This window comes from Pungitius pungitius, chromosome 4, assembly GCF_949316345.1.
Source record: "Pungitius pungitius chromosome 4, fPunPun2.1, whole genome shotgun sequence".
NCBI classification, from domain to species: domain Eukaryota; kingdom Metazoa; phylum Chordata; class Actinopteri; order Perciformes; family Gasterosteidae; genus Pungitius; species Pungitius pungitius.
This window is the reverse complement of record NC_084903.1, coordinates 10,414,118-10,546,257: the sequence shown is the minus strand read 5'-3', so window position 1 is coordinate 10,546,257 and position 132,140 is coordinate 10,414,118. Positions and strand designations below refer to the sequence as shown.

The 132,140-nt window shown below is 41.1% G+C and overlaps 8 protein-coding genes across 19 annotated transcripts; 6 read left to right on the top strand and 2 right to left on the bottom strand.

Moving 5' to 3' along the window:
• Positions 1–320: 320 nt before the first annotated feature.
• rrad (Ras-related associated with diabetes) lies at positions 321–4,268 on the bottom strand. The gene is made up of 5 exons (XM_037484269.2): positions 3,283–4,268; positions 2,651–3,041; positions 1,976–2,049; positions 1,653–1,857; positions 321–1,260 (listed from the first exon to the last, which is right to left on the bottom strand). Exons 2-5 carry the CDS (start codon positions 3,021–3,023, stop codon positions 983–985), a joined length of 930 nt encoding a protein of 309 aa, XP_037340166.2. The 5' UTR covers positions 3,024–3,041; positions 3,283–4,268; the 3' UTR covers positions 321–982.
• Positions 4,227–6,877, top strand: LOC119226368 (ATP synthase F(0) complex subunit C3, mitochondrial-like). 4 transcript variants are annotated; one of them, XM_037484300.2, is made up of 5 exons: positions 4,227–4,341; positions 4,641–4,731; positions 5,510–5,581; positions 6,076–6,275; positions 6,499–6,877. In XM_037484300.2, the coding sequence occupies exons 2-5, from the start codon at positions 4,693–4,695 to the stop codon at positions 6,611–6,613; spliced, it is 426 nt and encodes a 141-aa protein (XP_037340197.1). In that variant the 5' UTR covers positions 4,227–4,341; positions 4,641–4,692; the 3' UTR covers positions 6,614–6,877. The 4 variants fall into 4 exon arrangements, with proteins under 4 accessions (XP_037340197.1, XP_037340178.1, XP_037340188.1 ...); XM_037484281.2 differs by having other exon boundaries at positions 4,292–4,372; XM_037484291.2 differs by lacking the exon at positions 4,227–4,341 and adding an exon at positions 4,379–4,526.
• Positions 6,878–8,483: 1,606 nt separating this feature from the next.
• nsun3 (NOP2/Sun RNA methyltransferase 3) lies at positions 8,484–13,070 on the top strand. The gene is made up of 6 exons (XM_037484256.2): positions 8,484–8,895; positions 9,405–9,502; positions 9,624–10,132; positions 10,521–10,675; positions 11,226–11,344; positions 12,018–13,070. The coding sequence occupies exons 1-6, from the start codon at positions 8,767–8,769 to the stop codon at positions 12,352–12,354; spliced, it is 1,347 nt and encodes a 448-aa protein (XP_037340153.2). The 5' UTR covers positions 8,484–8,766; the 3' UTR covers positions 12,355–13,070.
• A 17,192-nt stretch (positions 13,071–30,262) lies between these two features.
• On the top strand, positions 30,263–67,695 carry LOC119226344 (ephrin type-A receptor 6-like). Of its 2 annotated transcripts, XM_037484242.2 has the most exons (20): positions 30,264–30,798; positions 35,105–35,169; positions 41,992–42,120; positions 42,650–42,799; positions 42,884–43,045; positions 43,168–43,396; positions 49,502–49,657; positions 50,370–50,720; positions 58,618–58,742; positions 59,061–59,223; positions 60,070–60,175; positions 62,193–62,263; positions 63,943–64,068; positions 64,774–64,959; positions 65,097–65,158; positions 65,281–65,490; positions 65,579–65,728; positions 65,815–66,008; positions 66,451–66,600; positions 66,938–67,695. In XM_037484242.2, the coding sequence occupies exons 1-20, from the start codon at positions 30,651–30,653 to the stop codon at positions 67,050–67,052; spliced, it is 3,048 nt and encodes a 1,015-aa protein (XP_037340139.2). In that variant the 5' UTR covers positions 30,264–30,650; the 3' UTR covers positions 67,053–67,695. The 2 variants fall into 2 exon arrangements, with proteins under 2 accessions (XP_037340130.2, XP_037340139.2); XM_037484233.2 differs by having other exon boundaries at positions 30,263–30,798; positions 42,650–43,045.
• A 586-nt stretch (positions 67,696–68,281) lies between these two features.
• Positions 68,282–72,632, top strand: arl6 (ADP-ribosylation factor-like 6). Its single transcript, XM_037455242.2, has 8 exons — positions 68,282–68,469; positions 69,143–69,269; positions 69,504–69,565; positions 69,728–69,796; positions 69,883–69,977; positions 70,116–70,245; positions 70,317–70,372; positions 70,893–72,632. Exons 2-8 carry the CDS (start codon positions 69,150–69,152, stop codon positions 70,916–70,918), a joined length of 558 nt encoding a protein of 185 aa, XP_037311139.1. The 5' UTR covers positions 68,282–68,469; positions 69,143–69,149; the 3' UTR covers positions 70,919–72,632.
• Positions 72,633–74,046: 1,414 nt separating this feature from the next.
• On the top strand, positions 74,047–80,554 carry slc5a7a (solute carrier family 5 member 7a). The gene is made up of 9 exons (XM_037456785.2): positions 74,047–74,419; positions 75,161–75,386; positions 75,655–75,768; positions 76,080–76,235; positions 76,349–76,497; positions 76,748–76,891; positions 77,250–77,403; positions 78,074–78,291; positions 78,396–80,554. Exons 2-9 carry the CDS (start codon positions 75,203–75,205, stop codon positions 79,068–79,070), a joined length of 1,794 nt encoding a protein of 597 aa, XP_037312682.1. The 5' UTR covers positions 74,047–74,419; positions 75,161–75,202; the 3' UTR covers positions 79,071–80,554.
• Positions 80,555–89,325: 8,771 nt separating this feature from the next.
• LOC119197411 (BTB/POZ domain-containing protein KCTD12-like) lies at positions 89,326–91,235 on the top strand. Its single transcript, XM_037453684.2, has one exon. It carries the CDS (start codon positions 89,720–89,722, stop codon positions 90,527–90,529), a length of 810 nt encoding a protein of 269 aa, XP_037309581.2. The 5' UTR covers positions 89,326–89,719; the 3' UTR covers positions 90,530–91,235.
• A 7,305-nt stretch (positions 91,236–98,540) lies between these two features.
• lmo7b (LIM domain 7b) lies at positions 98,541–120,429 on the bottom strand. 8 transcript variants are annotated; one of them, XM_037455442.2, is made up of 31 exons: positions 120,330–120,429; positions 120,134–120,211; positions 117,543–117,613; positions 116,975–117,044; positions 115,901–116,007; positions 115,361–115,391; positions 113,925–114,038; positions 113,725–113,851; positions 112,869–113,004; positions 110,372–110,431; positions 109,569–109,722; positions 109,128–109,273; positions 108,728–108,911; positions 108,463–108,645; positions 108,040–108,300; positions 106,850–107,182; positions 105,843–105,957; positions 105,081–105,242; positions 104,785–104,960; positions 104,601–104,664; positions 104,439–104,498; positions 103,247–103,272; positions 103,004–103,111; positions 102,803–102,892; positions 101,686–101,870; positions 101,405–101,449; positions 101,108–101,160; positions 100,849–101,020; positions 100,544–100,729; positions 99,352–99,444; positions 98,541–99,092 (listed from the first exon to the last, which is right to left on the bottom strand). In XM_037455442.2, the coding sequence occupies exons 2-30, from the start codon at positions 120,200–120,202 to the stop codon at positions 99,375–99,377; spliced, it is 3,558 nt and encodes a 1,185-aa protein (XP_037311339.2). In that variant the 5' UTR covers positions 120,203–120,211; positions 120,330–120,429; the 3' UTR covers positions 98,541–99,092; positions 99,352–99,374. The 8 variants fall into 8 exon arrangements, with proteins under 8 accessions (XP_037311339.2, XP_062417707.1, XP_037311358.2 ...); XM_062561723.1 differs by having other exon boundaries at positions 120,306–120,385; XM_037455461.2 differs by having other exon boundaries at positions 101,686–101,867; positions 120,306–120,384.
• Positions 120,430–132,140: the final 11,711 nt, after the last annotated feature.

The following is a 132,140-nucleotide window of genomic DNA, read 5'->3' as shown; positions in this document are numbered from 1 at the left end:
AATTCTCTTCCAATTTCAAACAAAAGGTACTGAATCTTACCTTGTCCAAATGATATGTGTGTTCCCACTGAGAGGTGTGAGAGGAGTTTAAATTGAGTGGAACATTGTGACTTGTATTCCTTTGGTGGATTAATGGTTAACACCTTCAGAAGGATGCTTAACTACCTTGTTTCCTTCCTGATACGATCAATTTAATATTCATGAGGATATATATCACCTGAACAACATCTACCTCTTTTCTCTCTGATTCTGCAGAACACTTAAGGATTAAGAATTAATAACACAGAAGATGTTTTTCATTTATTTTATTGAAAAAGGAAATCAAGGTAAACAAAGAATTTCTAAACAATGTTGAGGTTCACAAGACTTCTATAACTTATTGCTTAACTCATACATTCACATCCTGAATTCAATGTTATAGAACAACATAGAAAAACAGTTTTCTCGTTTCTTTAGTCCGCAATAACTTTGCCGGGGCACGAACCTGCGTACCACGTTTCAAGTAAATATGACTCCAGATGACCAAGTATTGGGATTCCTTTTACCATGTCTTAGCAGATAATGAGATGTAGGATGCATTCCACGTTATTTAGGTTTTAGTATTTACATCACTCTCCTCCAATAAAGGAGTACAACAATAACCCAACTGCAAGGCAATCTGTGCAACTCTTTACAAATAACAAGCCTCTGTGGATTATTCATACATACGCCATATAATGACAGCAACATGTTTAATGGAAACAGAAATTATTTTTTTAAAAAGTTTGTAAAGCTTCATGCAGGTTACCACCATGGTCGTGATATGACTTGAATGGTGTCATTGTTATTATCTCTGTCTGCTCTTTGCATTTGGTTGGTGTCTACAAAGTAAAAATATTTTTCTGTACAGCTCTTTTTGTCCTTTAGGGTTAGTGTTAAAACACACACAGCATCCGGTCTTCAAAGGTCAAAGAAAAACATGTCCGTCCGTCCCGTCTGCTCCTCAGAGAACTGTTAGGTCATGGCAGGACTTTGACTTCTGCCTAAAAGCCATCTTCTTGTTTTTGCGCGCAACCATGCGGCCCAGAAACCGCTTGGCCTTCTTGCCAATGCTCTCTCTGCGCCTGCAGTTGGCCATGCGTCGTGCGTTCTCCTCCTTGCTGTCTTTCCTCAGGCGGATCTGTCTGACGATGCCCTCAAATAGGTCATGGACATTGTGGTGAAGGGACGCAGACGTCTCGATGAACTTGCAGTCAAAAACCACTGCACAGGCGCTTCCCTCTGCGATGAAGAACATATGGAGAAGCAACTTTGAGTAGAGGCACATTAGGGTGGGAGCTGATTACTGTTTAAAGAGGGAAATGGAAACCCTATTTAGGGATAACAGTTTCCAATATATCACTGGGTATTTGAAAGTGGGCGTGGCCTCTACCTGAGCAGTCATGTGAAACATGTGGCCAGCTGTAAAGCCTGACCAGTAGGCTTACTGGCAGATTTGATAACAAAAAGCCTCACAAACAGCCTTTTTGCTTCAAATGATACATTTTAAATCTGTATTCAAGCAACCAAACGTCCTAAACCCCGTCCCCAGAGCTTAAAGGTTATGTTATCTTAATACATCATACATCTGTGGTATATCTTAGGTTCAAAATGATTGAATGATTGTGACCTACCATCTGCAGACACCTCTCTGGACCGCACCAGGTCACTTTTGTTGCCCACAAGGATAATGGGAATGTTCTCGGACTGCCTGGCCCGGCGCAGCTGAATACGCAGTTCTGATGCCTTCTCAAAGCTTGATTTGTCTGTGACTGAATACACGATGATGTAGGCGTCACCCATCCTCATGCACTGGTCCTGCAGCCACTGGCTGTTGTCCTTCAAGAGAGAAACGCAGAGCAGATTCAGCATCAAATATGGCTGATGCATCTTTTCCCTAATGCAATATTGATGCATTAATATAAATGGAGCGTTTGTCAAGTAATGTATAACTCACCTGTTCCCAGATGTCATACAACACAATGGATGACTCTTCTTCATCCACCACAATAGATCTGTCATAAGTGTTTCCTGAAGAACAAAACAATGTAATATTACACACACTGACAAAGAGGAGGAGTATCTTTTATGTAAAAGGACATGTCTTTTGCTACATCTCACTGAAGCAAGTTGCTCACAGCTCGTCGTTAGTCTTTGATAATTTTCCTTCACATTATGATATTGGATGTGATTCTGACAACTGTATTACAGAGGGGAGGGCTGGTACTCGCTGTAGATGGAAATAGCAATAATCAATATTTGTGCACTCAAGCTGAAACTTGTAATGTTTTTGTAATCCATCAAGTAAACAGTACATCGTTCTGAGATAGCATAATGCGTTTACGTTCCCCTCAAACAAATCCACGTCTTCATTAAGCAGTGGTTTTGATTTTTTGGGTTAAAATAATTTAAAGAGCAATAAGTGGCCTGCAAAGCCTTTGTGCTTAGTACTACCTCAGAGCCCTCATTCTTGAAACGTGGCATCCCAAAGCATAAGTTATTGCATCTTGAGCCATTAAGTATTCTGTTGAATAAATGGAACTTTGACTGTCCTAATAGTCACACTGTATCTCCACAGACAATAGGCGGCGCGGTGGCGGTGCGGTTGCTATGACTCGGCATCACAATTTACCTGCTTCGTCCCAGTCGTGACAGGCGTCCTCCGCCCCTCCAAAGACGCGCGCCAGGCTCGACTTGCCGACGCCGTGCTCCCCGAGGAGAACCACCTTGTACACCGGGGCCTCCGGTTCGCTGCTGGTGGAGATGACGGAGTCGGAGGAGTCCGACGCGTAGCTGCCTCGGTGCTCCTCGTTCGGGGAGTAGGACGTGCAGCGCAGGAGGTTGGACAGCTCGTCGGTCTGCCGGGTCTCGGGCATCGCGGAGCGTAGGTCCCGGTCGTCCACAGGCATGCTCCGCCGGTGTAGGTTGGGTAGGGTCATGGGGAACGGCATGCTTCCTCTTCTCCTGTCCATGTTTCGCAATTTGTCACCCTTGTTCAAAGTCATTGCGCCTTGACGGAGGATCTGTGGATACGTTTGACATGCGTAAATCTGTGCTCTTAATGTGCACTCACGTGTAAACGTGTAAAACATGGCGAAAGATGATGCCGCACGTTTAAGTGTTGTACAATTAAAACATATATTTCGCTAAGTACCCCATTACAAAGAAAATATACAGTATTGTATTTCTGAAATATCGATTTGACCACGTTAATCAGTTCATCTCAAAATAAAACGCCTAAAACTAGTTATTAAAGATACTCACTGCCAATTCAATCCAAAGAGGGAAATCCAATATTCCTTGGCTTTGAGGAGTTGTAGTTCGAAAAAGCGGTTTTGTTTGATCAGTTCAGAGGCGCTGCAGGGGATATTTATATGGGTCTGGGAGTGACGTCAGCAGGGATTCGCCACAGAAAGTCACGTCTCCGTTTATTATAGTAGTGCGTAACGGCACCATCATACAGAGGTGGGGGTGTATGATTGGTACAGCAGAGGAATCTCCCTTCCGCTTCACCAAATGGAGTTTACCTCTGAGGGGGCGACCAGTGATGAATCCTGGAAGAGGAGAAGCCCACTTTAAAGCTAAAGTGATATGAATGATTAATGCGAATTTGGGAAATACATGTAGAGATGCGAGACGTTAAGGTTTAGAGCGTATTCAGACAGTTGTGTAAATGGTCCCGCTTGTATATACATATATATATGCCTCGTGGTCGCTGCAAGGAGGAGATCAATGCTACAATTATACAAAAACTAGCATGGTAATTTCATTTAAATGTGGGGTTGTTGCATGTGTAATATGTTCAATAGCATCGTTCCCGTAGTCTCTGGGAGCCCGGTGCTGACATTAATTGTATGTGGATGTACACTAAAAAACAAAATTAAAACAGTTTGGCATCCAAATACAATGAGCACAGATTATATTATAATTATACAGACGACAAGTATTATAATATATATGCATGCCTATGTTTCCGACCGTAATGTCTGAAATCAAGTCCGCTTATATTTCCTTGCAAAAAAAAAGTATTTTCTCCAGTTATCAGACTCTGCATGGTGTATTGCTGCCATCTTGTGGTCCTTACACTAAAGTTGGATATTTTTAAACTCCAACATGTAGTTTCTGCTTTGTCCCGTTGTGAAACAATAATTGATACGTCCTGGTTTACTTAATTGAAAAGCCATTTAAACAGAATATACTATCACTTGGTCGTGTATGTCCTTATTACACGTCCAATAGTATAAGATCAGGAAACCGGAAGTCTACTCATAGACTGACACCGCGCATGCGCAAGCCGCTCGTGTCTTCGACCTCTACAAACCGGTGAGAGCTAGCCGCCTGTCACGACCCGTCCGTGAGTTAAACATTTAACGCTAAATGTGACGCTTGTGTTTGACGCGGTGTTTTTTTAGCTCTTCTAACCAAAGCACCACCGAGCTCCTCTAATTTCGAAACCTATCTGCTTTTTGGCGACATTGTTCGGTTTGCAGCTAATCTTGACCTTACGTGTGTGTGTCCGCGTAAAGTTTCACGCGTTGCACTTTTCTTGTTTAACCTTAGCACGGTATTCACAGGTGCATCCTGCTTCGTCTTTGTGACGTGTGTCTTTCTATCGCCCGCAGACTGAATCGACGCCGGCTCCTTGGGTTGACCTGACCACCACGTCCCGTCGTCATGTACGCCTGTGCTAAGTTCGTCTCCACGCCCTCTCTGGTGAGTAAGCCTGCTCGAATGAATGGAGGCTCCATTTATCCCGCCGGTGTGCCGAGTCGTGACAGCGTGCTGAACGATGGCCGTCTGCGGCTCCCACGGCGAGCTCCCGGCAGCATCGTTTGGGCTAGCTGACGCTAGCATTAAGCTACGTAGCTAGCCGTCTTTGACCCCCTGCTAAAGTCGGCTAGCGTTAGCGGTCCGTGCTCACGCCTGCAAGGACGTCCTTGTTGTGAGCACCGCCGAGGCAGAGCTCAGCCCTACGCAGTCCCCCGTGTCCCTCTTCTGAAGCCTATAGGATTCATTTTCAAACGGTGTTTGTCTCATTCAGAAGCACCCATAGATGGTTGAAAACTGATGTTAATGCTATAGATTTTCAATGCATGTTAGTGCACTCTTTCCATTTTGTACTACCTGTAAGCTATATTTAAGAACTAAATGTTGTACATTTAACTCAACTTAATTTATTCAAGATGTAGTTATTTTCAAATCAAGATATTACTTGTAAAACATTATCAGATACAGAATATGATCAGTGTTTTCCCTACCATTGTAAAAGCCCAACCCCCACTGAAAAAGTGTGCGCAAAAAACGCACGGCTGTTCCACTGTGAATGTGTCTTTATTGGTGATTTGACACTTGTCTAGTGTCACAGGAGGGAAACTCAGCAGACTGCTCTTCTAGGTTAACCTCAAAGTATTCACCTGCTTGAACACAAAGATTATGTCTCTTTATCGGGGCTCGACTGTCAACTAAATTTGTTTTAATCTTCTTCATACAGGTCCGTGCTGGATCCCGGGCACTGTACAGACCAGTGGCAGCAGCTATAGGCTCTGATGCTAGGAAAGCCGAGGTAGGCAGCGATTTGTGATGTGAATCAGGACTGATTTATGGCCTCGTAGTGTTCACAGAGGAAGGGCACCCTAAAGCAATCACTGCTCCAGCCGTCTCCTTTGCTAATCCCTTTCCTTTGTTTCGAAACGTGCATTTAGGTGCAGGTGTTTTTGAGAAGCTCCATTACATATTGTATATGAATTTGAAAAGTGGTATGACTCAATGACAGATGGAGCTGTGTTTGCGTTAGATTTTGTTGTCAGTAAAAGCAGCACATGTGTATATCAGATTTATAGTATATAGTAGTCTGAATGGCTGAGAATGTTGCAGATAAAGTGGCTGCAACCTGCAATACTGAGGTAACAAAAGCGTCTGACATTGAGTGGCAACACTTGCAACCTCTTGCTGACATTTCAGTTAAATATATATATGTATATAGTGTTATACGTTTCAGAAAGTTTAGCAGCTTTCTGACCCTCTGTTTAGTAACTTCCCTTTGTCTGTGTTTTTCAGTGTGCTTCACTCCTGGAACCACACAGCATTTTAGCCTCCCAGCAGCAGGTGGCAGTGCGGAGCTTCCAGACTAGTGCTGTGAGCCGCGACATCGACACTGCTGCAAAGTTCATTGGAGCAGGAGCTGCCACAGTGGGAGTGGCTGGATCTGGAGCTGGCATTGGAACAGTGTTCGGTAGCCTTATTATCGGATATGCCAGGTAAATTAATCTCTTATCTTAGGACATTGGCACCAACCTGCATTAGACGGTAGTTTTGTTAATATAAATATTTATGGAACTTTCGGAGGTAAAACTTGATAACGGCATACGTTTGTGGTAGAAAAATATCATTTATCTATATGTTGGGTCATTGATGGACCTAATGTGTCTCAGCTGCTTCAATGTGTCTCAGATGCTTCTCTCGCTCTCTCTCTCTCAATAGGAACCCCTCTCTGAAGCAGCAGCTGTTCTCTTACGCCATCTTGGGCTTCGCTCTCTCTGAAGCTATGGGTCTTTTCTGTCTGATGGTTGCATTCCTGATTCTGTTTGCCATGTAAACCAGTGCTGCAAAGGAATACATCACAATGTTGATAAGAATTAGTTGTTTGAGATGCCCTTGAATGGTATGATAATGTCAGCTTATCGTGTTGCCCATGGTTGTTCATTGGTGTTTCTTAAAGCTAAAGATTGTCGACCCACTGATGTAAGAAACTCTGGCAGACCGGAATCATTTCAAATGATGGTTTTGCCATTATTGTATATTCAATCCAATGTTTTTGTTAAACATGCAACCAATAACAGAAGTAAAATGTTTAATTCATCATCTTTGTTTTGGTTCTTTTCTGAGTAGTAGTGGTGCTTATTCCAGCAATTGTATTGGCTTACAACAATTTTGAAGAGCATGCGTGTGCATTACCTCCACCCAACAGACACCAAATGTAGAAAAGCGCAATAAACGAAAAATGTTATTTCACATTAGATGGAAGTGGATCATAATAGCATACAATTTAACCAGTATAATAGCGTTAATTACCTTGGTGTCAGAATCTACTAATTTACAAATACAAAAGCAACACAACCGCAAACGCCACAATACAACACGAACGCCAAAACACAAAATACAAAAGGCACATCACAACCGCAAATGCCACAACACAACACGAACGCCGCAACACGAAAATACAAAAGCCACATCACAACCGCAAATGCAACAACGCAACACGAACGGCGCAACACAACACGAAAGCGAAAACGGAAGTAGCTGCCCACGGGAGCGAGCGTATTTTGGAGCAACGCCCACGGGAGCGAGCGTATTTTGGAGGAACGGAGCTGGAGGATGCCAGATCGTTTAAGAAGTAAGTGAAACATAATTCCTTACTTTAACTGTAGCCGCAAGGAATCATGTTTCACTTACTTCTTAAACGATCTGGCATCCTCCAGCTCCGTTGTTACGTGCCGACTGGTTTTTGAACCTACTGGTTTGGCTACGCGTGCGTGTTTGTTTTGCTCCGACAGAGGCAGATGTTGTCTGCCTCGGTCACCTGATCCGTCACACATTCGCAAACATATTGCTGAAAATGTTCAAAATGCATCCCATATCCAATGCAGCGATTATGATTGTATAAGTGAGCACTACATCACTGCCACGTATAAAGAAATAAATAAAAGAACATACGTTTATTAAAAGATCGCCACAACCTGGATTCGAACCCGCAGTCGAGCAAAATAGCAAAACTTCATAAGACGGCGGCGCTACGCCGTCGGCCAACCGAGCTGTCAAATGCCGCTACTGATTTCACTACTTATCATGAAATTGCAAATCGTCAGTGGCAAGAACATCTTTTGGTTCAGGGTGAGCCAAGACAACTGGTTTTTGGTGGCGTAGCGTGAAATACATAGTTCTGTCAGGTTTTCTAGCACATTGCCCAAGTAGGATTACTCTCTTAATAACATCTAAACGCGTAGCCAAACCAGTAGGTTCAAAAACCAGTCGGCACGTAACAACGGAGCTGGAGGATGCCAGATCGTTTAAGAAGTAAGTGAAACATGATTCCTTGCGGCTACAGTTAAAGTAAGGAATTATGTTTCACTTACTTCTTAAACGATCTGGCATCCTCCAGCTCCGTTCCTCCAAAATACGCTCGCTCCCGTGTGCGTTCCTCCAAAATACGCTCGCTCCGGTGGGCAGCTACTTCCGTTTTCGCTTTCGTGTTGTGTTGCGCCGTTCGTGTTGCGTTGTTGCATTTGCGGTTGTGATGTGGCTTTTGTATTTTCGTGTTGCGGCGTTCGTGTTGTGTTGTGGCATTTGCGGTCGTGATGTGGCTTTTGTATTTTGTGTTGTGGCGTTCGTGTTGCGTTGTGGCGTTTGCGGTTGTGTTGTTGCTTTTGTATTTGTCTAAACCTTCTCGGCCACCGTACATTCCCCTTGTAAAAACTTCTTAATCTGTCATTTAATAAAAAGAGTGACTGTTTAATACACCAATCAGCACAACCAACCTAAAAAACAAATCGCTGGCGCAGAGATGGCCAAAAATAATCCGCCTCTCGTCGGGTGGAACTAAAGACACAGTCAAGATTTGAGGTCGGACGGGTTTCACAAACGTACTCGTGCCTGAGGTTTACGCACGGAGGTATTAACAGGGCCACACCAGTTAGGAAAATGGATTGGACAAGTAAATTAGGCCGTTAAAAAAAGACTACATGTCTAAATATGTTTTTAACCCCCCATACTTCCAGCACGTGGAAGCTCCCGCCCTCCCTGCGGCGGTTCCGGTGGTCGGTTAACTGTCACTCCGGTCACGCGCTGGTTTCACAGCGGAACGGAGCAGCTCGTGACCAGGTAAACATCCACGGTCATCCTCAGCCTCGTCCGGTCGAATAAAGGGTCAAACCGGTGTAGTAATCCTCCCCTCTTCAACTGTATTCTACGAAAGCTACGGCTGCCTTTCTCTCAGACCGGATACAAATGTCAGCTAATACCGCAGGGATTATGGAGTATTTACCTTTAGCCAATCATACTTAACCTACAGTATAAGTCGTTACAACGGAACAGATGGTACACTTTAAATCCACCAGGGGTAGTGAGTGAGTAAGAACAAATACAGCAGCCTTTTCAGCCTTCAGGAACACAAAGGGAAAGTCCATCTGAAACTAGAAGGTACTTCGCTCTTCAAGTGTCTTGAACCAGTGAGATCAGTAAAACATTAGAATACCAAGCCTTTAAATAGAAGGCGACACGTTGTTACTGACGCAAAGGCCTGGCCGAGTCGACTGTGGCTACAGCCTCATGATGTGCCTTTCCTGGATAAATCTCAAGGTAACATTTTCACTGCTGTCTATTTGTAACAGGAAACAAAAAGAAAAGAAAAATCTTCATGTCAGGCAATACTGAACCGCTTTGACGAGCAGTACAGTCAGGAGCTTGGAGACCTGTGGGCATCTGTGAGGTATTTTTTTTTTCTGGCAATTTTATTTTTTTGGCAATTTCTTTCAACAATTACTTCAGCTTACACAAAGACTGGGTTTGTGCCAATAATGAATCAATTGAGGAATGCTTTTCTCCTGCAGAGCCGTGCTCCTGGACCCTCACTCTTGGCAGTATGGGGTCATGCTCAACCGCTTCAGCACTGTGACCGGCATTTCACAGATCCTCCAATCACAGGGCTTTTCCACCATGCTTCCGCAAACCCGTGTCCTCACGGCGCTTGGTAGCGACCCCTCAACGGTGTCACATTCCAAATACCGAGCGGGAAAAGACTCTGACTACATCTCCAAGTGCCCTCCTAACGGCTCCCATATCCAACCCGGCATCAAGTCTCCCGCGCTCGATGAGGACCTTGAATCCGAGCCCTCGCCCGGTTTGTCCCGTCCCTCACTACAGTGTTACATCCATCCATGTCCACTGCGGTTTCCCTCTCAGGCTCACAGGCCTGGCCAGCTGAAGCAGTACTTCCTCCTGAATGCCGCATCCTTGCTTCCAGTGCTGGCTTTGAAAGTCCAAGATGGGGAGAAGGTGTTGGATCTTTGCTCTGCCCCTGGGGGCAAAGCCTTAGCCATAATGCAATGTGCCACTCCAGGTAAAACACAAAACGCTTTTCAACAACTTTACAAACTATTATTTCATCTTGTTTTAGTCATGCAAAAGAATTTTTAGTACAGTTAAAAATAAAATTAGGTTATACACTGAGATCATGTTAAATATTTATATATTGTATTTGTTATATGTTTTTTATTCTCATACACATATTCTTTGCTATTCTTAAGGTTTAAATAGCCTAATCATTTACGGCGATTGTAAAAGGAATCTCGATACACACCAAATTCTATGACCCTTTTTTGAAGTTTCGTAAGCTTTGCTCTCTCTTGTGTACTTAAAGTGTGTAGTTTATGTCATATTTTGTCCGTCTAATAGCCTATTTGTGTGGAATACTGTCAACAAGTACCGCTGCCATGGTCGTGTTGCAGCTCTTCTCTGCTGCAATGAACCGGATCCTCAGAGGCGGGACTGGCTGGCCAAAACCCTGGAGTCTTTCTTGTCGCAGTCGCTCACCAGCAGAGTGATCGTGTCTGCACAGGACGGACGATCTTTCGGGAAAAGTGAGGCGGGAACATATGACAAGGTGGGGGCCAGTGAGCGTCATGTTTATGTCAGCATGTGGTTGAATTTTGCTTCAGTGTGTAATGGATACAGTTCCTTCAAGGGCCGTGGTTTAAATGAATGAGAACAGCACGTCTCACGAAGCTAATAAGCCCAACAAAAGAGAAGGAATCTGTTTATTCAAAATAGGAGGCACGAATGGGCTGGCAAATGGACAAATAGATTACAAAAGACTCAAAGTTGCTGATATAGGACCTAAATATAGAAAAAAAGGAAACCACAGAATGAAAAGGTTAGTAACACACATTGTGAACAAAGACTGAAAGGCATCAGTGTAGTACAAACAGACTCAAGCTCTACTGGGACGTAGAGGACCGACTTGTTGGAAGATTCTCAGCTGGGCTGTGACGTTTTTAAGAGTTGGGTATAAATCTTTCACAAACTAAAATTATATTACAGACCCTTTAGCGTTTCCTCAGCGATCCTTCCTGTGGTTCGCTGCCGCCACGCTCTTGAGCTCTTTGACTGGCCACGGCTCACATGTCTCTCTCTCTCTCTCTCTTGTGTTGCAGGTTTTGGTCGATTCTCCGTGTTCCAACGACAGGAGCTGGTTGTATTGTGGCAGCGAGCAGGGGGAACAGAGGCTGAAGGAGAGAGCCAGGCTGCCTGCGCTCCAGGCTCAACTGCTTAGGTGAGTCCAATCCCCAACAAAGTGGAGCGTCTGCTCTGTGCTACCCTTGGTGTACCCTTCTATCTCCTGACACGTTATTGCTCATAATATGGGACACACCGCCGCTAATGTCTGAAGGCACAAAGCGTTTTTTGTTTGTACGGGCCATCGTGAATCATTTCATTCCACTATAGCTTAACACTACTGGCGGCTGTGTTGTATGTGGTCAAACCGCAAATATACCAGGTAGTAAAAGGATTTACTTTCAATAAACATTTACGCTAAGTTATGGTTACAATTTGTATGCAACTCTGCAGAGTACAGAACTAGAGATAAGTTCTTACTTTGCCTTCCTTTTCAAACCCTGACACCGACATTACCCACAATGCAACTTAAGTACAGTTAAGTCAGCGATTTTGGATGTGCAAAACCATTAGCATTTAATGTAGCCTCAAGGAGACACTGCAGAGGTCTGAGGACTTCACGTTGTCCTTCTTAAAGAGACGTCACCATGTTGATCCTTTTTCATTTTCAAACTTAAAGTCTTTACACCCAAACAACACTGATTTATCACACTTGGCACAGCTTCCACACACGTCCTCAAGTCCTGCAAGAAGTCTTTGATGGGCAATCTAGTTTTGTCTTTTGAAGTCCCTTGTCATTGAGTGCAGTATTTGTCTACTGTCTACTGCAGGTCTGCGCTGTCAGCCGTGCGTCCAGGGGGTGTTGTGGTCTATTCAACCTGCACTCTGTCCAGCTTTGAGAACTTTGCCGTGGTCCAGACAGTGCTGAATGACTGTCCTGAGGCGGAACCCGAAGACCTGTGGGAGGAGATTGGCATTCCTTTATCAAAATACTTTACATTTAGGACTACTCACCATGGGCGTGGTCAGACACTTCACAATCCATCCCAGCATCCACACAACGCTCCCTTGTCCTCTTATCGCCACCGACTCGGCCTTTTAGTGGTTCCTCAGCCGGGCAAGACCTGGGGACCCATGTTTTTGTCCCGGATTAGAAGAAGGAAATAGTGTGCATCCTCTTGTGCATAAAAGACATGTGGCTTCAAATGGCTTAGCGGACACATTTCCTTCCTGCAACCGCTGCAACCTGTGGGTTAGAATTACCGCCTGGAACTCAATCACTTAAACTGACAAACACGCTGATTTGATTTTGTGTTCCTAAACAAAACAATCAGTAATTTCAGGGTTAATGGTTTTCTTGTAGATGTTGCAGTCCGCCCTCTTCTTATTTATTATTGCTATTTATTGTTCAGATTGATTTTTGAAGGCTTCTATGGAAACAACTGACTACGCATGTAGAATTAGATGAAATCGACCAAACATGCTTTTTGAAGTGGTTCACATTAATAACTGTTTCCACGTTGTGTGATAAAATTGATCTAAGTCAATGTTAAAAATGAATCCACAGTGGAGGATTGTATTAGGAGTGAGTGTCAGCATTTTTTCTATTTGGAGAAAAAGATCACATTAAATAACTTTGTACCACAGAACCTCACATTGAGAATCTCCATCCTTTAGAGCCTTTAGTCACTAAATGAAGTTGCATCTTGAGTCAGCATCAAACATTTTTAAAGTTTCTCTCTAAACACCTATGATTAATAATTATTAACTTGTGTTTGTTTTTATACATCCATGTGCCATAGCACTAAGCCAAATGTCAACACATTGACATAATGCTTAAAAAGCCCAAAGCTATAAGCTCCCCGTTGGGAAGATGACTTTAATAACTAGGAAGAGCAGTAATGCTATAATCAACACTTTCTTTTTTCTTGTTCTATTCTCAATTAACTCGTGCTTCGAGTCTCTCTGGCAGAAATCTTTCATCTGTCCTCGCACCTCCCTGCAGAGTGATTTCATCTCTTACAGTGGCTCATTACGTGGGCGGACGGTTCTCGTCTGGCGTCACTGAAAACTGGACCATTTCATTGCAGGGCTGAAGCTTTTCATCCGGCTGTGATTGCTCGGACCAGAAGCTGAAGGTTGTTTTGAAAACAGCTGCTTCATACAACATACAAGGACATATTTTTACCCTTTTGAGAATAACAGACCGACAAAAGCTCACTGTTGAAAGGCATTTGTTTGAGGCTAAGGCCTTTATTTTCTGTATAAAGCTGGTGGTTGGGAGCAAGGCAGCTTCTGAGACACCGTCTTGGATGCGATTACTGAAATACGAAAGGCCGCTTGCACCGGTTTCAACCGACGGCGCCGTGTGGACATGGACACGATTTATATGGCTGTCCCACTTTCGCTCCACTTCTGTGTGTGTTTGAAAAAGCAGCTTTGGGTTCTGATACGGGGGTCGTCATTTCCTACAACACTACAAGACCTCAACGCAGCTGTCAAGTAGCGAGATGTGGAGATGAAGTGGGGCTTGGTTGAGGTTAACCATGTGGCTGACCTTTGCGTGAACTCGGGTTTGTTGATGTTCCCCCCACATCGCCGCGTTCCCTCGGGGAGAATCTCTGAGCAGCTTCTCCTCCACTTCAAAGGGGGAGAATGTAGGCCTGCTTTGCATAATCAGGTGGAGAACAGCTTTTTGCCAGAGAGGCAGGAATTAATTTGTGGCACCGCCAGATGTAATCATTAAAACCCAAGTCATTGACAATAACGGGATCACGAGCAGGTGGAAATGGAGGGTGGATTTGGAGAACAGGATATAGGGAAAGCAATATTGAGTCCATAATGCCAGAGGACAAGCTAAACAGGCTAATCCGACGTTAGCCGGGCTGAAGCTGAATGGCTCCTATTTGTCAGTCTGGTAGCGCCTAGCTCTATCTGTTTACGTTTCAAGTGCCATTGCTTGTTGGCATACACACTGGTGACATTACATCGGAAGAACAGGCATTTAGGCAGAAATACAGCGGGTGAAATAAGTATTGAACACGTCACCATTTTTCTCAGTAAATTTACTTCCAAAGGAGCTATTGACATCATCAGATGTTGGTAGCAACCCATGTAATACATACAAATAAATTCAGAAATAAAGTTATGTGTAATAATGTGAAATGACACAGGAAAAAAATAGTGAACACATGAAGAAAGGGAGGTGCAAAAAGGTATGGAAAGCCAAGACAAAAGCTGAAAACTATCAGTAATTAAAAAGCAATCCAGACCCTTGTCAGTGCAAATTAATATCAGCTGGTTCAGTCCCAACTGATGGCCTACAAAAAGGTCTCAATGACAAGGTGTCACATCCCATGATGGGTAAAAGCAAAGAGCCGTCTCAAGACCATCGCAACCTAATTGTTGCAAAACCCAAAGATGGCCTTGGTTATTGGCTCATTTCTAAGCTTCTGAATGTTCCAGCACTGTTGGGGCCATAATACGGAAGTGGAAAGACAATCATTTCTCCACAAATTTGTTTCGACCAGGTGCTCCTCGCAAGATTTCTGACGGAGGAGGGAAAAGAATAATCAGAAGAGTTGTCCAAGAGCCAAGGACCACTTGTGGAGAGCTTCAAAAAGACCTGCAATTAGCAGGTACTGTTGTCTCAAAGACAGTAATGCACTCGGCCGCCATGGCCTGTGTGCACGCTCACCACGCAAGACCCCATTGCTGAAGAAAAACCATGTTGAAGCTCATTTAAAGTTTGCTGCACAACATTTGGAAAAGCCAGTGATATACTGGGAGAATGTAGTGTGGTCAGATGAGAGCAAAATTGATGCCATAATACACACCATGTTTGGAGGAGAAATGGCACTGCACATCACCCTAAAAACAGTGAAGTTTGGAGGTGGCAACATCATGGTGTGGAGCTGCTTTTCAGCAAATGGTACTGGCAAACTTCACATAATTGAACGAAGGATGAATGGGCTAATTTACAGAGACATTCTTGACAGAAATCTGCTGCCATCTCCCAGGATGATGAAGATGAAACAAGGGTGGACATTTCAGCAAGACAACGATCCCAAACACACAGCCAAGGAAACTCTCAACTGGTTTCAACCAAAGAAAATAGAATGGCTGCTAGAATGATTGCCCAGCCAATCACCTGACTTCAATCCCATTGAAAATCTATGGAAAGACCTGAAGACCAACATTCATAGAAGAGGCCCACGGAACCTTCAAGATTTGAAGAGCGTTTGTGTGGAAGAATGGGCCAAAATCACAGAGCAATGCATGCGACTAGTTTCTCCAGACAGGAGGCGTCTTGAAGCTGTCATTACCAACAAAGGCTTTTGTACAAAGTATTGAATAAATATCAGTAAGTGTGTTCAATACTTTTTCCCTTTGTCATTTCACGTTATTACACATAACTTTATTTCTGAACTTCTTTGTTGTGGTTTCTTTGTATGTATTACTTGGGTGGTTATCAACATCTGGTGAAAATGTCATGTCAATAGCTCCTTTGGAAATATATTTACTGAGAAAAACTGTGATGTGTTCAATACTTATTTCACCCGCTGTGTGTGTGTGTCGGCCATACACTGCCAGTGTATAGGCTTCAAAGCTCCTCTCCTCTCAGACAAAATAAAAGGCTCTCAAACCCACTGCACTTTAGCGGCTTAGCACCAAGCCGGAGACACTCGCTGGGTTTAGTGACTTTTTGGGTACAATATTTGACATGTTATTGGCATACGTGGCTGATTAAGACAATTCTTATTCTGACCAATTCAGACACAGAACACTGTATAGAACATCACAGGTTTAGGAAATTGCTTATTTGCGGGATCAAACCATGCAATATTCAAGCCGTCAATCTGACACATCCTTCCTTGTGACAAATGTTTGACTTGAAGCGCTTGACACCAGTCCGTCAACGTTTGGGTGTATAGATTTAGTGCCTTCAGGGGTATCCATCACTCATTTCAAACGTCATCATTTGTCAATATTCCATTAGTGGACGTGAGAGACCAAGATTGGGGCTCTTGATTGATTGTCACACTACCACTCACCTCTGGGGGGGGGGGGGGGGGGGTAAAGTCAGCAAATGAATACTTACTGAGGTCAAGTCAAAGTGTTTGTCATCGGCACACAAAAGCTCAGGAGTTTTGTTAATTAGTCTTTTATCTGAATGAGCATGCCGTGCGACTGAACGAGAGGACACACTGCTGCAGGGAGAGAACAAGCCTGCCAAGGAAACCCGAGGTATATTTACCCGAGCTTTTCACGGCTAAATTCGGACAGTTCAAAGACTAACTGTATCTAATTCATAATGGTGCCAATTGAAATGCCCTCCTAAGGCAAACCCATCTGTTGGTTTACATCACTTGGATCAAGCTATTGTGGTTGTATTGCAGATTATATTGTTAGAAGCCACACAAGGTGGTTAATACTTATTTGTTTATATATTCTTATTCAAGAGGGACTCAAGAGCAAAAGATAAAGCACTCAAGCACCAAGAGCCCCTCGGGGACAGCAGAGTGGCCCCCGATGAGCTGCACCAAGAAGCGTTCCTCCGGTGAGCCTCTGCGAGGAAAGACACGTCCATAAAAAGCTGCGCGGGCTCCACCGACTGAGGCCAGGACGGATTAGCCCACTCCGGACATCCATTCATCCTTTGAGGAAAAGGCGGAACTCATTGTGGGGTAAAATCACTGTCTGAGCTCTAGACCATCTTGCAGTGGAATGGGATTTTAGAGCAAACTACAAGGTCTTTTTTTCAGTTTTAAGTAAATCACGGCACAAAATGAAATCCAAATGAAACCCGCAGAGGAGTATAACTGGGAGCAATTAAAGGCATTTAAAACGTTAGTTCAGCCCTCTGACCGTTTAACTATTCTCACAGTGGTTTTGTGAACGCTGCAAAAGCCACTTAAGACCACCCGATGTTACAGGAGGAAAGCAGCAGGGGGGAGTCATGATTTCAAGGTATGTAGAGCAGAGTTACACTATGGTTTTCTACATCATAAAGTACTTCAAGACCAGTGCAAAATAGTCTCGTTTAGACCTCTGGCGTTCTTTACAGAATAACAAAGTTGATGAAAAAGAAGATAACACAAGAGACTATAATGAAAGAAAATGAGTCTCTGAGACTTGATAACCTTTATCTGCGGCTTACGATAACATGTACATTTCTCAGCCACAGTCCGAGCCCGGAGTCCTGCTTCATTTTCGGTTCAGCATTATTTCACAAAGTAATTCTTTAATTCTAGTACTTCTCACGTGAGCCCACCTCATAGCTGCAGTTTGGCTGCATTTGATCCTGCCTTAAAGGAACATTCACTGAAGCCCGGTGCTAACACATCTTTGACCCCTGCATGGATCCCAGCGGTACGTGATCTCCAAGAATAAAATGTTCATCCAGTAAAGGTGCTCCTAGATTGAGTTGCCTCGTCTCCATTTTTTTTCCTTCGCTTCTGTTAAACTTCCAAACTTCAGACCTCGTTGAAGTGGACACTCAGAGTGAAGGAGAAGCATGAATAATAGATTCTTCATCCAAAGGGGAGGAAGTCAGAGGGGGAGAGGTATGAAGAGGATGATTAAAACTGATAGATTTCACACCAATGCTTTCACTTTAAAACGTCAGAAAACAATATCCGTGGGGGGATGTCAGTCAAGCGATTAAATGAAAAGCATTCTCTCTAAATATGAGCATGTTCTCAGCACAGTACTACAGAAATAAGGAGGTCATTCAGAAAAAAATGGATCTCCCTCTGAGCCTACCTTTTAAATGCTATTCATCACATTTTATGGAAGTACTTAGGCACCTAAATAATACATGTGTTATTTCTATTCAGCAGGTGGTAGTGTAGGAGATGCAGGGAGCATTTCTTTTTTGATAGAAATAAGAAACAATATAAGTTGCTTCAGATTGTCCAATAAGTGGTGATATTTAGCGTGTTCCCCATTTAGATGGTAAAATGCGTTAATTAGACCGCGGGGAATGTTTTCCGTTTTTGGACAGATTGAAACGTTGACCTCTCGGTGGCACCACATGACATGTCAGAGGATCGCCTACGTGTTCATCCCAAAGAGGGACATGAATTACAATTCATCTCGTAGTCGTTGAGATATTTTGGTCCGATTGGTGCTAATCAGACCACCACCCAAACCGACCGCCCTGCTGGCACAGCGGCTGATACAGAGGCCCGCTGTGGTCATTGGAGCAGAGCGGGGGGCTGCTCTGCTCTGCAGGCTTATTTCCAATTATAATGGCTCGGTAGTCAGTGTGCTGACCAGACAGGTTGAATGCCTGCCCTGTTGCAAAGGTTTCACAAGGCGTACAGGAGGTGACGCCGAGGCCAATGCAGCGCATAATCTGAAGTCAGCAATGAGGCAGGTGGCAGAAGGGAAATGTGCCCTATTTATCCTCGCTGTTGATTCTCTCCTTAACTGCCTTGCTGTCTCCTCACACTTGCTATTCTCTCGGTCTCCTTGTCGCTGGATGACATTTTCCTCTCCCTTCCCCTGTGTCTGTTTCTCACCCCCTCTTCGCTCTCTGTCTCTCTCTCTGGAAGCCTTTGATCCTGCCAGCCCTAGCACACAGGTAGACAGTGGTGCTGTAGAGCTTTTCTCTGCCTATTAATGTCTTAACTATTGCTCTGCTTTTTGCAGGAGGCCCACCGAGACATCATTTCCCCATACCACACGGCCTGGACACCTTAATAATAACCTGTGTGTGTGTGTGTGTGTATTTGTGAAGAATAAGGTAAGTTCTGATAAGTGAGAAAGTGAAGAGCAGGTTTAAAATCTGTGTAAGCTGAAATAAGTGTGGTGACAGAACAGAACCTCCGTGTCCTGGCAACAACACGTGGCCTGCTGTGATCTCATGCAAATAATCATTTTTATGGCATGACATATAAAAATACCATTCTGCATTGAATAGATTAATATATGATGGTATCAGAAAAAAGAGTAAATTGTGCCTCCATGATTCCTCCTAGATGTTGCAAAATCAACTTGTAATTACGTGGTTCTAAATGCTGAAATCATTAATCATTCCAAATGTCTCTGCCAATAAAGTAAACTGGTATATTAAGATAAATATCTTTTGTGCTGGGTGCCAAAATTGCATTTCCTGCGTCACAGGTAATGACATCAAGAGAGCACAATCCTCACAGTTGGAGCTTTACTGAAACAGCTACGAAATGGTAGTCAGCCACACTGAACTCTGAATTTAGTTTGGACTCTTTGAACAGAAGCAACAACTCAGAAGACGGGGCATTATTACTGATCCCACAGTCTTCATTGGCAGAGAGTGGTTAGCTCTTGATGTTTAATCACAACAAAAACCGTTAACCCATCTGAGAGACCGTTCCGTCTAACTATTTTCAGTCCATAACCCAACGATCGTCTGTGTAGATGTTTTAGACACGTTAAGTAACGCTACAAGCCGTATTGTTGTTGCTGGTATAGACATCACAGGAGTACTCTTGCTTTGCACTAATCTCTCTGAGCCGGTCTTGTGTTACTCTTTTTTTTTTGCCTCCACTTCTCCGTCTCTTCATCTTTCTCCTTGACCCTGTTGGCTCTTTGACCATTCCTCAAAGCCAGGCTTCAACAATGACCAAATATGGAGCGTGATTTCTTAACCATTGTGAAAAAAAGAAAATCTTTTAATTTCCCCTCTCTCCGGCTGCGCTCAGTATTGAGTTGTGACACCTGTAATATAAAAGGTTTCTGCACTGCAGCTGAGCTTTGGAACGATTTAGTGATCCTGGTACTTAACAACGCAGGAGGGTAACTACTGAATGAAAGTCAGCGGGAATCAATTCCACATAGACTCTACTTCCTATAAAAAACAATTATGAGCAATGCAGCATCTAGGTTTTGTATACAAATATCTAATCAGGTGGTTCCAGCTATAGAAAAACGATGTTACGTCGTTTTTCATGCATCTACTTTCCAGCTGCACATTCTTCCTCTGTGTCTGTTTCCTCTTTCTGAAGACCCCCCCCCCCCCCCTTAATCCTCTCTTTCCCTAAGTGCTAGCTCCGAGCGCAGAGCCTCGGGAATCCACACGACTTGATTGTGTTTTGATGTTTTTGTGAAACTTACAAGTGCACTCAGCACTCAAGACCCACAACAGACATTTCTGAGAGCGTTCAGCCAGAGGAGACGCAAAAAGAAAAACCAAGAATATTTACTAACACCGTTTTTGGTAGAGTGACACCGCTTTTGGTAGAGTGTACACACGGCATATAATGAACAAAAACCATCCTGTACATCGACTTGGATCCATCTGACCTGGTCAGAATATATGCAGGATGTTACTGTGTTTTTCTTGTTATCTCTCTTGTCGTCCAATTATTTTAGTGTGTTTTTTGGTTTCTCCGTTTTTCTTGTTTTGTTCTGTATGTAATGATCAATAATTCAATTCATTTACCTACATCAAATTCCACCTTGTTGTAACAATGGCTGAACCGAAGAGAGGGCGTTGTGTCAATCTAGAAAAGGTGGTGCACGCCCATACAGTTCTGAGTGGAGGTCCCAATTAGGTAACATAAGTGAAAACACTTAAAGGCAAGTTGGATAACTTGCCTTTATCTCAAAAGCAGCATACCAGAGCCACTGGCTCTTCTAAACTTCTAAAGTTCAGCACAATCACTTTTCGGCTGCAGCAGCAGTAGTCGGACAAAGCAATCAGGCGTCTCTCAGTTGTCTACAATGGTCGTAGAATAGAGAGAGGTGCTGTTTGTGTTCATGTTTCTCACAAGCGGCAATTGGCAAGAATATCAAAGCTGGACAAAATGAGGTCTTTTGCTTTAGCCAAAATCAATAACTACTATATTTGAAAAATAAGACATTGCGAATTCAATATACTGAAGTTGTTTAATAAATTGTATAAAACAGCTGCTTTAAATGCTTCAATAGGAGTTAAAAATATAAACACTACATTCTACACTAAACCATAAAATAGATAATGATTAGAAACGCACGCATGTCCAATTGTTTGCTTGTTAACAAGCTGTAAACAGGAGGGAGAATCTTGGATGAACATGGAGTGGATAAAAGTTATTTTTCTTTTAACTGTTGCGCTTAATTTCATGATACACATACGCACACATGCAGACATGTTTTACAAATCAAGTCAACATGATCATAATTATGCAAACAATAATTTGTAATTGGAAAGAAAGTGCATTAACAGAACAATGCTTATTTCTTTTGTGTTTGCCATCCTTCTGAATTTCTACTTAAACGAATGCCAACAATCAGGGATACATGAATGTCAAAGCCTCAGGGACAACAACGCACTGGAGGTCTGAGTGTGAAAACATAAACAGTCTTTTGCGTTGTTGCTGCTGTGCCACATTTATTATGCAGAGCTAGTTTAAATGAATAATGCAGGGAAATAAATGGTTCAACAGAAGTAGTTAAATTATCATCATGAATTTTAGATGTTTTATTAAAAGGTGCTTGGAGGTTTCCACAGTGAGGCGGTGCACGATGCCATTGCCAAACTTGTAAGAAAAAAACAACAACTTCTTCAACAGAAAAACTCCTGGCACAGGTAAACAATTTCAAAAGAAAGATATACAGAAAATAAACTCACAGTTGTTCAAGGCAACTGACGCACCTGAAGTGGATTCAGGAAGAGAATGTGACAAAACTGGGAAGAAACTGAGTCGTCAGCATAGCTTAACAAGCATCCACTTTTGAGGAATATTTCCTTTCTTAATTAAAAAGTCTTCCATACCTCTTCAGCTTCCTTCAGCCCATCTCGTTTTGTCCACCTTCCTCTTGAAGAAAATAAGAGGACATTTCCATTTAATAATGAGATTTTAATAGAAACACTTTGGCTTTCCACATCCATCCCTTTTGCATATCATACCTGTGAAATGGAGCCTTTCCCAGCATGCATTTGGTAAAAGACAATGAAAACCATTGTAAGGCCAAGGCCAGCTCAATATTACCATTTAATCACCCGTCACCACATCCTTTGAGAAACTATAATCGTTATTAGCTTACGTTTTTCATTACTGTACATAATTAGTCAACTACAGTGCACGAGTGTTTAATATGACAGCTTCATTTCTTATGTTACATTGACATTTCAGATAATTAACAGATAGACCAGCCAGATACAGTTAATGCAAGATGAAAAGGTCAAACCTTTTAATACTGCGAGAAAATGTAAAAAAGAGGTGCAAATAAACTATTGACTATGATTGAATTTCTCTACAAAAGCACAATTTGTACACAGTATCTGTTTCCAAAATGTGTGTCACCTGTTGAAGACAAAAGTAAAGTGAAATAATGCGATCAACGAGCCATGACTTCTAGGATGAGGTTAAGTTCAAACGGAGATAGAGTGTGATGAAAATAAAACACTAACACACCGTAGCCCTAACAAATGGTAGCACTTAAATTGTACTTAAAATGACACTTTTCTACAATACGTTTTGAAACTGCTTATTTGATGAAAATTGTACTTTCTTGTTACTTGTTTTTCTGAGCTTGTATCTCTATGTGGAAATGCACTTACTGTAAGTCCCTTTGGACAAAAGCGGCAGCTAAATGACATGTAATGTAAAATGAATAAAACATGTTTTTAAGGAACACGGCTTATATGCTAATGATATGTGCTGCATGTCACGAGTAGCAACGCTAACAAGCCAATGTCACAGGTATGTGCAGTATGTTCACCATGTTACATTGTTGTGTCGCTATGCTTTGTGTGTTCAGATGTGGTTTTGTCAAATCATTACCATGAATGCATTATCAATACTTCTCTCAAATAACATTGTGTGTAGACGTACAGTTCTAAAACACTTTTGAAGGGCATGAAGCCTATTACATCCGTTAATAGAGGTTCCAACATCCCACTGGGCCTTTTAGACACAGCTTCAGTCCCATGCCTAAACCACAAATTTGGGCCCCCCCCCCACCCCGCCACAAAGATCAATCTGATAACAACAGGTGTTCACAGGTGCTCAAATGCACGTATTAAAGAGCCTTTCTCAGCTCTAGAACAAAGGCCTTCAGCTCAGTGGGCAGCGGGCGAGGGAGGGTCGCGGTTTGTGTGATGTCCTCTAGTTGTTTGATAGGTCACCTTCTTTTTGCACACCCCAAACGTTCTCTGACTTGAAGGAAGAGTATTTACTGCTATGAGGACACCCCGTAGTCTCTACAATGTCTGTATTATCAAGGTCAGACTCAAAGCATGACCAGCCTCACCACTGAAGCTCAGACTTTGTTATATTTGCTTTTGGGCAATGTGATGATGATGGCGACTCACAAAGAGCTCTTAATAGATCTTAGAAGAAATTTTTGTGTTCCCTGTATTCATTTTGTGTGAATTTATTTGGAATCCTTTATTTGTTTTCAAAGTTATAGCAATTATTCCTGTGGACAGGGAAAAAACACATTAACAAAATGTTAATCATGACCTTTTTTGATTTGGACTAAAAAGTACATTTTTTCCTGAGGGGAATGTAATTGATCAATCAAACACTACACGCTTGCAAAAGGGCAGAACGAGTCTAGAATAGTTAGTAAACTTAACATATACACAAGTTAATTTTCATAAGGACCATTTTCTACCTTAATGCTCACTGTTCCATTTATTAGAGGTGGGCTTAGTCCACTGGACTGTAATGTCGAAGTTTTCTAAGGATTCGTATTGCTGATGCCACAGCTCTATAGCTGTTGTTTTACCACACAGCTAATTGAAAGTTTAAATACAAATATTTCAATCATATCAGTTATTAGAATGCAAGAATGAATGCCTGTGGTATAACTCTCAGATACTCTACATGGAAGTCCCAATGAAATGTGTTTAAGGCCAAAATAAGAAATATTCAAAATGAAAGAAAGGGAAAGTATTTTGTGTGAATTGTGGCTTAAATTAAAGAAGAAATAAACCAATAAAGAAATCCATGTGAACACAGAAACCCTGACCGGCATCTGAACCACTTTAAAGAAAGAGTCTGTTGTAAAACAAATTTTTGCTGTGGCGCAGATTGGCAAATATGGTTGTTGAGCACAATTTATGATATCTGTACAAAGGTACTACATTGGGAAAACTGGAGAGGTGACATCAAGTCTAAAGTCTGTAAATAATTCTAAAACAACAAAACTTTTTCACAAAAAATGGTGTTAATTAGTGAGCTTTAGAGTTGTTGGTTGGTATATGTATTCTCTCTTGCGCTTCACCAGGAGAGCCTCACAGCTATGTATAGTCTGCAGCTATGTTGGCTGGTCACTGACACCGTAGTGTAGCAGACACAACAATGCTCACAATGTTGACCCTCTGAATTCAGAGGGTCATCATGCTAACCGTAGATTATTAGCAACATTTAAAAAAGACAGCTGTGAGTCTCAGCAGACCAAACCAATGGAACATTTGCAAAGAGATTAAAATCTGGTTTGTGGAGAACCTACACAGCTCTTTGGACTCAGAGATACTCACACTCTCTCAGGACTTGATGAAACATTTCAGAATCACTTACTTGAAAATTAAATTAGTCCCTCTAAATGCCTTATAATTCCTGTACACAATAAATTATTATTCATGTAATGAACAGGGCCAGTCAGCAACAACCTTAAGAACCTATATCAAACATTCAAACACACACACACACACACACACACAAACGTACACGCCACTCACACCACACACACCTTTAAAATGACTGTACCGTCTTTCTAATTTTCTATCAATTCCCTTCCCACTTTTTCTCTAATCATAGTCAATAAAATACAATCATGTGTCTCAGCGTTTCCCCGTCTGCGTCCCAAATATCTCACTTCTTCACAAAGCTCTCTTCCTCGTTCCTGGTTGCTGATTCCTCTCCTTTTTTCTTCTTCTTCCTTGTCGTCACTCTTCTGCATGACCAGTTCTATGTCAGCCCTTAATTGTATTTTGATGTTCTTTCCAGACCGGCAATCAAGCTCCATTCTCGCCAGCCAAAACAGAGCAGACATTTATCAATGAACGGGCACCGTGAGATTCCCCCTCACTCTCCCACATGTTCTGTGGTTGGCCTTTCACTTCATCTCATTTTCTCCCACCTTTCTTCAATCCTACCTTTAACCTTTCCTTATATGTTTATCCTGTCTATGGATCTATGGGTCTGTCCATCTATCTGTCTATCTGCCTGTCTCTCAGTCTATTTGGCTGTCTGTCTGCCTGTCCTAGAAGACCTCTGAGAGTGTGCAATGGAGCAGTAACATCAATGTAGGAAGGACCAAAGACCTCCTTTCCCCTCTGGGGCCCATGCCACATCCAATCACTGTTACTTATAAGGCAAACACACACACACACACACACAAGTGCAGTTAGTCTCTCCTAACACTAAATTAAACCCAGCTTGCTGAGTAAATATTTGTGCTGTGAAAGCTAAGAAAGTGAAAGCTCCTCACCTCAGCACTGTGCCACCAAATCATGAAATATTCACAAAGGGAGAAATGGTAGGAGGGAAAGAGAACGAAAGAGATAGAGAGGGAGAGGTCACACATACCAGAGTGAGATGGACCGGGTGAAAATAATGCGTGGGTTAGTTGCTCAATGGTACAGCAGAAGATCATAAGGAGAGGAAAGGGTTGTTGGTGGAGAAGAAGAGGAGAAGGGGACAAAAAAGAGGTGTTGGGGAGGCCAGAATAATGAACAAGGTTGAAGGCTGAGGAGATAGAGAAAGAGAGACAGGTAGGAAAGAGGTTTAAGAGAGAAGGAGATGGATGAGGTTCGGGTGCTGTATATTAGATGTCGACTGACAGGCAGACTAAATCAGGAATAATCAGGCAGCACAATGTGTGGTGTCAAACAGTAGAGATGTATCAGAGTAGATGGATTGCAGGAAATAGTGCTCTGAAGCACTTTAGGGTCCGGCCAGTCTTCAGCTGAAGACTAATAATCCCTATCAAGACCATAGTGAGGGTTTATTCTTTCTCAGGTCATCCTGAAAGACCTGCCCCTGGTAGATCTTTTATAACTGCGTTATGCTCAGTTTGTAGCTGCACTAGCAGCTTTGCTATGGATGAATATGTTAGTCTGAAATCTGGTCCATCCAGACATATTTGGTACCGATTTAATTCAATTCCAAAAGGTGTTTAATGGTATCTTGACAGACTGGTCTTTATGCTTGCATCATTATGAAACAATTTCTGTAGCTTTAGAAAACTAGAAATGTGTAACACCGTGAACTCTCCAAGAAAGAGTAAATGTGTTCCATGTTTGACTTGTTGTGCCCCCTCTCACTTTAGCCTCTTGGTCGGATGACTTTCCGTTAGCTTGTTTCAAGCACACCGTTTGGTTTCCCTGATGCTGACTATAGAAACACCTCACAAATGGGTCAAATACAGCAAACGGGTAGAACGGTGTCATACACAATGTTGTGGATTAAGTGTAAATGACGAATCAGTGTGGAATCATCACATCACAAGGCAGAATCTGTGTTGCAATATGTGTCTCAATATTGGTTCAATATTGCATATTTGAGGTATGAATTTAAGGTATTGTAGTGGATTTAAAGTGATGGTTATTCACTGGAAAAGGGGAAAAAGCAATGCAGTGCTGAGATATTGCAGGTTGTGATGAGAGCATACTCCTTTCATTTTATACATCTATTTGGTGTAACCTTTTTCTCAATTGTGTGTTCTGTGCTATCATCACTTTTTTCCAAGGCTAAACAGTGAACTGATTTGCTGTTCTGTAGAAACCCCTTAAGCATAGTTATTATAATATGTACAGTTTATTCCACAAATAATATACAAAACATTTAGAGTAATTATGGATTCAAATTTTAAGATTTCAATTAGATCTTCAAGTTCATAAAATCTATTGAAAGGTTCCCTGTTCTTACAAAATTCCTATTGCTATTGTTTATGGTTTTCTTTCTATTGACTGTAAGATCTGCCTTTTTGAATGTTTTTATAATGTGTCAACTGTATTTTCTGAAATGAAGAAATATTATTATTGGAGACCAGACACAGAGTGGAAAACTAGCATAAACCCTAACTATAAAAACAAAACATCAATGAAATAATTTCCATTTTTATTGTAAACCTACTTTCTTTTATTTTTATAAATATACTGTATAAATAAATAAACTGTAATTCTAGACATTGATTGAAAGCCAAAGTAATTTACTCACAGATGTTCATTAAAAGAACTGGTGTCCACACATGATGCAGCAGCTGAGCACCGTCCCTGTTAACCTTCTCCCCTCAGCAGGAAACCAAAGACACCCATTGCATTATAGATCTTACATTTTATAGACACATTAGAAGATTGACATATGCCTTCCAAGAGGGTTTGAACTTTTAACAACACATTTTTCCAGTAGAAACCATTAGTGGATGTCAAAAATCCCCTACTGGGCAGCCAAGTGCTACGTGCTATTAACTTGCATTCATTCATTTGACAGACACTTTTGTCCAAAGCCACATGGTTAAATTAGTATGTACTGCAGCCCTTTCTTTTCTATACGTTTAATGGATGTACTGTTGTTCATTTTGTTATAGGTGGGTGCAGCTAAACAATGCCGCTAATACAAATGGCAGAAGGAACCAAATGTTGAGGGTTAGACACAACGTCGAAATGGCAATTTGTTTGTCTAGGACAGAAAACATGAATGCATTACACAAGGGGGCGTGTGGACAGCTTATAGTTCATCAATCCTCTGGCAACCAAATGGATAGGTAAAATGAGGTTATTGGAAACGTTAAACAGAAATATCCTGTAAGGATACAAAGTAAAAGGTATTGTCACTTTTTAACCTCATCATATCCTGACACTCAGTGGAAATTCCATGGATTTCCAATATAATAGTATTTGACCTAAGCCTGAAACTACAAAAGCAGAACCCTTTGAATTACTGTGAGTAGCTAAATTAATATTTTAAAGTAGGGATAAGCACATTTGACAAATAATAGTGTCTCTATGTTAGTCAGATTGAAAACATCTACTTATAATGTAGAATAATTTCTGCTGCAGCACCACGGACAGTCTGGTGCCGCTGTCTGTGGTGCTGAAATGCTGAGGAAGTCTTGGTGTACACTGAGATACAAAGAGGTGAACCCTGTTTCCTTCATTGAAGCAGGCCAGTCTTTGTCTTTTGGGGGGCTCCAGGTAAAACACATATCCTACTAAATTATCTTATTTTACATTGAATAAACGATCACACAGGTTTACAAACTTCAGAAAAATACTCTTTTAGAAAACTATAGCCAGGGAGGCAATGAAAAGTAAAAGAAAATAAAAGCAAAATAAATGAAAATAAGCATTTGCCATTTATTCAAAAATGACTTAATCAATCACAACCTGGGTTGAGGGAAAGTGGCAACCTTTGTTTCTGGGAGAGTTGGAAGTCAACTCTGAAAGAAATTCTGAAAGAACATCAGCTCCGCAAATAGCAATTTGAAGCTGACTCCAAAAGCACTTCCAACTCTAATGACCACAAGACTAAAATATGTTACACAAGAAATACACATGTTTACAGCCCGGCACTAAAACAGTCACAGTCTCTATAGCTGATGTACCTGGTAACTGTAGGAGAGATTAATCGCTTGCTACTAGCAGTCCAATCTGCTCCCTGACTGACCTCCGCCACACCAACAATCCACTTATTTGCCCATTTCTGGATTTTAAAAAAGTAGTCACTGCCGGTGAGGCCTCGGTACTTGATCTTCCTAGTAGCCCTTTGGAAATCTATTGTTAACGCCACAAAGACTATATTCATATTCTATCAAATCAAAGCTTTGCAAACCGGCAGCCCACAAAAAACAGCTAGAACCCTGGAAATGGCCTACTTTTCCCCTTTTCCCCAAGGTCAGAACTAACTTAATAGTTAGTTTGGCCTCCAGGAAATGGTTTCACTATAATATTACATTGAAACGGTTGCAACCCAGGAGAGAAACTAAAGTTTAGCAATCATCTTGTTGACTCACTTGGTGTCTGAAAAAGGCAAGCCACCCAGACATCCACATTCGCTGTATCTATAACACCATTTGATTTCTGTTCAAGCACATGAACAGGAGATTTCTTGTCAGCAACCTCATTCTTAACATTGTTGAATTGTTTGCTTTACCTAAACGCTAAGATTCTATCGTCAATATACGGCCAGACTTATTGAATAATCACTAAAACAAACAAAGAGTGACTGATGTGTAACCCATCACTCCCACAGCACCTTTCTCTGGCAACAGCATAGCTGTGATTCTGAAGACAAAGGGCTCGTTGTATCTTCTCCCTGTGGACTATCAACAATCGTTTTCGCTATTGTGTTACAAATTAAAGCTCACAGGCCATTAGTCAGGACAGGTTGAAGCAAGGATGGAAATCTTCAGGACGTCCTTCAACCAAAGCTCAATTACAGTGTGGAGGTGTTGAGTGGGTTTGTCATAATGAGCAGGTACGTAAAACAATATGTAATGCAAGCATCTCAAATGTATATTTTTCATCCCTTAATGTTCAATACATTCCAGCAAAAATAAAAAAAGACGTCATGATCTTAATAAATCACTTTTGTGTTGCACAAATTTATGTTGAAGGGCAAGAGGAACTTTGTGTTTGGATATACATGAACAATGAAGTGACTCATGGGAACATGTGAATGATGTGTGTGTGTGTGCATGTGTGTGTGTGTGTGTGTGTGTGTGTGTGTGTGTGTGCGTGTGTGTGGGTGTGTTGCTGCGCGCCTTCAACCCACCAGGTCCCATATCAACTTATACCCCACTTGTCTGCTCGCCTTCCTCCCCTGCCACCCTTAATAGAAACTGGCCCAGACGCATTACTATTCCTACAACATAGTCCAACGCAGGTAACCTACATTATGGCACGGATGGGATCCGCCGCCTTCAATAATGGCTTCATATTTCCTCTCATCTCCTCAGTGTCTCCCTCTGAATCATTAACGGACAAGACCGCACAGTCCGTCTGACGGAGGTCCGTTCTACATGGTGTAAAGTGAGACACATGTGAGACATCACAAAGAGGAAGGAAAATTGGCTTAAGAGCTCCGTCCTCAAAGGGAGAAATGGTGGGAGGGAGGGAGAGAGAGATTCAGAAAGAGAGAGGGAGAGGGAGAGGGAGAGAGAGGTGCACGCAGTGATACAGAGACACGGAGAGGGATGCACTGGCGGGAAGTCCGGGGTTTCCACTTTTCTCTTTCCCGTCTCTCTCGCGCGTTTTGGGATGAAAACATTGAAATAGAGACATACAAAAACATTCCGACTTTACCACGAACGCACGTCCAGGGAGTTCACTTTTGGAGACTTTTGGGATAGTCTGCACGTACCGCGTTTTTCCAAACAAATACGAATTTGACCCAACTTATAAAATCTCCTCCTCCGGTTTTTTTTGTGCGCAATGGCAGGCTGTTTGTGTCGTGTGTCCGCTCGTGTCCACGTGGAGGGGGTCGGGATGGCTGAACACTAATTAAATACCAACCCGCGTGTCTTCCGAGAGGAGATCTCACATGAAACCTCCTTACATCCTCACTTTGGGGATGTGTTCAGCAGTCTGCGCACTCGTGTCTGACTCAACGATGGGCTCCACTGGGAAATACTTAGTGTTCTTGTCCTTGCTTGGAAGCGTCGTGTCGGATCCGGGATCCACGAACCGAGGTGAGTGCAAAGAGCATCCAACACACCGACTGTACGGTCAAAAGTAGAATTTTAAAGGATTCCACCCCCCCCCCCCCCTCCCCCAAAACAGAACGGATCCGTGGTTCTACACGCGCGTTCACACGCAAAAACCAAATGAACTTGACATTTAATACGGTTTAAAAAAAAGACCTTCGCTGCACGGACATACAAGGTCAGTAAACTCTTCACAGCTGCATTTTTTGAAAAATTATCCATAAAATGATACCTGACCAATGTCCATCTTGGGGTGAAGTATGGGATGAGTAAGTCACAGTTGATCTATCTATCCTACCCAATGATATTTATTATTATATCAAACAGTATATTATACAGAACAGAATAATTTTATTATAATCCTTGATGCCATATGACACTTATCTTTACAATTTTGAACATAGCAATGTTCTTTTAACATTGAAAATATATCAACTCGTTTCTCTATTACTTTTCTGCATTTTATTTAAAACACATTTCTTTATTCACATAGCTTTTACATATATAGCTTTTACAGCTCAGAGCCTGAGTTGAATCAGCCAAATAATGGATGACATTACACATCACCTGAAGTCTGAATGCAGAGAAACATTGCCACAGCACGGCGGTACATGTCAGCCTCTGCCAGCTATACAGCTGTATATACAGCGTTTGAGTGGCCTATTTCTGCTGCTCTGTCTTCTTTGACTTCATACAACAGATCTTTGCCCACACAGTCCCAGGATAATTCCTCAGAAACACTTGTTATACCTACTTCATGATGCTATGTACGTTCTGTGTAGGTAGGGCTAGAGGTTGACATAAAATGCACGGGAATATAGGATTTCCTACTTTTATCTTTTGAATTATAGTCCCATGGGGAGTTTGTGGAGTTCCATATATATTGAGAAACGCGGGACATAATTTCAACTCCCCTCAGCCGTACTCATGGGTAAATGGTTGCCATAATGTAATCTGTTTTGATATTTTCCCCTTTGCACATTTGCAGAAGTATGTTTGATATTCCTTCCTGAATGTTTAATGTTTAGGATTCCCATTTTCCAAGACGACAGGAGCTTTTTCACCAGCCAAACCCGAGTGTGTGTGTGTGTGTGTGTGTGTGCTCAGTTGTCCCCACAGGATGCTTGTCTGCCTGCTGTGGTGACAAGCTTCAAGGGGAGCGCATCCATACAGGGGAAATGTGTATACACACATATATATATGTGTATATATACATTTTGATTTCACTATATTAAATTGCATCCCCACGTGTTTTTTCTAATAATTGTGAATCATCTGTGTATCTCCCCTCTGACTGTGAGAAAGTCACAGAAATGAAATGTTGTTTTTATGTAACCGCATATTAATGGTCATATTGCTGTTTGCTGTCAATATACATTAACTTCGTACAAACATTTTTTAGGCCTCTGCTTTGAAAATGGTTATTTTTAAAAGAGTATATCTCTGCAATGACAGGGTCTATTTGAATATTTTTTTCATGTAATAATATTGAGATGTAATAACTATGAGATTTGTTCAGATGTGTAAATATGAGTGGATGTGTTACAGTTACAGTTACAGTTGAAGCTGGGAGACCTCTGTTTGAGGGAGTCGGCCTGAAAGGCATTTAGTTGACATGCAAATCCCAGCATCTGAGAGACAGTAATGAGCAAGTATTAATTCCTTGATAAATATGTCACTATAAAGCCTATGCCCAAACTGTCATTGGTACATTTTCTGCTAACAAACTAATCTTTATCACCCAAACCTTAAATTTGTACTTCAAAAGGAGGGATTCTGGGGACCAGTATAGCATTCAGGTCTTTCTCTTTAAATACCAGGATGCATCCAGCGTCATCTGTGTCATGATCAGCTGAATTAGATGCTGCCGTCAACTTTCATTACCATCTCATATAGAAAATTAGGATTCTTCGTCTCCCCTTGGCTTTCTGAAAACCCATCCTGGAAACACAAAAAGAAGACAAGGGCCCTTGTAAAAAATACCCGTCCCTCTGAAGGATCTCAGCAGAGTACTTGTCTGCTTCAATATCCTCAGCCAAACACTTAAATAATTCGAATTCCTACTAAATGCCTAGTTGTTGAGTCTTCTTCTTGAAAGAGAACATTTATGGGAAACTTTCCCTCGCTTTAGTCGGATGTCACAGACACACGCAGCCATTTCCAGAAATCAACTGCATGGTAAAGGCTGCGTACTGCAGAGAGATTGGAGTGCACCGTTAGTGGGTGAGGTTTTTTTTTATTGAGAAACCCATATGTGGTGCCACTGTATGACAAGATGTGTTGTATTTAGCAATAGTGGTGGGAGTCATTTCAAATATACCATACAACGAAGGTAAACTAATAGACCGAATTATATCCTGATGTTTGTTAAACACAAGATGAAACTTCCTAAAAGTAATAGTTTGACACTCACGATTCAACACTGGAGTCACTGTGACTTTGTTTCTGTTCAGTGTCAGCTGCTACGTATGTTTACTCTCATTCTGGAACGTTTGGTTATTAAAATGAATAGGTCAGAAGCCACCTCTGCAGGAGAGTTACCACATGGTGATTGTGGTGGTTGTTCCTGAATCCTCTCTGCTCATCTTTAGGATTCATTTGTTAATGGATATAATCAGCAGGAGGTGCAGATATTGACGAGACACAACTACATGTGAGAAACTGTGGCGATTTACTGCTGAATAGATTATTTGTGCACGCCTTATTTAAAAAAATTGGAAACTCTTCCAATGGGCCTATAGAATGGTGTTGGCTCATGCTTCCAGACACAATAGCCAGACAAGTGTATGTGATTTGTCCGCCTGATAAATACCTGTCGGCACATGCGCCCGTGTGTGTTTGTGCGCGCGTGCTTTGAGTGATAAAATCTGTGTATCAAATTCAGTACTATAGTCTGGGGTCATCTGTCATTTCCCGGCTCCAAATACATTTGCAGGATTTTAATTATGTTATCACTACATTACTGTGTATGTATGGTTGTGTGTGTGCGTGTGGTGTGTGTATGAGAGGTATAGACAGACAGTGAAGGGAGTTAGCGGGAGATGTCAAACATGGTATGGAACATTGCCCATGATTATGAAAGATTGTTTTTGCAATTTGGTGCAAAATCAATACCTCTCTCTCCTCGTCTGTCCACTGTCTGTCTCCCTCCTTGTCTCCACGTCCTCCTTTAAAAACAGAAGCAAGGCCACCTTATTATAATGCCGCCCTTGATTACCAGCAGGTGATCAAGGCTAAATGAAATCCCTGTAAATATTGAAGGGTTTCATTCAGTGTTGCATCGACTCCGGTTGCCTGACTTGCTCCTAAAACAGCAGCAACGCCATTCAATTAATCCACATTTGGTCTGAGTCACAGCTCGTCTGAAGATGTGACTTTTCCGCCTGTAGTGTCGACCGCTGAAGTGGGACGCACTCTTTCGATAGAGATTGTAATTAACTGGCTGTGTGGTGACAAAGGAAATTGCCCGTTCATCATATCAAATTAGCTCAGGGGGCTTAGCGAGGGCCAGATAATGGCTCTCCTGATGCCTGAACAGAGACCCGAGGGCACGCAGCTTTAGATTTGTGCTCACGGCTGCACGCAAAGAAACAAAAGTGGTCATCGTGCCCGAACAAAAACACCACCAAATACGAATGTGGAAATGAGTTTTTTAAATTTTCCGATTGGCTGTCAGAGCCATACATTCAAGAACCATCGCCCTCCTGACTCTAAAGTCTGACCTCAACCGCTACCCAGGCTGAGGTGGTGGGGTCCAAAACTAAGCAGTCTGCTGCCTTTCATGACACAATGATATCAATTGGCTCAAGGGGCAACTTCAGTTCGCAGAAGATTGGTTGTCGCCATTCATAAAGGTTGGCAGTATTTGTCTTTTATCTTTACCTTTATTCGGATCTGAATTATCTTTGATGTCATGAGGCAAAGGAAACTCTTGACCTCTGAGAGGCGGAGTACTAATCTCCCAGACTTCCAGCAGGAGGGCGGATCTGTGTTAGTGTTGGTGTTGTCCTGGACTTTCCTGAGGGCTGTTATTTCATAGTTGGTTGAACCCGATAAGGGCTTTACATCTCAGTTGGCTTCTCACTGACAGCTAGATAACTATTATTTGCTCTCTTCCCATTTTGTCACCTCCATTTTCTTCTTTTTAAAACGCGTCATCCAACCTCTTGCCGTCTCGCTCTCTCTCTGTTCTCTCCTGTCTCTCTTTGTGTCGTTCTCCCAACTTTTCTGTTGCATTTTACATACCTCTCTCTCTCTCTCTCTCTCTCTCTCTCTCTCTCTTTGCCTCCAGTGGTTCTGTTGGACACAACGACAGTGCTTGGAGAGCTGGACTGGAAGACCTATCCTGTCAATGGGGTGAGTGACATCAGCATTTCTTCGAACTATACACATGTGAATATAATTAGGTGGCAATTTGAATAATATACCCACACATGAAATATAACAGTTTGATGTATCAAGCAATAATATCTTTGGAATTGTTCTAACTCAATCGTCAAGCTCATTAGCCTCGATAGTCAAATTTGCTAAGTTGTTGTTTAAGTCTGTTACAAGGACACAAGAGGAAATTGTGTCTCATTAAATACATACCCAGCAGGTTACCTTTTGTTTCTCAGAGAAGTCTGTATATTCATTTTAAAACTACGCTAGAAGTTGTTGAAAAGTGAAATGTTTAAGAAAAGTTACATAAACATTTCTTATCAGTATTTTAATGCTTTTACTTTTACATGTTGAAATATTATATATATATATATATATATATACATACATATACCCTTTTATATTACTTATAAAACATGTGAATAAAACATGTGAATCATCCCAATCAACGTGGAGTCACATGGCATGGGTTGCCATGTGAATGTAGGTTATCATTAATGTTGTCACGGTTTGTGTTTACTTCCTGTTTTATTTTGTAGTTTTCGAGCCTCTTGTGTCCCTGGGCTAACAATAACTGATGAATTAAAGTAGATGGTGTTTCAACAGAAAAACTAGTTCAGCACATGATAGACACTTGTATCTGTGCAAAAACCTTCACTTCAAGTGTGTAAGAGCGTTCATGCAGAAGGGTTTTAAATAGTGTGTCAGAGCAGATGCATGTGTTTGGAAAGAAGTGAGCATCATTTGACTGCTGCACTTTTTTACAGTTTGTACAAGGATGTTTAATTCAATCGAACAGGAAAAGTGCTCGAGGGATTTTTTCCAAATCCTGAAAACAAATCCTTGTTACACAAAACCGTCCCAAATAGAAACTCTTTTCAAAGAGAAACAAGAATCCTGTGGAATGTAAACACTGTATCCAGCTTCTGGATTACCAAAAGCTGTCGCTCAATGCTTGTCTTTGACCAGAGGGAAAAACAAATGTGATCATTAACAACATCATGTTGACGAGTTAAAGCCTGATGCCACAGGGAACTGGGGACAGTCGAACCAAACAATAGGTCATGAGATTGTTGCATTTGAATTACTGTTTGAGGACCAGAGAGGTCAGATTATTTAATATTCAACAAAATGAAATACCCCCCCCCCCCCCCCCCCAAAAAAAAGAAAACTGTTTCGTGGAGCAGAGGAAAGTATTTACTTCACTTCCCAATGATCTAATCTCAAATCTATCTGATTTAACGCTATCGGTATAAAAAGAAACATTTCTAATGCTTTTTGAATAACTAGTTTACTGTATGTGTTACCAAACATTATACCCTGAATATCAGGTATGTGCATAGGAACATACACTCTAGACCTGAAATGTTCGATGAACCCATCTGTATTAATACAGATTCTTTATTCTGTATTAATACAGATGGGTGCTGAATGGTGTTACAGATGGGATAATACTTTCCAAACATCAAGATCTACCTCCTGTGTCCTGCTGTACTTTTACTCCACTCACAAACAATGCACACACAAATCTAAATAAGAACATACAAACCACACTTTTAGAGAGCAACGCTGAAGTTTAAAGGCAGAATATATCGCCTAAAACACCAAATCTTGACTTAACAGTCTCCACAATGAATACAAATTTGATCAAGCCTTCGGAACCTCTAGAGATATTGAACTAATTGAATTGTAGCATATCAGTCTTACAGGACTGAGCCTGAAGGGAAAATGCTGGAGATTTCCGCCTCACAAATATTTCAGCTGGGACTCCAAACATCACCGACAGCAATCATTTGTCTGTGATGCTGTGTCTAATTTGCCACACGGGGGGAAGGCGGGACTGCTTGTGCTTTCAGGCTATTATTAAAAGTGTAATAAATCCTTTGGAGCAAAACCAATAAATAGTAACAAAATACTGAGATATTTTCAGGGACAAATACCAATATTGCGATATTATGGCTCTCCGCCCCTGCACCTTCCCTACACAGTTTCTTTCATATGGGGAGCAACAGCGTCGTCAATTGATTGAACGAATCACGTCAAATCAATAATTCATTACTCCTACCAAGATTTAATGATATTTTCTTAAGACCTCTCTGTCTCTTTTCCCTTAAGTCTGACAATGACAAATTGTCTTATCTTAATCAAAAGCTCCTACACCTCAGCCTCCACCATTGTTGGTAACTGTGTGTAATACAGGTACGTGTGTGTGTGTTTGTGTGCTTGTGTGTTGTGTGTAATGTCCTGTAATCATCTATGACACGCTAGAATTTCCCCCTAAATGGGATTAACTTTTTTTTTTCTTTCGATACATGATCTCACAGATTTTTGTTGGCGTAAAAGAAGTAAATACTGACTAACAAACTCCTTAAGCCAACAATTATGACAGTAACTGATACCGTAATGCTTTTGGTAGAGTTGAACTGAAAGGGGTCTTGAGGCAATCATTGGTCATTCACACTCTTAATTTGAGGAAACACTTGATGAGTAGCTCAAGTTACAAAGTATACATTCACACTAACATACATCGCGTGCACAGTTTTTAAAAAATGTACGCAGCCTTTAACTTTGTACAATTTGGGAGTGTACGCATAAAGAAATCGCAATCATCAGACAGGGGGACTTGAGAAGAATGCGATCGGGGTCAATAAAGCCTGATCAGCTAAAGCATCGTTACAAGGTCGTTCATTCCTTATTCCACAGACGTTGGTAAGTGATTCATGTCTCTCGTCCACTTGTTGCAGAGCTGAATGAACGCGTTTCTCTGAAGCCAAAGGGAAAAAGGGATCCTTTCCATGACATAGATGTCGTTTTATCCACTCCTGTATCTGTGCGGCTCAGGAAGCATCTGTGCCTTGTGAGCGCTTTTTTTTGCAGGCTGTCGTTAAAATGCCAAACAGGTTTTCATCTGGACGCCCTGTTTGGAAATTGACTTTAACTAAGAATAATGTAGATAATTGCAGGGACAGGTCAGTATTAATTATGCTTTGTAATGTTTATCAAAACTCTGCCCAGGAAGGTTTTATCACTGGAAACTCCCAAAATACATTGATTTGCTTTCCGAGCCGTCAGCAAACTTTGCCTTCTATGTAGTAAAGAAACAGATAACACGCTTCACGCAAATTCCAGACACATAGTATTGTTTCTTTCAAGGTCACGCTTGACACCTCCTCCTACTGTTAAAGTTTACTGAGGGATTTCGATTTTTGTGCAAGTTAAAAGTTGCTGGTGTGTCTCGGTTGTCATACACTGTTTGTAGCTGTACCTGCAGAAAATAATGCTCTATCTATATGACCCAAGCAAGGGTCCAATGAATGATGAAATTGCACGGATTGTAGAAGTCCACTGAGAAAAGGTTATGATATTAGGCTACACAAATAAAATTGAGAAAAAGAACTCTTAATGAATTCCTCTTCACTGAAAGGATACGATTTTTAAGAGATGTTCTTCAATCATGTGGCCTCAATGGATGAATGTGGCCCTTCTGACCACGAGGCAGGCGACATTAGGGGTTTTAATCTTGACAAAATTGGTCCACAATTCTTTTGAATAGAACCTATACACTCTCCGAACAAACTCAGGAAAAGATATTTAATTAATTCATTAATTCATTTGTATTATGTTTCTATTCATTCTTTTTCCCACATATTCCGGGAAGTAGTTTTTCAGAATATGAGTATGATTTTTAAAATGATCACATATGTAGATTATAGGTTGAGGACAAATGCAAAAGGTCTGATGAAAGTATTGTTTGCCCTTAAAAGCACTGCATTAGCATTAAATCATCCATATAAATGGCACCTATTTCACTCCATTTCATCTCTCTTCTTTCTCACAGTTCTCCCACTGCCACCATTCACAGTAGTTCAATAACACACATTAGGCGAGGAAAGGCAACTGGGTGGAAAGAGCAATTGTTGTGTGAGTCAAAGCTTGAACGTACTACAGCTGCCTCGTGTTGAACTTAGAAATAAGTACACAGGTTGTTTTAATAATAAGTGAACTAAAAAAACAGAAGCAGAAGCATTGATTGTCCCAAGTAGTGATTCAATTACATGACCACTTCCCAAAGGGCAAACGATAATCAAAATTGACATCTTCCTTTCAGATTTGGACATGTTCCATGCCCATTAAGCTGAAGATTTTGTCGGCTGATCGTCCCATTTGTTGTATCCATAGAGAGGGTCTCCAATGGTAACAAGGCGATCGGAAAAACACTTGGATTTTTGTTAAATTGGCCCAGCGCATGCAAATGATGCTGCTGAGGCTCAAAGAGCAGCAGAGACACAAATCTCAACATGTTGTGCTGATCGGTTCAAAGACATTTCTGTCACGAGGCCTGTTCGTATAAGAAAGAAAAATCTGTACGCCACAACCCCCCCCCCCCCCACACACACAAATGCCTCATTTGTGACAAGTTGCCTACATGCGTATGCACTCTTAACATATGAGATCGGTACAGCCACAGGTGCTGATCCACTCAGCACTGCTGCAGTGTATTAATGTGCCATATGGAACTGATTCAAATGGAGCAGCTGCTATGTGTCTTTCCACTTTAAGTCCCAAGATGGACTCAATCTCTTCAAGTTAACGATCATCTATGAACAAATAATGATCTTCCACGATTCCGCCACTCGCTACTTCAAGTCATCATCTGTATGCAGACACCCTGGATTAATGGCTGTGGCAATTTTTAAATCCCATTCGGACGGGAAGTGAGTCTGAACAAGCCAAAGTCAAGAAGACACGCCATATGGGCAGGTCGAAATGTAGTGTGAGTGTTGATAGGAGGTGTTTGCATTGCTTTTTAGAGACTAAAGGGTCAGGATGCCAATTAAGTGAGACCCAAAATCAATTTTTGCAATAATCATAATCTTTAGTGACAGTGGCAGCCTTCACACTAGACACTGAACAGGTCGGTTTTAGAGAATCTGTTATTGCACTCCCATATCACAATATTAGTGTAAGTTTAATACATGAATTCTTTCCATATCTTGTACTTAAAGCCTGGAATCGGCCTGCTGCAGTCTGCTAAGCTTGGGGGTAATAGGCAGAGCGATTAGTAGGTGCATATCTGATCGCCTCGGAGAGCTGGGCTGCAGCTCATCTTTCAAAACCTGGGTTTGCATTTGTTTTTTTCTGCTCTGAACCACACCACATCCCAAGGGAGCATTTACAACACAGAGGCACACAGAGTGACAAATTACCATTTTGCCTTGTTTGTATGCATAATTGAACTTCAATTATTTAATGCTGATCTTATGCAAACCAGATATCCAGTTTTCTGTAAAGGTTCTAGGTTTATGTTTTGGCTCTGTCAAGAAATGACTAAATGTAGAGTGCAATATGTTGAAGAAAATCATGTTGAGTGTGATAGATTCACACTTTTACACACTAGCAGAACATCTCAGAGATTATAGGCCTACCGGCGTGTGACAATTCACTGCACAGGACTCACAGTCCAACAGGAGACCGGTCCTCGCTTTAGCAAACACAGTTTTTAGTATATCTATCGTGTATTGTATTTGCAGCTTTGGAAAATGTTCTCCAATTGGACCCCATTTTGCAGATATCATAGGTATAGAATATCTTAATGTAGGTGCCAACGTGGTGGAGAGTGAAATCCGAAGAAGTGCTTTGAATTTAGCTAGAAAAGTTGTCGTAACATTTTTGCATTTCAGTACATCTAGCATGATGTTTTATTGAGCAAAGGTTACATCCTATGTGGGAGTCTTACTGGATGCGGACACCATTTTAATGGAAATCTAGTCAATCACAGTACAAATTCAGGGGAAAGAAGCTGGAACAGCAGCATTTTCAGATGTTCTATTTAGTGGATTTCTCCAAATGTGGTGAAGATATGTATCCCTCTTTTGTCCACAGTAGGAGAACACAACTCATACGCACCCTTTGCAGCTCTCAGTATATCACCATCCAGTGTGCAGCATCACATGGTAAATGGAGCGTTTGAGTGATCCTGGTTGACTCCCTGAAAAAAGCCCTCTTCACGAGCTGCATGCTTTGGAGAGTCCTGTCTCTGATCTGGGACTTGCTTATAAACCGGTCACTGCAGCTGACCTGATCACATCGTAAAGAGTGAGCTGCTGTGAGCATTCTGTTGTATTAATATTACTGACATAACCAAACCATGCATTCATTTGGAATGCCCCAAAGGTTGGTTGGTTCAACAATTGCTGAGGAAAATAATTCCCCTTATTTTGGATAATTTATCCAATGCATCTAATGCTCTTAAGATATAATTATATGCATCTGTGTGAATGACCTAATCTCAGGTGCCCATTTGCTGCAACGAGAGTAGTGAGAAAGAGATTCTGTCCATTCCTGGTAGTGCTTTTGAAGCTTCAATAATGACACTGTCAAAACGAAGCAGACGAATCGAGTGCTTCTGGCTGATGCAACAGCTCGAAAACATTGGCGTCTTTCGAACGTCATGTTTTCATAGAAATTGTGTTTCACGACATGCATTTAACGGTTCACAGTTTCATATGGAATGGTCTAAAACCAGATTATTCATGGGGGCATATATTGTAAGCTCCACACATGTAATAGGGTCAATACTAATGAATCTGAATACTAATCTGTAGCTCTTTACAAAGTAATCTACCACTGCAATAACAGCCATGTCTGGTAACTCACACTGAATAACAAATGACTATTATCTGAAGGTTGGTCCACTTACATGACACAAACAATAAGGGCATTAAACTGTAGGCTTTGAACATACTAACTAAATACTCAGCATATAGCAATTGTTCTGTTCTTCCTTTCATGTTACAGTGGGATGCTATCACTGAGATGGATGAGCAGAACAGACCTATTCACACCTTCCAGGTTTGCCACGTAATGGAGCCAAACCAGAACAACTGGCTGCGGTCCGGATGGATCCAACGGCAGGCTGCACAGAGGGTCTGGACCCCTTACATCTTCTTTTTTAGATTTCAGTCAAATTTAGTCGTCTTGATTCAGAGCCTCAGTGTGACATTGTCTCATGGTCGGCAAAGTCTTGGGGGCCAGATGGAATTCAGATTTACTGTAAAATCACATTAAACATGATTTCACTTTGAAAGAGAGAATTCCATTGAAGTGAATACAGAACAGTGCATGATGAATTAAAGATGGTGCAGTATTTCTTCTTTGCACATCCACTGGATTGCTGCTCATTATGAAGCTGAGCCGTATCAGTAGATGCTGAAGACCACACAAGCCTGGTCGGGCTAATGGGAACATGTGTAATTCTATAAACTATTGTTGTTGGTTGTATATTACTCATTTTGTATTTGTTTTACTTTCTATTGCTCTGATGCTTGACACTAAAACATTTTTATATGCGATGTAAACCAAAAGCTTTTCGTTGTCCAGACAATATGTAATAAATCGAATAGATGTCAATTGAAGCTTTTGATGATTTATTCCTTAAATGCTTTTGTTAACTCAGGTGTATGTGGAGCTGCGTTTCACACTGAGAGACTGCAACTCCATTCCTTGGGTGTCTGGTACCTGTAAGGAAACCTTCAACCTTTTCTACCTGCAGACAGAAGAACCGCTGTCTGCGGGGACGCGGTTCAGACCCGCCGACTATGCCAAGGTCGGTTTACCAGAGCCGCATCATAAAAGGCTCTCTGTTGTGCTTCCGGGTATGACGTACATTGTGTTTGTCGTTGGCTCCAAGGTGGACACCATAGCGGCGGATGAGAGCTTTACACAGACAGATCTGGGAGATCGGGTTCTTCGCCTGAATACCGAGGTCAGGGAGGTTGGACCGGTGACACGGAGGGGCTTCTACTTGGCCTTCCAGGATGTCGGCGCTTGTATTGCCCTTGTGTCCGTCAAGGTCAGTGAGCAGAGGCGGTGCGGCCTGCGTTTGCACCAACGACAGACACGGAATTTGTCAATCACGTTCATTTCGCCAGACTGGCAGCGCTTTAACTTCCTCTTTTTTCGCTTTCTCAAAAGGTGTTCTACAAACGCTGCCCGTCGGCGTCAAGGAACCTCGCGGTATTCCCAGACACGGTGCCACACATGGACTCGTCCTCTCTGGTGGAAGTAAGGGGCGCGTGTGTGGAGAATGCAGAAGAAAGGGACACGCCCAAGTTGTACTGTGGGGCGGACGGAGACTGGCTGGTACCCCTGGGCCGCTGTGTCTGCAGTATTGGCCACGCGGAGATGGATGGCGACTGTCGGGGTGAGAAGTTTGTTGGTGTTTGTTCTCATTTTAGAGCAGAACGGTGAAGTAAAGCTGGGGATACAGAGGAGGAATCAAATGAAAAGAAAAGAGGAGGGAAGGAATTTGCTCTAACAGATCTCCAGGGCCCCCCCCCCCCCCCCCAGTCATCTTCAGCAGTTTGAATTTCCAGAGCTGCTATTCCCTCCTCTCGTTCTAAGATGGGCATCCTTGTCTGATCCTCTCAATCCTTCTTCATCTCTTCACAACCTCTGCCCCACTCCTCATCATCTTCTCCTCTCTCTTGTCCACTTTGTTTTGCTTCACTTACACGCCCCTCCTTCTTTCTCCCTCCGGGGCCCTGTGTGGGCCCTTCTCTCATCACCACCCTTTTCTGCCACCCGATCCTAAACAATGTGGTTGAGAAGAGATTAGTGTACATAAGTGAGGATTTTTATTTGACATTTCAAAACAAACATTCAGCCACATTGCATTAACACATGCACTTACATCTAACAACGTATTTATTATAGCTTTTCTGTAAATAGCCATATTTGCTTTATTGAAATATGGCCTTTTGTTAGCAAAGCAGATTAAGAAAAAGTAAAAGAAACAATTGATGGCCTTTGGACTGGCTTCCCAATTACACTGTGCAGACAGACTGGGAGCTAGCTGCCTAATTGCCTTCATTTATTAGTTTCACAGCTAATTTAGCTTGGACTAAGTATTTTTTAAACTCCCCAACCCCCCTTTAATTTTCAAAGCTCAGACTCGCTATTGTAATTAAAGCAGGTAAATGGAGCCAGACTACATGATTACAATTAAAGTGCACCTCATGTTATTTGCTACATTTTGCAGACTTACAGAGAAGTCTCAGCTGGTTGGGGTGAAATTCATGGAGCGACCTGGTGGTGATTTAGTAGCTCAGGTTATTACAGAGAGAACTCCCACAGTCGTTGCCACAGTTTATATGTAGGGCAGGTTGTAATGTCTCCTTTATTATCTCTGCAGGTGTCATTTTTCTTTTTCTTTTCTGTTCTTTGTATTCATCCTCTTTCTCTCTTTAGTTAAACAACACAGAAGCCTGTCACGAGAAAGTACTATTGCAACTCTATTCTTGATTTTAACCGCATAAAACAAGCTGGATAATTTAAAAAGACTGAGACAATTTAGTTGGTCAGAAGAAAGGTACTATTTATAGAATACCCAGAATGTAATGCTATTCCATAATACTGTATGTGAATACGCTTACATACTAAGGATCAGCATAACGGGTGATACTGACTTCATTGACCCTGGGCTGACCTGAGTCTACACCCCTAGAATTGAGTATGGAATTGATTTGAAAGTTATAAACAACTACGTAGAAATGTTATTAATTACAATAATAATTCAATTCATCGGCTAGGTCATCACATGGGACGGCCATACTGGTTTTATGATTTATTAGTGTGTTGTACCCACTTACCTATTTAGTTGTTGTAATCTATTATACACTTAAATATTGCATGTACAGCAAAATACAAAATGTACGACTCCCCTTTGTTCCCGCTTTTGGGTCTTGCTAAACATTTTCCCAAAGATATCTCTGCACTGGACACAAACATAATGTCTCACCGTGTCTAAAAGAAAAAGCATATTTCCCCAAAATGGATGCTTTCTCTTTAGATAGCGTTGCATCGTGGGAACAGGTAAGCAAAGGTACTGCTCTATTGTTCAGCTGTGTAGGAATCATAGTTGGGTTCAGAAATATTAGGGAACATCTATCAAGATTTATCAGTTGTTCAATTCTCAAACAACTTTGACCTCATTAACATCAGCTTATAAAAGGAGACTGATAATAAAAACACATTATGCAATTAATGATTTGATTGAGTCACGTTTTGCAGAGTTCTCGCAGAGCTTTTGCTGTAACCATTTGTGCTCGGTGCAAGTAGGTGCAGGAAGTTTAGGCATGAACTTGCGGTGACTTCTGCTTTCTCCTCGTTTTCATTTTGGAACACTGCTTCAAAGGGTGCTGTGATCAAAGCTGTCTGAGAGGCAGCATGGGGAAAGAGCAAAAAAGGGAGAGAGCGAGTGGCGGTGAGAGAGAATAGGGAAAACCCCAGCGCTGCAAAGCATAAGCAGAGCTCTGCGCCAACACGTCCATCTTTCCCTCCCAGCTGCCTAAACAAAGGCATCAGTGCTTATCAAACCCTGCTTTCCACCCCAATAGCATTCTGCCACACTGTTTTGACATCTCACTCCAGCGTTTTATTATGCCATTCCTTTCATTCAGTGTCAGCCACAAGAGGATTACTTAGAGATAGGCTGGTTATATCATGACCTAGATAAGGCAACATCATAGCGCTAACGCTGTTTGTTCCGCGTCCTTTAGTCACACAATTACATTCAAAGGGAGGCCGTGACTCGCTGAGGAAGCTGATAGAGATGTCTTTATGAATTTCACTTGAATCTGAAAGAACAGGCAGACGAAACACAGAAACCTACCGGTAAGCTCGGTGAGTCTGCGACAGTTCAAAAAAACCTTTTAATGAATCGAGGCTAACACCTCCTGTGCGTTCCCTGAAGTTGATATAAACACAGATGAGTTTTTCTTTTTACTGCAAAGAGGAGGGATTAACAGAGATTGTCACTATTGACACTATATAAAGTCCAGCAGTATTTTCCCTTTGACCTCTCGACCCAACCAGGTCACAGAAATGTGCAAAACTTGGCTTGCTCACTGAGGACCTCTGCTGTCTCCGGACACAGGACTAACTAGTGACCTTGAATTCAGGGAAAAGTGGAATAAGAAATGGTGAAATCCATAAATTCTCCGAGCTGTGTCGGTTGCCCTCCTCTGTCCATTAAGGGCTGTGTTCACTTTGGTCCTCCAACGCAGCTCAGCCAGACTAGAGCATCACTCATTCTCTGTGAACTTCCCATCTGCATATCAAAGCCAAGAGTCCAGGGTAAACATAGTCTCTGGCTCCAACTGCTTCTGACAACGTAAAGCCAAGAGAAATATACTGTACACACCCAAACAACTCCACATCTCTTGGTTGGCCTTTTGGTCTTTAAATTCCTTCCATTGTGCAGTTGTTGAATTTCATTTTTCAAGTCATGCATTCTTAAGGGCTACTGTTGACCTTAAGCTAACTTAGTTAGCTAAGTTAGTAAGTTAAAAGTGAACTTTTATTTATTGATCAAATTAATGTGCAATTTCAAGGGGATCACCTGTAGTTAAGGAAACAGAGAATTACTTTGCAGCTCTGCAAGGCTTCCTTGGCTCTACGGAGCTTTACAGCATCTTTTAGATCTTTATTTTTTTTTCAAAACCTGCAACTTTAATGTTCTCATTTGCTTACTGCTTTTATCCGCAATGTTTTCATTATTTAGCAGCCACATTTAAAGCCACATACTCCCTTCAGCAGCCTAGTTGGTGGAGACCAACTCGGAGAAGGAAATTGAGAGATTTTTCAGCATAAAGTCAAATACAGCTTTAGCTCCAATTGTCTGCTTGTAGTTGATAATAGAAATATCTTGTGTATGTATATCTTATCTTATGTCTTAACTTAATATAAAAATGGTTGGACTTCATGAAGATAGCTCAGTGTAAAAATTATAACGTACATGTAATATTCCACGTGATTAATTGATTGATTAAAAATAATTGGCAGGATAATGGATAATGAAAAAAAGGATTATTAGTTTCGGTCCTGATTCTCCAAACTGGTGAAAACATTCCTCTGTCGGGGTGATTGTTGTTTGTTTTCCGTCCCTGGCCGTATTTGCTCTGAATGGGAATACCTATTTTGTGGCAATATTGCTCCTTGAATAAGAATGCGTTCCATGACAAAAAGCCAAACAGCTTATAGGGTACAAATTGGATCTCATTATATGTGTGTGTGTGTGTGTGTGTGTGTGTGTGTGTGTGTGTGTGTGGCGGGGATGTTTTCCAACTTTCCGATAGAAATGGTGCTATGAGTATTGTAATTGCTTTTTGGTGGTGATCTTGCCAGCGAGCACCGTAGAGCAGGGAGCAGCTGCAATTCAAATGAATCTGTGAGTTTATTGCCTTTGGCAGGAGCTCAACACGGGAGGAAAGTAATATTCAAGTGACTGAGGGGCCTCAAAAATTGGAAGCTGGGTGACAAATTACTCTTCCCATTAGAAGCTAAGAAGCAATGTGATTTGGGCGAGGATATATATCTGTGTATCAATACTTCATCGCATCCTAATACTTTTATTCAATTAGTTCCACGTTGTTATGCAGATTGTTTTTCCTGCTATTATATTTCATTTTCACTCCACCTTGCATGTCATGCCTTATTTTTGCTTTTATTCAAAAAATTGTTTGATTTAATAATGTAGAGGCCTTTGACCATGTTTGAAGATGCATTTGTACATTTGTATGTATAATAGACAGCATAGAAAGCAAATAGAAATGCATACAACAATTAGTCCATTAATCAATTTGTAATGCAAAATGGAGAATCCAATGATCAGATTAATGTTCCTTGTGTGATCATATAAAATGTGTGAGTTTGCTGCTCTTTGTTTTATACCATTTTAAGTTGAATACTGTTTTTAGTTCCGGACTGTTCTGTTGGACCAAATGGACAAAGACATCAGGCATTTAGAACATAGCATTTCAAATGAATACAAATAATTACATCAGATTCATCTACAACAGAAAATAGTTGTCAGTTGTAGCTCTAAATCCTGTGGAGAGGTGAAGCTTGATTTTGCAGGGAAACTTACTGTTGTGAAAAAGCAATATTTTCGCTTAGAGGAAGCAAACCCGTGTTTTACATATTCTTTAGCTTGAGGTGTGACTGAGGCAAAGGGATTGCAGTTATTCTGACAGTGATGACATTATATGGTTTTAGATTGCTGGGAAAAAGAGATGAGATTCCTTCCACTCACTAATATTGGATTCAAAAAAGATAATTCTCTGTGGGACGGGACCGTGGGAGACGTAGTCAAAACCATCCAATTTGTTTTTTCTCAAAATAATATTCCAGTCCGGTGTGACAGGCGGCTCTTCTACAGGTCGTCTCTTCACAGCGAAGTGTATTATCAGTTGAATGAACAACTGAGCCGTTGACTCCAACAAGAAGCCTCAGGTAGAGTCAGGTAACACCAATCTAGCCTGAGGTAGGAAGTCATGTCCTCATTCAACCTCTTCTCCCACGCGTTGCTCCCAAGCCGACAACCATGAAGATGCTGGAGATACTGCATCAGTTGTTCCGCGTTATAATTGGCAGGTTTTAGTGTACCCACGTCTACTGAACCTTTAAAATCTTAATCGCTGTTCTCCATTAAATATTATTAGCAGGATACATTTAATTCAATTTACTTTACCAGGACAATCAATGCGCCAACAATTATTTATTGTAAGGAGTACCATGTCTCTGTGTAGCAGCTGGACATCACTCAGGCGACGCAGTGTGAAGCCTATGACAATTATGCGTCACAATACCATTCTCACAGTATGCTATATGGTCTCTGAAGAAAATAAGCAAATGTGGGTAAATATCAGAATGCGGAAATTGGAAAATTTGCCCAGCTGTCTGGCATGAAACCTTGATTGAATTTCATTACGCCTCACATCAGCCATATTTATTTGATCATTTTGAAATTGAAAGTAAAACCAAGAAAAGGTGAGATGTGTGGCAGACAAAAAAAAAGCTGTGTTCAAAACCTTGGACTCGTACTGTAGGTCATTAGGATGGACCAGGTAGGTGGATGCAAGTTTTAGTCTGAAAGCAGACTGCGATAGCATTTTAATAATACATTATTTCCATGTGAAAGTTTTTTTTATCATACCAGACAAATTACAACTTTCCTTTATGTTATTTTCCATTACTGGGTGCATACAGTATCCAGCGTTGTTCATAGTTTGGTCCCCATAGTATGGTGGAAGTGGAATGATCATTTTAGGTGCAAAGCCAAGAGCATCACACAAAATGTGATAATGTCAGACCACAGTTGAGAAGAGAGGCAATTGGAAATGTAACTAAATGTGTGTGTGTGTGTGTGTGTGTGTGTGTGTGTGTGTGTGTGTGTGTGTGTGTGTGTGTGTGTGTGTGCCGCGCGCTTTTGTAACTGGCTTCATCCTGCTCCTCTCTTTTTCCCCAGCTTGTAAGCCTGGCTCCTTCAAAGCATATTCCGGGAACACTGAATGCTCCAAGTGTCCTCCACATAGCTCCAGCCATGACCAGGCCGCCACCATCTGTCACTGCGACAAAGGCTTCTACAGAGCAATCAAAGACTCCTCCACCGTGGCCTGCACAAGTTAGTGAAGTTCTTACTTTGGGCCGGGACATTCTTAGTTCCTGGGGACCCCGGGGGAAGTCCACCTGCAGCTCTTTGGTTTTACTAGAGTTGATCTGGAGGCGGTTGCGCCGGCACCAATGAGAAAAAAAGGCCCACAATCGCAGGTGACAGTTAGCAGAGATGTATTTGTAGTCCAAGGTGTATATGGAGAGTGAAGCCAGAACGGTTCCTTGTGGGGCCCCTGTGCACCAGGTCTGACTCACACTGTGTATCTGCACATAGACGGTTGGTGCGGTAGTCCAGGGATCCTTTAAGAGAGGTGGTGGTCCACCTCAAAAAAGGCATTGGAGAAATCTAAAAACTGAGCTTATGCCATCCGGTCCTTTCTCACCATCGTCTTCCTCAGATGTCACATATGCAAAGACTCACACAAACGTCTATTCCGAGGAATTTGCTAAATTAGACGGAAAAACTTGCTGTTATATTTACAGTAATATTGATTCTTGAATACAAACCTGCATTTACAGTACAGTACAGTGTTATCACTGCTCAGTTGATCCTTTTTTGGTAAACCTACTTCTCCAAAAGAGGTCTCTGAAATGTCACCAGTGGTCAATCGGGCCAAAAACCCAACCCTGTACATTTGTCATGCTATATTTGCACAACAGCTGACAAAGTGACCAGAGTGTAATCGATGAGTCATCTCTCCCTCTCTCTCATCCCCCTACAGGGCCTCCGTCGGCTCCCCGGAACCTGATCTCATTGATCAATGACACGGCTCTCTTCTTGCAGTGGATGCCTCCCATGGACACGGGGGGCAGGGAGGACGTCACTTACAACGTCCTCTGCCAGCGCTGTGACGGAAGAGACGGTGACAGCGGCGTGACGCAGTGTGAGCCATGTGAGCCGGACCTGCGCTTCGTCCCCCGCCCGCTTAGCCTGACCGCTACCTCTGTGGCGATACTAGATTTTGCCACGCACGTTAACTACACCTTTCATGTGGAGGCGGCAAACGGCGTCTCCGGGCTGGGGGGGTCTCCACGCTCGCTGGCAAACGTCACCGTCAATACCAACCAAGCCGGTGAGTTGAAGAGCTTTTGTTTACTTCAGTGCTTTCCAATCCAAACTGTGGTAATGATGACAAGCTAATTTGCCTAGCGCAGGTGATTATTATTCTATTGATATTCTTCACTGGGATAAAATGTACAATTAAACAGGTGAATTAATGTAATAACAGACAATTAATGGTAGGCATTTCTACAATGGGCTCCAAGATCTAATTTCAACTTTATATTCTGATTCAACTATAACTTTAAAACATTTTTGAAAGGCTAATTACAAAAACAGTTGTTAATTAGGGTTATGTCATTTACAATTACAAATATACATTTTAAAACACTTTGCAAGGCAGAAATAGTACACGGTAGGCTACAAAATATAGCAACACTTTGCATGTGTTAATCCTGCTGGCACGGGCAAAAATGACCATCTGGAAAGGTGGGCCTTTCCCCAGTGGACCATTCAAGCGGTGAGATGACATGTTTATCTAGCCGCTATCCAAAATTATATGTGCTACACTAAACAACCTAACTCTCAGCGTGACGACTCTGAGAGTCTCTTTGTTTAGTTTCTCGCCCCTTTTTGTTTTGTATTGCCAGGCCTTTTTCTTTCTCCCTGCATGGTGTGTGAAGTCGGCTTGTGCCTGTGTTTTTGGTTTGTTTTGTAAAATTGATTTTGCCAGTAAAGATACCGAACCTCGTTGTGTTCTTACTCTGCGCCTGAGACTCAGTCCTGATCCCTCACACTCTGAAAGATTGAGAAGGTGCGGTCCAAATATACTGGATGCATTTTGTATTAGTATTGGTTAAAAAAATAGTCCACAATTCACCTTTTGGGACATTTTTCATATTAACTGAGTGGATGTGAGAGACCTGTTTGTTGCTGAATGCTTAAAGTCACTTTCATCTACTGTACATTGAGAATTGGATATATGGCTCTCTTTTGTGTTTGATCAATCAAACAAGGCTTTGAGTGTGAGGGATTGAGAACTTTAATGTTCAAATGCATACTTGACATATGCTCGCGCTGTAGTTACATAAAAACTGTGTTTGTTTCCGGGAGCAGGTTGAGATTTATGCTCCTGTAACAGGAACATTTCTTTTTCTCTTGCCTTTCTCCCTCCTGAGAACCCTGTGTCTTTTTCCAAAGATGTTGTCTTTCTGTCCAGCTTTAGATGTCAAAAAAGTCCTCATCTGTGACCTTTAATAGCATAATGACTTGAAAATGGTGCTAATTAGCAACATGCGGCTGACCTGAGATCAACTGCTGATAAATGTCCTCAAAGAAGCCCTGGCTTGGGCTTGAATTGGAGATTTATGAGACTTGCCTGTTCAAGTGACTACTGGAGGCTCATCCTGATATTTCAAGTTACAAAATAATGACAGCATTATTGATGTAGAGAGTCGAAATGAAGGAAGGAGTGGATCCATAATTCCTACTGAGATGTATATGTGCACAGTTTCTCTCCTTTCAGTAAGACGTGACATTCTGATGATAACAAGACAGACTCCCGTCAATGGCTCAGATATACAAATATGAAATTATCTGTCCTTAATCGCCTTTGTGTGCGATAACAGGCGGCAATAATTATAGCGGTAAGATTGTTGCAGTTTGTCATTTGTATTCCTAAGACCGAAAGGAAGTGCTTAAATTTATGTCTACAATTACATCCAATCTGTCGGTTCACAGATGGCTGTTTGTCCAATTATCTGTACAATAGATGGAAGGATCTAAGTCACTCATCAAGTTCTGAATTCTCTGTATTGTGGTCTCTTAATCAGAATGGTGCTTCGTCCTATTTAAACAAGACAGAGTTCTGTCATTCTGGTGTTTTACAAGTTTCATTTTCACTCTTTAAACCATCTTAGTTCAGGGTTTTACCGTGCTAGCTTTAGCTAATTAGGACACTACATAAAATACAGCCCAGGTGGAATGTTTTGCATTTTTTGATTTGCAGCTGTTTAGAAGAAAATAGAATTATGTAAATGAAAATCAAAACTTTGACCTGATGGCGGCGTTAGGGGAAAAGTCTGGATAACTTTACTCCCGAGTGGGAACATGAATGGACGTACCAAATTTCATTGCAATGAATTTTGTAGTTGTTAATATATTTCTGTCTGGGACTTTATTAAATCAAAATGAATGACCATTTTCTTATTAGGTCATTATCATTGTCCACCAACCCTTTTTTGGTTTTTGGCTCTTTTTTTTTACGGATACAGTATAATTGTTTTTCATGCTTTGCTCAGTTTCGCTAGTGATATCGAGTGAAAGATGGTCTCAAACAAATGAAATCCCTCTCATTCAAGAGAAGATAAATCAAGTCAATTTACTTCATCATTCATTGTTGCTTCTCCCCTAGCATACAGTGAACAACATTCAAAGTATTATTGTTACAATTGTTTAGCTGTGATCCTGCCATGGGAGCCAGACGTCACATGTTCACTTCACACCCATCTCTCCGGCAAACGCCGCTCGACTGACGGGAGGAAGTTGTAATGCAAAATAATCTCTGTAGAGGAGGAGAAGCAGCCTGTGGGGATGTTTCCTTCTGGATGTTTAGAATGGATTAACTTGTCAAACTGGCTCTGCAGAGTGGAAACACTGTATGCACCCACAGCCAAACAAATCCATGCTTGTGCAACATTCGCACACGCGTTGGCTTCACCCGCCTTCATACCACGCGCAGCCCTGCATGTGGTCATTTTTAGTCTTTTCCCAGCTCGTCCCTGTGCTCCCCCTCGGTTTTCTTTCTCCCACACGCAGGGATCCTTTCCTGTAGTCCATTGGACATACATTACATAAGAGGCAGGGGATTTTAAGTATCACATTTGCGTTTTTCTTCTGAGTAACTCCTTGAAATGTAAATGAACGGGTAACATGCATTTCATAAATACACTATATTGTAGCTGTACATATTCTATTATTATTATTATATATATTAGAATGTTGTTAAATAACAAAGAATTCACCAAGCAGTCAAAACCGTAACCGAGCTGAGACAGAGGCTTGTTGTAAATCTCTGCTTGTCAAAACTTTTCTTTGGATGTACTTTGGACAGGCTCATTGCCAATTAACTCAGATGCTGCGAGGTGATTCATTTAATTCATTGTGAAATTCTGTCAACGATGGAATGGTAGCCAATCAACGGCAGAAATAGCAATTAAAGATTTTTTTTTGTGAGAATCAGGGGGCACCATTTGTTTTCTGTTGGCACGCTATCTGTTTATAAATTGCATATTAATGTCTCATTATTCTTGTAATTATGCTAATTCTTGTGTGCCCTAACGTCTGCATGGTTGTCTAACCTTGATGAAGTTCTAATTCCCAGTTAAACAACAGGAATGATCGGTCCGTCCAGTGTCTGTTGACCTTGTTTTCAGTCACTGTTGCAGGTAGAGCTGAGCCATAGTTATTTAGTCACATATTCTCAGAAGACACGTTTAGTAGCGGTGAAGCCCTCTTTGTGTGTCACACTTAATTTCCCTGTGTAAAGCAGGATGCTTGTCGAAGTTGATGAAGGTCAGCGGCTGTCGTCCCGGCGCCTCTCAAGGCAGCAACGCAGGGCCGCGTGAGCCGTGGGGTCTCTGTTGTTTTACTGCACGGCAGAGCGGCTCTCACCCACCAGTCCTCCCACTAGGTTCACTGCGGCGTTTTGTGACGAGGCACAGAGAAGTCAGTGCAAACTTGTCCCAGTTGTTTACTGATGATTTTCACCTTCAACAGGAGCAGAGCGAAGACCACGCGGTTAGACTTTGTCTGTGTTCAAATCAATCCTCTTGTACTGTGAAAGATTGTGTCCACGACTGATGGAGGCTGACGACTCTGTAATTGAGCCTTTTGAAAGTTGGGACCAAAATCACACTTGTTAAGTTTTTGTTGGTGGGATATACTGTATTATATACTGAGTAATTTCAACAAATCAAAAGGATTTATTGATGCATTGATTCGGAGATAACCCAAATGTTTGAATGGGGAAATCTCTATGAGATGTGCTCATTGTTTAAGGCTAAATTGAGGCTCTACTGCTCTGCTACTACTAGATATTATACTGGTGTTATACGTTATTAGTATTCACTTTTCTGGGGTATTTCTTCGTATTCTCAGCTGACTTGTAATTATTTGACCATTATTATTTTAAATATTTGACAATAGCTAAGGTTTGAGCAATCAGTGACTTTTTAAGTCACTCTAAGTCACGCATTTCTAGCTTCTGGTGCACTGTTTGATTACGGCTTCACACAAACAGTGACTGTGACATCATTTTCGAGCACCTACCCTCCGGTGCCACGTTGAGCCGGACAACGTTGTCAGCTGTTTTCTTTAACATCCGTGCTTCTCAGTGGCTTACATTTGAACTTTTTATGTTGTCTGGTTCTGTTCATACTGTGAAGTGATTTTCATTGATTCCTCAATGTTCTTATACAACAATCAAGAAACGAGTACAAATACAATGCCAGTGCAGCTTTAGCTTTTAAGAAAAATTGAGTGTTGTGAGCATATTTTTACTCTATTTAACTTGCCAATCAATCGTTGTGTTTGTATTTCCACAAGGTTTTGAGGTCAGTAACCCAGATTTGAACCTGGACCGTTAGTTGTTGTACATGAACATTTCCTCTTCAACCATTCTACATGTGAACAGCAATAGAACACTATCAATGCATAAATGTGCGTATGTTGTGTAGTGTAAATAATAATGTGACTGCTGTATATTGTATGCATATCTTTCTATGGGCTGCAGGCAGGTTGGAAAAGCATCCAGAAGAGAGATTTATGAATTCAACCTTTACTTAAGTGTATCTTATATCCGTTGTTTATCTTTGATTATGTTTCAGCTATGGTATCTTCATCGCCTCTTTTTTTCTTTTTTCAAAACAATAACAAGAGTCATGCGGAGGTCGCACATTCTAAATGCATGTGTGAGCATCTCTCAATGTTTTTGCTGTGTCCTCATTCAGGAGCTTTTCTCTCTTTACTTTGTTCTCTTCCCTTTTCCCCCAGTGGATTCCCTTTCCGTTTTCATCTCCTTTGCTTTGGGAATAAGGCTGACGTCTATTTATATACTCAGATGCTGGGGAGATGCAACCTCGTGGGATTTCTTCACAGCTTTCCCTGTTAACTCCTCCTCTCTTCTACCCCCTTCTTTATCTTTCTTCATCTACAGTTGAGGGCTAACCTAAATTCAGATGTTGCCCATAGACAATATATAGAGTTCATTTGTTGTGAATATTCTTTTGAATCGTGATGGAAATGTAACGATTGCAATAGTTTTCTGGGAGCCGCTCATACATAGCAGTATAGGTTTCTAACCAACGGGCTGATTCATCCTCAACCTAAAATAGCATCTTGCATAAGAGTTCACAGGGTTTTTAGAGAGTTTCTAACAAAAATGTCCATGCAAAGAAAAGTCCACTCCTCAAGCACCGTTACACACACCTACACACACACACACACACACACCTACACACACACACACACAGACATGCTGATAGATACATAACATTATACTGTATGCTGGAGCCAGAAATCCCCTCTAGTAATGGGATTTTCATGGACATTTTTATACCAAGTAACAAGTGGGTTATGCATATTTATCTGCCTGGTTTCACTGGTGGCAACTTAAAAACATCATGATTTCTCTAAAAACTCATCAAATTCATCCATACCTTTGTTGCTTTGATATGTTTTAACTAATACATTTGTATAACAAGCTCATTTAGTTACACTTTAATTTATTGTAATTCTATTTTTAGGATCTGCTCATGGATGATTTCATAAAAGGAATTCTTTAACGCAATTCAATTCAAAACTAGAAAAAAGCCATCACACACAGACTTATAGTCTTTATGCAACCATTTTTGTTAACAAACTAGACAGTGTCAAAACGTGACTTTGGTCAGAATTACTTGCAGGTTGATGCTTGCCTCAAGTTGTGCCTTTACTTGCATACTTACTTCCATTTTTACAGTGGGTATCGACAGATGTTTCTCTATCTGTCGGTGCTAGAGCTGAAATGACTTAAAACACGAAAAACAAATACTCCTCTTGTTTTGAAAATGAATGTTTATTTTTTAAAATTAGCTAAATGATAAAGAGAAATTGGTCTTGTTCCTTGCCTTGTTAAATAGACAGTCTGTTTCTGCTTTGTACTCTTGGATAGAGAACACAAGTCATTTGGACATTGACTTCCATTGTTTTTAATCCTATTGGACATTTTCTCGACCATTAATCAATCAACAGAGAAATTAATCTGCAGATAAATCAGTGAAAATAATGATTTGCTGCAGCCCTACTGTGCACATTGGAATTGCTTTTGTAGAGGATTTCACTGTTCACATGTTGTTGGCGATGTGGTCACCCATCAATCAGAAACATACAAATACAATATCCACAAGTAAATCTGGTTCTCAGCTACCTGTCATATTTCTCCTTTGACAACTTGCTGAGCATTTTGTTTAAAGAAACTTGAGTTTAATATAGTGACCTTTGTATTAATTAGAGCTTTTTTTCTCAATTAGACTTTAAACCGGCCAGTCTTGAGCTAAAACACAAATGTATGCATTAGATGACATTCCCGAGTCACTGCAGTTTGTCCTTGGCATTGCACTTTGCCACCGAGTCTGCTCTGAATACGTAGTGTTTACTTGTTGTTGTTGTGTGTGCTGTTTGCTATTAATAACTGCAGCAGGAAGCCACTCTGAGGCTTGAGATATTCCCTCAACATCTCCGGGCGCTTCGTGCAGCTCAGCCGCCACCTGCCACCGGGATAGAGAGGACACATGTTATCTGGAGTAGCACGGCCGACGCGGCAGACGCGTGGTGTGACTCTGCAAACGGTTTGACAGACAGCGCGGGCCCAGCCGTGCGTGACCCCGTGTGTTTGTGGTGTGTGCAGCTATTGAGAAGATATAATATGAAACGCCTGAGATTCTCACCGGTCAAAGCGGTTGAGCCGATGGACTGTGAAGCGCCGGGCTGGACCGAGCTGCTGAGACAAAGTCGCGGCAATGTGTGAAAGTCACATTTGCAACTCAAGACTTCTGGCTTAATTTCGGTGGCCCTCACCTTCGTGAAGTGCCTCATCCAGCCTTTGGCCCGTTAATAGTGAGTTTATCTGCTTCTCTGAGCTCTAAGGACGGTGTAAGACGTCAATCCGGGTTGGAATTTCTATTCCAAAGATGATCTCTAAAACAGCGAGATCCACAACAGAGAGACTGGATGTGTTCGTTTGCCACATCATATTCTGTTCAAGCAAAGGCTTAATGAATAATTGATGAAGTAGTTGAATCTCTGCTAGGTTACTTTTTGTCTCCTCAGCAGCTTTTTGCAGAACAGTACTCGAAATTGAAAATAATGACAAACATGATGAAGGGTTGCTGTGCGTATAGTGGTTTGTTGACAACAAAGCAGTTTTGCTCAAAGAGGGGCTGGACAGTAAAATGGTTGCTTCTCTGCCCTCTATTCCCTTTAGGTATTCCTCTAATAGAGAAAGAATTGTCCTCTAGAGTGCAATGACATTGTGTTATTTCTGAAAAATTGCCTTTTTGAGATTTTCTTTTTCTGAACTGTGAAAGGGGAGAAGTAACATTGTGTTTTCATTGTGTCGCTTTTTTCATAACTTTTTGTTTATATGTTGATATTGTTCTTCTGTGATTGCAGAAGACACTTTCATATTGTGTCTTTCATTCGAATTTCCGGGCTATGTGTTTCACAGCCGTGGCTCGTGCAACATATGGTTGAGATCACTCATTTCCTCCTTCTCCCTTGAGCCTCTTGGACAGGTGACTGAGTGGCTCAGTTTTCTTGGCTCAGTTTTCTTGCTCTTGTTTTTTCCATGTACCGATCTTTCTTCGGCACATGACCCTTAGACCATGCGTCTACTAAGTTAATGATCACAGCGGATCTCCTTGCATCCTCAGGTCCTGCTCTGGTGGGTGTAGTCAGGAAAGACTGGGCTTCCCAAAACAGCATTGCCCTCTCCTGGTCAGAGGTGGAAAAGCTGCCCTCAGAAATAGTGGACTATGAAGTTAAATACTTTGAGAAGGTAAAATCTCTGATTGTACTCAAGGAAAAAGTTGCATTTGTTTTCTTAGACTATTTTGATATAATTCTTGTTTTAATTGCTTCAATTGTTTTAATCGTAGTAACATTTGTTTGCACTGAAACCCCAAGGTGTTACGTATAGTGCACACAAATAATCACCTTTCACCATCTCCTCCAATAGTAATTTAGATGAAAATGTATTTGGATCAATTATTACTGTGATAATAGTCTTATGCAAAACACAGTTAATCTGTCGTGCTAAAAACTAGATTTTTGTATCCTCTCCGGCAATCGAGTCACGTTTTTTTTTTTTCTTCAGGAGCAAGAGCAGCTGAGCTACTCATCAACACGGACCAAAAACCCCAGCGTGGTCGTGACGGGTCTCAGACCCTCGACTGTCTACGTCTTCCACGTCCGTGTTCGCACTGCTGCTGGCTACACGGCGTACAGCCCCAACTATGAGTTTGCCACAGCGGCTGAGGGTACGCCGCGGGGGGGGGGGACCAGTTCTAGAAAGGAGAGGCACTGATATTTGGTGTTGAAATTCAAAAAAGAAATAGGTCATATTTTTGAAACATAGGACTCGACTGGAAGTAAGGTTTAATGTGATGTCATTGGTGTTGATCAACAACCTTATAAAATCGAAGGTATTTCATGGTCATTCTCTGCTATGGATCAGTGAAACTCATCCGTTCTTCTTCAAGCACGAGCCATTTATCCGAATGTTTATAAGCTCTGTAAGTTGCTGATGCACACATTACGCTCGGCTGATTATGACCTTGAAATATGCAGGGATGCACAGCCTCTTACAAAATACACACTTTTGGTAATGAATATGTAGCACCTTCATATTTTCATACTCCCAGAGGCCAATGCATTTATAGACTTAGATTTGGCTTCTACAAATGCAGTGTTCCTTCTTACCTCATTCGTTCACTTACTCTCACATGGTGTTATGTCACAGGATGCAGTGATTTCCTTGTTCCTTGACTGTTTACTCCTTTCCTTTTCCTACCACCTGTTAGCCTCAGTCAAATATAATAATAAATCCTGCTTTAAATTACTAAACAGATATGTTTGTTTCAACAAATATCACTGAGCCCTCCGTCCATTTAGGACATCATGAAATATTTCTGGCACACTGCCATAAAAATGAAATGTGGGAATATTTTCATTTAAAATCAAGCAGCACAGAAACTAAATATATCTCCTCACTGTTTTGTTCATTCATTGGACCACGTAGTGTGTGAGTTCTGTGGTTCTACCACTGGGAGAGAGCTGGTTATACAGGTACTGACTTGGCTTTGCTCTCTTCTCTCTTTCCTCAGATCCAGATATTTCTGATCAAGGTCAAGTTCTGGTGGTGGTCACGGCGTCTGTAGGAGGTTTCTCCCTGCTGGTCATCCTGACCCTCTTCCTCCTTATCACTGGACGGTAAGACCCCCGCCCCCTACTGTCTCTCTCTGATTCTGTCTTTCTTTTAACACCACTCACACACCACACACACTTTCCTCTTTTCTCCTCCTCTCATGATCTCAAATGTGAGGCTACAACCCAAAGTCTGCTAATGGACTCTCTTTTTGCCACCAAGCAGACGCTCTCATTTTCCAAATGGCTGAACCAATTTTCTGCCTAATTGCTCAGCATGTAATGCAAGTACCAGCAGTTTGCTCCGTTCCATTAACTTGCACAGGTTAGCTGTGTCTTCACGCTGAGTCTGCTTCATAGGGTTTTACCATTAGTGGCACTTATTAATAAACAATGATAAATGGACCAGAATCTGGAGGTCATTTGTCTGGATTTTACGTTATAATGAACCAAATTGAAATGATAATCTTAGATTACACAATTTGCAAACTTTGAATGTTGAAAATATCTCCACAGTGTGTCTCACTTTCCCACACATAAAAGTGTAGTGAGAGTATTGAGACAAATTGTTGTGCCTGTTGAGAACAAATACTCAATACTTTGCATAATATCCAACAAAATTAGTTTTTACAAATGTGTAGGCTGAAGTGTAGACCATATTTTGAAATATGTATAATATGTTAAAGGAATGCATTTTGGGAGGGACTGTGTGTCTTAGTCTCTGATATCTGCTCTTGATTTTTCTGGGTTCTGGCCCTTGTGTTTGTCCTCATCATATCTCTAAATGTGAACAACCCCGAGACATATTTGTAAGCATTGGAGACAAATACACGCCAATGTGGTCCTTCATGTCTTATCAGAACATCAGGAATGTTTTGCCTTAAACCACATTAATTTTCACATTAATTATTAGCTGATGTTCACACCTCGATGAAGGGATCGGATCCACTTTCACAATCTTAGTGGGGACTTGAGCAGCGGTGTCAATAGAATCAATAGTCTTATTGATTTTATTTTGTAGATCTAATGAAGACAAATGCATAGACAAACATGTCATTTAAGTATGATTCCAACCAGTTTAGTATTGGGCCAGACCCAGATGTGCAGTTGGTGTGGTTACGTGTTGTGGTTGATCATGATCATTTTTCGTGTATTATTTCAACTTACTCAGGTGCAAGAATAGGCAAGAAAGACTTGTAAATGTAAATGACACTCAACACTATCTGCTTTATCTCCTACTTTCTATTTGGCCTGCAGCTTCATCTATCAGTAATGGTAGTTCTCTTATCTAGCTCATTCAGCATTTTAATATAAATAAACTCTTCTAAAGTAAAAAGATGCAAAGTACAAGTGAAGTTTTGATAATAAGAGGATTTTACCTTAATATGTGTCTTGTGTATGGTTTGAGCATTGAGAATGCAAATTGGTCTTTTGGGGATTGATTGCTACATTTGTCCTGACTCTATGGAGACTGAGCTTTGAAAGCCTTGATTTTTTGGGACTGACTGGCGTAAAAGCTGTGAAATGGAACGAAATATACAAGAAGGCAAAAAGGAAAGAACAAAAATTGCCCAAAAGTAATGGGTTAGAGAAAAGAGGAAAACATTTTTTTTCGAAGCAAAAGCCTGGCGACGGCTTCTGCTGTCTGAAATGTTTTCCATTTCCCACCTTTTGTCACAAGGGCAGGAAACCTGGTCATTGGATTTTTGTTCCTGAAGATTCGTAGTTATTTGATTTCAGTTTTAAAATAATGACAATGACTTGGTTGAAAATAATAAAATTGCCCATCAGAAAGGAAAAAGGATGTTTTTTTTCATGTTGTGAGACCAGATGTGGTCGGAAAAAAGAGTGCTGAGACTTTGCAGGATAACAATGCCCCTGTGCTTACGTGCGCATTCAACCTGTTGTTTTGATTCACTATTCTATATAAAAAAATGAATGACAACGAGGAAAATTGAATGACCAAATGAAACACAGACCATTGTTACACTTATCTTCTGGTACAGAAACCAAAGCGGCCCGACAAAGAGAGGACATACGGGGTGTTTTCTGATGTGATTCCTACTCTGGTTCACCTACACAGGTGTCAGGGCTACATTAAAGCCAGGATGAAGTCAGAGGAGAAGAGGAGGACTCGCTTCCGTGCTGGACATGGTATCTATTTCATGTTTTTTGTGTTGTATGTGTTAGAAAATGACTTGTCTGGGTTTTCACATCAGGTGCTGAAACGCTCCTGCTCCCACACCTTAAGTCTGGACACAGGTTGTACAAAGAGCCGTCACAGTTTGCCTTGGTGTTTCCATTTCCTTTATTGCACCAATCACAGTGCCTCATACACCCATTACTGGACAAAACTCGGTAACCGCTGCTCTGTTTAAGAAATTACAGGATTAACCCTGGTGTGGTTTGGCCATTGCAGATAAAAACCGGGTTATTGATTGGCACCGTAGGGGAGACATACCAATCTTGGGAAAGAAAACGTTGTCCTGCGGACGGTTGAGTGAGAGCTCTTGTAGGATTGGATGTGAGGCCTGCAGGGACACACATGTGGCTCCTGTAACCACGCTGTGCTGCTGATTTGGTGATTTGAGATTGATCCAATATCCCCAATCCCCACAAACACACACAGACACACATCGACCCAAGGCCAGTCTATGTGTGTACACTGTGTGTCTTTGAGCTTTCTGCTTTTCCTCCCATGTGCAGAAAGTTGGACAACTTTTGCTGCAGAATTATACTTATTGCTATTTTACATTTTGCATGTGATTGTTCATCTAGTTTTGCTTGCAGAACATAATACATAATGATTACAGTCTTCCCATGAAATACATATTTTGAAAATAGTTTGAATCCTGGCCTCCAGGAGTCTTTTTTTGTTGTTCTGTTCCTTGCTGTTTGGTGCTGCGAGGCATCAGCTAGGCGGGGAGGCCAGCAGCCTCAACAAACTGTAAGAAAAGGCCTTTTCTGCAATGGAGCTGTTCAGACACCCTGGAGAGAGGGGAGGGTGAAGACTCCAACTGAAATCTTTCTCAGAAGAAGCCTTCAACCATCACAACATGACCTGACAGAGCTATAACGTACATTTAGTCCCCAGCTCATCTGCTCCAGGTGTACCAGGGGCTGCTTCAAGTTATCATTTGTGCCAGTCATCGTGAGCACTGCAGCAATACCCACAGCCTCAGTTAGTGAGGAGGATGCTGAAGTCTGGCTGCCTGCTACGTCTCTATATGCTGCTCTGGGGCTGTTTCTTCAGCTTGTTGTTTTTCTTTTGTTTCTTGTTGTTTTTCTCCATCCCTTCACAAAATAGCAGAAAAGATTATAGAAGCAAATATATCATGAATGCTTGTCTGATATGGCCCAAACCAAAAGCATCATAATACACTATTGTTCAAAGACCAGTTATTAATGAAGCCTAAATGTTTAAATCAACCATTTATTTTCTTTTTTGAATCAAGAAAGAAAATGACGAAGTAGTGGTCAACATATTTGAAAAAGGGTGTAATACATGATTGAGTAAAAGGAAAGACATTTTTTCCCCCATAATCAAAGTCATTTTAAATTCTGGTGAGGGAAGCTGTGGTTTTAAACTGTTGTCAGATTTTACTTTATACAATCAGGTTGCATAGTGGCTCATATTATTATGTGATCTCGCGTACTGTATATAGTATGAGATGCACGATTGTCTGATCTGCATGTGTACCATGTACCCACTGCTATTATACTGTATGAAGAGCTGAGAGTTTCCCTTGAAAATAGCTGCACGTTATCAGTGTGTTTAACATGTGTATTCCAATATTATATGTAAAATATCTAAATTGTCTTTCCTCTTCCAGTCCCGTTCTCTGGGATAAAGACCTATGTGGATCCAGATACGTATGAAGATCCAACTCAGGCTGTTGAGGAATTTGCCAAAGAGATAGACCCCTCATACATATGCATTGAGAGGGTGATTGGTGCAGGTAAAACAGATGTACACAAGACAAAAAGACTCCACATACACAAATATAAATAAGCACTCATACTTTATACTGTACATGTTTTACAGATTTTATTTCATGCACTGCACAGATGTCAACTGTCTACAAGAGGAAAGCATGAATGTGTGTAATGCATAACGGGTAACAAGAGAGAAAGGGTTCATTTGAGTGTCATTATCTTAATCTGGCTACTTTTTATGTTGAGAAACAGGGTGACACAGCAATATTGTAAAAATGTCCCAACGGTCGTTGACTAGGAGAGAAAAAATGGAAATGGTCACATTTAATGTTGAGTAATATTTTTTATTTTATTAAAAATGCTAAACCCCTTAAAGTTCAATTCAAGACTTTTACAGCCACTGATTTTAAAGTAGTTTATAGGATTGTACATTAGGGGAACAAAGCATGTGCTGCCGACTGTGAATATTCAATGGTTCATTAAATTGAGCAGATTGTGTCCGCTATTTAACTCAGGAGTAATTATGAAGGTGCCTCCCTTCTGTCTAGTTTCCTGAACACTGACTCCATCTGGTGGAGGCTGTGCATACAGCTGTGTAACTCTTAATAGTGAAGCAAATCTATAAATCTATGAATCTATAGACTATTCTTATTATGCCATTGAGTTGCAAATAAATTCTTATAATATATAACTGTGCACCCTTTTTATGTATTGTGTTGTTCTGACAGGTGAATTTGGAGAAGTCTGTAGTGGTCGGTTGCACATACCTGGAAGGATGGACATCGCCGTGGCAATAAAGACACTTAAAGGTGGCTATATGGAACAACAGAGGCGAGACTTTTTACGCGAGGCTTCTATAATGGGACAGTTTGACAATCCCAACATCATCAGGCTGGAGGGAGTGGTCACGAGGAGTAAGCTCTCTTTTGTGTCTCTCTGGACGTGTTTGTTGTTGTTTTTTTGCATGCATGCTCTCCTCTTCAGCATCAGTTGTACTGTAGTCCACACTATGTGGCATTTTAAAATCCTGTCTTTCCAACCCTTTCCTCAGGCAGACCAGTGATGATAGTCGTTGAGTACATGGAAAACGGAGCGCTCGATTCTTTCCTCCGGGTGAGAGAAATGAACAGTGTCAGATGTGCCACTGTTTGCTTAGGAAATGTTGTCACCAGTACATCACATGTTCTCTCTCTCTCTCTCTCTCTCTCTCTCTCTCTCTCTCACTACCTCTCCAGGCACGTGATGGACAGTTTACAGTGCTGCAGCTGGTTGGCATGATGCGTGGCATCGCAGTGGGAATGACCTATCTCTCAGAGATGGGCTACATTCACAGAGACCTAGCTGCTCGCAACATCCTGGTGGACGAGAACTTGGTGTGTAAGGTGTCTGATTTTGGCATGTCCAGAGTCCTGGAAGATGACACCGAAGCAGCCTACACCGCTGCGGTGGGTGTGGATCATACAGTTACAGCATGCGATTACAATCCGACATGTACTGCAGTGGCTTTAATCTGGGTTATTGATGTTGCATCAGGGAGGAAAGATACCAATACGCTGGACGGCACCGGAGGCGATTGCGTATGGAAAATTTTCCTCAGTCAGTGACGTATGGAGCTACGGCATTGTCATGTGGGAAGTGATGTCATATGGTGAGAGGCCCTACTGGGAGATGTCCAATCAAGATGTAAGCTACCGATCCCTTCAAAACTCCAAAAGCCCTCGAGGCCTCATTGAAACACAGATCACTTGCATTTGTATTTATCTTCTCAGGTAATTTTATCAATTGACGAAGGCTACCGTCTACCAGCACCAATGGGTTGCCCTGTGACACTGCACCAGCTGATGTTGCACTGCTGGCAGAAGGAGTCCAACCAGCGGCCACGCTTCAACAACGTGCTCTCGTTCCTGGACAAACTCATAATCAATCCCAGTAGTCTGCTACCTCTGGTGAATGATCTACAGAGGTAACTATCAATAATTAATACAGATAATATTTTGCATAGATGTCATCCCTGCTTGGTAGTGCAGGTAAAATATGAAACCAAAAAACACTTGTTGCTGCTTTTAGGAGCTATGAGCTAAATTGTTAAGAGCTCCAATAGAATCGTATTTATGTGCTATAAAAATATCAAACCCAAGGGACATAAAGCAAGCAAGCAGGGACATCTTGGAAAATACTCTGTAAATGGAGGGCGATACCACCGGGAAATAATAATTAGTTGTCAAAATACATCGAAATGACTAACCTCTAAAGCTGGAAAACGTATGCACTGAAAAATGATAGGTGCTAATAATGGCTCTACACGGTTTATACATTCAAATCACTGGCATGTTAACCAGAATAATACTTCACATTCCAATCAACGAACGCCTTTGTATTGGTTAACTTTCTGTTTGTCATCTCAGTTACCCTGAATCCCCAGAAGACATGCCGGACTACCCCCTTTTTATCTCTATCGGTGACTGGCTCGACTCCATCAAAATGAGCCAGTATAAGAACAACTTCCTAGCAGCAGGATACACGACCCTGGATTCCATTTCTACAATGAGTTTGGAGTGAGTGAAGCCAAATTATACAGAGTGCAGCTATAGTATGAAGAAGAAGCACTACAAGCAATCAAGCATGAAGGGAACCGGATAAATTGTGAAATTGTACTTGTGATTTCACAATCAAGAAATTATCTGTACAGTATGTGAATGTATGAAAACTGTATTATAACTGCTACTCCCAGTATTACAGTATTATATCCTTGTTATGACTATGCTTATTGCTCTTATTATGAAGTTTTCCCAGTGTGCTTGTGGCAGATTATTAACTTCATTGCATGTTTTTTGGTTGATTTTAAAATAGCTTGGCAGTAAACTAATTCAAAATTGTACTTCTTCACTTTAGTGACATCAGGCGTATCGGGATCTGTTTGATTGGCCACCAGAGGAGAATAATAAGCAGCATACAGTCACTCCGCCTGCAGCTCCACCACATCCAACAGAGTGGCTTTCAAGTATGAGACCATCACACAAAGACAGAATGTGTTTTCACACTGAGCCACAGACTTCCTTGGCATCGTCATATAATTAATTGGACTTGGTGTAGCAGGTACCCAATGCTGCTCATGTGAAAGAGGGCCGCTGCCTGACACACACTCTTCATCTTGTGGATCCTCATCACTACAGCCTCCACAACAACCAACCTCTGTCAGTGTTGGCCAAATGCCGTCTCTTTATTAGCTCAGCAACTGCTAGCATTCACTTGAATTTTGGAACTTCTTTACTCTAGTGTCTACTCAAGTGTTCACCAATACCTCTTCTCTTTCCAAGTGACAATCCAATGGTTTGTATTGACTTTGAATGGTCTCAAGTCAGTTACCTCATGACCGCAGAGGAAGTGGATAGATCAGAGGCTAAATGCTGATGAATGGCACAGTACACGATTTTAATAACAACCTTTCAAGTCGGTTAATGAAACAATTCACCAGGAATAAAGATTGAAAGAATGGTAAATACAATCATGTTTTTTGAACTGAAGACCGCTGAATGTCAAAAGATTTTATAGAAATATATGTTCGATCCTCATGATAATGCAGTATGTGTTGTACAAAATGTCTTGTGAAAATTGTATGTTTTATTCAGTAAGTTTGTTCCTTAATAAACAACCCTATTTTAATACTTTGTCCTTGGTCAGATTGCTTGAGCACATTAACAAAGAAGTCCATGGATACACCCTCTCTCAAACACACACGTGTCCTCTTAAATGTAACTTAAGAGACATGTTTTCTGGACATAAAGAATGGTCAGGTGACTTTGTCAAATGGGTGTGTCTGGTAGGTTATAAATGAAAGAGCTAAAGAAAGTGGTGACAAAATGTGTGTTTAGGTTCCACGTTGTACTGCTTTTTTCTATTATTTATTATAGAAAAGGGCACACCATTTCAATTTTCTATATAGACGAGCATGAATGAACTAGAATTGTATTTGCAGGAATAAAAAAGAAATTTAAAAAACAACCAGAAAATTGTTAAATAAAAAAGGAGAATGTGCCCAATACGAGTAAGGTGGCTCCACTGTAGAGTAAGGTTGCTTATAACCAATACAAAGATTATTATTATTTTAAACTTACACCTCATAAGCGTAGCATTTACTTCTGTTACAATTAGCTGGTTCCGTTTTTAGTCCGTGTATTGGGTCTTTTTCTTTTCACAAACAGTGCAGGAGGGCGTCTCGTTCGGCCTCCAGGTGGCAGACTTGATCCGCGCACTGGTCTCCCAGCAACGCAGTGTAAATAACTTAGTGCAGCCTGTTGACTTGAGAGCATGTTAGACTAGAAGAGAAACTACTCAAATACTGGTTTGACCCAGGCCATTGAATGAGCGAGCTTAAGGGGACGTTAAGTGAATCTTGAAAGCAAGACATCGTCGCTAAATAACAGGTGAAATTGTGCACTACAAGACGGTTTGGAGAAGGACAGCTAACGTGTTAGCTTAACTGTAATGTTAAGCTAGCTATATTAGATTTCAAACATTAACGTTAAGCGTTAGCTTACTTTATACCGTCTCGTGTTCAGGGTGTATTGTTAAACTAGACATGCGGTTATAAAATACTGCAAAGGGATAGTAAAATAGTAACTAACGTCCGACAATTTACGTTAGCTGAAGTAAACAACGTTAACCTACTGGCTACACGTTAGCCGAGGCTAGCCAGCAGCAATAAGAACAAGAGATTAACTGGTTAAATAGCTGTTAGCGAATGTTAATTACGTTAGAAGCTGGCCGGAGTCCTTAGCTTAAGCTAACGGTTAGCTCACAATAACGGTGAGCGAATTTAAGTAATCGCGATCATGCTGATCAAGCAATCAAAACAAGTAATTTCACTAACTGCACACCAGGTTGACTTAAAGATGAGCGCAGACACGTCTTTGACCTAATGATGTTGGTGCAAGCAGTCAGACTTCATATCGGTGTCGAAGTAACGTTACATAATGCAAGTGTTAAATGTTTCAATAGAGGCAATAAGCTCGATGTGACTGCATTCCAATGTTCGCAAAGGATTCTGTGCAGCATGCAGCTTTTCATTCATGGCCTTTTTCGTTGTACACCTGCCAGGCAGCTGATGGGGCTGTTTGACAAGTTGGCAGGATGGCTGGGGTTGAAGAAGGAAGTGAATGTGCTGTGTCTTGGTTTGGACAACAGTGGGAAAACCACGATCATCAACCAGCTGAAGCCCGCAAATGTAAGTGTAACCTGCTTTCATTGGAGTGAGTTTCTGAAATAAATGTTATTCACTCTCAATCATGTGCTATTGGTGTATTTGACAAATCAGTTATTTGTGCACATCCATATTACATGCTAGTCTCTGTTTTTCTATAATTATCTACAGTTTTGCACTATATCGCTACCCTCATATCACTTTGTTACCTAATAATTCTATGGTGCAAGCAATTCCTATTAAGGTTTTGATTTACAGGCTCAAGCGCAAGACATCGTCCCAACCATTGGCTTCAGCATAGAGAAGTTCAAGACATCCAGGTAGCTGTTCATAATAACAATAAGTAATTCAAGAAATGTTAAGGCATCTTCTAATTTTTACACATTTCTGTCTATAGTAAATTGATAACATCTTTGAGCTATATGTGATGCTTTGTTTTCTACCGACACAATATTAAAGTTCTCTCTCTTCTACTTTTGTAGTCTGTCCTTCACAGTGTTTGACATGTCTGGTCAGGGCAGATACAGAAACCTTTGGGAGCACTACTACAAGTGAGTTTGCCAGTGCTACAAAACCAACTATTTGCCATTTAATACACTATGCATATTCATTTCTGTGATCTTTTTGTACTTCTCAGGGAAGGCCAGGCTATCATATTTGTCATTGATAGTGCAGACAAACTGAGGATGGTAGTTGCCAAAGAAGAACTTGACACATTGCTAAACCACCCTGGTACGCTCATAAACGCAAATTGCTCTTTTTTTCAATGTGTTTTGGTTGCATAATATTGTTTCTCATTAGCAGAACTTAATGAACGTACTACTTCACTATACTAACTTTCCAAACTTCCCCCTCGCGCTCTCGCTACAGACGTGAAGCACAGGAGGATCCCCATCCTGTTCTTTGCTAACAAGATGGATGTCAGGGATGCTCTGTCGTCTGTCAAGGTGTCACAGCTGCTCTGTTTGGAGAACATTAAAGACAAACCCTGGCACATCTGGTATGAACAAGCACAGTTATTACCAGACTGTTAATCTTTTCCTAAAACATGATGTTGTTGAAATGTTTCAGTGCCACTGATGCTCTGAAAGGAGAAGGGTTACAGGAAGGAGTGGACTGGTTACAAGGTATGTTGAGAGTTCAAATGAAAGAAAGCGGGAGTGGCAATGACAGTGTTTAGAACATTTGTATAAAATCAATTTACTTAATTATATACCGTTAAAAAGCTGTTCCATATAACACATATATGTATTATAGACACACTACACTATTACATTTTACTTTGTTTACTTAAAATGTGCCACCATGTGCTGACATGGCCACTGTTGATTAGCAACAAAAACTTTACAGATCATTTTCAGGACCTACAATTGATTTATAATGTTGTATTTATACAATATGTACATTTATGTCAATTGTCCTTTGATCTTCGATGACATTTCTTTGATTCAAATTTCTTAGTTTCCATTACAGTTGATTATTTTTCATCCTCAATTCAAGCAATACCATACCAGTTAATCCTAAGAATATTAGGGCTGACACAATCTCAGATTTACAAGACATGACTATTATGGCCCAAATAATTCACTTTCATATTATTGCAGTATAGGTTTTAAGTTATTAACAGCGATTCTCACATTTTCCCAGATCAAATCAAAACAATGAGAACGTGAGGGCATGATGATGGATGCGCCGGAGGAAGCAACGTCCATGGAAGTCTTTTATGAAAGTAGAGGTTTTTAGAGGTACCATGTAATGATAGTGATGTTTATGGAATATTTAGGTTGTCCTGGTTGCATGTGCAAAAGTGAGTTTAAAAGTGAGAACTTATTTGATTCTCCTGGTACCAATAGTAACACCCAGCTGTCTGCAGGGGCTGTTCGATGTTAAAAGAAAATTATATTTACCCTTTCCATTTCTCAATGTCTATGTTGAACCAGATCACAGAAAACAGGACGAACTATATTGTAGCTTTATTTAAGTACATTATTGTAATAGTTTTTGTCTTCATTTTAGGGGAGAGGGACTCTGGATGTCTTTTAGAAAAGACATATTGTTGGGTGTTTACATTTAGTTTCATTCTGCCCCTCAACTGTCCTTTGTCCGACAAATGGCATATGCCAGCTTTCATGGAGAGAAAACCTTTTTAATAGCTGATTAATTCAAACAACGCATTATACTTGTGTCCAATCATCACTGTTACCAATGTTAGATACAGTACGTGCAGCCTTGTTTGTAATAAGTTACAGGTCAATGTGTGTGTAATGGAGTATAGAAAAAAAATGTTTCCACCTCTGAAATATGCCAAATTTAATTTATTTTTCTTTTGTCTCTCAGGGGCTTTGTCGATACATTATTGTTTGTGTTTGGTTTGAAGTATCCCAACAGTTCACAATACCCAGTTTTTTGACAATATCAAATTATGTTGAGCGCACATCGCCTTTTCAAGCTTGAATATCAGGCCATCTCACTGTCACATTAAAAATAAGATCCATCATATGTTTACTGGGGCTAATACTTCATACGTCTCTGCTCATGTTTCTTGATACATACAATACGTATTGTAACTTGGGTCTAAGCTGTATTGGATTCCTTTGAATATTAAGTTAATTTGTTTGCCTAAAAGAAGAAAACTTGTCTTTACAAATCTATTTAACCTGTGTTCCAATCTTCGCCTTATTTTAGTGCTCAAACAAAAACAAATGTAATCAAACAAACTGCATTAATAAAATGACTCTGTACTTCAGAGATCCAAAAGCCGGCAATGAAAAAGAAAAAACAATCATTGGCCCACTCTGCACAGGGTTTTTTAAGGCAAGCCTTTGATCATCTTCTTTGGTCTCTGACTGAAAGCTTGCATTAAAAAAGAAACTTCTGTACAAATCAGCTTGTGTATAGCAAAGGGGAGGAGTTTCTAAGCAAAAAGGAACAACTGACACCTTTTTGTTACGTAAAAAAGCATTTATCTAAGATACTCGTTGATATACTGTATCGTGCTGTCTTCATGTATGTCTCTTCCTTAAACCTGGCTTTTAATATCATAAATTGGATAAACTACAAATGCCCACGGCTGCCCACCCACACACATCAGTGTCTCTGTTTACACGACCACTGGGGGACGCAAAGCTCCAAAATATCCCAATTCCTCTCTTGGTGGCTTTCAGGAAAAAACATAAAAAATATTTCCAAATTCCAGAGAAGATTTAGTTTTCATACGCCTCTGTCCCCTCACTTAGTACTAATGTTTCATATCTTTGGACCCTTTCAGCACAAGTTCACAATAGCACCAAAGACGTTGTAGATTGTTCTTATCAAATGAGCTTGTGGGGTTTGTTTATTACATTGTGTGTGTTTATTTTTTATAGAATAAATGCTGGGGAGAATGAATATTGTTTCATGATGTCACTTTGGGGACTTCATATGTTAGCCGTGTTATCTTTCCTTACTCTCTAGTGCTCTCTTACGAACATCTTGACTGCTGCCAGTAACAGCTGCTCATTAAACCTTGAGCCCTTTGAGCACAGAAGAATTTATTTGGTTAAACATAAACATCCATTTTATCAGAGAATGTCTGGTATAATTCAGTGCAGCAGATTGATGGCTGTTTTACATTTTGTGTCATTTCATATTATTATGTTTTTATGGATGTATTTAGGATCATTGAGCAAAGTTGAGTGTCAAGTTAATGTGGCAGCCATCTGTCAAACATGCAGTTAGAAACCCTCCCAGCTGTCCTCCGGAAGTTTGGGATTTTGGCTTCAGTATCACACAGAATCACGTGTCAGATGTTGAGCAAAATCACATTTGAGTTAAAGTTTAAAAAAAGAATTGTGCTTCTTTGGAACTTTATTGTTTTAGTTTCAGAGTCAGAGTCAGACCACCCAAAAAAGCTCTATTTCAAGCTGATTTAAAATGTTTTCACTGTAAAATTTCATTATGAAATGATCGGCACATAGAGAGGAATTGTATAATCACACAAATAGAAATTAAGAATGACGTACAGTGAGAGTGCAGTCTCATCAATTCATACAATTAAGATCAATGATTTCTAATAATGTAAACCTGAGGCTTATATAAAGCCTCTGTCCATGGTTCTGAAACAGGGGCACTGTGGATAGCAGTTAAAAATTTGGCACCCTTCTCTTTATGGGCAAACACCTCAGTCACCATGTGTCTGTTATTGTACATGCGTGTGTGTGTGCACCACAGTGTTTTTTTTAAGTGAGACTCACTATATCATTAAATCTCTACTGCTCTTTGGAAGCCATCCTAATTGGATGTCTGTCAGTTTTGACAAGAGCAGCCAAATTAAATGAGCCAAGACAGAGCCGGCCATTAAGTAGATACAGTGCAGTGATGTACTCTGAAGTGAAAGTGGCAAGAAAAGTACATTTAATTGATTTCTAATTGCTTCAAGGTGGGTAGCATTTTTAAACTGGACGACTGCTTCCATATAGGCCCAAAATCAGGAGGAAGGTTGGGCTGCTTCCGCTTAAATCCAAAATGACCATCCTTCAATTAGATTGATTTGCTGTAAATTCCCTTGATGATTATTACATTTAAGTAATTATTGTAGATACCGCTCCAGTTTTCTCCCGTGTAAAGCAAAGAGGGCTTCATGGTGGTTTCACATCATCCTTCCAAAGATAAAAGATGTTTCCCATAGAGCAAAGTTAATTGCTGTTGTAAGGTAAAATGCCGGCTGAGGCGCGAGTGACAGCGGATAAAAGGCCACATGAAGTATGGCTGCGCAATTAAGTGGCTGTTACGCACAGAGCTGCGAAGGAGTGCGATCCACATCAAGCTTTTAACTTATTGCATCCGCTCATCCACACAATTGTGATTATTTTAAAAAGCTGTGTTAAAACGCATTTCTTGCCATTCGGTGATTCGGTGGTTTTAAAAAAATGATTGCGGTAAAGGAATCTTTACTCGACTCGTCAGATCGGCCGGTGCACTGTGACGTGGTTCTATTGCAAGGTGCTCATTAAGAGGGACGTTTGGTTTCTCTGACGTCTGCACGAGTCCTCCAACGGCACCTGCCCCCTTATAAGCCTCAGTAAGTCACCGAGGAGACCTCCACCACCGGTTCATCTAACTGCTCCGCGGTTTTTTGCAGTTTTGCAGTTTTTCTTCCTCGGGTGTCCCAGCACATGACACTAGAGATACTTAAGGTAAGTGGGGGTTTTTAAGCTTCTGTAAAATGTAAATCAATTGGTATTAAAAAAAAGAATAATTTCGTATTAAATTAAGAATGACCAAAGTGGAGATCTTTAGATTACAGTTCGTTATCTACGTCATAATTTGTATAAGGTGGTACCAAACTTGGCTTGTTCGAATAATTGTAGAAAATGATGTACGTAATTTGAATTTTACGCGCATGTGTCCGGATGGAAGATGGAGAAGAAAAAAAAATCTTTGATCCAAAATCCCAGAAACAAAAAATAGGATGAATTATGATTATTTACAAAACTTTTCACAGATTAATTTGATGCATATATATTTATGTTTCGAATGATGTATTTAAAATTGAAAGGACACTTTATTTGTGTATGTCTGATGGAATCAAAAACGTTTAAAAACTAGCATCCAGGTGTCTTTAAGCGAAATATTTTTTATTTACTTATTATGATGATGTAAATGACGACCATCACAAATGACCTGATCTGTTTTGAAAGTCAAATACCTGGAAAATCCAGCATTTAGCGCCGCAAACTCGCTGGAAATCTAAGAGGAAATTGTTACTCTTATTCTAATATTCTGTTTCAACAAGTACGGGTTTCTTCAGTTGACCCTGTAATCCAAGTAAAACTTCATAACAACATACTCTGGATTTTACAAGAACCAAAAGAGTACAGATGTTGCCAATAACGAAATGATGCCCATTGATCCTCGCTTCTTCGTGCGCCACGCAGGTCTCCATGCCCTCCCGTTCCTAGTGGAAGTCCGGTGCGACAATGACCATCCACATAGAAGGGCTTGTGGCTATCGCGATCTTCTATCTACTGATCCTGTGCGTGGGCATCTGGGCGGCATGGAAAAACAAACACTCTGGGGAGGCGGAGGGCACCGACCGCAGCGAAACCATCATGGTCGGTGGGAGGGACATTGGATTATTTGTTGGTGGATTTACCATGACAGGTGAAATTTGTCTTTATTACTCAATAATAGGTTGTTTTTTTTAACAGCTAATAGAGTTAAAAAAAATATCAAAACTATCACTTGGGTTTGTTTTGAGAAGTCGAATATTTTCAAGTTAAAGTTAGATAATTCAATTGCTTTAATGTGTAATGTATGGGTCAGTATTTCTCTTTTTATACAGCAATAAAAAATAAAAAAAGACGTTCTCTAGATTGTGTGCTAAACTATTATCTAGTGATTACATGCTGTGTGTCTGTGTGGTTTTCAGCGACGTGGGTTGGAGGAGGATATATAAATGGTACAGCTGAGTATGTGTATCTGCCTCAATATGGTTTGGCTTGGGCTCAAGCTCCCTTTGGATATGCCCTCAGTCTTGTTGTGGGTGAGTGGTTTAAAACAATTGAAATTACAACATATTATTTTGTCAACATATTAACAGTGAAATGCATACAACAAGTAGGTATATTGACTCATAGACCACATACCTGATTGAAATGGTTATTCAGTATATCAGTGGTGGTTGTTGGTTTATTTTGATGAACTTTCCCTCCTTGTTAAATCTTAAATCTATTGTTTAAAGTATCAGTCTAATTAAACACATGAATAAAACCCCTTTCAACAACAATACAGGATCAAACCATTTTATCGAGGTACACTTTAAGGTCAATTGATTGTGTCTGCTCTTTGGCCCAGGGGGGCTATTTTTTGCTAAGCCCATGCGCTCACGAGGTTACGTCACCATGTTGGACCCGTTCCAGCAGATCTATGGGAAACGCATGGGTGGCCTCCTCTTCATACCTGCACTCATGGGGGAGATCTTCTGGTCAGCGGCCATCTTATCCGCCCTCGGTGAGTTCATGTAGCCATCGACAACAAAATAAAAGATTCCTGTGGCCATTAAGATTAAAGTGAGGTTTTACCCATATGCATCTGTATGCCATAACATCTGCTCATGACCGTAGGTGCTACTCTGAGTGTCATCGTGGACATCAACATTAAGATGTCCGTGGTTATCTCAGCGCTCATTGCAATATTTTACACCTTGGTTGGAGGACTTTACTCGGTGGCCTACACTGATGTCGTGCAGCTCTTCTGCATCTTTCTTGGCCTGGTAGGATCATGTTGACCATCATATTGAAGTTAAGGTAGATTATAGCTAGAAGGGGAATTACGTGACCCTCTTAAGTAGATTTACTGTATTTGTTGTACTAAACATACCTTGACTTTGTCTTAAAATATGACAAATCACGATTGCTGCTCCAAGGCTATGAAATGACACGGCAACCACTTATTGTTGACACATGCATAACACTTATTGTAACAATTTTAAACGGTTGCAACTTGTTTCTTGACGTCTTCAGTGGATCAGCGTCCCGTTTGCTTTGACCAACCCTGCGGTGTCAGACATCACCATTACTGCAGTGAAGCAGGTGTACCAGTCGCCCTGGAAAGGCAGCATCCACAAAGGCGACACCTGGGTGTGGATCGATAACTTCTGCCTCCTGGTACAGTCGCCGCACATCTCCACTTACTTCATCACAATGTAGTCCACTGTGTCCGAGACTAGGTCTAAAGGTCTAAAACCGATTTCGTTGATGGTCTAATATCAGTTAAAAACACCACAGCTTGTCATCGAGTCACCTCATGTGAACGCGTTCCATGCATTCATTCATCATTACAGCGTTCTCTAAAGTTGGTCCTTATTCAAATGGAGTCATGAGTGACAGATGATGTCTGGTACTGTATAGATTTTAAAGCCTTTTCGGGGCAAATTTGTGATTTGGCTCCATAAATGAAATTGTCGTGAATGTGCTGAGCTTTAGTGCAGCGAGTGTTATTCCCTGGTCTTTACACGTGCTGCAGATGCTTGGAGGAATACCCTGGCAGGTGTATTTCCAGAGAGTGCTGTCTGCCTCCTCGGCAAACTACGCTCAGGTCCTCTCCTTCCTGGCTGCCTTCGGGTGCCTCGTCATGGCCGTGCCCTCCGTTCTCATCGGGGCCATCGGGGCCTCCACAGGTTAGAGAGCTGACTTTGCGTGGGTGTTTGTGTAGTGAAGGAAGGCTGGATGGGTCCATGTTGCCCTTAGATCTGAGAGAGCCTGGTAAATAGCAGCTGGTTCAGCTCATCCATAATGAAGCAGCGATTCATTCAGTAACCACGCTGGCTGTGTAAATATTACATTAGAGGGAGGCAAGGGACCAAATTAGAGGTTTGATCTCCAGATTTTTAGGTGTCAGATTCCTTGGTGAACATCTGAAAACACAACTTTTTTTGTCGTGTATTTTTTTAGCATGGAAATGAGCTGCCAGGACAAAATTGCAACAATAAAAATGTTTTTTAAATCCCTGCAGACGGAAATATTTGTTAAGCTTCACATTCAGCCGTTCTTACTCACATTATCGGTAGTTTCAGTCTGTAATGAGCCTAAATGTAAAGAAATATTGCTGTGCTATTAATGGGGACTTAGACGACTTATGATTATTATGCATTTTGTTGCAGCTTTGACATTTTCCGTAAGCTTTGGCTTACATTTTCAGTATATGTCAGTTTTATGAATGGTTCATGACAAATTACCTTGATTTCCGACAAATTAGGGAATGTTTGGGAATGTTTTTTTAAATTATTCTGTTGTTAATGCAGTTCAAGTATACTATTCCATGTGTCATTCATTATTTTCCTTACTCAGATTGGAACCAGACGAGTTATGGGGCTATTCCTCCTAAAGATAAAGATCAAGCGGACATGATTCTCCCCATCGTGCTCCAACACCTTTGCCCTCCGTTCGTCTCCTTCTTCGGCCTGGGTGCAGTGTCTGCAGCTGTCATGTCATCTGCAGACTCCTCCATCCTGTCAGCCAGCTCCATGTTTGCGAGGAACATCTACCAGCTGGCGTTTAGACAGTCTGTGAGTACAACTTGCACAACAGTTTTTTTGGGTTAGGGGAGGGCTTTTTGTGGTTCTTTGGGCCCACGTCACAATCCCGTCCCCTCTCGTCTCTATGTCCTCAGGCGTCTGACCGCGAGATCGTGTGGGTCATGCGTATCACCATCTTTGTGTTCGGCGGCCTTGCCACGTTGATGGCGCTGGTGACCGGGACCGTTTACGGCCTCTGGTACCTGAGCTCCGACCTGGTGTACGTCATCATCTTCCCACAGCTGATCAGCGTGCTCTTTGTCAAAGGCACCAACACGTACGGCTCGGTGGCCGCCTACCTGTTCGGCATGGTGCTGCGCATCGGTGGAGGAGAGCCCTACCTCGGGATGCCTCCCTTCATTTATTACCCCGGCTGGGCCGTCGAGCAGAGGATGCACCACATAACCGGCGAAATGGTGGACGTCGTCATCCAGAAGTTCCCCTTCAAGACCATCTCCATGATTGCCTCCTTCCTGGGTAACGTCGCTGTCTCCCACCTGGCAAAGTACCTGTTTGAGAGCGGCAAGATTTCACACAAATACGACTTTCTCGAAGCAGTGGTGTCCATGCACAGCGGGGAGGTCATGGATAGGACGACGCTCGTGACCCGCGGGAACAACATCGGGCTGTCGGAGATGGCGCCCGTCAAACCGCGGCTGAGCGTGACCTTGGCAGCCGCTTTCACGCGCCGCGACACGCTGCCGAAGGAGATAGTGGTGGAGGAGGAGGAGGAGTCCAGCTCTGAATCCTCCCACCATGACGAAGAGTGAAAAACTTAGGGTGTTTTTAAATAAAAAGAGAGAAAGAAATGAAACTGAACACGCAAGGGAACTGTCGGAGAACTGGTTACATTACTGTCAGATCCCCCTAAAAGAAGTATGAGACCAGAAGCAAACGTCCTCCGGTGGGACCACAAAAGAAAACACATCCAGCATGTGTTGATTGGATAACGGCCACATGGCAGGATATATAGTTTAGCAGCTTGCTGATTGTCTGGACATGACTTTCTCTTTCTGTGAAGTGCATCAAGCATTCACTCAAATAGATAGTATATATAGGTCGGTGTAATACATACTCATTCTTTTTTTTAAACTGCTTTGGAGTTATACTTAAAGAAGACGGTTTTAATGTGATGATTTGTGATGTTTCACAGAATATGTACTGCTCACAAGTGGTGAAATATTTCATCAGAAATATGACAAGGAATGAACAAAATCCAAGAAGTTGATAGGAAGCCACGGACATCGCAAGCATATCATGTTCTAATTAGATAAAAGAAAGTACACACACTTTAACAGCTATACAACAATTTATATAAATGATTGTGAGACAAAGTTGAATAAAAATAGATAGAAAATAGAATATTATATAGCTCTACTTTTTCCAAACAAGCCTACATATTCATTTTGCATGTAAGTAATAAGTAATAATTTTTTGTTCATGACTTAAGTGACACATTAAACCAACCGCAATGTCATGACGTGAAACACATCCGACATATTAACCAACACCCAAAACTAAACTTAGTTTGACACATTAAAACGGCGTCTCTTCATTATTACAATAAACATATCATGACTCTGTGAATCAAGAAAGATACAATCCATGTATTGTCCTGAGTAGAAAATATACAAGCAATAGTAACCGTAGTTGACTTGAAGCATTAGCTAATATTCTCTTTAATGTCCGGTGTAGAAGAGGTTTTAATCATAGGAATCTGTGTAAATTAGTGATTTAAATTATCTTATATTCAACTGCCTTAATGAAACTCGTGAAACAGTTTTATTTCCACAGTTGTGACTTGACTCTGGTCGGACAAAGACTTGAATATGAATGTAATCTGTATATCAAGTAGTGTACTTCTACTGGTGTTTGTGTTGCTGGTTTTGTTTGTGATTTTGCAAAGTCAAAAGGTAACTGTTGCAGAACAATGTGGAGGCAGGTTCTGCTTCACAAATGTGTGCTTTTATTTGTTGTCAACAGCAGATTCCCTTCTCTGGAGAAAAAAATGAATCGACCAAGAAAACATATCATACTGGTTAAAATGATTCAAGAAAAAAAGAGGTTGACTAAATGTTTATTTATTTTTGATGTTATGAGAGATGAAACAAAAAAAAACATTATTTCAGAAAAATATATATAAATTCTACTTTTGGAACAAGACAAAATTGGTGTTTCACATTTTTTGTTTCCTGAAAAACACATTGAGAATATTGCAATTCAATTCAATATTCTCCATTTTTCTTAATTGGAGATGATTCTAAAATAAAATAAAATAACTTTTAGAGGCCCTAGGAGGTCAGAAAAATCATGAAAGTAAACACTTTTTTGTATCAGAAATATATCTTTCACAGCAACCTTGTTTTATTCATTCATTGGTCGTAATGAAGCTTAATCGTTGTATCTCAGACTTCAGCGCTTCTGTTACTCAAAAGGAAAATTCCAAAAGCATCTTCCCTCAGATAAAGACTCAGGTTGAATGTGCAGCCCGTCGGAGCTCTTTGTTGTCTGTCGGGCCCTTCAGCTGGATGGCCGACAACGTGTCCCAAAACGTGACTGAAATTACAATGGCTTGGCTTGCATCTTTGTCCCCCTCCACTGCCACAGTGAAAGACAGCGTCTTAAAATAGCTCTCGCTCACTGGTTATTTACATTACCTTAAGTGCTGTACTCTCTCTCATCTGGGATTCAGGGAGGAGCCACCCAGGGGTGGGTGTGGCTGCTGGTGGTCAGTCAGGGAAGATGGACTCTGGAGGAGGTTAGACGGGGGGGGGGGGTGAGCTTCCTGGCGCCCGTTGCCCGTAAAATCCACCGACTCCGATGCGCAGGAATGACGCAGGAGCCCCACCCATCTTCTGCACTCCCCCCCAGCCCCCCCACCATCGCCAGCGTCCTTTTCGACGTCCTTGAGAACTAAGGCCGATGGCATAAAAAACGAATAGAGGGGGGGAGAGAGTGTCCCATCTACATTCATAGAAAGTGCCTCAGAGAGCACTCATGATAATTAACAATTATGAAGGAAAAACTGACGCTTGTCCGAAAGTCAATCCATTTATTAAAGGCTTTGCAGGCGAGGGGGGGGGTGTTGGGGGATGGTTCGGGCTTCCTCCTGCAGTTCATTTGGATGTGAACCAAAAGAGATTCATTCATGCTGGATATCTTTAGAAGCTCATGTCTTTCCAGGAGTCACTGATATTATACCAAGGCAAATGTATGTCCTGCTTTTGGAATCATTTTTACCAGACAGTAAAATCGCTGACTGTAGCAGCTCCATTTGTTAAAACTAAAGGGAGTGTAGAACATTAGGCTGCATCTGGAGGAAGCTACTTTGAGCTCAGGCCCGACTCCCACACGACATGTTTGAAAATGTGAAGTTGAAGCGTCTTTACTTAACTCCCTTCCTTCTATCTGCCACAGCTGTCCAGCTTATTGTCCCGGCCGAACCTCGGGAGATAAAAGGGAATACTGCAAATCAAGGCCTCACTAGAGCACTTTCCCTGAAGGTGGGACATGAGAAGATGAGATTACAGAGAGCAGACAGTGCATTCAGATAGACATCTTTTATCTGGAGTCAGGCATAACTTTAGAGAGAGGACTCAAAGCACCGCTGCCTGCAAATGTTATTTATTGAACTAATTAGACCTATTTGTGCTCAGCCAAAGCGCTGATATTATTTGTTCCATTTGAATGAACAACTCTAACTAGCCACCATCTTACCTGAGGGGGACACAATAGCATCACTAATATCATAAGAGCCAATGCAAAGTGGAGTTAGCAACTTAGCGTACATTTTGGATTTATTTAAGGACCACACATTACAACAAGTTAAATTTGTACATTGATATCGTGGTAGAAGAGATGAGTAAATGTTGCATTTTCAGTTTAAAGGGGCCCTCCACCAAGTTTAAATTTGAAGATCATTGGGAAGTCCCAATGACAGTCAACTGACATGCGTTGGATTCATCTGGAGCTTGGCTTATGAGTCAAACGCTTCATCTATTTTGAATTTGTCTCTGCAACAAAAAAAAGCTTTAATTTGAGAGGGGCGCTGCCTCCAACCTCAGAGAGCTTTCATTTGACAGAAGCAGCAAACGGCCTTTGCTCCCCAACAGCATCCTGTCACAAGGATCCAAAGTGAAAAACGCAGGCTGGATTTCTCATTGTGAAGAACACTGGGAGTATCTATACAGATTATCTGCTTTATTTTTTTTTACCGTTGTCAAGTTGTTTTACTGCAGATCGATACAGAAATGAATCTGCACAGTGAAGGTCAAACATGAGGTAATATTAAGAAATCACATTTTGAATTTATTAGTGCAAGCACAGCAACGGGTCATTTAAATGGTGTGATCTGAGCATGGTGCCGAGCATAAGACGGGCTTTCTGAATTAGACGTCTCTTGTACGGACACAAGGCAGCTCATGTTTCATCCGTGGCTCCGTCAGGACACCATTTATGTCCCTCTTAAGTAATGTCTCCTGTAAACCAATTGCAGAGCAGCTAATTGAAACATCAGAAGAGGGCGAGGGATGGAGAAGAAAACGAAGCGCTTTCGGTCTGAGAAGGAGAAGTGAGAGAGTATTGTGTATCGTGTTTTCTACTTACTGGCAACAAACGAATGCACACGTGCGGACGCATAACACAACAAACATAATGTTGTTTCTAATTGTTTCCCATATATCTCTTCATCTCCTCCATTAGTCCCGCCAAGCAGCTGAGGAGCATCTTCAGCTAAATGAATGTAGCGGCCGCTCTAATCCAATCAGCCAGGAGAACCTAATTATAGAAGCAGCCTTGTTCCTCTCGGGACCACTGCAGGTAGGACCACAGCCGTGAGAAGACTCCCCTGATTCCCAAGCCGGCACAGCCAGGAATCTGCCTCCCCGATGCAGAATTCGAGCTGGCAGTCAAACAGTTGATCAGATCCTACAAGACGAGATTTTTTTGTGATGCAGAGCCGCCAGCTCCAGTCAATCGATGGGAATCTAATAGTTCCGATGGACCTGCACGTATGGAGACGCAGTGATGCAGAGATTGTGAAGGAAAAATGAGAAGATCTGTGTAAGGATAAATGATCACCTTCAAATACAAAATGCTGTGCTGAATCACATGTTTGGTCCAAATCACTGCGTCAGTTACACATGAGGTTACAAGGCCTTCTCCTTATTTTATTACCCACATTTGAGATGTTGGAAAATAAAAATAGATGCTATTTCTTTCTTATTGAATAGAGTTTATTACTCTGAATGTATTGTGAGTAGAGACAATTGTGACAACTGAATAGTGTCTCCAGACTTACAATAGAACTTTATTTAGATTTCTAGGATTTCGATTTTGAGGAAATCTAAAAACTTGTAGGAAAAGTAAAGTGATACAGTTACATTTTAATCACAATAAAAATGTACGATTTTGTGATGCAAACCGACACATTTTCCAGCAATATTCTTTAAATAAATTAAAATATGTCTTAATCTGTAATATCTGAAATCCTTTTTTTACATGCATTTCAACATTCTTTCTCATTGATATTTTTCAAATGCTCATAGATGGATGAGGACAATTTCATAATTGAAATTCTTTGATTAACATATAAAATGTTATAATATTTTTGATGTACTCTGTGTTGTAAAAATCGATATATTAATGTGCAAGATTTTCATGGATACATTTAGGAGAGTTGTGGAAAGTCGGTTGTCGGCCAAGAAACAAAGTAGAAATGCAACAGCAGTATAGTTTGTCCTACATATTCCCATTCCAGGGCTGCCCTCACATACAACATGCTCTCCTTTAGCCCATTTTTTTTCTAAAGGGAGCAAGGAAGAGACCTACTGGATTTCCGGCCTTTTTTTCCATCCCATAGAGAGTCAGTGGGGAGAATAATGTAGCGGCGGTCACACACACCCACATATAAAAGCTCACATTGGCCCCGGGGGAGCCGCTCACTCTCCGAATGAAGACGCTGAGTGGAAGGAGGAGGGTGGGACCCGTGTGAACTATTGACATGAACACACAAGGGCCTGCTGGTGGTGATGGTTGGGGGGGCGGGTGACACAAAGACACAGAGGGATACATGGGACATTTGAGTTTGAAAATGTTAACAAATATAGCTTTAAGATTTTAGTCAAGAAAGAATTTAAAGGATTCTTTTTGTATTTCAAGGCCACAGCACATTGGAGAGTTTGTTAAAATGGACATGAATAAGTTATAGATTACAGGTTACAACAGAGCTACATGGAGTTGACTGCAGCAGGTGCAGCATTAAGGGGCAGCAATGGCAAAGAGAAAGAGAGAAAAACAGAGGACAAAGACAGGGAGAAATGTTTCGGGGGGTCGTCGTGCCTCTGAGCTCATCACGACGCACATCCAGCCCCGCCCTGTTCTGTGTGTGTCTGTGTGCGTGTGTGTGTGTGTTTCAGCGTCTTTAGTATCACGATCATTGCCCCGGCTGAGTCGGAGCCAGAGGATCCATTAGAGCTGATTGAGGAGCACAAGGGTGCAGACGTAACCCTGAGAGAAGGTGACGCGCACACACACACACGCGCACACACACACACACACACATCGTCCAGTCTCATAAAGCATGAACAAAACTACAGCTGCAAGTAACTAAGTCACAGGTCTATAAAGAGTAACACATAAGCATCAGATGGCTGCCAAAGACCATGTGAACATATTTAAAGATGCACAAAGAAAATGAACCCTTTGGAGCTGAGTGTTTGGAGTAAGAAACATTGATTTATTACCATTTATTATTTACCTCTTACATTACAGACACACAAAAATCCTCCTTCTATACCGATGAGGGAGGGATGAATTTGCATAGTGTTATGGTATAAGAGATATCAAATAATCAGCTGCAAAGAGTTGTTTTTCACAGCATTGTCTTCACCTAGTGTTCAAATAGTTCTCAACCAAAGCAATTTGATTGTTGGAGTTGCCATGTCAGGAAAAGCACAGTGGCAACTAAAACTAAAAACAGTCATTTAAATCTATACAACAAAAAACACCCGTACATGTTTGGGGCCTCGGTGTAATTTATGCAGTCACGTGGTCAACAATTATAGCGAGCTCTTCTTCCTGCTTTTCTTTCAGATATTCATCTCATCAGCACTCTGATGCCCGAGAAATGGAAATGTTTCTTGTTATCTTTTAACGTTGAAGCTAGTTAGAGAGAAATATGTTTCACACATCTGTTCATTTTCAGTACGATTAAACCACTTTATTCAGAGGAAGGATAGAAACTACATAAAAAAATAAAAGGCAATAAACAAAGAATACAACTATACTCGTTTCAGACAGAGATGTCTCAATGTGTGTGTTCCCCCAGGGGTCAAGAAAGAGGAACGAGTGTGAGTTATAGAGTGCTTCTCTGTTGACAAAGAAGAAGGGAAGCTCTCTGACTCTGCCTTTGTCGTTGTGTCAGACAGGAGCAGGGAGAGGATCCCAGCAGAGGAGCTGCGTGAGGGCGAGAGACGGGAGACACCACATGGATGACGGGCCGGGCGGCTGCTGAGAGAGCGCAGGGACATCGGTGAGGAGGTCACCCTGCAGAGTGACAGCGTTTGACTGGGTGTCACATCCGGAGGCCGCCCCGTGTCAGAAGCAGGAGGACACACGATTGTTCAGAGTTGCAATACAGCGCTGAACACACACACACACACACATACATCACTAAAAAACAAATGCAACAACAACTGCTTTCATCTTGGATTTGCATTCAAAGGGTTGCTCAGTTTTAGACACATTTAAAGCTTTCCTCTTTGCAAATAGCTATTCTTCCAAAGAGTATTCTCAATATTTCTATCTTAGAAGCAGGATTTAGCATAATATATATGTATTTTTTTCTGTGGATGTTTTTAATGAAAAGCAGTCTTCTGTCTTCTGACCACTAGATGGAGCCAGGTGGACGGAGAATATGGTTCCCTCCATAAACTGCACGAGAGAGAGAGAAAAATGGATCTTAATCCCTCAGTTGAAAAATGTAATGATTTTATTTAAAAGGGACCATGAACAGTTAATGTCACCTTTTGATAGCTTTAGCCAATTTGCATCTGTCCTCCCTTGACAGGTCATAACCAGGATAACCCACTAACAAACAGCACAGGGTGAAAGTGTTGAAAAGAGCACACAAGAAAATATTACAATCATATAGGTAGCCTATTTGTACTTAAGGAACTGTAGTTTTACTCGCTTTACTAGACCAACTGGTCTTTACTAGACCCCCCCCCCTGCGGTACCAAATACATCCAGCTCAAATGTCACACACCACCATCTCCCACTAAAAGTCTGCTCTACAAACACTGAACAACAGACACTAGACTAGTCAGTCCTGCCTAATTCATATCGGTTTATCAGTACATATATGAACACTTCCTCCCCCACTGCAGGTGTGTAGAGCCTGCTCACAACCTTAGGCACGGGGAGCGGATGGCACAGGTGTGATGCCATGTGGGCTGGTTGCCCGTGTGCTGCCCAGTAACCTGCCACCACAATAAGCACATTAGCGATGATGCATTGCACGTGCATTTAAAAGTTGAAAATGTAAGATAGAACTAGTAGAGGATAAGAAATAAATCAAATGAGCCATTTGAATTCATTGATCCAAATGTTTCGATGACTACTAAATAGTTGTATTTTAAATGAAGCCTCCGGTTGGCTGGTTAGGAATGTGCCTCACGAAGCTGGTGTGGTTTTGCATTTGATGGAACGCCAACAGGAACTGCGGGCTCAGTAAAGATATGGTTTGGAATTGCTTTTACTCTAATTAGGCTTTAAATGTCATTGCCTTCCACCTTTTCTTCCCGTCTCTCTCTCTCTTTCTTTCATTGCAGTCAGAACAGACGAGTATTTCTGTTTGCCGACTAGCGAGTGAGCAAGGCAGATGTTACACATTTACTTTACTACATTTACTACTTACATTTACTTGTCATTCCACCGCACTGCTTTTTCTTCAAAGTCATGTTACATCAACATCCAGCTTACAAAGTCTTCTGCATGGATCTACAACCATCAACACAACTTGATGCATGGCTTTAGAAATATGAACAAAAAACTACAGATAAACGGGCACTGAGTGGAAACTATACGTTGAGTAATTGCACTGCCATATCTCTTGACCTTTATGTTCTCGAGGAAATTGCTGGAGAGATAAGTCCCGTCATCAAATTATCTTCTCGCAGACGTTGATAAAAATGGTAACCTTTACATGCGATGACACAGATACGAGGTTGGGACTGGAAGTGTTTGTGATAGATTTGTTTTTCATACGTCCAATAAACACCTATTTTATATTGTGCGTCATTCAAAGGAACACAATGTGTCTTAGCGGTGTAGTAACTCTTGGTATTTCGTTGAAATAAGCTCACCAGCATGCTTCTTCGTTTTAATGCCCACTAGAGGTCGCTCTGGTGCAAAGAATGAAACTTCTTCAGGAGGAAATTATCATTGACAAATGAATGTTTGTGCTCTAAATCTAGATCACCGAGTGTCAGTAAAGCGCGCTTTAACACTTAAACCTGCAAAAGTTGGACGAGATGTTTGTTTGGTGCCAGTTTATGCGAACCAACGTTAAACAGTGATATAACCTGAATAAAGGTTTTAATAAAGCAATACGGTACGAGAGAATGTAACAGTTCGAGGGTGTAGTGGCAACCCCCGAAATGTTTATTGAAGATAAAGAACTGCCTCAAGGAGCGTATTGCTTTTATAACACGGTTACCAGCGAACTTATAAACAGTAAGTAAATAGCTGCCTTTCAGCACAAAATAGTTGTAGCCACCTAACGTTTTGTATCACATTTCATCAGTGTGGAGGAAAAATAGTCCCCGTACGTGCATGTAAACACGCACCATCTCATTCATTCACATCGCTCATGACGTCCACCGTAATTGTCCGGTTGCGAAAGCTCGCATTGCCTCAAAACGATCATTTGTAGAGCTAAAAGCTAGAATATCATCCAGCGGTCCAGCAAAATCTATGGTGTTGCTTAGAGTGCGCAGTGATATGGAACACTCGGGTCAGCGTGAACAGCAACCGTACATGGTCCCCCCGTGACTCGCCCTCAACCAATCAGAACGCTGGATTTCATCTACCCGTGTTATAAATGCTTTAATGCTTCATCACAATCAAAGCTTGCTTTACTTTTCAATCAGACTGGCTAAATGTCAGCAACATGTGTTTCGTAATACCCTTGTAGCACTGTCTTGACACCATTCGGAATGCGTTCTTCTAGTTCTACAACACAAAACATCTTCCCCTAACAAATAAGGGATGCTTTGCACGTGCCAAACGTGTTGTGGTCAATTTTAAGTGTACACACAAGTTCTGTTCTGTTTCACCTCAAGGTTTATTTAGTGGTTGCACCGAAGCGTATGATCACACAGTCGGTTTGATCGTTCTATAAAATTCTAATTTGTTTGTGAGCACAGCTTTGATGACACACAAGAATGTGAATTCCTGGAAATTTGTTTTGTTTTAAGTAAACAGTATGAGGTGCAAGGTGTGCCACTGTGACGTTGTCTCCATAACAGCGTTAATACCACGTGACCATCACACAACACTGTGTTTGTTTTTGCAGACAAAAGGAACGTGCTAATTCACCTTGACTTTTTATGCTGTTAAAAAAAGATAAACGCCCAGTTACTGATTTAAAGATCCTTATTTGACCTGTCACAATGCAACAGAAAGAATAAAGGCATGCACTATCAATTATGGTTACAAATAGCTTCCAACACCTTGACTACTTTTCATGAAAAACAACTCAGTAACAAGGTAAAAAGTAACAAGGCAATTGTTTTACTTGACTCAGTCTAATATGTGTATTATGAAGGCTTTTAGTGTCCTCTTCAATAAGTGTCTATGCACTCTTCATTACATGAGTGCTGCTTCTGCCAAACACAAGGCCCATTTCCAAATGAAACCTATTGCAGAATAAAGTAGAGGAAGTAGGTCTTATCAAGCACATCAAACTCAAAGCACATGCACCTCACAAATAGGCCCTTATATCTCTTCTGTTTAACCCATGCGAAAACTGGTGTGTGTACAAATAACAAGATTAAGTAGTGATTAAGTAGTAACGTTTGGAGGCGCGTACGGTTTTATGACGTCTCCCACCAAACTTCTTTTGGACTCTTGGCATTAGATTGTATTTAATAGGCCTGAGTAAATGTGTCACTTCTTGTGCATGCATGGAGTCACACTGTGTCATCACTGAACTCATTGTGTTTCCTCAGACCTTCCCAGTGAACGGTTAATGTCTCTGTTGGTCGTCCTCTTCCTTCTCCTCCCACACAGACAAACCAACACAAACATTTCAGTGCAGCGCGGACACTCTCAAACTAGTTGGGAGTCCAACGGAGACGCCACCGGGACATAAGCGACCCACCGAGGGAGAGAGAGAGAGAGAAAGAAAGAGAGAGAGATGGCCCAGACCGACAGCCAGAGTTCCACTTTCTCCGACATTGTGGAGCTGAACGTGGGGGGTCAGGTGTATGTGACCCGACTGGAGACCCTCACGGCGGTGCCGGACTCCCTCCTGTGGACCAAGTTCACCCAGAGCTCCCCGGGCGACCTGCCCAAAGACAGCAAGGGCCGCTTCTTCTTCGACCGGGACGGCTTTCTGTTCCGCTACATTTTGGATTACCTGCGGGACGCCGAGCTCTACCTGCCCGAGTATTTCAAAGAGAGGAGGCGGCTGCAGAAAGAAGCCGACTTTTTCCAGCTCCCGGAGCTCTCGAGGCGCCTGGCGACGGCCGGAAAGGACGGCTCGTATGCGGAGGACAGCGGGGAGCCGGAGGACTCGGAGCTCACCAGTCCGGTCACGTCCACCACCTCCTCCTCTTTCTCGGACAGGACCCCGCGCTCCCCGGGGGCCGGCGCCGGCTACATCACCATCGGGTACAGGGGCAGCTACACCATCGGGAGGGACATCCAGGCGGACGCCAAGTTCCGCAGGGTGGCCAGAATCACCGTGTGCAGCAAGATCTCTCTGGCCAAAGAGGTGTTCGGAGAGAGCCTGAACGAGAGCCGCGACCCGGACCGCCCGCCCGACAAGTACACCGCCAGGTACTACCTCAAGTACAACTTCCTGGAGCAGGCCTTCGACCGGCTGGCCGAGGTCGGCTTCCACATGGTGGCCTGCAACTCCACCGGGACCTGCTCGTACGCCGGCAACGACCCGGCGGACGACAAGCTGTGGACCAGCTACACCGAGTACGTTTTCTCCCGGTGAACGGATCACTGCCGCCGGGCTGCGGTGTGTCCAGCCACCCCCCCCCCCCCCCCGTATGCCGCCGCGTGTCCAGCCCCCCGCCGCTCACCACACCGCGCGTCGGTGCGCGCGTGCCGCTGACCACCGGTTGGAGCAAGGCGGCTGCTGACATTAGTTCTCCGAAGCTCGGTGACTTGTGGTTTTTGTTTTCCTTCTCCGCCGCAGTTTCGTCATTTTCTCCCGTTCTCAGACTCATGTGCCGCTCTTTGGTTAGAAAGCAGCGGGACTTCTTTACGCGTCCCGAGCCGCGTTGTTTATGCGACCGTCTAATTGTTTGTGGCTTTCAACTGCTTTGTTCTTAATGAAGTTAATGAGTGGATGCAGATTGTAGAATGTGGTTTTCTCTTCATCGTTACTGAGCTGTGGCTGTATTTCGTATTGTTGATGTTGAGAGGCTGTTATATGCTGAAAAATAGCCTCATGTTCAATGGCCTCTCAAGTATTTAATCATTGGGATTCAATTATAAGGACGTTGCTTCTTTGGTATAATATATATTTAAATGTACATGTTTTATTGGATTTGATTATATCAACTACAGTATTTCTGCCTTTAAGATAATATGTCTGAACCTTGCAACGCTTCATTATTTTGTGCCATCTATGAGCTGTTGTCATTGTCTTCTCTTTTGATATGAGGCCAAATAAAGTGTGACATTGTGCCACTACACCCAATAGTCTGAGAGTTTACTGTGAAAGCGTATTTAAGTCGCATGTGTTAGTACACTGGTGCTTCTTTTCTTTGCGAGTGAGCCCACGCATTTATTCTTTCTCAGGTCGCCGGTGATCCCGTTGACTCCTCTGTGGAGGTGTCTTATCTTAGGAGTTTGATAGATCATCGTATCTGGGTTCTTTCACACAAAATGTTATTTAAACAAATCTAGGCCGCCCTCCCATTGAAATAGAGATGGCCTCAATAGAATGTCACCAAATAGGGTTTGACATCTTAATGTGTTAAGCATGTGACGTTTTTCACACAAACCAAAGTAAAGGTCACCGGAACCAGAAGAGAGAAATGCTGTCATGAATACTTTTAATCAGTAGAAGTGCAGCACGAACTTATAGCCAACAACGACACACCACTCAAACAAAGATGTGCTGATGTCAGTCTGTCCGTTTCTTTATCAAAGATTATTGGACATGGCACTGGCAAAAGGCTGGTTGTCTGAACTCAAAACTTTCACAAGAGTAACACTTTTTCTTGTAAATTCTCCTCATAATTTTCATGTAAATCAACCATTCCTGTGGTTTTCAACTAAATGACCACTCGTGGTCAATCTCCTCGCAGCTCAGGCTAAACTTCAGAAAAATTCCAACAAATGATATCCCACAGCAGAACTTGCTAGCTGGTCTGGCAGAGCACCACAGTGTCCTTTTCCGCAGCACAGAAGAGCTCTGTTATCTCCCGCGGACAGGATGGGAAGGAGGAGGAGGAAGGCTTTCTCTCGGCTGAGAAATAATACAGTAATCAAATGTCTGTTCCCTTCTGGAATAATGGGGCACAAATCCAAACTCTCCCAGGAGTCCAACCAAATTAAGGCTTCGTGTGGGCTGTGCCTGACTTGAACAAAAACAACAAATGCAAACCGATTCATCTAATTATCCGATGTCCAGGAGCACCTAAGCTGAAGAAAACAGCGTTAATGCAAACAAGATCATGCGAAGATACATGTGCAAAAGAAAGATTCTCACACATTGAACACAGCAACCTTCCAACGAACCAGCCTCCCACACACTCGCTTCTGGCACCAATGAGCTCCTTAAGAGCTTCAAAGATAAACATTTCTGCACAAGAGACCTCGTATCTGCTGTCAGCTCATTCTGCCATCTGGACAGGAAAGGGAAGGATAGACACAGACTTCTCCACCAGTGCATCCTCCAGAAATAGGACGTAGTGCTCTGCTGTACACGGCCAAAACACAGAAAGGGTGCAATTATGAGACGTTTTGTCCTCATTGTGTGTGTCATGTGTTTCTTGTTTAATTGGAAAAAGAAGGATCAACACCAATACATTAAAACTTCTGTATTAGAATAAATGTTAGTCCAAGGACTCGTGGAGAAGAAAATGAGTTTGCCTGACAAGCTGCTATTTCGAATACAGTGCTGTGTGTCCTTGATAAAAACACCTCCAACACACATTTCACTGGGTGTATGGGGGTTTGTTTTTCCTGTGAAAACTCATAGCCAAACAATGAAAACGCACACGCAGACACACACCAACACACACATAAATTAACACACTGAGCGCAGGAGGGAGACGGATAAAGAGGGGCAAATTAGCCAATTTGCAGAGTCAGAGATAACAACTTTCTTCATATCAGCCTCTAAATTTGTCCGTGTTAATTCATACACAGTTGCTCTCATTATCTGCCTCCAGCTCAATGCAACCTGCACGTCTTTAATGTATGTGTTTTCCAGCCCTGTGAAAGAGACATATCACTCTGTTCACTGGGAGAACAGCACATGTATAATGCATTAACAGGATGTGATCCTCTTTGTTAAGAAAACCAAATTAAATGGCACGTAGTCAAACTTTCTCCCGATTTTCCTTTGTTTTGTGTCCCATTAAAGCTTCTTTAATGACACCAGTGGCTGTAGCATTACATTTGCACTCATGACTACTGTGTACGGATTTTGCTAGCACTTTGAGGAATAACTCAATATTCTGAGACTGAATTGTTTAATTCAAACTTATGATGGCAGGGTTTGAAATAGTGACCAAATGTAATCTATAGTCTTCGTGTACATGGGCACAAAATGTCTGTTTATTTGTGTTGCTCAGGACCAAAACAGTTTCAATTGTAAACGAGCCCTAAAGTTTTGTTGTTGTTTTGATTCCTAAAATTAGAATGTGATCTTTTGTTGTCTAACCCTCAATGTACAAAGTTATTTTAAGCCAAGTCGAGATGTTTTTTTGCTAAACTCTGTGCTTTTGTTTCCTAAATGTAACTTTCGTTTTACAGCCTTGTCTGGTAAAAAGGTCAGTGGATTGCATTTTTTCAACCTGCTGTGACTGTGCTGTTTACACCCGTATGTCGGCAAAGCAAAACGTTTGCAACATTGCATCTATTACAAAAAAATAAATAAACGTATCCTAAAGGAATAGTTGCAATGAGGGCAGAGCGCTCAATACTAGCGTGGCACCGGCTGGCCTTGAAGAGCCTCATGCTCTGCTTAGCAGGATCTCGTGCTGTTGTTACACATTTTCGTCTTTGTCAGGCTGGTTTTGTAAGAGTGGTACCAGAAGAGGACACACGGTTTTAAAACGTTCTGTTTCAATGTAAAAAGCCGGTGGATTTAATAACTGCAAAGTACTCGAACAAATCATTCTCACGCATTAGCACTTGTATGGTGTATTAGCTGGTGACGCTGTACTGAATGTCTACTCATGCTGATTAAGCTTTTAATGGAATAAAGACACCTGGCTTTTCAGGTGTCCACTTATTGGCTTGTTCTGATCTTTGTCGTGACTCTATGTTAAAGGAAACACTACAGTACACTGCTTCAATAAAAGCAGGGGATTGTGGGTAGACATATGGTAACGGATCATAGGCTTACATTCCTGCCTAGTGAGACTGTTTGTGTCTGATATTAAGCTGAACATATGATAAGCTTACCCAAGTCCAAACATTCCTTGAATCATTAACAGTTCTCAGAATTGGGTTTGGTGAATGGGATGTATCCCTGACTTTAATGCAAAATGCAAACTTGCCTTTTAACACATCTATCACCGTGGCAGAAGCCTAGCAGAGCCGTAATGCTATTTAAAGACACAATCCACCAGTTCAAAGCCAGGATATGTTCTAGAATTTTGAAACTATCTTTAATCTTGGAGAATATTTTATAATCAGACTGTTATGTTATTCTCTTAAGGGATTGCAGCCTTATATTACATATTTTCCTCTTTAGTTAAAAAACGTTGTTAGGTCAGTACAATCTATGTTTAATGTTTGATTATTTTGTGTTGGCACTTTTGTGTCCAAGTACATAATGAAGTCGAACCACTCTCTGCAGGAAATGAAAGCAAGATAAAAATCACATCGACACAGTTCTGCTGAGGTCTGTACGACAAACCTGTCTGACAGGCTCTTGTTTTGTTCCTCTCAATCCTCTCACTTTCTACCTGATAAATCAGCGATGCGACAAAAACAATACAAAATACATTCATTAAAATCACCGATCTTGTCAAGATAGCACTTAATGTCATGCTTTAATTTATTCTAATACTATACTAATATTTTTTATTCAAGCTCTTAATTAATGTTTTTTTTTGCTCTAATCAGATAAAACCAGCGATAATTGACAATTAGAGTACATGAAATGACATTCAGCTATTTTGGTGCTTGTGAATTCAGCTTTCTTGCAGTTTTAAACACCACAAAGTCCCGTGTCACGGTATCAGAAGTGGGAAGTGAAAGCGCTGTGGACGGAGACTGAAACCTGGGATCCTCCAGCGGCCATGTCATCCGTCTCCTTTCAGGGACTCAGCCTCCTCTCCCAGTCTGCTGTGTGCGTTTTCGTCGCGTAGAGGGAGGGTGTAAATGTCGCCCGTCTCCGCTGAGCTGCTCTCTGCGCCCAGCAGCAGGCCGGAGATTGGTGCAGCTCCCAGTGACAAAGCCGAGCCCTGCACTGTGCCGGTAAACTAAAAGGTAAAAGGCTGCCAGCATCAATCAGCTGCAGGGAACAGAGCGGAAGACAGGGAGCATCCTCCTTCCCTGCTGTGGCTGTAGCAGGCTTCCTTTCACAATAAGTGCAGCCCCCCCCCCCTCCCCTCCTCTCAGGGCCGCCTGAAAGGGCAAGATGTGGGGAAAAGTCTGTCTGTGAGAGCGCTACTAAGGTTGTTTTAATTTGAGCTGTAATGCCATTTCATGAAAAGTAAGAAGCCACATTATGTTTTTCCTTTGTGAAATGTTTCAACAAAACAGGTCCTGGAGAAAGCAACTTTAATATTATTCACTTGTGATTTGACGCCTTGCTTTTGTTCTCCAGAACGTTTAATGTAGTATACCAAAATCCTGCAAGTCATTGGCCATTTTCCTAATGACCTCTAATATGATGCCAACAGCAGGGTGACATACCTCCACAACTACTGGCTGGATTCCCACTATAAACACCGATTTCTTCTACCTCCATTGGGTGAAACTGACTTGAGTTGTCAAATACTTTTTGGCTTTTGTTTGAATAAAAAAATATATATATTTCTGACTCAGCTGTATGTTTTGTTTATTATTATTATTATTAAGATACACACAACACAAAGATGGTTAAATGGAAATCCTTATAGCTGCTTAACATGGGAATGGGTTTTTGTGATTGTGGGAATGTCAGCACACTGTTGTTTGCACCCCCCCAAATAAGGCAGTGTTACGTGCTAAAGTACATGTTGACCTTGTGTAGCCTTAGTTCATGAATTATCGTCCAAAATGTAATATTTTATCATTGATTTAAGTTTAAGTGAGTATTGGAAAAGCGGGATCCAAGTCATACCGCCTTTCAGTCTCAAACTCAAGGGCTCTGGACAATGTTACAGCAACATTGTGTCACACAGATGAGGCAGGGACACGCCCACTTCCCCTTCACTGCTTCCTGTGTCAGTTAGTCAGTGTTTTATTGTCTCTCTGTGTTACAGACGCACCCTCTGTTGCATTGGTAGATTATAAATGTGAATAGTTATGAAATGTCCTGAAGCTCATTGTGGGTGAGCGTGGTTTTACTATGGACACAATAATCCCTTATGGGTCCTTATTGTGGATGCCCACACCTGCCATGCAGGTTTTCTGTGCAGCCTAGAGAAGCCAATCCAAATATACATAGTTGTCTTTATTAAAAGCATATTTCAAATATTGTTTCAGTTTTTCTTTCAGATGCTCAAACTTGTCTAGCAAACTAGAGGAAGAGGAAGTTCCTTTTTTTGAAAACAAGTTAAAATGATCTTTTTACAAAGACAACTATTTAAAGTAGATAAAATTGACCTGAGGCACAAGTCAGGGAACTTTGAACCATCAATAAAACATGTGGCCAGTTTACATGGAAACTTGGTGGGAAGTAGTTTGCATTAAAAACGGTTTCCTGTAAAGAAGAAGAAAAAAAGAGAAAGGCAAGAATAACACAGAAATACCATTCCCAAGCCCAAAGACCAACAATCCCACAAAGGAACACACAATTCGCTTTAGCCAAACAGATCCAGGTAAAGGATGCTTAAGACTGATCTTCCTCTCTCTCCTTTTATGAGCCCCATGGTCATGTACTCCAATTAATGCTCGTTAGTCACATTTAAGAGTTTCAGATATGTTTCAAGTAACCAATGTTTCTACATGCTGGGACGGCCTGCTCAGTTTGACCCTCGGTTGCTTGTGGAATTCTTGCGACTTTTAAACGGCTCAAGTTGGAGTCACAAGTCATGCGAAACAGATGGACCATATCAAAAACTAAAAAATGTCTCCACTCGGGCCTCGAGGGAGCTGAACTCTTCCTTCCAAAAGACCACATCACAGAAAAACCATTTTCAAGAATCCGCGTCTCAGCTCGGTCACCCAAGAACATGTCAGCGGAGCGCGAGCTAGTATTTGCATTGACACACAACTTCCTGATAGGGATGAAGTAGTTCTTTGTGCTGGTTTCAGTACTGTTTACAAACTCACTGCAGTGTGACCTTCTGTGTGATGCAACTCAGAACAGAGAAGAACTCACAACTAAGTCCTTCTTTTAAAGTACAGTGGGCAAAAAAAAAAAAACACTAATTTGGGACTTCAGGGGCTCACTTCATTCTTTAGATTGTGGCCATTTCCACTCTCTGTCCGCAGGACACAAAACTTTCTCTTCCACTGTTCCACTTTGTTATATTGACCTTGCTTCCTCAATTTCCAGTAAACGGTCGGTTTACCAAAACAACCCGAAGCACTTTCTAACTCACCCCACACAATGGAGGCTTTTGTCCTTTTCATGGGAAGTGGTACATGGAAAACGCATGTAGTAGTTCCTTTCCACATTGATAATGATCTATATTTAAATTGTAGTACTTTCTAAACATACCAGCGTTACCGTTCCACACCCTTACATCTTACTGCATCACAGGATTTAGTACAATGGAGAGGTTGATACATTTTACAACAGATTACCAGATTAACTAAAGGTGAGGCAGAATATTTGTTTCTTTCTATTGAGAGCATAAAACAACTCATGTTCTACATGGTCGTATTTTGTTTGTGTTTGTATGGGCATTCTTAGCCTGTTCAAACAGGTTCCAGTCTGAGCATCACTTCCCTCGAGATGTTCAGCCGTGCAAAGCCTCATGGACGTTGTAGCAGACCTCCACTGAGAGATTAAACTGAAATGTCCATGCCACATTCTCAACTAATAAAATTCTTTCAGGAACTGCTCTGCCAACTTAGAGGTCACCTAATGTTTGAACACTCAATTTTCCATAGGTCTACTCCGAACAGACGAAACTCACTCAAATCATTAGGGCAGAGTGTATTTTATGACTTTGTGTGTTTTACCATCGTTCATATTTGTGAGGACTTGGCGAGCCATTCAATTCTTAAACTTAAAAGCTTTCCTTGATATTTTAGTCCCAATCTTTTGAAATCCATTTATTTTGTATACATTAAGAGGTTTTGCATAGTTAAGGATAACAAAATGCTGTCTGTCAATGTGAAATACACATTTCTGGGACCAACAGAAGGGGATCTGGTTTATCTTGTACTTGAGTTTAGATTGTTATCTATTCATTTGTTATGCTTGTATATCTACCGGCAACAGTTTGTTTAGGTTCATGTTGATGCTTTATACAGATTACCATCACCCCGTCATAATGGTAGGGGAAACACTGAAAAATGGTCCATTATACTTCAGAACAAAAAAGTTATACAAGTCATTATTTTGGCATAATTAACTGACATTTCTAACTATTTGAATGATTTTTACCATGAGCCCAAGGATGCCACCATGTGGTACACAAAGAAATACATTCAGATCATAGTTAATGCACTTTATTTACTAAAAAAGGTTTCAGTTAAGATCCCTACTTTCACATAAGCACATGCATTACAGATACCACTGATTTACCCCAAAGTGCACTTTGTAAGATTACAGAACGAAACAAAGTGCTTTAGTGAAAATTAAAATGAGCCTTCACACATAGGTTACATCAACATAAAATATCCTTAACGTACTATTTGAGTAATATCAAAAAGGACAAAAGCAGAAGGGACAAATGACAAAACATCAGAGCAAAAGCATTCAAACACTCATAATAACTTTATTTTATATATTAAACCTACATCTTGGTAAACATTAGCAAAAAAAAAAAACATTAACTATACTTTATTAAATGTCTACTTTGTATGTGGAGCCATATATTTAATATTGTATGTATCACATCAGTTTAGTTTTACCAGCAGTTACTGTTTGAGTCAAAAAGGCACGGCTTGGCTGTGTGGATGATGTTTCCACTGGGTGTTTGTAGTATATCCAACAGGAGCTCCCAGCGATCCACGATGCACTCTCTGATCTGTAGTACAGCATGCTGGTCACATGGAGGGGACACCAGAGGCCAAAATGTTAATAAGCTGCATTAATAATATAGTTGCATTGACACTTGACAACCAAATCAAATTCCTGCTCTGCTGTCCAGCGCGGGCAAAGTAGATTTTGTCAAAGCACATTTTTAGGATGCATTCCTGTGTTTCACGCCAGGGAAAGGGTGCCATAAAAATAAATAAAAAAAAGACAATTGCACAGATTCAGAAATTCAGATTCAAAAATATAGAAACACAAACACTCACCCTTGCGCTGCAAATAGCAGGGTTCACAGTGGGGCTTCTGGTTTGGTGGTCTGCAGTCCGAGTTCCTCTGAGATGTTGGTGGCAGCCCACACACTGAGGGGAGAGGTGATTAAAAAACGTTGAGAAATCTAGCTGACCTGTAAACTTAGTGTCTAAATAATTGCACCAGATTGTGCGCCACCCAAGCAAAGACAAACCAAGCTTCATTTCCAGTTACAGGCACATAGAATATACATTTACGTGGGTGTTCACATATGGACAGAGATGTAGAAGTGACTTTTACATGTACATGCTAATGAACATCGGTGGACCAACTGTGGGGGTTCTCCGTTTTAGATGCTCATTGTGAAAATCTCGAGCAAAGCAGGAGAGCAGGTTGGCTCCTCCCACAAAACTAACCACATGCAGAAAACTAGAGACTAACGGCATGCAGTGTGAAATGATGCCTATTAAGCAGATTTGATTGGAACTACCGATTTGATATTCCTGCGGACATTTCAAAAAGGTACAGTCACATTGGTCAGTCTAATTGGATTTCATTTTTATGAATTTCAAATCAACTAAAGATATAATGGGTGTTTCCATTCACCACTATCATGCAAATGTTAGTCGGGTGTATCACTAGCTGGTAAATTGTTCAGCCATCTGCAATTACACCAATGAAGACCAAGAGGCCACAACGAGACATCGTAATTAAAAAGAGCCTCAAAGCTGTGGAAAGCTTTATATGGACACATCTGTTTAATGTATTTGCCATTTTTGGGGAATTCTGGAGCCAACGTCTAGTGGATATTTGAGTAAATGCACTTGAAATGTGTTTCGCAAATACATTTTCTTTGTACATCATCATTTATTTACTGCTCTATTTCACTTTTTGCCATGGTGAAATAGTTTTAAATGAATAAAAACTAAATTAAACTTTTCTGCGTTATTTGGACTTTAATAAATCTCCAAGTGTATTTCCACAATGCAACTTTCAAATATTGGAGCTACTCTAACTGCACTTTAAGCTGGTCATGACCTCTACTCTGGAAACAGATGAGGTGGAAGCAGTGTCTATGATCACGGTTGCCCCAATACCCAGGACACGCACAGCAAGTTAACGGACCATCCTGGTTAACAATGTGAAGCCAAAATTAATAATAATTAAAAAAAAAAAACACCAGAGAAAGGCTCTAAAGGAACCACGTACCCGCCGTAATGAGCAGAGTCAAATTCATTTCTCTGGGGTAACATTGTTCCAGTGCTGTAGCGGGAGGAAGCGTTCCTGGTCGGAGCGCGGTAACCTGCAGCAGCAGAGTGTGGACGAGGGAAGCTGAATGTGGCGGTCGAGAGAGCGGACAGACGCAAAGCATCCAGGTCGTCCAGAGACTCGTACCTGCAGAGAGGCAACGCAGTTCAGAAACAGGTAGAAAAGAGGGATGAGGCAATCCCATGACAGGAAAAAAAAAAAAAAAAAACATCCAACAAGTTGCTGTGGAGCCCAAATACACCCACCTCTTCATTGGCACCCCAACATAGATGGGCTCCTTGTAAAAGCTGCTGCTGCGCTGACGTATCCAGCTGTTATCAGTCAGAAGCTGAGTTCTTTTCTTCATCTCCTCCAGTATCTGCTGCCGGTCTTTCTCAGCATTAGACACAGACTGTCCTCTCGTCTTCCTCTCATCCCCTGAATCAGTCAAAGCGTGGCAAGTTAGCCCAGTAATGTCATATCACCAGAACAGATGGAGATTATCACGACAGAGGGTAGACTAACCGCTTCCTGGTTTGTAGCTGCCTGCTAATGCTGGTGTGGACCAGGACTTCGCCCTGTGGGAGGAAAGAACTCTAATAAGATCTTTTTTTTTAATTAGGCTTTCAGCATCATGCTGGGTGCATGCTGATTTTAGAAGGTTTTAGGTGGTAGTAATTAAAGAATGCCCACAAAAATCATACTCACTTTGTGTCAGTAATTGTCCTAGAGCACAGAATCAGACAGATATACTATAGACTAGAGGGACATCGAGGTCCAAAGCTAAATTTTCAGGAATATTGTATGATAACTAGAGCCGACCTGTGTGCAGGAGACAGCTGAGCAAAGCCGCAGGAGTCCTCAGCCCTGAAGTACAGCACGAGAAGCGTTAAGGCCCAGCAGAAGCAGAAGGAAACAGCAGGTTCAGCAAACGCAGCAATGCAGAAGAGATCACAAAGAGTCAGGGGAAAATGTTAAAGAATTTCTAAATCAAAATTTTCAAACATTCATTCAATAGTCAGCACACACTCATATCACCGTTACACTCAGGAAGGAAAATAGCTGACAATGTTGGGGAGGAAAAAAAAAAAAAAGTGATTTACCAGGCGTGTTCTGAATTCTTGTCATGCCGCTCTCCTTGTGCATTACTTTGAGGTTTCGATCCGGCTTCCTGCAGCTCATCTCGGTCAGGGCTCGGCTCTTTTCTGGTTTTGTTTGTCAATCCATTCGCATAGATCTGGGTGCTGGCAGGGCTCTCACCACCACCAGGCATCTCAAAGGAGTTCTGCTTCAAATGCAGTAAAAGAAATAACATTCTATAGAAACTATGTAACGCAATGATATTTAAATGTGAGCCAAGGGGCTCTAAAAGGAATCCTGCAACAATAAAGAAAACCGGAATTTAAAGGAAAGCAGAAGCCAGAGAACATTAAAAAGGTGAGGTTTAGCAGGTTGTACTCGTTACTGTCAACACACGCCAGAGCTGCCGATTGAAACCAACTTATTTTAGCTGCACAATATTTAGGGAAACTTAAAATCCCCAGATCTTTATAATAGTGCAGTGAGATAACACCTTCTGGACAGCACAGGAACACCATTGCAAATATGATTTTTCTATTCATGGAGAGCCTTCTACCAACTCTGAAACCATTCAGTCAGTGATAGTTAAGGGATGCAATTTGCGGCTAGATATTCTGAAAGGGTTGATTAACGCTCCAAAGTTGCATTACATTTTGGCAAGAGACAATAGCTATGTCACTTGACCTTAAGAAATCTGAATGACTCAACTTTCTGCACATTGGGTTCCCTAGAACAGTCTTTGAGTTTGAGAACATCAACTGAGTTTGACTGGAAAGCAAAGATTCTCTCTTTAAATGAGCCCACTGACATTCATGTGTGATGATCCCAAAAAAAGCAATTTCACATAGTGAGACCATTTTTCTAATTTTGACATGTCTGTATAAACTGACCTGTAGTTACCTTTGAGATACTCACAGTATCATGTGACTTTAAAATCTTAAACAAGAGAACTAAGGCATTGATATGAGATATTTCTAAGTACGTTAACAATAAGAGGGTTTCTGTCTCCCGTTATTGTTGCCAGTTACATCCACGGCGACTTAGTTGATGAAAATATGGTATAACATTTGTAGGGTCACTGAGTTATAGCTAAAACCGTTCTGCCGTTTGGAAAAGGCTCAGAGGAGCACTCCGCATTACCCCCGTATTCCTGCATAACTCCTGCTTTGCCTCTCGTTGTGCTCTTTGCCACTCTGATTCAAGCCTCTCCTGATCCCGCTGATATTGCCCCTAAATTAAAAAATAAAGAGATGGCATGAAAATATTTGCATGTTGTAATGTTGTAATATAAGGTTACAAAAGTCTGCTTTGTAGTTCTATTTCTAAATAAAAGAAAATGACCTGTAGGAGGCGCTCCTGCTCTTCTTGCCACTTCTCTTGACGCCTTCGATCCTCCTCATGGTCCCATGACCAGCTGGAGGAGGAGGGCCTGAGGGATGGCACTTTGAGCTGGTAATACACAAACAGACTGTGGGCTCAAACACGATCATAGTGCAGCGCACATCAACCCTTCACACACACACACACACGTTATTTTTGAACATGCATCCAAACATCCTTTGATCAAGTAGCGTGGTAACTTACATCGGATATTGCCGATTCTGAACCTCCTGTGTGAACAAATCAAGGGTCAGTAGAGGGAACGTGATATAGTAGCTTATAAGTTTTGTGTAATGCCATAAAGGCCACCAAAAAAACACCAAACAGGCTGGGGACACAATAGAAGACTGAGAATCCAAAGTATTTTGAAAAGACCCCTGGTGGTGATGGATTATTTATTTTTGCAGCGTCTTCATGCGTTGCTCAATTTTGCAAAGTGCACCATGTTTGCCCGCGGCGCTCGTCACAAACCGTCTCGACATGTACTGCACAGACTACGGCAACTCCAAATTTGGAGGTTAACAGGAAATTTTATAGTTAAGTGTGCAGCAGTTGATTTAGTGGCTACACAATAATATTCACTGTCAATCAAAATACAACTATTGCTTTTCCGCTATAAAGCTTTGCCTGCAGGACCGGGTGAAAAATGTAGTGATAAAAAGATCAATACACAAGTCGGGGGGGGGGGGGGGGGGGGGTCTTGGATTTGCTCACCTATCTGCCAACGTATCCCCAGCCTGGATACTGCACACAACTACTTAAAAACAGCTGAGCAGGAGACTTAAGCACGCCATAGTAAATCATTGAACAACTTTTCACACATTGCATGGAAATACAAATATGCTTTGTTTAAATGTTGGTTTGAAAACAACTAGCATGTTGCTTAATGTTAACCACATGCCGAGCAAGCATTTACCACACAAGTAAACCCATGAGCTGAATCCTGCGGCGTTAGCAGAGTGAAGCCAGTATTGTGCGACACACAGCAGATTCATTAACAACCACAAAGAAGAGCATCACACATCACTCATTGTGCAGAAGACCAAGCAGTAAATGAAGCATCTGCTGCACGCCATGTTGTACGTTAAACATGATCAGCGCTGTCCGCTCTGAAGAGAAGCGTTTTACTGCCAGTTTGTAAAAGCAATTAAGAACATAGATTAACATTTATTTAAAGAAATACATATTTAATACTTGAAGCTTTTAGCTTGGTACACAAAAAAAGTATTTAAGTAGTAGGCTAATATCGTATGCTGGTACCATCCAATCCATCACTTTGCATCTAACTATTTGTTTTTGTAGCTTCCTCATTAAAACAATTTAAACAATAACCAAGCAAAGCAACAGTCACAAAAAGCTGCTATACAAGTAGTTTAAGCTGAAACCAAAGTTTTACCTTTAAGTTTGAAAAATTCCGCCCTCTTTTTCTGATTTTTACTACCAAAATTATTGCAATCTATATGAAGAACAAATAACATCAGCTTACATTGTGTACAGGGAGTGCTTCTTAAATATATTTGTTAAGTTATTGCCATGGCAAACTTTATTGCCTCATTACCTTCACTTCTGGCTGTCTTGTGGTTGTCAGCAAGCTCCCCATGCATGACTTTACCGTGTACAACCTGGGCAGGTGAAAGAACGCCAAGATTCACCCATTGAGCGCCACTTTAAGCTGTACTATCAGAAGTTGTGTGCATCCTTTTTAACTGAAGTAATAGATGACTGGCTTAAATATTGCTCACGTTGTCCATCTGCCCATTCATTTTGGACATTTTCCTGACGGTGGTTTCTGTAGCGGTACAACTGTTGGCATGGTGATCGGAGCAACCTATCAGAACTGGCGCTGCGGCAGTCAGATTGAGGGTCATTCTGCTCTGGCCTGGCTGGTTTTGAGTAAAGCCGTCACTGGTGCTCCAATCTAATGGGAACAACCAGCCATCAAAACTAAGGCCGCACCATTTGTGACCACTGGTCAAAAAGGTTAAATTAGGAGAAATAATCAAGGTGGCACAAGACCATGTTTGGCTTATTGTCTTACCCTTGTTGCCATAGCGCCGAATGTCCATGGTCAGATTGCCGGTTCGCAGGGAAGACGTAATTTCATCCTTCCACTGTTTGGAGTTCATTTGTGCCGCTGCAACTCCATTAACCGCCACAATCTCATCGTCCACACACAGCTGGCAAAGCTCCGCTGGACTGCCTGAGAAGAGAGGCACCGGCGTCAGGGATGGGAATGAAGCTTGGTATTAAAATACTCTAAGGCTGGTACTGAGATGTAATATTGAAGAAAAGGTTGCTGTTCTAAGTTGAAAAGTAGGCCAGTAAGCCTCAGAGAGTAAGTGACACCTCTCTCACAACTATTCAAATATTTATGGTCTGGTTACAATTTGTAGTTGTATGCATGTAAAGCAAATGCACACCAAAAAAGTATCACCATCCAAATTAGCCACTGCTCATGAAAGTCAACAAGTTTTAAAATTTGTAGGCACATGAGGAGCCCCCTACTATGATAGCTCTTAAACTGACAATGTTTGTGTATCCAAGACAATTGTGTATGCGACGTCTGTCCTGAAACATGTTACTGTCTTGAATTGAATTACTGCGAAGCAGGACATTTTAGAACAAATGCTCCAGTGGGAAAAGATCACTTTGAGGACAATGTGACACTACCACCACAGAAATTAAAAAAGGAATCTTGTTTTAAAAACACAAGGCTTAAAGATTCATCACTTTGACAGATTAACCATGACTCGTGTCATTGAACAAAATGTCAGCTATCCACAAATTGAAAGATTCTTACCAGGTTGGATGTATTCGACTCTCGCCCCTGTGGAGTCCCAGTGAGTCTGGATACCAAAGTCTGGTATACTGTTAGGTTTAAGAGTAAGGCTCACTCTCATGTCACTGTGATCCACCTGACAAATACACACACACACACACACACACACACACACACACACACGTAAAAGGTGACACCCTGTGATCCAATGTCCGGTGGTTCCTGGGGGAAACTAGATCCATACAGTAAGATATCCACCAAGGGACCAGGTTATTGTGTGAAATACTGAACATAAAGCAGCGCTGCAACAAATGCTGCCTTATGATCAAATATTTTTTTTTGTTATGTAGATGCATTGCTAGGCCAATGCTTGTGCAGTATTGAATCACCTGCAACTGAAGTTATTGCCTTGAGGCATTCTACAATTTAACAGCCCTGCACACCCACACATACGTGTTTTCACTTACACTGCTGATTAGAGACTGACTCACCTGTGTGGGTGAAGGAAGGCATTAAGAATATAAATGTTTGCTCCATGTTTGACTCGTCATTCAAATGTCATTTTAATTTAGGCTACTAGCTGCGTATTATATGAAGTGTAAGACATTTCAAGAGCAATCAGAAATTACAATATGTAAATTGTTGTTCTTTTTCCTCTGCATAGCTCTGATCCTGACATCTCAGAACGTGAGAACAATGGGTCCCACTCATTGATTTACGTTGTGAACTATTTGTTGTTTATTAAATCACAATAAATATCAGCCGACTGATCATTGCTTCTAAGTAGAGAATTGATTGAGACCATTCGGAAAAGTGATTTTCCATCCATTTGCCTGGTTCTTCCTGGTTCTAATCCAAATTTGGCTTAATTCAGATGGTCTATTGATTAACAGACCCAGTCACAGACAGATAATTGAAATTGATAATCCCGTTAAAAAAAAATTACGAAAATAATTCCTAGAAAGACAAACATTAAACATTTATATACCCAGTAAAAAACCTCTATCGTGAAGAGTAACCCAGCATACCTTTGGGAGGTCATTGCTGGCATGAGAAGGAAGGGTCAAGCCTTTGGTGGGGTGACTCTGCGGGTTAGCATACGGCCGAGGAACTAGCTTGGTTTGGGAGTAGGGCTGATAGTTGTAGGCATTGGTCTTGCTGGATAGAGTGGCACCTTTCACCTCCCCCGTCTGAGCCGTGCCACTCTGCTTCGCCTGGTTAGCTTCCTCCGGTTTGATGGAGGCCGGGTGCTGACCTTTCAGATGGGCGGTCGCATTCTGCCTTTTGAGAGAAGATTTGGTGGTTGGAGAAAAAGGCTCCTCTTTCTCACTCTTTAAAAGCCGACCCTCGTTGTCGTCTACCTGGAGATTAACAAAAACAACACGTGCTCACAAGGACAGTACAGAAGGATTTTAGTGCCACATTCATTCTGCAGCATTTGACATGTGACTTTGCCAAAGTTAGACAGCTGGAACTGATCGTGTATGACCAAACAGTGCTGTGTGAAAATAGAAATGTGGAATCTTGTAGGGAGCTGACACCGTTCACAATGGTGCTCCAGTGTTTCCATTATTAATAAGGAGGGAGATCCAAGAAAACAGGGTAACACAAGCTTACTCTTATAGAAACACACGCACATCCACACACGCACCCTCCCTTCCACACACAGAGGAAATGCTCTCATTACGTTAACTAGTTTAGACCTTCTTGGCTGACTAATCAAGTCCCTGTGCGCCCTCCTGAGCATGAACCCTAGACTGGATTACAACCGCCCTGAAGTTCAAAATCTCACACACTAATTTCAAATTGAGAGTCAACGCATTTCTATTATGCCAGAACCATAATCACTACACTTACCAGCATTTTGAGATTGTCTTCATTTAAAAAGGAGACCGTAATCACATGGATTAACACGTTTGACAGGCCCATATAAAACAAGTCAAACCAGGCAAGATTTTCCTTGTAGATGACTTTGAGAGTAGTTCATTTGGTTCCAAAGGTTCCCAAAGAGTAGTTATCCCACCAATTTAAATACTTGTTGGGTGCAAATGTGCAAGCAGAAACTAGTCCAATTGCATTGATAACCCTCCTATGAGTAATATATTAAAAATACAGTGCCCAACTGCTTTATATAATTCATTTTACAATAGTAGCGTTTGTGAACAACATAAAAATGTAGAAGGATGAATTCTTTTGACAGTTATAATAATGTACTCACGCTGTACGGTCTCTGCAGTGAGGACACACTGGACTGCCTGGTACCAAAGGGTCTGGGCGTGATTGCAGAAGAGAGACGAGACGAGCCCTCTGACCGCCGGTAGCCACGAGGAAGGCTGGCCGAGCCGGACCATGATCCTGTCCTGGACAAGTACTTGTAGACGCCTGCAACCTGCTGGCCTGCGCCTTGCTCCACGGCCGGTTCCACAGAGCTCTTCTGGCATACTCTCTGGGACGTGTCCTCCAGCACAGCAACACCTGCCTGATCAACATTGGGGCGCAATGTTGAAATCGCGGAAAGCGGGATCCCGCTGAGTCCACATGGATTCAGCGGGATCCCTGGTGGTTCTGTGGTCTCACTTGTGAGCTGTGAAGTTGTGTTCAGAGTAACATTTTGGGTTGTGAAAACGTTTTCCGGTTGTACCAGTGGTGTCGTGGGCTGGAGAGGAGCCGGGCTGCACTGTGCCTTGACTTGGGTCTGGGAGCTGAAAGGAAAGTCTAGAGAAGGGGTGGTAACTCTTGCACCATCTGAAGCCAAGGAGGCAGCGTAGGTCTTCTCTCCCAGTATGTTCCCATTAGAGGCAGGCCTAGCGGCAAATGAGGATCCCTAATGATGCAAAATTAAATATATATTTTCACAATAATATCAACATGTCCAGGGACGTTGATGAAGGTCAGGCACAACGTACCGAAGCGCAGGCTGAGTTGTAGGTGCCAAGTGGAGACGTGGGGCTGAAAGGTGCCTCTGTGGAGTAGCTGCAGGCCAGCAGAGCCCGAGTATGTGGGCGGAGATTACAGCTCGGTGATTTTGATGGCGGAGAGGTGGAGTAAGGACGAGGGGAAGCGTAATGCCTGCGTGGGGACTGCTGGTCTCTGGGGATTTGTCACAGGAGGAAGGAGCGGATGTAATAAAAAGGAAGCAGAAGAGATGGGGGAGAGATGTGTCATATTACATGAATTAACTGTGGCGGCCTCAACAGTTATCAAGCAAGGTCACCAGCTATAGAAAGTTGGAACAATTGTTGGTAGCAACAGCGTTTGGAAGAGTCAACTTAAGATCTCCTCACTGCATTTGTGGCACATGCATACCGTGGCAGTCTGCCTTGTACTTCTTTCTTTTCAAATCTATTCATGGCACCAATGGCCATCTGGTTAATGACTTGGTCCCATTCTTGAGATTTCTTGCGGAGGTCAGACTTTGTGCTCCTGCGACGATTCTTCCACTTCATCAAGTCCTGAAACAAAATGCACAACTCTAACCCCGTTTCTTATATTTGGAAAACGTCAATGTAATGTTGAAGATTGTTTTAAACCCAATTTCTTCCATCTGATCAAACCTTAAAACATTGTTGAGATTAATTTCACAGGTTATGACATAGATATTCTGGCATATTCACATTTAGTTAATTGAGAACTTCCTGTGCTGAGAAACAATTGGGTGCTTATCCCACTAACCACTACTAAAGTGACCTTGCAAATGCATTTCTTTGTCTACATCAGTTTGAGGGGGCGAGGCTTTTCTAGACTTACGTCATGCCACTGAGCTTCACTGTCCTTGGCAGCAACGCTACACTTCCGTTTGTTTTCAAGGCCGCACTCTTTGTGGTCCAAAGCATAAATGGTGTTCCCATCAGGAACTTTACGCACAGGGTACACCATCGGAATGTCACTGAGTGATTTGCTCCTGTTTCAGACGGGCAAAGAGGCAGGAAATGGGAATAAATTGCAGATCTACAGTGCAAACCAACACGGAAGCAGCACCATGTAGCAGAAAAAGGATGAATAGTAGAATAGTGCAATGCAGCGCACAAACGTTACTTTCTCATCATGCTCAATGTCAGCTCAAAGCCCCACAGTACATCGAAGATCACAAGACAGAACGCCACACTATTAACAGCATGACACATTCTGCATTCAAACAACAAAATCCTTAGCAAAGTGCAAGCAGGAGAGTCATGCAAGTCAAGTAACGCAGCAATATGAATAGGAACAGATGTTGCCGTCAGGATAGGACAGCCAGGACTTGCAACTAGTAATAGCACTGCTGTGGGCAACGGAGGGTGTCAGATGACATTCAAATAGATTACAACAGCATTTAGCAGGTGGTGTATAAAAACAGTGACATGAGTTAAATGGGAGGAACCAAAACAGTGATTACAAGCAATCCTGTAGTTTGTCATAAATTCTACGGTCAGGAAAACTAATCGTGGGAAGTATTCCATGCGCTTCATCTTTACAAAAAGGCAGATTATGTTTGCAGCGTAAATTAGGCAGGTTAACAAACAAAGGCATACTCCGAGCAAGCGGCAACAAAGCAAAACTGAGGGACTCACCAAATCCAGCCAGGGTTGACCTGGACTGGTCTCTCAGGTCTGACCTGGATTTGATAAGTTCTACAGAACCAAAGAAAAGAGTCTTCAAATAAAAACACTACCATCTAAATATAAAAAAGGCACCTACTTGGTTTGACAACGTAATAAACAGCATGGTATCAAACAATGAAGGCCAGGAATGAGAAGGGTCACGAAACACATAAGAGGCATTCTATACATTAGCAGGAAATATTTTACAGATACAAAAACATGCATTCAGTACCACAGCTGCAATACAAAACATAAAATTAGATCTTGGCAGAAGAAATGTGCAATATATTAGTTTATTGATACACTTAATATGTCCAGACCACAGGCACAGTCACACAGAAAGTGAACTGGAACACATTAGCGCTGGCACGAGAGGTGTGATATATGACTGATTCTGTCATCAAAAGTATGACAAGGCACGCGAGTCATCTGTTTAACAGTCATGAACTAATGAGTCACTAAAAACGTCTCACATCATCAGCAAAGAGATAAATGGCAGCCATTACATAGTACCTGTGAAAACAACAGTAGCAGTGCTAATTCAAAGCAGGTTTAATTTTTCTATGATAATGTCATGGAATATCTCTGATAAACAGGGAAACATTTGCATGTCAAAGTAGTTAGCTGATGGATTAGGGATTTGCAAGTGCAGTAACAGGTGCGCTTTGAGAATTTGTTACATGACAACAAAAGAGAAGGCTTAGGAGGAAACTTTTTGATGCTCTCCAGATGCAGCAGGGATGTTCTGCACAGCAGCAGATGTCACCAGCCAGGAAATTACGTCAAATACTTCCAAGGAAGAACCAGATACTTTATGGCTACAGTTAAAGACACAGAAGATGCGAAACATTAACAGAAATTACATGAATGCAAAATTTAAAGATGTTGAGTTAAGATTTGAACTTGTTTTATCTGTCTTGCAAAGTAGTGCTAGCTATTCCCATTTGCATAGCAGATTGAGAGTTAAGCTGCTGCAGTAGTTATGAAGGTTTTAGTACGTGTCTCATAAACTATAGCCAAAAACATTCAAAAACTGATCACATGCAATCATAACATTTTAGCGCCACAAACTAAACTTAAGGTTTCACTACAGTACATTCACTGAGATGTACTGTCAACATCACTCTAGCCATGCAACGTTTTTTTGCTTCTTTGAAAGCAAATTCTCTAAAACAATGAAAGTTATACAAAACTGCAACTTGGATTAGTAAATTATATATTTATAAATAAGCATTTGCGCCTGACAGAGCAGTAAAATCAGCCAACAAACCTTAAGCCCTGCATTTTACGATACCAGGGTCTTTTACGAGAGCCGAGGTAGATTGTGCGCACACGAGTGTCCTCTTCAGGTGTCCAATATCGGGGTAAGAAGCGGTCATAGTTTGGGTTGTTGGGTGTCTGATGAAGGGTGTGCTGCATTCGCCGGAAATACAAGTCATCGAGGACGGGGTCAGCGTCTGTATAATCATCCTCAGAATCGTCCTCGCACAGAGCTCTCAGGAAAAGCTCTTCATCAATGGCACACTCTGAAGGACTCGCATTGTGGCGAGGTTGCGTGGGGAAAGGATCATCTTCAATGCTGCGGCAAAGAGCGGGATACCCACGTCTATGTCGTATCACAAGGACATCACTTTAGATAAAATAGTATCACAGAAATGTTCGGAGCGGCTACGAAATGTTAACGGTGGAATCGTGGCTGATGATTAACGCATGGACGCAAAGTCACTGTTTTTAGTTGAGACGCTTAGGATCCAAGCAGTAGATTGGCAAGTAAAATCGTTGAGAATTGAAGACATCAAGCTCACAAATCTCATAATAATCACAACTTCTTGGCCCATTAATCACCCACATACAAAAAAAAAAATCTCAAAGGTCCACTTATGGTGTTGATTAATAGAACATGGACGGACCTCTGGAGACAAGTGTTAAAAACAAAGCCACCACAGAGTCGATTGGTTCCAATGCCATTTTAGAATGAAATACTTAATACAAGGGATAATACATAAGAAAAATGATTACTGTAAAAGTGGCCCTGTCTGCTTGCGACAACAGTGTTAATGAACGCACGTCTATCCACATCATCAATTTGAGCTTTGTGTGAAGATAAAGTGGAAAAACTTGAAATTTGATAATGAGTTTCAAATAGTATAATGACATGGATTGTTTCTATCGATGGATAATAGTGAGGCCAGTTCTCTAAACACACAATCTTTCCCTGAATGACAGTTTTGCAAATAATGCTTTCGGTTGGATTACAAGTCGAGTCCAGAGATAAAATGTCTCTTTTCTCATGTATGTTCCAGTAGAAATTTGACATTTAGTAAATCAGTGCAATTGTAAATAAACATGTTTAAACACGAATAGAAAAAGAAAAATCATAAAACATTAACCACTGGGAAACGTTGACTATTGATAAGTTGGTTAGTGGCAGTCAGTAAACTCTCAAAAGGAGACACATTTTCAGTACCTGGATAATGGGCTTCCCATCTCCTCCCGGCCTTGTTTTCTCCGTGGAGGTGGCGGAGGGATAAACCCTTTTCCCCTGTTTTGCTTGGTTGTCTCCATCTTGTAGACCTGCTCAGCTTCAGCGTCACTTCCACAGCCTTTAGACCACGCCAATGTGTGGGAAATGAGAAACGAGTTACAATACAAATCTGGAGAAGAACAAGATGACCTACAAACTAAAACCAACTAAGAAGAAAACCAACTAGGCCAATAACGCATAAGAGTGTGTCCCTTAGCACGTACGTGGGTGACCGAGTCTTAACATAGCAAAGTATTTCACTGTTCTCATCACTCAAACTTTTATCAGCACGGTGTGGAACTTGTCACAATCTATCAATGACGTAAACGGAGATCAAGCACCGCGGAGACAAATTACACATTGTTTAAGAATGTTGTTGATTCAACTAAGATTTGGTTGATCATGACGAGCAACGTGTCAACACATGGAACTTTAAACTTGTGTGCAATTAATGAATCATGAAAAAATGCATCCATTTTTTAGCTGATTGACTGATAGCAGGTAAGTCTCTTCTCACAAAAGTTTGGATTGATGAGGTCTTCGCCTCCAGCTGTATCAGCAGTTTATTTTTCCCCTTCCAAAAATAAAAATAAAAGGAACCCACGAACAGAAACTCAATGCATCAAAACAAAATAGATGCGAAAGGTAAAGAATGTGTCACATATAGCCCAACTGTTTGATTACAGAGTGATTTCAGTAAATATTAAAGTTTACAGTATCTACATTTTACAGTCAAACAAAAAAGGCAGTCAGGCTTCAATCGGGCGGTGTAGAGGGCACAAGCCGTGGACAGACGTACCTTCACTGTTTGGGCGGAGGGTTCGGAAATCTTGAGAGTCAATGTTGTCCACAGATTTGGCAGATCCGTAGCTCGGTCTCAGGCCGCGACATTCCTCCCTCTCTGGATACCAGCCCTCATCTAGCGCCTAGATTTAGAATGCAGAGTTGAAGTCCATAAAATCATTTGAAAAAAAGTGGAAGGCTGGAAGAGCACTTCACTTTAGACAAGGCCAATCCCAAGAGCCCCTCGAAGGCCTTGAAGTTGAGCTGAGGACCAGTGTAGAATGCGTCCAAGTGAGCCTTGCGACCCAACCAGTAGATCGTGACGAGGACCTGAGAGAGAGAAAACCATGTCACCAACCAAACACACCTCCTTCACCCTGACCTGCTAAAAAAGAAAAGTGTAGGGTTTTCTATAAGTTTCCTCGATCAAACTCCTCTCCAACTAAAAAGAAAAAGAAACGTACACGCAGCAGTGCAGTTCGGCAGTTAAGAATCCAAGCGAGCAAAAAACTTCCACAACTGAATTCAAAAGCTACAAAAATAAAAGTAAATATGACTATACAAAAAAGAAAGTATTTAGTGTAGATACTTTTCCATTTGGTGCTCAAAACACTCCAGAAGTGTTGACAGACAGACAATCCTGACACTAATAATTAGGACAGAGTGTAATGGCACGTGAGGGTATGGACCACTTCACTGACATGAAAGCCCTTTGGATACCACTCGTTCTCATTTGCTTTGAGGCGGAGGGAACAATTTTAACAGATGTTAAAATGGCAGTTTTCTTTTTCAGCGCAGAGAAAAGTGTGCTATTTTATAGCACGGACCTGACGAAGGGGTTAAATACCTCAATGGATTCCCTGTTAAGCTTGAATAGTGTCCGTAACAGCTACCTCACCGGCCCATTGAAGACAATCTTGCGGACATCATCTCAGAATTAAAGCTATCAGAGTTAAACCAACTTAGAGTCACTTCATGTTTTCAGCACAAATGACCAAGTCACTAATAAGCAATATCAGAAATACACATTTCTGTTGGCCATCTTTTCCCATTTAAAATCATTGAAGCTAAAATTGTTTAGTTCTCCCTCATTTGTATACGCAAGTGTCAACAAGCATTAAGGGTTCATGCATAGAGTTTATTATTTGTCAGGAAAAGCAAAATCATTACACACCACATTTAAAGTTCAATCTATTGCTAATGGTGTTAATTGCTAGATTTGATTTTTTTAAGTCATTATTTTAGGCACCCTGAAATCTGTTTTGTCTAAATGTGCAACAGAACACACCAACATTAATTCACTAGGCATCAGCGCTGTACGTGAAATCAGTGGAGCAAAGCTATGTAACTTAAATTGTTTACTGCACCTAGTTTGAGAGCTGCACAAAAACTGGATTTCAATAGATGCAGATTGACCCTAATTTGTGAATTCAAAGAATTCTACATCCGTTTCAAAGAAAGTGCTCTGACAAACATCCTCATTACTGTGTCCATGTTCCCAGCTATTGTGTGATTCAAATGAAGCTTCCCAGATAACCGAACAACTTCATACACTTTGAAACATGTAAAATACCAGCCGTGCACACAAGCGTGTACACATGTAATTAACAGGAAAAAAGTTTATATGGAGCATACATTCCAATCAAACTTACGTTTTTGAGTCTTCGGTCACTTTCATCTTGCCTAAAATGAGAAAAAAGATGAATAAGTATCTATTACAGAAGAGTAACATCCTCTTCGATACAATTTAAAATGTACTGTTAACAAATGAGGTATTTGGAGGGGAGGGAGGGGGGGGGGGGGAAGAGATCTACAGTAGCCTTTTAAGCCTTCTCATTTGCAAGCTACTTATCAGAACGTACAGGGAGAGACGGGCTATCAATGTGTACAAAGCAGCAGCTTGTCATCAGGCACAGCTCATACCTTCTAAAAAATGCAAAGCAGTCGGGTGTCTCGGACTATAAACTTCCAACAAAGGCGTTACAGTTAAAACCACCTCAGTGTTGCATGCGCTGAACAATGTGCAGCCAACGCAGAACACATTTAAATCAAGCGATGATATCTGTCAAGTTAGTTGACTGTCAGAAGTAAAAATGTGGGCATCTCTGTGGTGGCATGAGTGCCAGTAGCTTTAGGCAGTTGCACAAATTCACTTAACCTGACAAGACACTGCTTGTGCACTTCATCTGTACCTGAGTGTTGCCCGAGTGGACAGGTCCTGCAGGTCGCCTGGATGAAACAGCTGAGACACATTCAGTCCCACTTTTCCGCAGGCTTTCAGGAATACGTTGACGTTATCCTGGTGATTAAAATGACCGAGGCAGCAAATTGAGTGCAGGTAGAAAGAGAATCAGAAGAGCTTGTAAATGCAGTTTGAAGTAATGTCAGGAGAGCAGGGTGAATTCCAACAGTCTGATATCGAAAACTACAGCAAAACAAAAGCCTGTTCTAAAAAATACATTACCAATAGGGCTGCGTCCACCGTTATTCTTGATGAATTAGTCAAGACAAATTCAAATACTTTTAAATTTAAAAATTTGATGTGATTTAAAAATCACATTGGTTCATGGAAGTTTAACATGTTAATAAAAAAAAAAGTAATAAGTTATTATTAAAAAAGGATTCATGAAAGCTGGGCAGAGCATGCAGTATCTTAATAGCGGTTTCGACTTATTTAAATCATACATTTAAAAATGTCCCTGGTTCAAAAAACAAATCCTGGTTTTAATAATTTGTTATAGTCTTTACATATTCTAATCTTTATAGTAGATACATTTACAGATTTTTTTTTAACATTTTGAAAATTCCATAAAGACATATCGGTTTCAGTAATCAAAATGTTCAGGGTCAAAGTAACTCCAGATTCTCTGCTGCATCTGCACCAGACACACTCCTTCAGTCCAGCATCCACCATTGTGCTCGGTGTATTTATTCAGAATTTGAAATGTGTCGATGCCTTCATCCCTTTGGGCAGTTTTGGCAATTAAACTAGCCGAAGAAAACTCAGCCTGCAGCCCAAATAAAAATTTGTATTCATGCCATATGAAACCATCATATATATTCAACAGTATAGTCGTCGAACCAAAATCCAGTTTCAGGGTCATTCAGACTGAGGCAACACTGCCTCATAGCATTGAACAGGAAACCACTAAATGTGTCAACTTCCTGGCTAGCAGGAGTCTTTTTCATACGTGGATCCAGAGCCACACCACAAAGCTACCTGCCACCTACACACACACACATCAACTGTAAATTCATGAACTCACCAGGCCAGCGATGGGAGTAGAAAGCCGGTTAACTCTCTTAATAACGCCAGGTTTCAGACAGTTGATCAAGCTATAAGAAGCAGTTTTCGAACATTTCAGTTTGATGACACACATATTTGGAAACAATGTATAATGGTATTCTGAGGGTCTCATTCCACAAAAAAGGCTTAATACACATTAGCTTCCAACAAAAATATTTATACAACTTTTTTTTTTTTTAAAGGCAACTCATTAGTATAAGATACAATCAAACGGGTATACAAACAGCCAGAGCTTTATATGTCTGGGCAAGACTCAGTGTTTCTTTGCAGCTACAAGTTAATGTTATAAAAAAGGTCCATTATTTACAGGAAACTCCACTGCACAAGAATTGATATAAAATTAGACTGTTGGAGAAAATATGTAATTCGTTCATTGATTTCATATGCGTTTGGTAATGTTTATCTCAACTGAAAAGCAGGTTTAGCAAAACACTATCTAAGCAGAGGTTCCCTCATCATTTAGCTTGAATTTAATTCCCTGGAAGTAAAAGGTGACATTGTAAAAAGGTTTGTGCAGAATTACTTACTCGCAAAGCAGGACTCCATTCTCCAACGCAGCACGGAAGTCGTTGGAGCCAAATGATTTTCCAGTCACTTCCTTTAAAAAAGAAAGTTGTTTTTTTATCATTACATTTGTAGTTTGCCACAGAATGCAAACAGAATTCTATGAGTTTATACTAAAATTACAGTTTGAGAAGGTTGACTGGTAGGTATCAACAAGGGGAAGCCACAAAATGACAAAGAATGTCTGTAAGTCAGTTATCAACTATTTAGGGCATCATTAACAAAATGTTTGAAAGAATATATAATCATTATCAGCTTATTTTCCCAGATCCCAAATAACCATTATTTATCAAATATTGCTATCACTGAAACGGGCTCCATAACTGGCTTCAATAAGTTAGATTTTAACCTAACTTGGTTTGTTAAGTGCAGTGAGGTCTCTATGGTGTTAAAACTATTTAGTTTAATTTAAGTGTTTGGGTCCACTGTTGACGAATGACTTGGTCCTTTACGCACTTTATAAACATAACCCTTTTCTATGGCTGTTAGGAGGACAAAAAAGAAACTATGGCAAGAATTAGCAAAACAACGTCCTGGTTGGAGTTAATTAAAGTCATTCTTCAGCCCTCTGTGAAAACACTCCCATGTCGTAGTTCTCAACGGTAAAATGAAGCTACGTAAATTAAATTAAGTGAGCTGGATACTGTTAACAATCAGCAGGGAAAAACTGCCGACTGCTGCACAAAAAGCTAGGCGCTGTAATCACAAAATATCTAAACAGCATAACATCGGGCCATGTTTACATGGACAAACATTCCCACCAAAAACATCAACTATGTTTTCTATTAAAACAAAGAAGGCATCTAAACTGATTTTACAGAGCCAAAGCAAGCACACTGCATTGTGGGATTTGTAATGAGGACATAAAAATGGGGCTATTACGGTTCAGCTCCATAACTAACACAGGGCCCCAAAATGCTATTCTTCTCACTAATTATTCCCCTCAGGAAGCCACAGTCACAACTCATTTTCGGCAGTGGGCACCGGGCAAAATCAGACAAACGCCACAGTGCCAGGTTAACGCCATCAAACACAATCACCTGGTCAAGATGGACACTGTTCTATGGCACCAGAACTTTAACTGTCATTTATTTTCATGGATTTGTGTTGCAGATCTTAGGATTATACACTGTAGAGCAGATAAAAGATGTCCCCTTGGACATTTACAGGTGGAGATGAACTCTCCTAGTCAGGGCGTGTAGGCAATGTTGTGATCTTTTTACAGCAAGACCAGTGTTTCCTCTACCTATTATAATAGGGGGGTGCCTCCCCCCGCCCGATGGAAAAGTGTGCAAAAATATTAATGTTTTTTGTTATTATTTTTCCCCACGCACGGCAGTTCCACAGACATAAATATGTCGAAATATGTCAGTGTGACACCCCCCCCCCCCCTCCCACGCAGTTGTAAACCTAGGGGGAACACTGAAGACTAAATAGACCGTTTACATAATGTAGAAGAGGCCAATATGTTCTTATTTCCTCTCAAGTCCAGCAGAAATTGAGCAGACATTTACCTGCAATTGCCAGCACTGTGCTAAAGATGAACAGCAACAATTGCGGACAAGCTTATTATCCTGCAATCTGTTACACCGAGTATTGGCGCCAACACGTTCCTGATGTGTGGCACGGGGGAAAAATTCATGGAACCATTTGCCATTGCGTTAAAAAGCAGCACGCTTGGCTTCCCTCACAAAAACACACAGACAAACAAACACACCTCATCACTGCTCACCCATCCAGCCCGTCAGTCACCGGTGCAGGAAAACAAGGTTAAATTGGCATGGGCCTCGTGCCAAGAACACACAGGACAGAATTCTCCTAATGAGCCACTCTGACACAATTGACATTAATGGTGCCATTTGGAGTTGGTCAACATTCCGTGTCCACAGCCTACAAGTTGTATTCATTGGTTAGGATTCAAGATTGCGACTTCAATGTTTTTGACAGCAGCAGCCTTTAACGACCTAGAAAATTCTTTGCCATAAAATAAACCACATTCTCCACAATGTGGAGATTATCGCGTCTCAGTTGACAAACATTACTTTGGGGTATTTGTCGAGGACAGATTAATAGACAACATTAATAGAGAAGCCAAAGACAGCGCTGGATAAATGTATCATTGTGTTACATTGGATGTTAATTTGCATCAGCCTTCCCTACAAGAGCTTTTATGACACCACGACATTAAGATAGTGACAGTAAAGAACAAACCTTCTCACAGAGTAAGGCCTAACGTTGCCTGCCCATGTGCTTTCAATTCAACGTGCACTTCCCTCAGTGGGGGTGTGAGTGCTACAGTCAAATCACTTTTATCTGTGCAACCACAGAAGCCTCTCGCATAGGGCTCCCTCTGTGAGGAGGCAAACTCTTAACCAAAGTCTTATCGCGCTACCTCTCCCATTTAAAAAATAAGTCGGTGAACTTAAGTTCGTGGGAGACAGAATAGATTTTCCGTCTCCTCGATGGGGTTAAGTGACTGGTCACATTTGGCCCGGTTGACTTGCGCCCAGGTGAGCTAAAGAGGAGCACAGAAGGATGGAAGTGAAGCGCGTACCTGGATCCAGCGTTGAGCCTCGTTGAAGGCCTCTTCACAGCTCACACTGGTCTGCTGGCGCCACTCCATCGCACGACTCTGGTGAAGGGACAACACAGCTCCGTCTTAGTAACAAAAGGTCAATTCGTGTCCTTTTTTTAATTTCCAAACAAAACGCCGCGTGCTTAATCACCTCGCGCCGTGCGTAGCTGCTCACCGGTGAAGGCTCTCCGCTAATTGACAGCCGGGTTATCGGTGCGCACTTCTGCACCCGACTCTTCCCATCACTCACAACGGTTCGCCCATTGGCTGAAGTGAAGAGAAAGGTCTCCGCCCACTTCTGAACTACTGAGCAAAGTTTTGGATCTGAAGTGGAACATAGAGGAACATCTGCTGTGGAGTCTCATCGAATCCGCTGGTGGACTGCTGATGCGAGACACTGACTGACATATTCATTACTTTACTGTTGGTTATACAATTTGAAAAAAACTAAGCTGAAATCCTCCCATTAAAAACACATTATTTTGTAATCTAACAGGACAGTATATAGCTCTGTTTACACATGACCAACCCGCCTGTTTTCATTCTACTATCCCTCTTCAGTATCTTCAATAAAAAAAGAAAAAAGAGTCAACCTGAGTGCCGTTGTTTTCTGGTGAACACACAGTGGCCCTTCCATTCTTTCTTCTGGTTGATTCATGCCGCTGACTTCACAGGTACAATTTGTGAAACGTTAGAAGCCTCGTGTGTAGTCACCCACTAGGATGACGAGCATTTAAATGGCAGATGTGTGAAAGAGAAAATTGTTTACAGAGGCTGTGTACAGACACAAACAATCTGCTCCTGTCTCTACTTCCTTTCTGTCATACCCACATCCTTTGTCTTTTGCTGCAGAAAGAGCAGCAGCCTGATAATGTCTGCAGAATATGCCACTCTGCTTCAAGGGTAGGTGTCTTCACCCGCTTGCTTTTATGTGTTGCAGTGATAGAAGATGGCCTCTGACAATTTAATTTCCACACACCATGGGTCACAGCATATGTCTATGAATAGAAAACAGTTTTCCTTTTGTATTCTTTTTACACAATTGAAATTGGGGCATAACCAGAATCTGGTGTGTGGGCCTCATCTTGTATTAAAGCACATCCTTGCTCCAATCCAATATCCTGCCGAATGCCCAAAGAGGTGTTCTATGTGGGAACAAGGTCGGTGATGGAATCAAAATATTTAAAAGTAAAATGAGGTGCAGAGGTGTAGGACACTGTAGAAAAGGTAATGGCCCGGCCTATTAAGAGCACAAAGAACATTATGGGAATCAATAATCCACAGACTTTCAATTTATTATTAGGCGGGGAAATTAAAATAACTTTCCTTCCCCATCTTGTAGTATTATTACTCTAACAGAATAGTGGGGATTAAGACATTTTATATTTAAATTCTTGTAAGTATCAAGAGTTGTAGGGTCCTCAATGTTCTAACATTATATTGAAGCGGTTTTCCAAGCAGTACAAAGCAAACATCTTTTAATAGAAGCATGCAAGGACACTCTTTAACCTTTTTCCAGTAAGTTACAAAAACAACAGGTAGGAAGACAGAAGCTCCATTTTTCACCAAATAGCCCTGCTGTGTTTCTGCACATTTGAGTTCACTGTGCTATCTGTTCAACCTTTTGAAGTGCTTGGTATTTGCTTGATTCATCTTGGCTGGTTAGATCTCCTGGTGTATTCATGTCCATATCCTCATGTGGGGGCGTGACCGCAGCCCTGTCTTCTGTGTCAGCAGAAGACAGAAGGAAACAGTACTCCACCATCTTGGCACATGTGATACTAATTGATCTTGAAAGTGAAAAGTGGCACACTTGAGAAAACAGATTGATGCTCATCATCTTTATTACAAGGACATGGGTTTGTTGCACATACTGATCTGCTGCTTATTAAATGAGAAGCGAGATTAGTCAGTGTCAAGCTCAAAGTCTACAAGGATGCAAACAATATCACATCCTGCGACGATTAATTTAAACTCAGTGCATAATTTTATCTGATGTGGCTTAATTATGTTTGGCATATCTTTTCAGGAAAACAGGTGGATGCATAGATAGATGTTTACATGTTTACGTTGATATACACATAAATAGATGGTGGACAGAGAGAGTACATTGAGAGATAGATAGATAGATAGATAGATTGATGATAGATGAATAGATAGATGGATGGATGAGAGATGAATAGACAGATAGCTGGATGGATGAGAGATGAATAGATAAATGGATGGACGATAGATGAATAGATAAATGGATGGATGAGAGATGAATAGATGGATGGATGGATGAGAGATGAATAGATAGATGGATGGATGATAAATGAATAGATAGATGGATGGATGAGAGATGAATAGATAGATGGATGGATGAGAGATGAATAGATAGATGGATGGATGAGAGATGAATAGATAGATGGATGGATGAGAGATGAATAGATAGATGGATGGATGATAGATGAACAGATAGATGGATGGATGAGAGATGAATAGATAGATGGATGGATGATAGATCGATTTTTGCAAAGCCTTGCTTGTAGCATTACCTTTACTATGCACAGTGGCTGTTCAAGCAGCCATTAAAGATTGCTTCTTTCTCTTAGAGAGGGAACAAGTCTAACAATGAGAAGGCACCGCATAAAAAGGGGGATGTAAGAGAAAACAGGACAGAGGAAATGCATTTCTTTTCATTTTTCATGAGTTTTCCTCTGAGTACATCTTATTAGAGCTAAGGAAATCATCTGTTGCATTTATTCATGACTACCAGTAGGTGTAGCTGTAATTCTGCATGTTCATGCATCACTTGGAGCAGGCAGCGTGGGGGTTTGATGGTTGGGTATTGAGTTAGGAGACTGTGGATGGCAGACTGAGTGAAATGGACAGTGACGACAATCTGATTTGCCTTCACATGAAGCACTAGTTTCCCATATTTCCCATTTGCCTGTTCCCCTGAGTCTAGTCCAGTGTGAGAAGAGTTATGTGATGCTACTTAGAATACACAGTTTTCAATTACACTCACTATCATAACTGTCATCAACAGCAGCAACATCAGCGGCTAATCTCCTTTCCATTAATTTCCAGAGGGAATATAACTGTAAAACAAACAACTTTAGACTAAAACTCTTTTAACAACAAATGCAGATGCATATAGAATATTTTAAAACACACATTCTTTGTAGTCAAAACGTGTCTATAAAAACCTACAAAATACATACCTACAATGTAACAACATGAATTATATATCATGTTAAATTTATGTTTTCCCATTTTCAAACCACGGTATGTAAATAAGTATGTAATAATAGAATATTGAACCTTTAGCCTCACGCCAACCTCCCTCTGTGTGGTATCAAACTAATATGTCTGTAAGATCATTAGCTGGAGGGTTTGTCTGCTGCTATATACTATAGATGTCAATTTAGCCATTGGTTTGCATATTTTATCCAAATAATCATGTGATAAAACAAACATTTGCATATTGGATCACCTATTTATTTATTTTTAAAGCCTACAGGATCGTGCACGCTTACTTACCTGGCCCCTGTGTTCTTGAAAAATAAATGTATTAATTGTAATGTTACACTATTATAATGTTACTGAAATGCAAGTTATTTTTTAAATTTCTTTGTGTTGGAGGACGGAGAAGCAAACATCTAAAAGATCATCATCTTGTCATTAGGGAGCATAATTGTGTACTAATGGGTAAATTGGATGTGTGTGGCTTTAAATGGACAAAAAAAGGTGAAAATTGAAGCCATCCACCGTAGCAACTATTGGGGCTCGTGGCTGTTACGGCCTGCTGTCCTGCTGTTATGCTTTTACGGATAATATATCAAATCAACGCAACAGGTTTAAATTGGCTACTCATGTTCCAGGGGACTTAGAGCCAGCATGCCACCAGTACATTACCACCGAAGCGATTACAAAGTAGGACAAAGGAGTCACTATGTTACGGGCAGTCAGATAATAAAACCAAAAAAAGGAAAAGGGAGAAAAAAACACAATTTTCTTAATTGTCCCTTTAGCAAGAGACTTAGAGCTCAGGTTTGTGGTTCAGCATCACCTCCACCCGCCTCCCCTCCCGAGTGGCTGGTGTGTGTTGTCCAAGGTATGAAACATTATCACAACAGGATGCTGGCTGGGAAAACACTGAGAGTGCTTCCTCTCCAGTGCCAGTCACCTGGGAGGTTCTTCATTATTGCATTTTAATGTAACTTCTGATTCTGAGCAGGGAACAGGGGGTGAGCAACAGGCCTGTCTGAATTGATTGTAGTTTGCCTTTTTGATTGCCTTCAGAGTGGTTTTGTTGTATTTCCTATTCAAATGTAGAGATTAACACGGTACCGTGCATGCAGGAAGCTGACACTGTATAAGTTGATGGGGCAGTTAGAGTTAACGACTACGATTCATCCCGTTAACAATGATGGCAAGGTAGTATGTGTAACATTTTAGGCAGCTTCCATTCAGACAATTAAAAAAATAGGAAATGTAAAAAGCCTAATTTAGGCATTGCAGGCCAAAAAGTGGCCATGTGGGAGTGCAAAATTGCTGCATCTGAAGGTGGACTGATTGAACGACTACTTTTGTTTTCCATGGCAATCTTTGCTCCGAACACAAAGTGGCGCCCCATATAACACCACGCCTTCTGCTGCTCATTTAAATCCGGTATTTGACCGCAGGAACAATTCAATGGTCTGCTGGGAGGCGTTTTCCTTGAGAGTCTTTTGAAAGAGAACACGTCTTTGAGTCTTTCAACGTGCAACAACACACTTCAAAGAAACAACACCCCCCTCTCCTCCCCCCTCCCCCCAGCTTTAACAGGTAAAGACTCACACTCACACTGCTGTCTACTACTCTGTGATGTTTCACAGAAAAAACATTTGATTGTGATCTGTTTTCACGCTCAAGGTGCTACTGTGCCAGTGCATTTCCAAGGTAATACATTTTGAATCATGTTATTTTGCTGCAATTTTATTGGGGTTATATTGTGGGTCTGACAGAGATTAAGATGATGCCTTTGAGGGTTAATGCTATGTTTTTACAGGCTACACATAAAGTCAGCTGCTAGGTTCTGCATTTCTCTCTTTATTTTGTGTTACTTCTTTCTTTGCTATTTCAAATGTTGTATTAATAATTCTTAATTTGTGAAGTCCACTCTAAGTATATGCCATCTTGACCTTTAACTGTTTATTTAAAACATGTTATGTTTATCAGAAAAAAACTCACCAAATCACTAAAAAAAAAAACTGACCCAGTCCAACTTCTTTCCTATAATAATTTGTGTGTGCCAGCCTGCAAATATTAAATCACATTTGCAATGGTAGAATTTTTTTTTTACCTGAGCTTGAGCTGTTCTAAGGAAGTTTACGCTATTTCTTTATGTAGGCTTTAAAATAAAAGAGTGTGCCTTAGTTTTTTTCAGGCTATTAAAACATCCCGCCACTTCTAAAATCCCCATTAAACCACCATCTGGCCAGATGCACTAGTGCTTGGACCTCATCACTTCATGTTGTGTGTTTTGCATCTGTATTGTTTGTATTTGCATTAGGAAAATAGTGTTTGCAATCCATTATGAAAAAAACTGCTTCTGTCTATGGTTATTACTTGACCAAAGCAAAAAATGAGTACAGCAAAATAATGAGAAACAGTATTGTTTAAAAAATATCAGGGAAAGCAACAAGATCAAAGCCATTTTAGAGAGTTAAAGATGGATATCTATATGATGGATATCTATATGATCTTTCATCCTTGCAGAATGTTGTGTCTACTTTCCTTCCTTAGAGGCATTGTACATATACAGCTTATATGTACCTTCAATTCTGAAGTTTATTTTTAGTTGGTGAAAACAATGCTGCCATTAATGCAGCCATTAACACATTTTGGTCAAGCACAATCTATTTACATACTGTCATCTACCAACTTACTGCAAACACTGACGCATTTGTGGTATGCAAATATCCGGCCTGCCAAAATGTCGTCCTGTAAAACACAGAAAAAAAAAATGTTTCACTGTTAACAAAGCGGTTGACAGTGACTAGATTACTCATGGTAGAGCTCTTGGAATGCGTAGGGATTTTCACAATGTGCATGACGCTTCAAAAGCGAGCTCCGGAGTCAAAAGGAAGATTTTCTATTTCATTACTTGTGGATCCATGGACATTCAATCTCAGAAATAATGATATACTTGCAAAGCGTACAGCACAGTCAATCTCAGGATATGTGCATTGTATTAGGTTACAATGTGTGCTGTCTGACATTGCCATGGACATGAAAACGTGTGAATAACGGGACGTCGGCTTACAAAAGGCAGAGCGTGGCGACACATCCGAGTGAGTGGGCAGAGAAAAATGCAAGGATTTGCTTGTGATAGAACAGGCGTGGAATAGTAAGAGAGGTGCTGCTCCTGCTCCGGGACAGTAAGGAGATGATGCAAATTCAATATGATAATGACTGACCTGAAAAGAAGAGGAGAATAGGCACTGAGATGCGTCAGCACCTTTGTCTGTCCTGCAGATTGAGGGGGAAGCAGAGTTGAGCTGAGGTAAATCTTGAGTTTTCTTCACCCGCTACAGATGCTTTCATTTGGAGATGTCAACAGACCCTTGTTTGTCATCTCCTGAGAGACAGCAGCAGACTTTCGTCATCAAGCCCTCTGTCCTTGGGACTGCTGACCAGCAAGTAAACTGGAAATGGATGGGCCAAAAACAAAAGACCACGTAACATTAACCAGTACCTCCCTCTCAATTAATGTGTTTGCCTGTAACACTCATTCATTTATAATTAGATATCTGTGTCTCTCTTAGTCGTCGACTCTGCAAAGTTCTTTCCAGTAGATGTTATGTGTCATGAAGAAAAACCTCCAATAATGAGAGGTTTGTATTTTATTTAGACTATTTGTAATTTAATGTACCCCTTATTTAGAGCAATTGTCTGTAGCCAATAGTGTTTTGCGCCTATAGATTCCATCGTTTCCGTCTTCCTCTTTTCCATCTTTTCCTGCTTACTTCCTAATACTCCACCTTTGCCACAATGCATTTGGGTGCTTAGTAACTGGTGTATTTCTGCTGTTAAAGATAACATGTTACTGCAGGGGAACCTTTAAAGATTTGTAAAATCTTTTCTTTGTCCCTTGTATTTAACTTTAAATTAAACTATTAATCAGAACCCCGTGAACATTAGTTACAACCTTTTTGTGAGTAGGTGGCCGTGTAATCTCTCTAATTTCTTCTTTAAGTATAATGATACATAATTGTGTCTTTGCCAAATAAGTGTACACCACACATATTTATTCATAGATCATATAGCGTAATCATCTGTTGTATTTATTTTCAGTATCGCCTTTAAAAACTTCATCAATCAATTCTACATGCTTGTATTGATAATTAGATGGGTGCCTTTTGGGCAGAGTTGAGTATTATTCTCTAATCTACTGCACACTGAACCACCATCTCTGCAATAGAGAGTTTCCACTTTCCTCTTTTCAATGTGACCTACACAACCTATCCTCAAAGAGGATAAGTTGTGACATCTGGAGGATAAATTCATATGGTTTGTTACAATAAAGCATCCTGCGACATCCGCTCTCGATATAAAACTACCTCTTCTTTTCAATTGTAGAGCTAAAAATTAAGTTCCTTATAGCGCCCGATGCTGGTTTGAGTGCAGAGGAGGGTTTGTTTTTATCTCCACAGCATATGGGCAGCCTCCCCCTGCTTGCTGAGAATACCATGGAAAAAAAAACAGCAAGCAATCTGAGAATTAATACGCAAGAGCATACAAACCCATGTAAACCTTGCATTAATGCTTTGGGTGTGATGCTGCGTGTGAGCAAGAAACATTCATGGTTTGGAAAGTCGGCTAAACTTTTACGTTTAAACGTTTACGTGCATAAACCCTCAACCCTCGAATGATATTTTGCTGTCACTTCCCTCTCTCTGTACTTTTCTGAATTATATAAGGGAAATATATGTGGAATCATTAGAAATTGGAAAATAAATCTCCCACTGGCTTAAAAAAAACTCCCATATTTTGCCATAGATAAGCTTTAACATCAAATCCAAAAAGTAGGTAGAGGTAAGTCCATGCACCTCAGCAAGTCATGGAAATAGTACACTGTAACTGGAATATTTCATGTTTTCGCACTGCATCAATAATTTGTCACTTTTATTGTGCCCTGGGCACTGGGAGAAGTGAGCGAGTGTCATGGTGAGTGAAAAGTTGGCTTTTAAAGCCGTGTATAGTTTATGCTATTTTTTTGGTGAATATATGCCAATACTCTGTAAGACCGTAGTGCCGAAATTAAGTGGGAAAAAGTCGTCTTATGTACCATAACCAAACATTTTGAAAGACGCTTTTGGTTGGAAGGAATTGTTTTGATTTCCCTCAACATTATTCAAAATCTTGTCTGAAATCAATGAGCTGCGAAACCCTTATTATTTAGTTTAGACACATGCCAGTAATATCTGTTTACCTGATAGCATCTATTGATTTTCTGGGAAAGACAGAAAACAGCAGAATAAATCAAGGCCTTTGAAATGGGCACTCTGATGGCTTTGGGATATAAAACACCATGATCCGACTTTATTACAGTAAAAGGAAAGTTGAAACTAAAGCAGAATGGTTGTTAATGATAATGGCTTTACTCATAGCTATTTTTGAAATGTTCTTCTGTTGAAAAAATATCTGATCATCTAGACTGCAGTGGGACAGGCAGGGAAAAACTATGAAGAAAATAAAAACATGAATGCCCGTACCGTGATTGTGTCATAATGTACAATTTTCTATTGCAGTAAGGAAGGGTAAACAAACCTCAAAAGCACCAGCAGAATGAATAATGTGAATCAGGAATGATAACATCACAGAGCTTTTTCAGCTGTAGAATCTTTTTATTAACTATATATCATTGTCGAAACTGAAACTGAAAAAAACCTGATATAATATTGACAGTTGGACAAATTTCACCAATGATTTACTTTCATCAATAAACACATTTGTTTTAGTTGTGCATCATGCAACTTACTTGTGACTTGCTGCACTTACATGTGTTGTGTCCATGTTGCAATACATGAAAGTGCAAAGGATATTTTAAAGTCACAAAATGGCAATAGTATTTTGAATGCAACACGTAATAAATAATGATAAAGCTTTTTGAATATGCGACACTAATCATCTGTTTTGAGCAGGGCTCAGTGACTCGCCTCTTTGAGCGGATGAGGAGCAGGCCGAGGGTTCCTGCTGGACATGGAGGATGATCCTGCTGCAGTCGGAATAGTAGGTGTGTAAAACATTACATTACATGTTATTTAGCTGACGCTTTTATCCAAAGCGACTTACATTGCATTAAAACAAAATGAGGAAAGGACAAAATGATCAGAAACCTGTTAATATTGAGTTGCTTCTCTATTTGATTACTTTTACAGTATAAAAAAGAAGCAACCAGCCTCCAATATCATGATGGTGAATATTAAGTCCACTGAAGATGATGGTGCATTTAAATGGAGCAGAAGGTTTGATGTCAGAATATGAAGTTTGGTGTTATTGGTAGACTAATAGTAGTTTTGAGTCACACGGTTCTTTGCACCAAGGAGAATTTGAATTTAGAAAAACGGGCAGGGATATCACAGTGGAAGCAAAGAGCCATTATAAAGTAATTTACCAGACAGCTCTCTGCACTGTAGCAGCGTAATGAACAATGCTCAGGAAAGAGATTACTCTCGGAGGAGTGCTAAATTCACTACTTCCGTTGAGGCAGGTGGAAAAACAAAGTATTAAATAAGAGTTAGCTTGGACAGGCTATAGCTAAAGCACAAAATAGATTTGTGTCAGTGGTGTTTTGAATGACCATTACCCTCATGGTTAGAATATGTCTCTCTTTAGGAAACTTCATACTGAGTGAGGATCTAGAAAAGAACCCAATGTTGACTATTGAGGATTCGGCTTGTTAATCTTATGTTAAATTATTAATACATTGAACACTCCACCACAACCTCTTGTGAAGCTTTTGTTCTGTGATTTTATCACACTTTTTAATAAAAAGATTAAAACACTTTTATTCCAATACTTTATCAGCCAGTTGATCCTTGAAGTATTTTTCTCATACTGAAAAACTGCGATGCCGTTTTGTTTTACTTCTTGTCTCACAAGGAACTGAAGTCTTTAACAATCTACAAACCTAACTGGGACTTTTTAAATTGTAGAAAAACTATAATATATTAATTCAAGCATAACACGTAACAGACACGTGTCTCTCCCAGCAGGGGTACACATCTGTCCTGGTAATAAAGCAATAAAGCAATAAACACATCCATTTTCCACATCCCCACTTGTCTCAAACCTGTTCCAAAATGTTCCCCCAGCTCTGTTGGTGGGGATCACATCTGGAGAATATGAGGGGTTGTCTCCCCTCTCATCCTTCTGCCAGATGTTTCAAAGCCTACAGAAGCCATAAAAGTTTATTTTCCTCATTTACATTTCAATATTTGACTCATCTTTTTTTTGATGTAGCCAGACACAGAGCTCACTACAGGGGTCATCATGTCAGAAAAGGATTTGCACTGAGATTTATTTATTTTTATTGAAAGAAATTGATTATGCAGCATTAATCATAGCACATATTTTGGGGGTTTTAAAGTGTTCATTTCACACTGTTTTGTTTTGGGGGCTTCATGTTGAGGCATCACATTTCACACCCGTGTGTAACCTTTTGATTAAAATTAGATAAATGAAATGAAATGAAGGCAAGCCTCAATCTTTCATAAAGGTAATTCATTGAGTTATAAAATCTCATAACTTTGCAGCACCATATAAATAATGATTTAATATTCTTTAATTTAATCAGCTTTATGAAAATAAAAGTTTAAAGAAGGAACATTGCTGATTTTCAGACTTGGAATCATGGTTTGTGTAATAATGGGTACCAGTAACTAGACCAGTGCCATGTCTGTGGTTCAGGTAGACTGATTTAAATTTGTATATGTATGCGTGCTTTCATTATGAGAAAAGTTCAGCCTGAATGAAACATTCGATGCTTCAAATAATCTCAGTGTATGAGGTAACGTTCTGTGAACTTAGGTGATTGTGAAGAGGCTCAGTTACACTGGGACACAATCCATGCAATTAAAAAGAAATGAGAAAATAAAATCAATGCAGATCACTTACACTGTGGTGACAAAAGACTCAACAGGGGACAACATAGACCTAAATCTTAATTAGCAAGGATATTGATGCTGTCCCACAAAGGGCAATCCTAAGTAGGAGACCAATAAAAGTACCAAATGTTACAGGTGTAGATTCCAAAGTAAAATGTAAGAAAATATGTAAAAATGCAATCAGAAGCATGACATTCACTCTGAATCAATTAATAATTGAAAACAAAATGGTGACCTAATGCGAGGCCTAAATAGCTTGTATTGCTGGAGTGAATCCAGAGGTGGAATCATTCTGAGCCATCTTGGATTGCAGGAATTTGCTGGTTGAGCCTTGAAGCTGCAGTATACTGTAGGTTCAAGGTGTGAGGTGTTGTGTCTTGTCCGCGGGTCCGCTACCAAGAGGAAGGTGTGATCGATTGGGGAGAATCCTGCACATTGGTCTTCCATCTTTTATCCAATAAGGCATTTTCACAATGAGAAAACGATGGGCTCAGTTCAGTCTCGAGATTAATGGACAAATAGCAGAAATATTGGATTCACACATATTCTTCTTCACGGATAGGCACACATTTGTCGTTTTAAATGAACATGGTACCAATCCCCTAATATATGTACACATAAAATACATTTGGATGTCACATTTATATACAAACTGTGATGTGTGTGAACTTAACTGTATCTGTGAATACTCAAGTAATATGTTATTTGGGTAATTGTACCTAGTTACATTGCACCACTGCTGAAACAACAGCACAATGTTCTTAGATTTTTGCTCTCAAAGGGCACCGGATTGATGCATTTGACTTTTTTTCAAGATCCCTGCATCCCCTTTGAGGACCTAAAATCCA

Bases quoted from the DNA above. Each gene is read 5' to 3' on its own strand.
- rrad (XM_037484269.2), bottom strand. From the start codon at position 3,023: ATGACTTTGAACAAGGGTGACAAATTGCGAAACATGGACAGGAGAAGA. The intron at 2,050-2,650 runs GTAAATTGTGAT...TTTGTTCTTCAG, and splicing joins TCACGACTGGGACGAAGCAG to GAAACACTTATGACAGATCT. The intron at 1,261-1,652 runs GTAGGTCACAAT...TCTTCATCGCAG, and splicing joins CAGAGAGGTGTCTGCAGATG to AGGGAAGCGCCTGTGCAGTG.
- LOC119226368 (XM_037484300.2), top strand. From the start codon at position 4,693: ATGTACGCCTGTGCTAAGTTCGTCTCCACGCCCTCTCTG. The intron at 5,582-6,075 runs GTAGGCAGCGAT...TGTGTTTTTCAG, and splicing joins CTGATGCTAGGAAAGCCGAG to TGTGCTTCACTCCTGGAACC. The intron at 6,276-6,498 runs GTAAATTAATCT...CTCTCTCAATAG, and splicing joins CTTATTATCGGATATGCCAG to GAACCCCTCTCTGAAGCAGC.
- nsun3 (XM_037484256.2), top strand. From the start codon at position 8,767: ATGTTTTTAACCCCCCATACTTCCAGCACGTGGAAGCTCCCGCCCTCC. The intron at 8,896-9,404 runs GTAAACATCCAC...TATTTGTAACAG, and splicing joins ACGGAGCAGCTCGTGACCAG to GAAACAAAAAGAAAAGAAAA. The intron at 10,133-10,520 runs GTAAAACACAAA...GTCGTGTTGCAG, and splicing joins AATGCAATGTGCCACTCCAG to CTCTTCTCTGCTGCAATGAA.
- LOC119226344 (XM_037484233.2), top strand. From the start codon at position 30,651: ATGAAACCTCCTTACATCCTCACTTTGGGGATGTGTTCAGCAGTCTGC. The intron at 43,046-43,167 runs GTCAGTGAGCAG...CTTTCTCAAAAG, and splicing joins TTGCCCTTGTGTCCGTCAAG to GTGTTCTACAAACGCTGCCC. The intron at 66,601-66,937 runs GTGAGTGAAGCC...TCTTCACTTTAG, and splicing joins ATTTCTACAATGAGTTTGGA to TGACATCAGGCGTATCGGGA.
- arl6 (XM_037455242.2), top strand. From the start codon at position 69,150: ATGGGGCTGTTTGACAAGTTGGCAGGATGGCTGGGGTTGAAGAAGGAA. The intron at 70,246-70,316 runs GTATGAACAAGC...GAAATGTTTCAG, and splicing joins GACAAACCCTGGCACATCTG to TGCCACTGATGCTCTGAAAG. The intron at 70,373-70,892 runs GTATGTTGAGAG...ACATTTTCCCAG, and splicing joins AGGAGTGGACTGGTTACAAG to ATCAAATCAAAACAATGAGA.
- slc5a7a (XM_037456785.2), top strand. From the start codon at position 75,203: ATGACCATCCACATAGAAGGGCTTGTGGCTATCGCGATCTTCTATCTA. The intron at 75,387-75,654 runs GTGAAATTTGTC...TGTGGTTTTCAG, and splicing joins TGGTGGATTTACCATGACAG to CGACGTGGGTTGGAGGAGGA. The intron at 76,236-76,348 runs GTGAGTTCATGT...TCATGACCGTAG, and splicing joins GGCCATCTTATCCGCCCTCG to GTGCTACTCTGAGTGTCATC.
- LOC119197411 (XM_037453684.2), top strand. From the start codon at position 89,720: ATGGCCCAGACCGACAGCCAGAGTTCCACTTTCTCCGACATTGTGGAG.
- lmo7b (XM_037455442.2), bottom strand. From the start codon at position 120,202: ATGGAGTGGCGCCAGCAGACCAGTGTGAGCTGTGAAGAGGCCTTCAAC. The intron at 117,614-120,133 runs GTACGCGCTTCA...TCTTTTTTAAAG, and splicing joins AGGCTCAACGCTGGATCCAG to GAAGTGACTGGAAAATCATT. The intron at 104,499-104,600 runs GTAATGAGGCAA...TTCTTCATATAG, and splicing joins CAAGACAGCCAGAAGTGAAG to ATTGCAATAATTTTGGTAGT.